The sequence below is a fragment of the Prionailurus bengalensis genome, chromosome C1 (assembly GCF_016509475.1).
Source record: "Prionailurus bengalensis isolate Pbe53 chromosome C1, Fcat_Pben_1.1_paternal_pri, whole genome shotgun sequence".
Classification (NCBI taxonomy): Eukaryota; Metazoa; Chordata; class Mammalia; order Carnivora; family Felidae; genus Prionailurus; species Prionailurus bengalensis.
In genome coordinates this window covers 97,814,744-97,957,643 of record NC_057345.1, presented here as the reverse complement: position 1 = coordinate 97,957,643, position 142,900 = coordinate 97,814,744, and the positions used below count along the sequence as shown (strand labels likewise).

General features: G+C 49.8%; 1 protein-coding gene across 6 annotated transcripts; it reads left to right on the top strand.

Moving 5' to 3' along the window:
* The first annotated feature begins 42,914 nt into the window (after window positions 1-42,914).
* SYT6 (synaptotagmin 6) lies at window positions 42,915-103,494 on the top strand. Of its 6 annotated transcripts, none has more exons than XR_006296714.1 (8): window positions 42,915-43,122; window positions 54,138-54,486; window positions 56,011-56,569; window positions 89,557-89,677; window positions 94,308-94,479; window positions 95,703-95,832; window positions 100,213-100,281; window positions 101,912-103,494. XR_006296714.1 is itself a non-coding variant. In XM_043575901.1 (7 exons), the coding sequence occupies exons 1-7, from the start codon at window positions 42,960-42,962 to the stop codon at window positions 101,981-101,983; spliced, it is 1,566 nt and encodes a 521-aa protein (XP_043431836.1). In that variant the 5' UTR covers window positions 42,915-42,959; the 3' UTR covers window positions 101,984-103,494. The 6 variants fall into 6 exon arrangements, 4 of the variants coding, with proteins under 4 accessions (XP_043431836.1, XP_043431835.1, XP_043431837.1 ...); XR_006296713.1 differs by having other exon boundaries at window positions 95,703-95,853; XM_043575901.1 differs by lacking the exon at window positions 100,213-100,281.
* The last annotated feature ends 39,406 nt before the right edge of the window (window positions 103,495-142,900 follow it).

Sequence of the window (142,900 nt, the reverse complement as noted above, 5' to 3'; positions counted from 1 at the left end):
CTCATATGTCCCAGTGGCTGCCATGTGGGGGAGGGATCAGGCTGATGCCAGGGACTCCAGATGGCAGATCCAGGACTAGGTGGAATGACAAGGAAACAGATTCCAGCTCAATTTCAGGAAGAACTTTCTAACAATCTGAGCTGTCTGACAATATGCCTGCTTCACAGAGGATGGAGCAGCCGGTCCCTGGTCACGTTCAAGCCAAGTCAGAGACATAGTGGTAGCACGTGCCCTGGGAGTGGGGTCAAGTTAGATGACCTCTATGCTTCCTTCTCAGATTCTGTGCTCCCCAAAACAGGAATAGAAACAGATTGCGGACAGAGACAGGGCATAAGATTTATTCAGGGCGTGAGTAAAGAACCCATCACGGCACGATTTTTTTTTAAAGGCAAGTAGACAGTGCCTTAATCTGTGTTTTGAGTGGCCCCATAGTCCTAACCAGCTCTGAGTTGATAGACCTGCTAAGGCAGACTAGGGGCTGGGATAAAGCTTGTCAGGAACGATACTCTTAGTGGGACCAGGAGTTGGGGATTGTGCCTTAGCCAGACAGAAGAGCTCCTACATCTGTAGGGCCCAGAGGAGTTGCAGGGAGGATGTCTGACCAGCACTTGAGTAGAATAGGGGAGAAAGAAGTAGACCCAGCCTCTTCATATACTAGATTAGAGAGAGCTGAGTGCTTTCTAGTCCCTGCTCTATGCCCACCTCCATACTTACTGGTCCCTAGATTTCTTTTTAATTATTGTAATGTCTATTCACTTCTGAGAGACAGAGAGAGAGCGTGAGCAGCAGTGGGGCAGAGAAAGAGGGAGACACAGAATCTGAAGCAGGCAGCGTAGAGCCTCATGTGGGGCTCAAACCCACAATCTGCAAGATCATGACCTGAGCAGAAGTTGGACGCTTAACCAACTGAGCCATCCAGGCTCCCCCCCCGCCCCCCACCTCCCCGTCCCTAGATTTCTTACCCAGAGCAAAGAAACTTCTTCATTCAACCACAACTAAGTTCAAGGCACTGTGCTGAGGGCTGAAGGTACAGTGGTGATAGGCCGAATTTGAAATTAGGGTGTTTCTTAGTTGCAAGTAATAACACCACCACCAACACCAAACTTTCAAACTGGCTTCAATATAAAGTGGATTTTTATTGTCCACATAACTGACAGGTCTCCAGGTAGCTCTGGTTTCAGGCAATGCTGATCTAGGGGCTCAAATAATTGGGACCAGGAGACTGTTACTTTCTCTCCATTTCTTCTTCAATGGCTCCATTGCTGGCCAGGCTCTCCCTCCATAAACCTCACCCCACTGGTCCTGGGTGGCTTCCAGTATCCCAGGAGGCTACAGGTCCACTAGGGGAGAAAGGCCAGGATGCATCATTTCCAGCCAGAGCCCCAAGGTTCAGTCTGGTTGAGTCGGCCTAAGTCACATGTCAGCCCTGAGCCAATCACTGTGACTGGGAGAATGGAGGGAGAGGGTGCCGGTTAGTTTAGGCTCCACAGCTGAAGCTGGGCACTGGCCAGCCCCACACAAATCACCTGGCTGAAACAGGGAAGGAGGTTTCCCCCAGGAAATCTGATAAACTGTCGCTCAGAGGAGGGGCTATAAATGCTGGGCTGCAAACACCAGATGCTCCGCAGCCATGGTCCTTAATCTCAGGTGACATGTGAATCCAAGGTGGTATTCCCCATTACAGAGGAGATCCTGGGCGCCAGGAGAGCAATCACCTACCCCAGACAGGAAATGAGGTGGTTAGGGAAGTCTTCCCGGAGGAAGCGGCATTTACAAAGACCCCCCCCAGTGCAAACAGGCTTTAACTAGGTCGTAAGATGGAAAGACTGCTGTAGGTAGAGGCCACAAGCATGACCTAAGCCAGTGGGTGAGAGAGCACCACAAGTTCAGGGACTGGGCTCAGTGTGGGGGAGGGAGTGAGGGGTACCGGGAGGCAGGGTGCTTGCCGGGTGCTGTTGCTGTCCAATGTACCCCAGAAAGGAGGCAAGCCTAAACTGAGGGCTGGGAGCTCCATAAGGCTGCAACCAGCAGCAGCACTGGAGGCTGGGCATTCTCTGCACTGGGGGGCAGGCCTGGCTTGTCCTCTCACCGTCCCCGAGGGACAGCCCAGAACCCCGAGGGAGGAGGCCACAGCGTGGGTAAGTGTGGGGGGAGGAGGGCGGAGGCCCATGGCCATCCAAGCCTTAACTCAGTCTCTGGGTGGCTCCAAGCTAAGTGTCACAGTTTTGTCTAAAGTTGCCTTGAGATGAAATAAACGTTCTATTACAGACCGAGGGAGGCGCTGCACTAATATTTTTCATTGGATCTTGAGGTGTGAAAGAGGATTCTTTGGAGAAAAGGCTTTGATCCCACCCTGCATGTCAGGATTACCCAGGGAGCAGTGTTAGCAACAGTCCCATGGTATCAGCCTGTGGTGGCAGGGCCCCACCCCTGTGGGTACATACCTCGGTGGTGACAGAGTGGGCTGTGGAGGCAGACAGCCCTGGGTTTAGATCTCAGCTCTTCCTTTTACCGTGTGATCTCCAGTAAGTTTCCTGACTTTGCCAAGCCCTCCTCTGCAAATTGAGGATGCTAGTACCTACCTCATGGGATATTCGTAAGAATTAAACGAAATTATGTTTCTAAATTGCCTAGGATATCATAAACCCCCAAAAGGAAAATATTATTCTCACTGTGTTAGAGATGATTTCATCTTTACATACATTCAAATGCCATTCGTTCATCCATTCATTCATTCTGGCAATATTTACTGACAATCTCCTAAATCCCAGGCACTGGGAATATAGCTGTGGACAAAACAGACAAAAATCCCTGCCCTCATGGATCTTACTTTCTAGTCAGGAAGATGGACAGGAAAATAAAGTAAAATTAAGGGGAGAGGAGGAGGTATAGGAGAATGTTTTATTTTATTTATCTATTTTTTAAGTTTATTTGTTTACTTTGAGAGAGAAGGAGCACACGCTCATGCAAGCGAATGGGGGAGGGACAGAGAGAGAGAGGGAGAGAGAGAATCCTAAGCAGGCTCTGTGCTGTCAGCGCAGAGCCCGACGTGGGGCTCGAACTCATGAACCGTGAGCTCATGACCTGAGTCGAAACCAAGAGTTGGATGCTTAACTGACTGAGCCACCCAGGCGCCCCTAGGAGGATGTTTTAGACGGGGGTGGTCAGAAAAAGCCCCACCGAGAAGGTGACAGCTGAGCAGAGACCCGAGGGATGAGAAGGAAGACGACCATTGTGGGAAGTGCTCGAGGCAGGAGGAACAACCAATGCAAAGGGCAGGAATGCGTTCGGTATGTTCAAGAGAGAGCAAGAAGGCTCCTGTGGCCAGCACAGCATGGGTCAGGTGCGTGGAGGAATAAGGGCGGGAGAACCAGGCAGAGGCCAGGACTTGAAATGCGGATGCTGGTCTGAGACATGATGGGGGGTTTCCTAGCAGAGGCTAGTAAGATACTCTCGCCTACATTTTATAAGGATCGTTCCGGTGGCTATGGGGAAAATTGACTGGGAAGTGTGGTCCAGGTGACTACCAAAGGGTGTTCTTGCGTGGCTTTGTTCTATTCTGGGGATGGCAGGCAACCTCTGAGATGCCCCCAGTGATCCCCGCCTCCTGGTATTCACACCCTTGTGTCATCCCCTCGCCTTGAATGTAGCTGGGCCTAATGATTCCCTTCCATCAACTAGAATATGGCAAAAATGACAACATACTACTTGTAAGATTAGGGTATAAGAAGACTGTGACTTCTGTCTTGTTCACGCTCTTGTTGGCTTGCTATGCGGTGAGCTCCAAGTGGCAGGGAGCTGAAATCCCCAGATGACAGCCAGGGAGGACCTGAGAGCTGCCAACACCACGTGAGTGATCTTGGAAGTGGGTCCTCTTCCAGCTGAGCCAGGGGGTGACTGCAGCCCTGCCCAGCATCTTCAGTGCCGCCTTGTAGGGACCCCGAGCCAGCCATATGCGGGTGCCCGCCCTACAGTAACTATGAGGCAATAAAAAGATGTTGTTTCAAGTCGCTGCATCTTGGGATGAGTTGTTACACAGCAACCTATAACTAACACGCTTGGTATGAGTTAGTAAAATACAAACCCAGTGTAGCCAACCCGGAGTGTGAGAATGACAAAGAATCCCTGTGAGTTCTTCCCTCGGATCTGTCACGACTCACCAACCCCCTTCTGATCTTTAATCAATGTCATCGTCTCCTTGAGGGCCTTCTTGGCCACTCTGTAGGAGATGGCAGCCCCCCACCTCCACACTGTCCTGTCACCATCGGACACGCTGTGTACAGTTACTTTGTTTATGCCCGTCTCCCCACCACCCCCCTCCCCGCTGACCTCTAGCATGTAGGGGGCACAAGAGCAGGGTGTTTGGGCTGTTTTGATGACCACTGTATTCCCAGTGCCTAGAATCCCGTATCGCGCCGGGAATGTAGTTTGTGCCCAGAAGGACCTGCTCCCACGTGCACTGCTGTGCTCGAGCAGTGAAGGCAGGAACCCAGGACTAAGTTGGCTAGAGACTGTATTTTTCTGTCAGCAGCACTCCACAGACACACAGAACAAAGAGCATCAATCAAAGCCAACCGCAGTGTCTGGGAGGCAGTGAGAATTCCAGAACATAGAACACGAGCAGCAAGAGAGGATGTGCAAAAGACGAGGGGATGAAAGGAAAGCAGGACCGGAGGGCAGACATCGCTGCGCTGAACAAAGCCCTCTTCTGCTGTGCGCCGGCCTGGCACATCGGGGCCCTGGCCGCCTTCCCTGTGGCTGAGTGTAGTCAGTCCTAAGAGTCACTCCACTGGCTAAGTAGGTGTTACGTGGGGCTGTGGTATCTAGAGCATCTTTGGACGAGCTACTGTGTTCTGTGGTATTTGTTGCCTTACCTAAGCCCTCTTTCTCCCAATTTCACATAAGAAAAATTGGCTCTTACTTTTTTTTTTTTTTGAAATAATGTAGGGGGAGAGGAAAAGAAAGAAGTCAGGTTGGGCAAGTGGGGCATGTCCCCGCGGAGAGCCCACCAGGGACCAGAGCTTTAGACTCTTAATCTTTGGCCTTTTGACTGCACGCTGTTAGCTTCCGTTAGGGAATGATCGTGCTGACTTTTCTTCCATTCACAACCGTGGTAAACTTCTCTGTACGCTCCTTAAAAACCCAGTTTCCCCATCCCACAGCATCTGTTTCAGGGAAGGCTGCTGCCAGCCTATAAAGTGTGTAAATTCTAGAAGGATATTCCTTCTGTGTGGACACACTCCACTAGCAGATGGCTTAGTGGAAAGCTGTTGTTTTTGTGCAAAGAAAAGGCATCCCTTCCTGCAGGACTGGAATTCAGCCCTACCTGCTTCCTTGGCTGGGCGTCTTTACACAGTGTATAAACTCGTGTCCATACACACTGGCTGTCTTCAAGCCCTTCCTTGCCCTCATCTACATGGGTGAAGTGTATAGAGGGTAAAACCCTAAACCATCTGAAGGCAGAGGAGGATGTTGAATGGGGTTGTTCACGACGTGCCCTAGAATTTGCATGTCTTTCCAAAGAGAGAGAGCACATTCAGTCTGGAAGTAATTCTTGATACCAAGAATTCCACTTCCCACCCCAGCCCGCCATAGAGTCAGCCGAGCAGAGGCAGACAGATGCTGACGATGGAAGAGAAGAGCATGTAGCAAGTAGTGAAAGGAGCCATTTGTGGGTTATAAATAACCAACAGTAGGCATTTTGCAGAACACATTGGAAAAGGCAGGCTCCCAAGACATCGATTGATATAACCTTTGTTATTTAAAAGCGGAACTTTGAAACACGACTAGCAAGGTGTCGATTACAATTATAAATGAGGGGAAAAAAATCTGAACTTTGAGTGATGACAGATACAGAGATTGAGAATTCCCTGCAATTAGTAACAAGAGGCTTGATAGGAGAAACGATCGCCTGAACCTGATCCAATAGGAGCCAAGAATTCGGTGGAACGGAGGAAGCAAATCAGCTCCCCGGACCTGGAGAACATAAAATCCGTGGACTCCTCAGTTCCTCACTTCGAATCGAGGGGGAGGTCAGCATCGGAGCCCGGCTACAGTTTCCTCTGCTAACTCTACAGTGAATTGTAGATGGCTCTCATTACATAATGTGAGACTCAGCCATTCTCAATTAACCTTGGTCTTATCTTTATTGAAGTCTAAATTAAAGAACACTTCCAAGGACTTGCACAAATGGAATCCGACTGGGAGAAGAGCCTTACCTAACCACTGCTGACGGGATCCTGGTGTCCGGAGCGGGCAGATCAAGTGATACAGCCTCACTTGGGGAATGCTGCCTTCACTAGGCTTCTCCCAGTCCGGAAGGGCTCCACATCAAAATGACACGGCGTGTGGCTGCTGGCCACGCTGCCTTTCATGCAGCCATGTGTGTGACGGGGCTTCCACTAAGCTGTCGTGGTGCATACCGCCTCATGGCATCAGTAACCCCGCACCTTCCTGCGTGTGCCTTGTGGCTAGCCTCGGGTGTGGAACCAACTTCCCGTGGCAAGTCTGTCTTTGCCTTGTCTCAACCCTCTAGTGTCTGTAGGGATTAGGTGGGGAAGAAGGCAGGGACTACGAAAATTTAAGTAATAACCATGTGTTTCTAAAAAGGAGAAGGCAGAACCAACTTCCAGCAACTTCTCTTCCTACTGATAAAACTTCCTTCCAGTGCCTTGCTGCTACCTCACCCAGTCTGTCAATAATGCCCCCTTCACTTCTGTCCCACAAACCATCCTTGACCACCCAAACCCCTGGCTTCGGCCTGTTTATCTTCAGAGGGCTATATGCCTTCAAATTGTTCTTTTTTAATTAAATTTTTTTAAATGTTTATTTATTTTTGAGAGAGGGAAAGGGAGAGACAGAGCACAAGTCAGGGAGGGGCAGAGAGGGAGGGAGACATGGAATCCCAAGCAGGCTCCAGGCTCTGAGCTGTTAGCACAGAGCCCGATGCAGGGCTTGAACTCATGAACCACGAGATCATGACCTGAGCTGAAGTCAGATGCTTAATTGACTGAGCCACCCAGGTGCCTCTCAAATTGCTCTTTATCTCTATTCCATTTTCTTATGCTTAAGTGTGGGGAAAGCAATCTGATTAAATTCCAAAACTCTCACCATGGTGATGGGTGAGATTTTATTTCAGTTAGCCATAAGCACTCTTGTGGCCAGCAGCATGAAACATTTTTATACCTTGTACAATGCTGGGTATGGTATGGCTGCATTATTTTTGTTATTTTACATATTATTGCAAATAATTCCTTTTTTAGACTATAGCTTCTCGGAGTCGTGCTTCTCACTGTCCCTTCCTCCCTTCCTCTCCTCTCTTCTCCCTTCTGAGTGTTTCTTTTTTGAAATAAATTACTCCATATGGTTTTTTTTTTTCTTGTGACATTTATTCTGCCAGAGAGGGGGTCACTATCACTTTTGACTTCCAGAGGTTCCTAGAATTCCTGCCTCCCCCTACTTTTTTGTTTGTGTTGTTTCAAAGAATGGAATAGCTCAGCCCTAGTTTTCTGATTGTACCTTTTTTTTCCTTTTAATATTAAAAAAATGTGTAGAAAGCACATACCATAAAATTTATCATTGTAATTATCTTTAAATGTACAGCTCAGTCATAGCAACTGCATTGCATTCACAGATCTGTGCAACAGATCCCCAGAACTGCATTGCATTCACAGATCTGTGCAACAGATCCCCAGAACTGCATTGCATTCACAAAGTTGTGCAACAGATCCCCAGAACTTTGAAAATCCATACCTGTTAAATAGCAACTCCCCATCCTCCCCCTCCCTCTAGCCTGTGGTGACCACATTCTACTGCTTTAAATACCTCATAGAAGTGGAATCCTATAGGGACGCCTGGGTGGCTGGTCAGTCAAGCATCTGACTTCAGCTCAGGTCATGATCTCGTGGTTCGTGAGTTCGAGCCCCACGTTGGGCTCTGTGCTGACAGCTAGAACCTGGAGCTTGCTTTGGATTCTGTGTCTCCCTCCCTCCCTCCCTCTCTCTCTCTTTCTCTCTGCCTCTCTGCCCCTCCCCCACTCATGCTCTGTCTCTCTCTGTCTCAAAAGTAAGTAAACATTAAAAAAAAAAAAGAAGTGGGGCGCCTGGGTGGCGCAGTCGGTTAAGCGTCCGACTTCAGCCAGGTCACGATCTCGCGGTCCGTGAGTTCGAGCCCCGCGTCAGGCTCTGGGCTGATGGCTCAGAGCCTGGAGCCTGTTTCCGATTCTGTGTCTCCCTCTCTCTCTGCCCCTCCCCTGTTCATGCTCTGTCTCTCTCTGTCCCAAAAATAAATAAACGTTGAAAAAAAAAAAAAGAAGTGAAATCCTATGGTATCTGTCTTTCAGTGACTGGCTTATTTCACTTAGTACAATGTCTGCAAGTTTCATCCATGTTGTAGCCTGTGTCAGAATTTTCTTCCCTTTTAAGGCTGAATAATATTCCATTGTGAACACACACCACCTTTTTATCCATTGATGGACATTGGGGTTGCTTCCCCTCTTAGCTATTGCGACTAATGCCGCAATGAACATGGGTGGGCATCTGGCTGTCTCTTCTACTACAAGTACATTAGAATTATTTAAAAATTTTTTTTTAATGTTTTATTCATTTTTGAGACAGAGAGAGACAGAGCATGAGCAGGGGAGGGACACAGAGAGAGCGAGACACAGAATCCGAAGCAGCTCCAGGCTCTGAGCTGTCAGCACAGAGCCCGACGCGGGGCTCGAACTCACTAACCATGAGATCATGACCTGAGCTGAAGTCGGACACTCAGCCGACTGAACCACCCAGGTGCCCCAGGAGTACATTAGAATTATTATCCAGAAAGCAAAAAGAGCCGAAAGCATAAAGCTCCACCTTGCCACAATGGCAAAAAATCTGCTGCCTACTCTGTCGCTCACTCTGGAAGCTGCTTGCTAGTGTGAAAGTTATTTTGCATAAAATTATCTATTAACTCAAAGCTTTCAACTTCTATTTAAAGCTCCACTTTAAAGTTTGATTTTTTTTTTTTTTTTTTTTAGTCCTTCAGAAGTTTTTATTATCTGAAAGTACTCAGAAATGTCTCCATTCATCTGGGATCTCTAGAATACTTTATTCTTGAACAAGGGTATCCTATAATTCACACTAATATGCAAGCGACTGTTGAACACTGTCCCTACCCAGCCTTTGCTTTTAAAGCCAATACATCTCTACTTGGTGGGATTGAAAGTAGGTATTAAAAGGAAATCTGTGGGCAGAGGTCCTTCCTTAAATCAGTAATTCCCAGCCCCTTTTCCAGTAGGGCAGACAAGTAAGAAAATCACCATGCCAATCCCAGTTAATGACAAATGTCTGCTTGCTTTCACTTCTCTCTCCCACTCAAGAACGCATACAAGTGGATACAATGGGCGTTGTTATAGGGATAACCTTGAATTTTCTCCGCTCTATTTTTTTCAAAAAGGTAAATCGTTTGCAAACTCCAGTATTTTAACTATTACTAAAACAAATCACCCACAAACCACCTTACAAATGATTCACTCCACCAGTATGAACACGCTGTGGTTGAGAACTTTTGCCTTAAATGGTGATACTGCTGTTCTGGGTATTGTGTGTTCAGCCTTGGAAGGGGTAATGAGAGGTGAGTTTGTGGTTCCCCAATTCCTACTTTCCAACTGGGGAAAGGCAGAGAAAGAGCAACGGAGAAGAGCAACAGTTCCTTGAGACATCAGGGGTCTTGAATTTACTGTCAGGCTCCCTACAAGTTCGGTTATTTGGGGAGCCCTGAACGACAAGCCCCAAGTATCTGGAGCAGGAATAATGGAACTCCTGGCGATTCTGGAACAGTTTAGATAGAAGAGTCTAGGGGTTAAAACGTGCACTTTGGAGGCAGACAAATGTGGCTTCAAGTCCAAGCTCTGCTACTTCTGAAGTTTGTGAACTTAGGTAACTTAGTTAACCGGTCTGATCTTCAATTTTCTCATCTGTAAAATGGGCTTCAAAACAATCGACTTGAGGAAGTCTGATGTTCTCCTCTGTGTAGAATTCCTTCTTTAGTCCCTTCTTTCCTGTGGGCAACCCATGCTATGGGGTTTGAGTGGGGTGCACCTCCTCCCAGCTGGGTGCATCCACTCAAAGAATTTCATCCCCCCGCAGGATGGAGTCTGATTCAGGGAGAAGCAAGTGACTCCAACTGGCCAATCAGATCTTTCCGATGGGGCTACTGAGGAAGACAGATTTGTCTTGTCTGCTTTAGCTACCGTGTAGATAGGAGTATGGGGGAGGGGGGTGGTAGCCATTACCCTACCATGTGGGAATAAGCTGTCCAAAGCATGGAGCCTAGTAGAAATAAGCAGAGGTTAAAAAGGAGAACGCCCCCATGAAATTGTTTGATTCCTGGTTCCAGCCATGTCTGGTTCCTCAGTTGCCTGAGTCCATAAACTCCCCTGTTTGTTTAAAACTAGTCTGAGTTGGCTTTCTGACATTCGTAATCGGAAGTCTTGACTAGTAGGCTACCTCAGGCTGTTGTGGGACTAGTGCCTGCAAAGGGACCTGAGGCTGGGTCATGGTGTCACCTCTTCATCTGGGCCTCGGTCATCACGAGTCCTAAGGCCTGTAGAAGCCAGAGAGCCCCTCTTTTTGTGTGCGTGGGGTGGGGCGCAGGGCAGCAAATAAGAGCCTATACGACTTTCCTTTCTCCTCTCTCCTTGCTCCATCAATGTGCACATGACTCTTGTTCTGGAGCGAAAAGTACCGCCAGGTGCAGCTCTTTGAATGAACTGCTGACTGTTTGTACAGTTTTCAGGAACTGCCATGAGCATCGCATGTCTGTACAGGGTTGATAAGGTTGTAGGTTTTACATGATTTTTTTCATTAAATTCCACTTATGGAACCATAGAATATTAGAGCCGGGAGGCACCCAACAAGAGGTGTCTGGATGGACCCTCAGGACTGCCCCCTGGCGACCACCCATGGCTGGTTTGGCCACCAGCCCCAGGCCCCACAGCCAACTGGCTGAAGCGGGTCTGTACCTAGTGTCCTGATTCCCAGTTCTCTGGGGGTTCCACCCTCAAAATTGATCTGGGCCTCTTCTCAGCTGGATATCGAGGCCCCTCTTCCCTCTTGCCCAGCACCCACCTGGGGTGCAGCCCCCAAGGGGCCTGCCTTACTCACATATTAGGTGGGGAGCTGACCCCGGCCAGGTGTTCTGAGTAGCATGGCCGAGCCCTTACCTGCTCTAGCAGTGGATTCTCCCCCACCCCTCCCCCCTCCCATTCCTCTCCTCGTCCTCTGTTCTCTACCTGTCCCTTTCTCCCCATTGTTCTGTAACTCCATCCCTCTCTACCCCCCTTCATCTCCTTGCCTTCCCCCTCACTTCTTTTTTTCTCCGTTTGGACTCCCACCTCCTTCTCTCGGCCCCTCTTCTCCTCCTTACCTGGCCTGGTTGGCCCACTGCTCCTGGGAGCTTCAGTTCTAGATGTGGGGGCTCATGTTCTGAAGCCAGAATTTCCCAAAATGTGATCCAATGACCAACAATTCCAATAGCTGTTAACAGAGACATTATGTGTTTAAAAAAGATTTGTTATCAAGTTTCATGCGTAAGAACTTAAATTCAAACTTGGGTGTATAAGAACTGTCATATTACCTTACTTAAAGTCAGTTTGACTCTGAACCTCAGCCTCCAACCCGACAGGCTAATGGGAAATTCTCCTCGTTGTCACTGAGAGTTCTTCCTGATCCTGCCCTCCCCCTCCAGGGTTATGACAATGTCCTGAGGTATGGCCTAGAGCAGGGCCCTTAGTGTAGGCACCCATGGGCACATGATGGAAAGTAGTCTTGTGTGCCTGTGCCCGGCTTGGGCATGGAGAGCTTAGCTGGGGCCAGAGTCTCAGTATCTAGAGCACCCCTCAGGTCCTGACAGTTTCTATTGGGGCCCTGGTGTCAGCTTCTCCAAGAAGTCTCTACCCTTGCTCCCTTTTCACTCGGGAGAATTTCCAGCTGTTCCCTGTTTTGGCCTCCTCCATTTCCACCAGGCAAAAACACTCACCTTTTCCCTCCGCTTCTGAGAGGATCAGGCAGAATTTCTCCCAAAGTCAGGAAAGGCTGTGTCAACACCTAGCTCCTGAGATTCATTCCACAAAATAACTTTCCCCTCAGTGAAGAGGGAATGGAAGGCTGGTTACTTTCTCAGGGAGAAGGGGTTGGGGGAGGAAAACTAGGGTAAGAACAAAACGCAAAAATGTTATCTCGGGAACTTGCTCTATCCTCGAAGAGAGACAAGTCCCTTCTCGGAGAACTTTGCAAGGCCGCTGCACATTGTGAACCTCCAGGAGGCCGAGAGAAGACCTCTCCTATTGTGTTTGACCTGGGAATTTCTCTGCCAGCATCTCAAAGGCTCGCTCCCCAGAACACACCTTGGGAAATTCTGCATTAGCAGTTCGCTAAGGCTTCCTAACTCTGGCCTTGCTCTCAGCATGGACCAGTTTGTGACACCGCCTGGTGGACACGTGGAAAGAGAGAGACATTGAAGTGTGGTGGCAAGGCGTGGGCTGAGGGTTCAAGTCCTGGCTCTGCTACTTTCACACCATCCCCTAGGGGAACTTAGCTTCTCTGAGGCTCAGTTTTCTCATCTGTAAAGCAGGGTCAGTGATAATACCTACCTAGTAGGATGGGGTGAAGGTTACGTGAGGTAAGGCCCAGAAGCGTCAAGAGCAGCTCCTAGAATATAGCAGACAGCCAACATCGGAAGTGACATTGTCCTTGTAAGCACTGTTGTAAGTCAGCCTGAATCCGAAGGGTCTGTGGGTAGCGAAGTGACCATCCAAGTGGGCTTTGGAGAGGTTCACTGGAACCAGACCCTGCCGGCCCCAGCTGGAGGAACAGGGCTCGGGGGAGTGTCATTCCTCCCCAGCATAGTTTGTTAGCATGGCGCCTTTTCCTAGCTCGTCAGCATGGCGCCTTTTCCTCAGCCCGAAGAAGTGTATTAACAAGGCTGCTTCCAAGACTGTGATAACAAACTAACAGAAGCAAAAACAGAGATCAGAGACACTGACCCGTCAACTTAGAGCACCGGCCCCAATCCCCGTCTTTTCTCCTGCATTAGAACATGGCGTCCCTGCTGTGAGGAGGCCCTTGTGACCAGAGGACTCGTCGGGACCTGCATTAGGGCAGTGTCAGGAGAGACGGGAGAGCGAGGAGAGCTATCCCCGATAATGTGGAACAAGAGCCTCCCCACCAGCTTGCCCTGCCTGCTGCCTGAGCTGCTTTTCTTCATGGGGCGCGGGGGTGTCCATCAGTCTCGCATCCTCCAGCTGCGCCTGACAGGTAGTTCCTGGAGGCAGGGATTGGGCCGAGAAGTGGTTCAAAGCTGGTGTTCAGAGGGATGGGGAACCTCATTCATTTCTGCATCCCTTACGCTCAGCACAGGGCTTGAGTCAGTCTTCCACGGCCCCTCAGGAAGGGGTGCTAAATGAACAGAAGCATCCCCTGCTTCCTCATGGCCTCTGTCCCCAGGGCTGCAGGGCTGACAGGCAGGGATGTGGGCGCCTGACACAACACAGCTCCCACCGTCCCCTCCACCCCGTCCACGGCTGGCTAAGGAGCCTGAGAAGGGGGGGTGGAGACCCTGAAGCGAGGCGACAGGGCTGTCCCCGCCCCCTTCCTCCCCTCCCCTCTCTCCCTGAGCTGCCTCTGACCCCTTAGCTTCTTTGCAGCCCATATTAACAGCACACGAAAGGAAGCTTGCCTCCAACATGAAGCCATTTCCACAGGCACAGCTGGTGTTGTGTTTGGCCCCTCCTAACATCGCTTCGGGAACGAAGTGATTTCGGCGGCAGTATTAGGAACAGACTGTCGAATAGTAACGGCACATTAATTCTGAGCCTGTGCAGAGGTACAAGTGGCAGTTCTGGGCTTAGACATTTTGTTTGTGTAGAATGGAGGCTATGACAGCTTCCTCCCTCCATCAGTCTTCACTCACCTTTGGTTTGTGGAGCAGCGCCGGGCTGTCTTCAGCAGCTTGGTTCCCCGTGACAGGATCTACAAGACACAGGGTTCTGCGGGGTGGGAATCGTGGCCTCACAATCATCAAATCGTGGACGGGCCTTGAGTATCAGTCTAATCCCAGAGCCTTATTTTATGATGTCACTGGACCCGAAACCCAAAGATGTAAAGGAACTCAGGAAAGGACGGAGTTCATGCCAGAGTAAGGACAAGCAAAACCCAGGGCTTCTGACTCCCACCTAAGTGCTTCCCCTGCATAGAATCTCTTCCCAGGGCCTGTGTGGTCTGGAATCCTCTTACCTGAACCCTGCAGGAGGGCTGTCCCCCATGAGTCAGATCTCCCTTGGGCTGGGCTGCACTGAGCCTCCAGGAATCCAGTTCTGGTGAATCACTGCTCTGACACGTTTGGTGCAGCCCTGTTCATACACGGGGCCTTGCTCACTGGATGGCAGGCCCACATCTGCCCTCTGACCCTCCTCCCCTTCATCTGCTTCTCCAGCCTCTTCTTCCTTCTCTTCCTTTAAGAAAGCCATAGCTCCACTCCTGGGGGGCTGGGCTGGGGCCTGCCTCAGAAGCCCCCACTCTTGAAGCTGGAGAGAGCCCCAGTGATCATCTTGTCCAGTGCCCTGGGAGGAAACTGAGGCTAGAAACACCAGCCTGAGGCCACACAGCTAGGGAGCAGCTGGCTGAGGTTAGAACCCAGGACTCTGGACCCGGTCTTAGTACCCTTCCCTCCTGAGCCCACCACTTGAGAGAGAAGACCCGCATAACCTAGGCGGGGTTCCTCAGAGTGGGGCCTGTGGACAAAATGGCCTCAGACTCACCCGGGAAATCTGCCTACAATGCAGGTTTCTGAGAGCCACCCAGACGGGGAAGATGAGGAGATCAGAACCCTTGGGCTGGGGGCCAGGAATCTGCTTCTGAAACGCCACATCCTTTGAGAGCCACTGAGGCATATGTTACAATCGGTTGTGAAGGGTGTTGCAAGTAATTTGCTACTAATAATACTTGAAGCTTTGAATAGAACGGATACAATAGCAGTGCTCTCACGTACTTGCATAATGATTAGCTTCCTTGACCAGCAGAGAAAGTTACTGAGCTGCAGCCAACCCTCAGGGAAGAGGCAGGCCCTGGAGTCTGCATTTTTCTGCACCCCAGGCACCAGACCTCTGTGTTCTGACCTCCCCTAAATGGATATCTGAGGGAAAGAGATGAGCACACAACTTTGGAGACAAGACAGGCAGAATGAGGTTTGATTCCAAGCTGCACGGCTCACTAGCTGTTCATCAACCCCCTTGACTTCGCTGGGTTTCAGTTTCTTCATGTGTAAATTGGGAATAGTTCCTACCCCTGAGGGGTGTTGTGAAGATTAAATGAAAACATCCCAATGTCTGTGAGTTGGAGCAAAATGAATGTGCAGGGGTCCACAGCTCCCCCCAGCCTGCAGCCGGGCACCTGGGTGTGGCCCCTGGCTTGTTCCTCTTCCCCACTCTCAGGACAAAGGACCCTCAGGGTTGGGATTCCAAAAGAACTGCATTCCCAGGGGCACCTGAGTGGCTCAGTCAGTTAAGTGTCCGACTTCTGATCAGGTCATGATCAGGCTCAGGTCTATGGGTTTGAGGCCCACACCGGGCTCTGTGCTGACAGCTCAGAGCCTGGAGCATGATTTGGAGTCTGTGTCTCCTTCTCTCTCTGCCCCTCTCGCACTTATGCTCTGTCTCTCTTTGTCTCTCTCTCTCTCAAAAATAAACATTAAAAAAATTAAAAAAGAATAAGAAAGAGAACTGCATTCCCAAGGGGGCGTTGCTTAACACAGTGCCTACCCCTGAGAAAGGGCTCACTAAATGGAAGTGACAGCGTTAGTTCCTGTCACTGTCATCTTTACTGCCTCCCACCTTGCCTCTTTGGCCTTTGGGGACTGTGGCCAGAGCTGGGATCCCCTTTCTCTCTCCCCCCTCCTCCATTGCAGAAGCTTCTGCCCCAGCCCTGAATCCACTCGAGAGAGAACAGACAGACGCAGGGCTGGGCGTCCAGCAGGGGGCTAGCTTTGTAATAAATAAAAGTCACGCCCCTGGCCCTTGAGAAGCTTCCAGCAAAGGAGAGATGGAATGCTAAGCCCAGGGGACTTTTTTTTTTTTTTTTTGATTCTTTGTACCCAATTCCACCCTGCTCTTATACACTGCCTGCCCCCTTCTAGGATGGACGGGAAGGACAGAACACAAAAGCAGCATGTTTGGGGATCCCAGCGGGCCGTCTTATTCCCACACAACCCCCTTGATCTTACTCTAGACTGTGGTTACCTCCAGATCTGAGCACTCAGTGGGCTGCTTGGGTGCAGTTTCAATGTATCAATAGGCAACCTTTCACCGATAATGACACCTGGCAAGGAACTAATTTTCTTATTCACTGCACACTAGCCTCATTAAGGCCTGGAGTACATGAAACATCTCAGGAGGACAAGCTCCAGGGCGGGAGAGCTTTCTCAGAGCGTCACCTCCTCAGGGTGTCACCCCAGTAGGGGCCAGGAGCCTGGTCGGCCCACTTCCCGCACCACAAACAAATTCTAAACAAGCCTCAAAATGGAAATAATGAGAGATGTCGATGCCAGATCGATACCCCTCAGAGCACACTTGTGAACAGAGGCTATGACAGCCGCCGAGGTGCCCAGGATTCGGGTGTGACCGGGTCCTGGGTGAGCGCCAGCTTCGGTTTCTGGTTGCAGACCCCAGAGAAAGGCTTTGAAAGAGCCTTTGCCCCTTCTCCCCCTATTTTGCAGACGGTGCCTGACTCCCCTGCCGGTGACCTTCTCCCCACTCGTCCGGCAAAGGCAAAGGCGCTCATTAGTGCTGGCCGGGCTCGCATCAAAGGTGGCTGAAGATACAATTTGTAGGAATCTGGTTACATTTAATTACCCATACCCTCAGGGTGGGGGCCTTGGGGACAGGATCATTTTTTTAAACTGCACTTTACCCAGAAAGGACCATGTGACTGCAGACAGTCTGAGATGATTAAAGATAAGATTGGTGGTGGGAGGTGAGGTTGGGATAGGGTTAAAGAAGGGGTGGATTTCTAATCTGTTTTAGCTCGTTTGTTCTTAAAAATCCCTTGGATGCAGACAAGCTCAGAGGCAGAGGCAACTCAGATAGGCCCTTGCTATCCATAGGTAACTGGACTTACAGTAAAATCTTGCAACCGACCTGTGCGTGCACAGGAGAGAGGTCCATCCTACTTGGGGGCATTTAGAAGGCTTTATACCTGGCTCGGATTGGGCTTCCCCTTTTCTGGTGACATTTTCCCTTGCAGGGATGACTGTGGCTCAGCCAGGCTAGCCTTCTCTCCGTGACCGAAGGAAGAGTAGAAGACATGATCCAGAGGAATCAAAGCCCCTGCCCCATCATCCCCACACCCCCTCTAACGACATACCACATATGCCCCTGGAGAACCCTGGCGTTTTGTCCTCCTCAGCAGCTTCCATTCAATTATAACCACACGACTCTAGGAAGCCTTCCTGACTGTCCCTTCAGCTTCTGAGCGGGTGTCTCTCCTCTGTGTGTCCTTGGCACTCTGGGATCACTTTTGATAGTTTTATTTAACAAACACATGCAGTGCTCGCTAGCACTTTAGGGATACCTACTCATTGAATCCTCATAATAACCAATAAGGTAGTTACTGTTATTGTGCCTATATTATAGATGAGAGGCATCGAGAGACTGGGCAACTTGCTCAAGGTCACACAGCGTGTAAGTGGCAAGGCCAGAACTCAGATGCAGTGTGGTTGCAGATTCTGGGCTCCTAACTGATATAAGGTGTTGGGGTCTAGGAGCGAATGGTAAAGAAAGAATTCTTGAGCCATCTTCAGTGCAAAAAAAGGTGGTTTTATTAAAACACGGGGACAGGACCTGGCATTGTGAGGAGTGACTGATTATATATACTTTCAAGTAGGGAGGGGGTCAGGGATAGTGAAAGTCTCTAAGGAATTTGGGGGCAAGGTTTCCAGGACCTTAAGGGCTAGCTGTTGTTAGGATAAGGTCATCTATTACTGCCTAGTAAACCCTTAGTCATGAGACCCTTCAGATGTATATCAGGGGACCATATGCTTGGAGGATGATTGCTAACATATATCCTGGGGGGTGCGGGGTGGGGGGTGATAAAGGAAGTTTCCAAAGGGATTTTTATATATTAGAGAAGACTTACGGGATCCTGGAGGTCAGGCTAATGTCAAGCTAAAGTTGCCTTTTGTCTCTAACAAAGTGTTAACATCAAGGCAGTTGAGTTCCTGGAGGAAGGTCACCCTGCCTGTCTTAAGTACTTGTCAATGGGCTGCAGAGGGAATTTAATTTTTTCTATATTTCTTTTGCTTTGTTCTCCGCATCACTAAGCACTTTGCTAAACTGCATTTACACATCTGCAAATGCCTTGTTGAATGGTCCATTTATAGATCTTTGCCCTTCACCAGTCTGTGAGTTCTGAGGGGCTAGAATTCACTGCTGGGCATAATTGATGTTCTAGACCCTTCTAGGATACCATGTCCTGTGTAGAGTCCTATCTCAAATCGAGGTGGAGCACCCAACAACCAGGAATTTTCTCCTGGATCCAAGAAAGGAGCTGTTATGAGTTGAATTGTGTCCCCCCATCCTTCCACCAATTCTTATTCTTATGTTGAGATCCTACCCCCAGTACCCTGGAATGTGACTTCATTTGAAAATAAGGTCTTTGTAGAGGTAACCAAGTTAAAACGAAGTGATTAGGGTAAGCCCTAATCCAAAATGTCCTTATAAAGAGGGGAAGTTTGGACGTGGAAACACTGATAGGGGGAGACAATGTGGAGATTCAGGGAGAAGACGGCCGTCTGGAAGCCGAGAGGAGAGCCCTGGGACAGGTCCTTTCCTCACAGCCCATAGAAGGAACCAACTGTACAGACACCTTAATTTTGGACTTCAGCCTCCAGAACTGTAAGACAATAAATTTCTGGTTTTCAAGTGGCCCAGTCTGTGATACTTTGTTATGGGAGCCCTGGGAATCTAATACAGGCACTTAAATGACGGTCAAAGACAGCAGCCCCTAGGATAGGCAGCGTTGCCCGGTGCTAAGGATCGTCCGCCCACCTTATGCTGCCTTGTCTGGCTCCTCTCTGCTGCCCTCACTCGGGCACCTGATGTATGTAGGCTTAGCCAGGACCATGTCCTGGCACAGGACCAAGCGACCCCTTAGTCACCCCCATCCTTGGCCCCGATGCTGGTCTTACCCTTCCCACGCACCTCAGTCCCAGGCACTAGACTCTTACTGGACCACATGCTGTCCCACAGAGACAGTACCAGCTTCTGCAAGGTACCACCCTGGGTTCAAACCCCACGGCCGGCACTTATTATCTCTGCAGTCAAGGGGCAAGTTTTCTAACCAATCTGAATCTTTCTTATCCAAAAACAGAGATAGTGCTACCTGCCGATAATTGACATATGCTGGTTTTGACCGCTCATTTCTATCAGCATTTGGATTTCCTTTGGGAAATTCTTTATTTCTTGCTGGGTAAAATGTTGACAGGGTTGTGAATGGAGGTGATTTGTCTTCCCCCAGCCAGCGAGGGCACGGACCCCAAGTTAGGCCAATCAAACTCTTTTCCTGGGCTTTGAATCTGGAATAGTCTGGCGCATGAACGGAAACATGCCTGCCTGTTCCCTCTTGCCTGGTCTGTGTCCTGTCTGGATGTTTGTCCATTAAGCTTGACACTTTAGACTCCAATGAGCTCGCACTGCCTTTTATATGTACAACTGCCCCTGAGAAGTGATACTTGTTGTTGGTGACGCCACTTCCTTGCCTGCTCTTGCTCTGGGCCTCCCATACCCAGCATCCTACCTAGACCCTCCCCATCCTCTCTTCTAGCAAGTTTCCTGTGTTCTCTGAGCTCCAGGGTGCTACCCATGGAGAGAGAGACCCCAGAGGCCAGGGGAGAGGCTGAGCCAGGGAAAGCTATTGGTATCACTTTTGTCTGTTTTATATACTCAAGTTCCACATAAGATTTCAGTTAAGAGGAAAAAAGGTCATCTCCTGAAAAACAAAAAAAAAGGCATCATCTTAGATCTTTCTATTGCTCTAACGTTGAAGCTTTCTGTTTGTTCAGAACTCAGTTATTCATTCACTTACTATTTATGTAGTGCCTGCTCTGTGCGAGGCACTGTGCTGGATGGTTGGGATGCCAGGTGAGGAAACTCGGCTTCCATCCTCCAAGGGCTCATGAGCTAGAGTAGTGTCCCTCAAATGCAGTATTCTCACACGGCACTCGGGGAGCTTGTTAAAAAAGATCTGATTCGGTAAATCTGAGTTAGGGCCTGAAGGTTTACATTTCTAACAAGTTCTCAGATGATGGAATCAGGAACACAGTGCTCCTTCAGGCCTTCTGGATGCTTCTAAAAATCTTAATGCATGAGCCATGATGAGATCAAGCATCTATAGTTTTTTAAATTTTTTATGTGTATTTATTTTTGAGAGAGAAAGATAGAGACAGAGCACGAGTAGGGGAGGGGCAGAGAGAGAGAGAGAGGGAGACACAGAATCTGAAGCAGGGTCCAGGCTTTGAGCTGTCAGCACAGAGCCCGACGTGAGGCTCGAACTCACAAACAGTGAGATCATGACCTGAGCCGAAGTCGGACGCTTAACCGACTAAGCCACCCAGGTGCCCCTAGTATCTATAATTTTTAAATAGTCTCAGTGAATCCAGTGTATAGCCAAGGTTGAGAACCATTGACCTATAGAGAGAGGCAGACTGTATTAGTTTTTTATGGCTGCCATAACAAATTGACATAAATGTAAGTATCTAAAACAACCCAAATTTAGTATCTCACAGTTCTGGAGGTCAGAAATTCAAAATAAGTCTCACTGTATCAATCTCACTAAAATCAGGGTATAGGTGGGGCTGCGTTCCTTTCTGGAGACTTCAAGTAAAAACCTTTTTTCTTGCCTTTTCCAGTTTCTACAAGCTGCCACATTTCATGGCTTGTGGCCCCTTCCATGACTCTGATCTTTCTCACATTGCATCACTCTGGCTTGCTGCCCCTCTCTTTGATTTGTAAGGACCCTTGTGATTATATTCAACTCACCCAGATAATCCAGGATAATCTTCCCAGCTCAAGGTCAGCTGATTAGTAAGGTAGCATAACATATTTATGAATCCTTGGGATTAGAACATGGACATCTTTGAGGGGACCATTATTCTGCCCACCACACAGACACGAAATAAGAGTAAGTCGTACAATGTGGTTCTGCCTTGAAGGGGATAATGAACAGGTGGGGCGGTTCTTACCCAGGCTTGGAAAAGGGAGAGGAGACATGGTCTGGAAGGATTTTCTGGGGGAAAGCACTGCAAAGATCTGTACTGGCTCTAGAGAGCTGATTGTCAAAAGGCCAGGAATACCACCCAAAACAACTATCAGTGGCTTGAAATTAGCCATGGGAGGAATATTTACATCACGGAAAATAACGAATGCTACCAATTAGCCATGTTTTTCCCTTCCCCAGAGAATCTGTTGTTAAACATTTACCAGCATACCACTGACGAGGTGCCCCAGAGTTGAGTCTAAAAGAGTAGACATGAACAGATAGGTAAGACACTTAACCTTTGAAGTATGTCTGCTCTTGCCAAACACAATATAAATTCCCACTGGACAAGACCCAAATTTCAGTGCCTCTAGAGCAAGGCTTCTTAGACCTTGAAATGCACACAGATCACCTGAGGATCCTGTTAAAATGCAGATCTGATTTAGGAGTTCTAGGCGAGGCCAGAAAAGAAAAGTCTGCTTTTCTAACAAATTCCTGGGTGATGGCTGGAATGCTCGTCCAAAAAGCATATGCGTAGCCAGATTCTAGAGCAGTGGTGTCTGAAAGTGATCACAAAGCAATCCGCTGGTAGAGAGAAGATGATTCTAGAATTTCTATTCGCACACCTTACCTACTGATGATGCCACTGATCATTATTTTATGTACATTAGGGAAAACTTGTAAAAACTACCAATTAAACTATGACATGCTATTAATTGTAAGATGCATCCTAACTCCAGAGATATTACAATGTGACAAAAATGCATGTCTTTGAATCGATAAAATGCAGTGTCTGTACTTAAAATTTTTTTAAATAAGAAATTACACTTAGTAATATTCACTACATGGACTGACGTCAGAACTCATATTCACTACATGGACTGATGTCTGAACGTGTATAGTCCAGAGAGACCCAGAAGCAAAAGTAGGGGCCCCACACCCAAAGGGAGTGGTACCCTCGCTTGTCAATGCACTTTTGTTGTTTACCCATTATTTTTAGTTTTTATTGAGTCAGAGATTATGTCTTCTCGTTTTAACTAAAATAGCCTTCATAAAATAGACGAATGGTTTAAAAGGATTCCCGTGGTTTGAAGTTAACACCAATAATATAAGCCTCAGTAAGCAATAAAAAAGGCAGAACTGACATTTCTCCTCTTCGTGCGAGTTCTGCATCTGCCAGATTATGCAATAAAAACAATGATGGTCTAATCAGACCTGACAAGACATTGGGGGGAGTAAAAGAGAAATGATCAGAAACACTTTTTGAAATGTGGCTTTACCTCCATTTTTATTATGGATGCATGTCCCCCTTGGGACCATGAGTACTAGTTATTATGGTGGGACTTGTATATAATTCACACACACACTTAGGGAGAGCGGTCTGCTTACTGCAGGTACCCAGGGACCCTTGCTGATGGAGCTTCCACCAGCTTGAATGCCCTGGGGGTGCTCACACCAGCAATTAAATGCTCTGGTCTGAAAGTGGCACATGGGGTTTTTTCTGTTTGTTTACAATTCATTGGCCTAAGCCAACCATATGGGCCCAAATACAAGGAGACCCAGAAGTGTCACCTGGCAAACAGGACCAATGACAGCCCTGAGTATTTTTTCTTCACGAGTTGTGTGTCTCCTGCTCATCTGGGGTCATGATCATTGCCAAATACAGACAGCATGTGATGCCCTATGTTAGAAGAAGCTGCCCACATAAGCCTGTTTAGCCCAGAAAAATCCTGTCTGGGCTTTGCATGGCATTTGACTATGAAGATGTCTAATATTTGGAGGAATTGTCCAGTTTATGAACAGATGATAAAGCCAAATCATGAAGAAATCACCTTGAAAACTTGTCTAACCCTCTTCTGTTCTGGAAAGTGACAAGATTCCCTCTCAGCCTTGTGCCAAGAACAGAGTTAAGGAGATCTCTCCTCCTGGCTGCAGTGGGCGCGAAGACAAAACAAATTTGGACTTTATCACCTTGAAGAATGGATTTAGTCAGTGGGGAGGATCATGCCCAGGAAGATCTGGAAGCAAGGGTCATTCAGAAAAACCAAAAACCAAAAACCAAACAAACAAACGACACCCAGGGCAGATCATCTGCCTGAAGAGAATCCAGAGTTATAAGGAATGTTTTCCACCTACAAAGGTTATATATACGTCCCGATTTTTAAAAAGAGCTCCAGTAGTATAATAAGCCCCCGAGGAGAGACACTTTGGGGCGACTCCGGAGGAATATGTCAGAGCTGAGTCTTGCATGAGGCAAACTTCATTCACATGCAATACTGAGCAAATGAGTGGGAAACAAAAGATGATGTTGAACTAGGATGTAATTACTCATCTGTAGTGGGCTCCCAGCCTGCATCCTGTCTTCATCAGCAACTGGAGTCTTGTCCCAAGTTTCTCTTCCTGGGAGCGGGTGATGTTTGGAAGGAGCAGTAGCTGGGGGAAGTCACCACCGCGTGCCCCAGGGAGGAGACAGCATGCTAGGCAAGAAGTCGTTCTTGGAGTATTTGCTGTGAGGCTGGGGGTGGGGGCGGCAGCCCCAGGAGCAGATAAACAAGGGAGTCTGCTCTGGAAGGTTGTGCTGTCCTGAAGCTGTGGCTAGTTTGGCCTATTGAATTCATATCAAAGCTGGGATTTTAATAAATTAGCTGAACATGAAAGTTTTTTAAAAATGTTTATTTATTTTTGAGACAGAGAGACCGAGCGTGAGCAGGGGAGGGGCAGAGAGAGAGGGAGACACGGAATCCGATGCAGGCTCCAGGCTCTGAGCTGTCAGCACAGAGCCCCATGCGGGGCTCGAACCCACAAATCATGAGATCATGACTTGAGCTGAAGTCAGACAATTAACCGACTGAGCCACCCAGGCGCCCCTCTAAATATGAAAGTTTTAAAGGGCTTTGCAGTTTCTTCGGAGAAGTCTTACCAGAAACTCGAAGACCAGGTTAGGTGCCTCACCTCTGTGCATGCCATGGTCTATTATGGTGTTATCACCACGCTAGAATAATTGTGTACATGTAATTGTTGCTCTCTGCCCACTGGACCGTGAGATCCGAGAGAATGGAGACTGTATCATCCCCCTGATGTGTGACACACAACATGTACATGCATATTTGATTGAAAGAATATGCAGATGGGATGACTCATTTCAAGCCCTCAACTGAAAACGCTATGGAAATCCCTTGGAGGGCCTATCGCTATGTAGGCTTTGTTTACAGCAGGGCTCCTTAGCCTGGAGTCTACTCCATGCACCCCGTGGTAGGGGGTTCAGTTCAAGCACGGGATTCAGTGTGGGTTGGGTATGTTTGATGAAACCGAAGGCAATATTTTATGTGCATGTTCATTTTTCTGGAGAGAGTGCCCACCACAGCTTTTTATCAGCTTTTCAAAATGACTCATGGCCTCAAAAAAGCAGAAGAAATTCATAGGCTTGTGTAATGTTTGGCCTTGGCCCTAGCGGAGGAGGAGGGATGGGAATGAGTTCTGGTTTTACAGGATAGCCCCTGCCGTCTGCTGGAGATACGGAGAGGCAGACAGTCATTGCTAGGCCCTGCCTAGTGCATGCAAATCCATGCCTGAATTTGAGTCTTGGAGTTTTGCCATTTTGGATTTTAGAAGGCAATGAGCAGTGGAAGAGACCTTGGACAGCAGCAATCCCAAAGAGAAGCACTTAGAGATGTTGAAGTCAAGGAGATAGGGAAGTTGCCGTGATACGAGAATTGGGGTGTGCAAGAGATTCTGGAGACCAGAACTGGGATAACAAGGTGAATGTGACAGGGAGGCCATTTCTGCTCTTATGGAGGAAGATCTTTCTCCCAGTTAAAACTGCTTGGAAACGGAATGGTCTTTTCTTCTAAGGTAGTGAGTTCCTCGTCACTAGAGAAATTCAAGCAAAGGCTGAATGAAAAAATAGTGGGGCTACAGTGGAGCAATATCCTAAGGCTCTGAGTTTTCTCTTTTCAGTGTCTCCTTCCCAGTAAGTCCATTCATCTTGAAAGGCAACATTTCACTTTTCTTCATTTGGTTCCTGTAAGAGACTCTCTTTCACCAGCTTCACCCACGGTGTGTAAGCTTTTCATCTCCAAGCTGAAGTCAGAGGGGTGTGCAGGCAAGCTGATTCTAAATAAATGGGTGAGATTCTGAGCAAAATCTCTCTGAATAATATACTGAAATACATGCTTCTAAAATGTGAAACAGATAAGCAAAATCGCTTTTTTTCTGATGTACTCTGTTTTCTTGAACATCCTAGAAGCAACCGCTCTTGAAGATTGAACTGTCGGAGCCAAAGGCTCTGAAATTAATGGAATGCAATTTTCTGCCATTTGTGATGAATTTCTGGCCTCTTTATGCACATGAAAGTCTTAGGGATGAGCAGAAGCGAAGCTACTAACCAAGAGGTTATTTCGACAAGCTTCTTCCAGCCATCCCTCTATTGTCTTTTCCTGATCACAGCTTTTTGTTTTGCACTGAATAAATGAGAACAAGTGAGAGAGAAAACCAACGATGCAATGTTCAGCCAACAATGCAAACAGAATAAAAATGTTCTTCGATTTTAGACAAAAGGAGAAGAATTTCGTTAAGGGCAAAAAAAAAAAATCGTGCAACTTTACAAAAAGCAGCATTGGGAATACCGTAACTTTTCTGAGCCGCACAGAGTTTCATCTAGAATGTTATTTTCAGTTCTCATACATCCTTGGGCATTGTGGACAAACGATTCCTGTTTAGATCCTTGTTTCTTCAGGGCTTTGCTCAGCTAAGTTCCTCTTTCAGACTCAGCACGCAATCCCCTGTCTGCAGGAATCTGATCTTTACTGATCTTGCTTTAAGCGTACCATGCTTTTGAACTTGTCTTTGGGTTTCCTCTCCCTCTTCCTGGGATGTCCAATCCTGTGGCCAGCTCGCTTGGACCGCTGGAACTAAAACAGCCCCACCCCCACTCCCACAGCCAGATACTATCCATGCTATCACCCTTTCCATTGTTGTCATGACACATCTTGTGATCTCGTATGCTTACTTATTTGCTTGCATATTATCTGTCTTCCGCAACTGAGACATAATCGCCTTCCTCCGTATAGAGTTTCTCGGCTGCTTTGAAGCATAGGCTGTCAAACTGTACCTACCCAGCCTCCTCCCTTTTTTTTTGCAATTATCTGATGTTCTCCTAAAGACTTCTCCATTCACAGACTACTTCGTCACCTGGTTTACTGTTCCTCTTTCTATCTGTCAGAATTCTTGGTGACTTCCACAGCCATAGAAAACATCTCTGATGTTTCAGTTCCTTGACTTGCTCATTGCCCCTAAGCTTACCCGCCTCCTCCTTAGCCATCCATGCCCATCCATTCATCTTTACCTATGTCATTGTGTACAGAATCAGGACCTCTAAACCACTGACCCACTCACCCCTCACCCTCTTTCCCCGGCTTGTGCCTGCCTCCCTCCTTACCCAGTGCAGACTCCCACATCCACCTGCAGACTTGCTGCTTTGCCTCATTATAATAAGCTATCTGGCCCCTGTCTCACTCTTGGTAGTTGCCTGGCAAAATTCCAATCCTGATTAGATCCAACTCTTTGCCGGCTCCTCACCTGCAATCATGGCTGGAAAAAATACATACCCAGATTGATTTGTCTCATTTTCAATTCATGACCACAAACCTCCAGTGAGCCCTCGGTGCTGGCGGGCAGCGAGTGCTCCACATTCCCCTAGTTAATTCACTCTTACTCTCCAAGAGGATTATTTCGTACATTCTCCTCTCTCCTCAAACCCCTCCGTACCCATGATCCCCTCGCTCTTGGCTGCTAACCTCACGTGCCCTTTCACTGAGAAAATAGGAACTCCCACTGGCATGTCCGCCTGCCTGCCTGCACATGAAACCCACACAAGGATGTGTCCGTGCCTCCGTTGAAGGCCAAACCTTCCACCTTCGCACTGGATCTCCTCCCCATTCCGTCCTCAAGGACGCTGTACCTTTTTCTCCTGCATCATCACTTTCCCCTCCTGGATCACCCTCATCAGCACAGACTGCCGTAAAATCTGTCATCTTAAAAGTAAAGGGATCCCTTGACACCACAACTTTCTCCAGCAACTGCCTCACTTCTCTGTGCCCCTTTCTAGCAAAACTCCTTGAAAACTTCACCACACTTGTTAGCTCCACACGCTCACCTACTGTTCTCTCTTGCAAGCTCTCCAATCATGTTTTTCTCCCAGCCTTCCCACAGAGCCATGGTCAAGGTCCCCAGATGTCTTAGCTCAGGCTGCTATAACAAAATGTCACGGACTGGGTGGCTTACACTACAGACATTAATTTCTCATGGTTCTAGAGACTGCAAAGTCCAAAGGTGCTGGCCAATTGCCCTGGCTTGTAGACAGACACTCTCTGCGTCCTCGCATGGCAGACAGAGTACTCTCATTGGCTGTTCTTACACGGGCACTAATCCTATCATAGAAGCCTTACTGCCATGACCTCATCTTAACCTAATCACTTCTCAAAGGCCCAATATCAAAATGGGGGTTAGCATATCAACCTATGAATTTTGGGGGGGACACAAACATTCCATCCCTAACACCAGTGACCTCCATGTTGCCAAATCCAGTGACCCAGGCTCAGTTCTCATTTATTAGATCTCTTAGCTGCATTTGGCACAGCTGATCCTTCTTAAAACAATTTTTCCACTTGGCTCCCAGGGCACCACCCTCTCTTGTTCTCCCACGTCACTGGCTCCTCCTTCCCAGTTATCTTTGTGGGGATCCTCTGCCCAGCATCTTGATGGTGCAGGTCACCGCACTCGGTGTTTGGACCTCTGCTCTCTACTGCACTCTCTCCTTGGATGACCTCATCCAGCCTCACAGCTTTAGAGCTGATCTCTCAGATGTTTATCTCCAGCCCTAAGCTCTCTGCTGTACTCCAAACTTGAATATTCAACGGCTTCCTTTTATCTCCACATGACGGTCTAGTGGGTATCTCACACTGGGCATGTGCAAACTGATTACACGATTTCTGTACCACCCTCTCCCCCACCTAAATCTCTCTTTCCCAGGAATCTCCAGCTCCATAAATGATACCACAATTTATCCAGTTCCTCAGATCAACCACCTAAGAGTCATCTTTGACTCCTCTCTCTCACACACCCTACATCTAATTGATCAGCAAATTCTTTTGATTCTATCTTTAAAACAGGTCCAAAATCCAACTAAATGTCACCACATCCGCCAATACCATCCTGGTCCATTGGATTATTATGGCACTTTTCTAACAGGTCTCTCTACTTCCACCATTGGCCCTTCCAATGCATTCTCCACATAGCCAGGATGAGCCATTAAAATATAAATCAAATCATGAACACTTGCCCCCAAATTCCAAGGCTTCTCAACACTCTTAGAGTAAAATCCCAAGCCCTTAAGGGTGTCTATGAGAAGCTTCACGTCCCCTCTGCCCAACAGTGCTTTCTGCCACAGTGGAGATATTCTGCATGTATATTACTCAATATGGTAGCCACAAGCCACACATGGCTATTGAGCCCTTGACATGCAGCCAATGCAACTGAGGGATTGAATTTAAAATTTTATTCCATTTGAATCCAAGTTGCCACATGTGGTTAGTGCCTACCATATTGCATATTGTACAGCCTACAGCATCCCCGGTTTTGCCTGCCGTCCCCCTCCCTTCTTTCACTTGTTTCCAGCCACATTGACCTTCCTGAGGCTCCCTTGAGCATTTTAAGCACATCCTCGCCTCATGGCCTTTGCACTTGCTCTTCTCTCTGTCTGGAGTTTACTTCCCCTGAGTGTTCAAATGTCTTACGACCTCACTTTACTCTGGTCAAATATCATCTCCTCAGGAAAGTTTTTCCGAATGCCCTATACCAATAAAAGCATCACCTATTATTCTCCGTCTTCTCTCCCTCCCTTAATTTTCCTTCCTGGCACTTCTTACCACCTGACATGATATTATAGACTTGTTTATTTGCTCATAATCCATCTCCTCCAGTGGGTTATAAGCTTCATAAGGTGGAGAGTTGGTTTTGCTCCCTATTGTGCCTCCTGGGCTTAGTTGGTGGTTTGATCATTAGTTGAATGAATGAATGAATGAATGAAACAGCCTCCTTCCAAACCAAGAGTAGGCACCTGTGCTAAGCATAGTAAGGATACAAAGGAAACCCGAGGCAGGGACCCCATCCAGAAGTCCACATGAGCATTGGCAACAGGCTTTGGGTAAGGTGAAAGGGCCTATGTGGAGTCCTGGGGGCTCTTTGCGTGTGGTGTGGGTGGGCGTGTCTGCAGAGATTGACATGGAGAACAGAAGCGACTGAAGAGATTGCTGAAGAAGAGTGTGTGTGGTATACAGTAGGGTTGAAAGGATCTGGGCAGGGCTCCCGGGCCAGGGTAACACCTTGAGCAAGGACATGAAGGCCACAGACCAACAGGAAGCCTTCCTTTCTCTTGTGTGAGGCACCCTGAGCCCATCCACAGCTTCTGCTGGCCCACACTGTCTAAAGCAAACTTCTCAACCTCACTGTCCAGGGTCCCCTCTAATGGAGCTCTGACCTGTTCACGATAACATTGTACAAGGTGTCTATTTCTTCAGTGTTGCATTCAGTGGTCTGCATCCTCTGTGCTTCTTCATTGCATTCAGTTTATTTAAAAAAAATTCTTTTAATGTTTATTCATTTTTGAGAGAGAGACAGAGAGTATGAGCGGGGGACGAGCAGAGTGAGAGCGAGACACAGAATCTGAAGCAGGCTCCGAGCTGTCGGCACAGAGCCCGACACGGGGCTCAGACTCACGAACCCAAGAGATCATGACCTGAGCCAAAGTCAGACACTTAACTGACTGAGCCACCCAGGCGCGCCCGTTGTATTCAATTTGAAATCACTCAGGATGAGGAGCAGGAAGCCCCTTTGGGCCTTGGATCTAAGCTGTTTACCCCAATTTGGCTTTACTTGTAATAAAGCAGGTTCTGATTTCCGTGTCTGTTTCTGGCTTAAAATCTGGAGATTTGATGCACTGGCCTCCTCAGAAGCCCCAACACCTCCAGAATCAGTTGAAAATGTGGCCTCTTCTGGAAGCCTTGCCTGCTTCCCAGAAGACTCAGCGGCTCCTCTGGCTTCTGTAACAATTTGCACACACTTGACAAGGGGCTTAGGATGTTGTCTTGTGGCATCCAGCCCGTGTCTGTTCCTTGCGTGTTCTGTCAGCAATCAGCTCAGAGCAGATGCCCAATAACCTCTCCTTAAATCCATGAATGGAAGAGACAGCCCTAACTCCTGAGACGGGGGCAGCACAAAGGCTCTGGCCAAGACCCAAACCCAGTTTTGGAGTGGTCACAGGAGGCCTATCCCGGGGGATCGATATAATACTGTGCCAAAGCCTTCCCTCTATTCTCAAGGCTCCACGGCACGTTCCCCCAAAAGCCCAAGCTGAAAACGATTTTCTGGGGTTCAGGCTTTGTCTTTGGAAAGTAGGTTTTTCTCCATGTCCCCATCCCCACCTTACACTGATACTGCCCGTGTCTGGCTGCTTGCTAGGTCGTTCCATTGGGTCACCAACTTTGAATGGAGAAAGCCAGAAGCTACTATTAAAAACCAAAACCACTCTGGATCCTAACCAAGACAAGCCAAATGTAAAGAGATGCCTCTCAGACAACTGAGTAATTTGAATACGGACTGGGTAAGACTAGGGGATTATTGTTTTGTGAGTTTTCTTGGGGTGATAAATCTTTATATACATATTTAAAGTTTTTTATTAGAGGTGCATGCAGCAGAATTGACAAGTAAAATGGAATTTGCCTCAAAACACTTTAGGAAAGTAAAAGGAAGAGGAAGAGACGAAACAAGTTTGGGAGAATGTTAATAATATTTGAAGCCAGGTGATGGATACGTGGCATTTCATTTTACTGTCTCTACTCTCGTACATGCATGAAATTTTCTATTAAAAAAAAGGGTCAACCTCTTGCTTCTCCTCTCTCAAGGCTGCAAACTAACAGAATCCCTTGGAGGCTCCAGAGGGTCACCCCTTCATAGAACGTCCTGCGCACTTTTTGTCTGAATGTATTTCTTTCTAGCTACCCATTTAAGAGCCCGCAGATCTGTTAGTATGACAGCTTAATTAATAATCTTTGGGTTCGAAACTCCTCAAATGAAACGGCAAGGATATCAAGCTTAGAAGAAGGATAAGGTGATTCTGCAAAGGTCAAAGGGATTAAGAGAGCCCAAAGGGGTCCGACCCCTGGTCTAGGGCATGACCTTCATCACACTGAGAGAATTTTCCTGCTGTGGAAATGGCCACACAAACCCGGGTGGATAAAAGCAGAAGCTCCAGGCCCTGGGCTTTGCTGACTGTGAGCAGAATTTGCCCCCCAGGGCCTAGTGCCAGAGCCAGACCACCCAGCAGTAGGACTAATTAAGCTAGGAAAGGTCACTGATGCATAATTTATGTGTAAATGGCTCTATTTAACCAGCGGCCCCCTCCTCCACTAGGTGCCCACCTTGGCGCAGACAGAAAAGGGGCCATCTGAAGTTTTCCAGGCCAGCAAAGACATCTGCCTATCTTACCTGGGCAGATCCCTCCTGCTGGAGCCGAGGACAATTTTGGATGTGGGGACATGAGTGCTCTTACGTAGTTGCTCACTTGGAGGCCTGTAATAGGGGTCTTTATCAAGGCCATCCCCTTGTATTCGAGGCCACTCAGTAATCACTTACCATGTCTAAATAACAATCATACAGCCACCATTTATTTGTCACTGTGTGCTAGGTCTTTTTCAGGTATTACCACTTTGAAACCTCCTGACACCTCTAACAGTGGGTCAAATTATCCCCTTTTACAGATTTAAAAAAAAAAAGAAAAAAAAAGGAAGCTAGGGGATGGTGGTGTTATATATATTGAATTAATCAGCCTCCCAGGATGAATATCTATCTCTGACAGAACTCTAAGGCCCATACCCTTCACTTCCGCTGGGCCTCACCCACCGTCCGTTGTCTTGGGCTGAAACGGTGGGTCATCCAACTCCCTGGGCGACAGTTCACTGTGGTCTTATTTCACGCTTTTATCACAGAGGTTGGTGTGGCTCGACTACTCATCTGCAGACTGGCAGAACTAGAAAAGAAAGGAAGCTTTCCGCTCTACCCTAAATTCTTTACTCTCGCCCAAGCCACTCAACCGCACAGGAAGCCAACAACCCTGAGGGCCAGTTTGAAACGGATATAAATTTTGGTTGCCTGGGGCCTGGCCTGCCTTGTGTTGACGCCATCCCTGCTGGCCTCAGAAATTCTGGGTCTGCAGCTGGGACCTCAGCGCTGGCCTCTGGGCCCGATGGCCTCTGGCTTTGGTCTCTCTGGTTTTGCACAGGTGGCCACTTGGCTGCCTCCGCAGAGCTTATGTGAATGCCCGAACTTCCTCATCCCCGCTATTTAGCTGGTGACCTCTGGCAACCCAGCGACGGCCCTGCCCTTCTGGCTCAGCCTTCCCGGGCACCTGGTGACTCTCCAACCAGAGGCTGTGCTTTGGGAATCCGACTATCCCCAACTTATTCATAGGATCTGTAATTTCTTCCTAGGTAGTGCCTGAGGTTCTTTTTAAAACTGCTGGTCTGCCATTGCACACTGAGGAGAACCAAAGAAGAGGGGGTTTTGTCTTCGCTTGTGTGGGAACATTAAGGGGTGCACCGACTCCCCTGGAAGTAGACCGTGGAGGTGGCAGCAGCCGCTCTCGGGTGAAACTGAGACCAAGAAATGAGGCCCTTGGTTCAAGAGAGAGGATTCCCAGGGGCATGGGGCCAATCAGGCCCCACCTGTCCCAAACTTCTCCTCTAGAGGCACTTAGCGTCAGTGCCAGGATGATCAGAGAAGGGACACTGAGGCTTCCCTGGAGGGCCGCCCTGTGGCCCTGGTGCAGGTGACCGAGCCCTCTGGGAAGATGTCAGTGCTGGGAGACCTTAAAAACAGATGTTCCGACCACGTGGCCGTTTTTAGGTATTCCAGTTTGCGGACAGGCCCCTCTCCCTCTCTGTGGTCCGCTTCCGTTTGCCTTTAGACACTTCATAGTTATTCCTTCCCTCCTTGGCAAGGGGGAATTGATCAAGTTAAAAACAACTGCCTCCCCCTCCCCCCCAATTTGCATGCACAAGAATCATAAAGAATTGGCTATGAGATGAACCAGGCCATCCAATCCACCTCCTGCTAGGGCTGGAGGAACTCCTTGCTCTCTCTGGGGCTTCCCCAGAGCTGTGGAGCTGTGGCCTGGCTGTCACCCCCGTGTCCGCTCTATCTGGAAGTCTCCTCTGCATCCAGGCCCCTTCACTCCAGCAACCTCCTGTCCCTCCTCCTCCTTAAGCCGTAGGCTTCACTGTTTTCCTCCTTCTTCCCTGTTCTGCCCACCTTCTTTCCCTGGGTGGTGCGGTTGGCCTCCCCTCAATGGACTCTGGGTGTTCCCTCTATGATTTTTTCAGTAGTTTCAAGACTTGCTCTCTCCACCCGACAGAGATTGCTGTGAGTTTCTAAAATCTCAGTGGCCTCCCAGAGGGAGAGGGTGTCAGAGAATCTGTCAAGTGCTTCCAGGAGTATGCCTAAAAAATCCCCCTGGGGGTGTGAGTCTGGATGTGGTCTATGCATGTATCTCTAACTGCCTGAATTTGTGCATGTGCACACTGTGTGTGCACATGTGTGTGTGTGTGTATGGGTGTGTGTGTGTGGGGGGATAATTATTCAGAATGAAACAAAATATGTTTCCATTAAGCTTAGCTGTGGTTCCTACCAGCAGCCTAAACAAATACAGCATCACCCACCCACAATCTCATTACCTGGCCTTGGCAGTGGGCGATCTCTCCATAGCTGGGGCAAATCAAATCCCCCTATCACCAGGGCATTAGATAGGGTCCCTGTGATGGCAGACCACAGTTCCTTATCCCAAAGGGCCAGTTGCCCCAAGGGCTACTGGGTGCCTCCCTCTTTAACCTTATTGATGTTCTCCCAGGCCAAGCTCTCCCTCCCCTTCATCCTTGTGCCTTTGTTCTCTTCCCCTCCCCCAGCTCCCTAGGCACCCTGATAGTTTGGGAGGCCTGGGAGTCAAAACCCAGTCTCTGACAGAGCCACCCTGGGCCCTTTTCTCCCACAGCCAGTGGGACGCTGGGAGGGAGAGGTCAGAGAAGAATGTGCATGCAAGGGTGAGGCTGAGCAGAGAGAGGCAAGAAGGGAGGGAGAGAGTGGGAAGGGAACTCCGCATTCCCCATTAGCAGTGCTAATTGCACAGTAATGACTTCGTGTTATTATCAGAAATTTATCCTGGAAAACAGTCAGCTGCCCCAGCAGACACACACACTTCCTCCACAGCAATGACTTAACACTTGAGAAAAACGAGCAGTTTCTTCTCATAAAGAAACTTTCCGTGGCCCAAACTCTGGTGTGTTCACAGGGGCACTGGAGCTGCTCCCTCGCAGCTGCTGCTGGTGTCATCAGAATCTCTTGGAGGACAGGGGCGGCATCTTCCTCTGCCTGCCTTCCAACTGCCTTGAACAACTGAGCTCACCATAGAAATCCGCTGAGACTGAAGCGGTGAAGGTGGGGATGCCTGAGGGCAAGGCTCCTCTCTCTCACCCTGGCCCTCATCTGTGCTCCAAGAAAATCTGCTCACTCCCCTTTTTGAAAACTGCAGATTTCTTTTGTCCCCAAGTCTTATCACAGGCTGTTCCTGTGGTCTTCAATTCCTTCCAGTCTCACCTGCCTAAAATCTCAAAACGCTACTCCCCCAGGAAGCCTTCTCTGACTTGACCCATTTAACTCAACTCCGATTCCTCTAGTGTTCAGATTCCGATACTTTGTACTATGTTATGTTCACATATTCACCTCTCTTCCAAGTGGTGGACACTCACTGAAGGTGTGTTAGATATGAAGCACTGAGGACATAAAGATGAATAAAATACAGAGCCCAGTCTAGTAACAGTCAACAATGTGCTGTTGCAAAACTCTGTGACAAAGGTAAGCATTGCATGCAATGAGCTAATAAGAAGAGGGACATCTAAGACAGCTTTGAAGGTTAGGACAGGAGTTTTCTGAGTGCTTTGTGTAATCAACTCATTTAAACCTCTGAGGAAGGTGATGAGAGTGGTATTTCTATTATCATCTCATTTATGGACAAGAAAACTAAGGCACAGAGAGGTTTAGTAACTTGTCCACTGTCACTCAGCTACTACATCGCAGATCTCAGATTTGAACCCAGACAACCTGACTCCAAAGCCCACACTCTTAACCTCTAGGTTTTATAGTGTCCTATAAGAACCAGTGGAGTGAGGAAAAGAGGAAAGGTGTTCAGGGCACAGCAATTGCAAAGTTCCAGAATCTAGAGAGAGCACGGATGGAGGACAAGAGGAATTGCAGGAACATGAAAGTTTGGGTGGGATGTGAGGGTAAGAGATGGGAGTTATCACTCTGTGAGCACAGCACAGGCAGCCTGAGGACACAAGGAGCGTGTGGAGAGGAGGCCAGATAGGTGGACAGAGGCCAGGTCTGGAAGGGCCTTGAATGCCATGCTCAAGAAAGTCAACCTCACCCTGAAGGCCCCAGAAGTCTAAGAAGGATTTTAAATGAGAGGATGACATAATCATATTATCGTGTAAGGCAACCATCACGATCCAGAAGAGGAATGTCAAGTGGTTGACTAGGGCAGTGACAGGGGTGGGGAGGTCAGGGGTTCAAACATTTTAGAGATAAAAACAGGAGGATTCAGTGCCACACTGATAAGGGGGATAAGGGAGAGGGAAGAGTCAAGGAGGGATCTGAGATTTTTTTAGTTTAGTTGGTTTAGTTTTGTCTTCCTTTAAGGAGGTAGAGCAGGTGCGTGAGGGAAAATACGAATTCTGTCTTGGACACAGGGGATTTAGGAGGTCTGGGGTAAAGGTGTTTGAATGAGAATTTAGAAATGCATATGTAGAACCACAGAGAGACAGAATCTGGAGTGCTGAGGGTCTGGGCTCTGGACTTCCTGGGTTCACATTCAGCTCTGTCACTAGGTACCTGTAGACTGCAGATAGTAATCAGAGTGGTTGTGAGAAGTAAATGATATAGTCCCTATGAAGCAAGCAGGGAGGTCCTGGAACAGAGTGTGTGCTCAGTAAATGTTTAGCAGTGCTACTCTTAGTATTGGCATTATTTAGTGTTTGAAGCCCTCGGAGTGGCTAAGATCACTCAGGGAGTATATGAATAGACAGAAGAAAAAAGGGACGAGAGCTGAACCTGTGAGAAAATGGGAAGGTGGGGAGGGGGCAGGGGAGAGAGTGAAAGAATCAGGAAGGGAGGGAAGTCCATGGAGACTCATGTCACAGAAGAGAATTTCACAGTCGATGTAGGTGTGGGCAACTGCAGCAAAGAGGTCAAAGAACTCATTTGAGACCAATTCCACGCGTGGCCTCTCTCCACGGCTGATTATGTGCACTCCCCCAGGACAGGCCTGTGTATTGAGGGCTCTGCACAGCGCATGACTTGAAGGCCAGTGCGGGAGGGAAATCACACAGGGCTGTGTCTCAGGTGCCTGGTGTGGACCCGGGTCTGCACAGGACCAGTAAATGCTCCATGAATGAATGATGTGAAAATGACAGGCTCAAATTCTGGCTCTGCCGCTTGCTAGCTATAACCCCAAGAGAGTTATTTGTAGCCTCTCTGAGGCCTCACCACCCAAGTTAGGAGAAGAATATCCAGTTCTCAGGGTTATTGTATGAAGTGAGATAGCAAATATGAGAGTGCTGTGTAAAGCATAACACGTCTTACAAACGTATGGGAGTATTAATAAAGGTTGGGGGGGCTGACTCATTCAAACCACATACTGTACCTCTCATAAACAGCAGAGATGGAAATAATTATGTCTTGGTGGCCAGGATGGAAAGGATTTTTGTTGTATAGGACAGACAGAGGCTAAAATTGGGGGAACAAATTTATTCTCTCTAGAGGCTTCAGCCCCTCAATTCCACTGAGGGCTGCAGGCCACTGACCCGAATATATGTTGTTGATTCTTCCTGCGTGCCCACTACTGAAATCAAGGATTAAGACTTCCTAGTCCTGACAGAGCCCTATTGGAATTGTTGTTTTAATTCGTTTGGGCATTTTATCTGGTTTCTTTTCATTAGTGCAGCAGCCAGAGCCCTGAGAGGGCAAACCCTCTCCAGGCTCCTTGGGGAGAATTCTAGTCTTTGGGGTCCTGGTCTTATAAGAATCTTGGCTTGGCTGTTTCCTGGAAGCTGGACTCTGACCATGGAACACAATCCAGACACAGCAGAGGCTCCCTGAGCTGCCTTCTGAGCAGTTCTCTGTCAAGAGGGAAGCAGCCAAACATGTCCCAAGCCATGAAGCTGCCTAGCCCCAGCCTTGTGTTTTATCAGTGATGTGATCTGCTCTCCAGAGCAGCCATGGGGCCCCACGTGCAGCTGGGGTGGCTCAGGTCAGAGGGCCAAGAGCTTTGCAGAGAAACACAAGAGTAAATTTTTCACTGCTTTGTAATTTATTTCCAAATACTTTTTATTTATTATAAAGTCAATTTAAAAGTATTATAACCTTTTTTTTTTTTTTTTTTTTGTAGAAGAAGAAAAAATTATGCCTACCCTCCCCAGTACAAAGCAGTGGTACTAACCAGGAATCAGAAGGCCTGGATTCTATCTCTCTGCTGCCTCCTTTCGTGTGTGACCAGGGACCAGTCACTTAATTTCCCCACATGCCAAATGGACTTTGAGCATCCACCCATTCTGCCTCTCGGGATTGTTATAAGACTAAATGAATCAATTCCTTTTTGGCAGTGTTCAGGGACTTGTTCAAGGGAAGAATATGGGTTAGCCTCTGGACAGTGTGCCTCATGGATGTCCTTCTGTGACCTGAGAGACAGAGAGAGGGAGAGGACAAGAACTGTCATTTGTTTTGACACCTGCCATGAATCAGTCGCAGTATATTAGGTGTTTAACTTAACTCATATAACCCTTGTGCAGTATAAAGCAGGCCTTATATGTCCCATTTTACAGATGAGGAAGTTGAGGTTTGGATTGCTACAGTACAGCACCTAAGGTGTGACACTTGGTCAGTGAGAGAGCCAGGATTTGAACACAGGTCTCTGACTCCAAAACCTGTGCTCTTTCTTCTACACAAGGTCAGTCTGAAGAGGAGCACACCTGGCTTCCCTTCTGGCTCTTCTCTTCCAATTATTCTCATGTCTCAAGTAGTACAGGGAAAGCCTTAGGCACACCATGGTTACTTAGGTACAGCTCTAAAACTTTCCGGGATGATGTTGCCTTCTGACCTTGCCTCTGCTTCCCCCAGGCCCAGCCTGCTGGATGCAACTAGTCCTGTCCAGTCTTCCCAAGTCTGATCAGGAACACTATGCTTGAACAGAGAGCATGGAACAGAGATGAGACCTCTGAGATGGGGAAGGAATAAGAAAGAGGCAAATGTACCCCTGCTTGGCTCAGGAGGTTTGAATTGTCACAGACCTTTCTTAGCAAAGCAAGACTGGACTCTCAAAAATACCTGGCACATGTGCAGGGCTTTGCAATGTCTTCTGCGTCTTTTTCAGAAATTCCTGAAAATTCTTCTGATGGCTTGGAATGGCATGGTTTGCAGAAGGCACCCCGCTTCGGCTAGAATTGGCTATGTTGGTGTGAAGGATGGGGGCAGGGGGTGACATCTGCTGGAAATACTGATAAAGCTGTCCTGACAGAAACCCCATAGGCATTCCATAGCACTGTTTGTTTTAAATTGTAGTGTAAAGTGTTCCCAGTCCCCAATATAGGGCATCAACTTAATTCTCCACCAGCAGTAGAACGGGTTCAAGTGATAATCTGTTTTCTTAGAGTAAATTCAGAACCCTTGCTCAGTGTCCACATGCCTGGCTAGACAGGAGATGGGGGAGGTGGGGAGAGGAGACGGGCCCCTCATGGCTGGGTCAGAGCCCTCTTGGCTCCAATCCACTTGACAAAGCAGTGAGTACATTTGTATCTATCTCTCTCAGTCTCTCCCTGGACGTCAGACAATGGGCTATGAATGTCAGGCTGCTCCCTTTACATCTCTGCTGGGGGCTTGGAGAGGAGGAGGGGATGGGGAAAGGGCTCCCTATTTAGAAATTGCATTGAGATGGAAAGACAATGTGACACATCGGCTCATGTCAAAGGAGCCCATTCTTCTCGCCTACGGCATTAGCAATTTCCTACCGAGGTTTAATTTTTCTTTTTTTTTTTAGAAATTGTTATTTTGTTTTAATATATTTTATTTGTAGCACAACTCAGCAGGCTTTTACTGCTCAGAGCAGCGTGGGGACCTGTCCAAAGGCAGTCACACCACTGCCTGAGAGACTTGGGGTGGGGGCAGGGCATGTGTACTTTGGCTATTTCTGAGGAGAGGAGGGCATAGGAGTGGAAGGCTGCTAGTTTCTGCCTCAAACCTCCTCCCATTCCGCTTTCCATCCCTCCTCCAGTCCCCCTTCCTGCTTCTGAGCAGTCGGGGAGGTGTGTGCGGCAGACTCAGAATGCTCCGGCCACAGTTGCAGATGAGATGAGAGCACTGGGGGAGGAGAAGCCCAAAGTGAGTCTGGACATCGTCTTCTTTAGAGCCAGAAAAACTGCTCTTCTGTCCCTTTTTCCTTTCCCCTCCTCAGCCTCCTCCTTTCCCTTCATGTAAAATCCTAGAATGTTGTTGCTGGAAGGAGCCTCCGAGAGCTCTTCATCTAGCTTCATCCTCTGACAAATAATGAAACTGACACCCTGAGAAGGGACGTGACTGCCCTGTGGCTGGTTTAGTGCACCAGTTCTGGAACCAGCTTCCCAGTGCCCAACCCAGTGCCCTTGTTTGCCACTATGCCGTGCTGTCTCTGCCCCTCCTTCTCTCCACCCACCCCTAAATCGAAACTCAGATGGTCTTTCTCTGAAAGACAGAATTGAGAAGTAACAATTCTACTTCTTTCTACTTCCTTCCCTCTTTACGTCTGAGTGGCACCCTGGGAGTCTGAATTTGGTCTTTGCCTGTGGGAGTGGGCTTGTCAGGGAAAGGGGTTTTAGAGAGGAAAAGTTCCCATCTTTACATGTTTTTTGTTTGTTTGGTTGGTTGGTTGGTTTGTGGCTGGTTATGTGACCACAGGTATCAGCATTAACTTGTTAGGGGCAAAGAGAGAGAGAGCATGAAGAAGACAACTAAGGCAGGGGTTTTTCTTAATATAAGAAAAAATTATGTTTCTCTTTTATCTCTTTCTGAATGAGTATGCCCTCATAAGCATATCTGTCCCTCCGTCCCTCTTTCTCTGTTCTCTGTATCTCTCCCTGTATCTCCTATATTTGTTTCTATATGTCTCAACCTCTGCCTCTCTTTCTCTTGTCTCTGTGTCTCTGTTTCTCTCTGTCTGTCTCATTTCTGTCTCTTTTGTACACACAGATTCACGCACTGCAAATTCAATAGTTATTGACTGACCTGAGAGCCCCAGCCCCTTCCCCCAGCCCTGTCAGAGCAGAAACTCCTCCCTGTTCTGTTGAGAAATGCCAGGTCCAGAGCTGCTGCTGGGGTGCCAGAGAGGATGCAGAACCATTTGCCTAGTGTGGAGGCTGAATCCGGGAACAATGAGAAATTATCTGCTAATTCTCGGCTCCTGCCACCTGCTCTGCTCCAAACAGGCTCCTTTGCCTTCAGTTTAGATGTAAATTCCCCCACTCGTTGTAAAGCAAAATATTGATTTCCCTGCATCACAGGCCTGGGCCCTTGGAAGGTCCTGTGCTTTTTCATTCTCTGCAAAGGCAAAACAAGGCGCTTTGTTCTGTGAATTTCCCCAAGAACTCAGGAGGGGGAGGGAGAAATCGCCCGCGGAGTGGAAGAGTTGCCATAAACATGGGTAGAGAGCAGTTCTTCTCCATTTGTATTTTACACAAACACAAAACTGCTGCCTCGGAAACTGCTAGTGATCATGTAACAAGGGGCCTCCCAGGAACTAAGCTCTGTATTGGGAGGTGGAGAGGAAGATGACAGGGCTTCTGGGCTCCTCAGGTGGGTTCCAGAACCACTGGGAAGCAAATGGGGACTCCACAGCCTCACCTGTTCTTGGAACAGCAACCGAGCACCTCCTTCAGGAAGGCGGCCTGGATTGCATAGTGTCTCCGGGATCAAGCCTGCTCAGTCCCCCTGGCCTCAGTTTCTAGCCCTCTCCTATCGTAGGCTCCTGAGATCAGGGTGAAAGGTCTGAACCCGCCACAATTGTCCATCCCTCCCCACCTCCCTAACGCTGTGCCCACGCTACGATTGCAGCAACTGGGTCTTCAGCACCGTGGACAGAGCCAAGGAGCGCTTTTCCAAAGCAAAAACCGCCTGGTCCAGCCTACGTCCTCGCAGGCCTCTGCTTGGCGCTCTGTAGCTGCCGGGTACTCTCAAGTCCAAGGGCCCGCTAGCACGGCTGGCGCAGATGGCGCATGTGGAGACCGCCAGGAGCTGGGGCTCCGAATCTCCTCCCTCTGGAACGTGAGTCACCGCCCTAGCCACTTCCAATTAGCGTGCTAATTAGGAGGAAAGACCCTCCTCCCCCGTCCGCCACCCGGTACACACCAGGCCCGCGGCTTCCGGAGGTTCCAGCTAAAGTTTCCTTCCCAGCTCCGGGGAAGCTGGAGCTTCGGGTGAGCCGCACACAGGAAGGGGCCCATCCGCCGACACGCCGAGGACGCAAGATTTTCGTGACAGGGCCCCCGCAGGGCCGCACCCGGTGGCGGCCCATAGATCGCCACGGCTGAGTGCGGTGCCTCGGAACCCCTCAGCCAACCTGCTCCTGGACCTCACGCCATAGTTCCTGGAAGGGAATTCTGCCTTAAGTCTAGCCTCAACCCTCCCGTTTTGTTTTCCGTCTTTCTGGCCCTTGTTATGCTTCATAGTAAGATACATTATCTCCGGTGGTGTTCCACAGCTGCGGGGAGGTGGGTCTGGCGGGAACAGAGCGCTCTCTTGAAATGCCCCCCATTCCTATTTGCCAGAAACTTTCCCCTCCCGTTGCCATGGAGAGAGACGGCCGCTGCCTCCCGTTGCCATAGCAACGTGCGGGTACCGTGGACCGCAGGATTGCGGGGCTCAGAAAGTCTTTCTGCAGTTCGAATAGCCCCGCAGTCTTGGGGTCTTCTGCCTCCAAAGCTGAGGACCTGGGACCAATCTGACTAACTTCTCCCGTTAGGAACCTTGACCGAGGTTCTCCCGCCCCCAGCCAGGTCACCCATCTTTCTGTTAATGGGTTTATCTATTTCGTTGCCACTTGTGTGGCATGTGGCAATTTACCCAGTGTTTTCGCAAACACTATCTTTGTATTCCCAGGCAGCCTGTGCTGCACTCGTTATCATTATACCCCTTTTACAGAGTGGGAAATTGAGGCTCAGAGAGGCCCAAGGTCACACCAGGCAGTATGTGTGGGGTCAGATCCCAGGTTCCACCCTCCAGGGTGCTGGACAACCGGGCTCCCCTGCCTCGAACCCGTGGGGACTCAGACCTGTCCCCGGGTGTGGAGGGGGCGGCCGTGAGGCGCCAGACTTGCCAGCTGCTGCGGGATACCACGTGAGGGGCGGAGACCCTGCGGGGAAATGATTAAAAGCTGAACGGAGCCGCAGGGGGCCGCTGCGGGGAGGGTCTTCTTGGGGCCGCCTTGCCCCGCCCCAGTCCAGCGGCAGCACGGGTTCAGGCGGCTGCTTGGAGAGCCGGGGTGTCCCGGGCATGAGCGGGGTGTGGGGGACCGGGGGGCCTCGGTGCCAGGCGGCGCTCGCGGTCCTGGCTTCTCTGTGCCGGGCCCGGCCGCCCCCTCTCGGGCTGGACGTGGAGACTTGTCGGAGCTTCGAGCTACAGCCCCCAGAGAGGAGTCCGAGCGCGGCCGACACAGGTAACGGGAACCCCGAGCCCCTCTCTCTTCCTGGGTTCTCGCCCTGACCATCCTCTGCCCCCAGAGCCCCGGCACTGGGAGCCCCTTAATCTAGACAGAGAACTCCAGCTCAGGATCCTGGATTCGGAATGAGCCTCAGCCTGTGCCCCGTTCCACCGCCCACAGGGCAAGCGGAGAGACGTGAAGGGGACCTGGGAGGCAGAGGATCCCTGAGCTCCCTCCCGTGTGACTCTACAGGACTCCAGCGCAAAGCCGCGTTCCTCGGGCGCCGTGCCCCTCGGGGGCCTCAGTTTCCCTGGCGTCTCTCCGCTCACCCTCGGGCTATATGCCAGGGAAGGGGTCTGTGGAGCGAGTAGGAGACCAGGAAGTAGCAACTCGTCTCTTGGGTTGTCAGGGTCCCAAGGTCCGTCTGTCGGTCCGCGCGTCCGTTTGTCTGTTCTCTCGGGGAACCCGTCCGAGCCCCCTGGTCTCAGGGAGAAACTTAGGTCTGCGAGCCGCACGAGGTCTTTGTGTCCGGACGTCTCTCCGGCTGCGTGCGAGTGGCTTTCTGCGTCTCCGCTGGGGGGAGGGGGGGGCGGGGGGACGGGGGGCGGGGTGGGGGAGGGTGTCTCGGCATCCTCCCCCACCCTCACCCCTATAACTCGCTCCCTCGGTCTCTCTCTGACTCACTCGGACTCGGGGCCGGTGCGCGACCGAGCCGGTGCCTCCCGCCGACTTTGCCAAACGGGCGCCTCCTGCCCGAACGGCGCGGACCCTGCGCTGGACGCAGCCCCCGGCGGCCGCCGAGCCCAGGCGGGAGCCCGAGCCGAGGCGAGCTCGCCGGAGCCGGTGAGTCGGGAGCTCGAGCCCCGCGGGGCCCGGGCCCGGCGCGCACGGCTGCGGGGTCTCTCGGGAGTCGCGACAGCGGCAATGGCGTGTCGCGCCCTGGCGGCGGGAGCCGCGGGAGGATAGGCGGCCGGCCGGCCCGGGTATTTACTTGCCGCACCAGCGGCGTGCGGCCGCGCTCGCCCGCCGCAGCCGGGCTTCTTTGTCCGGATGCCGACGCCTGGAGGGTCCTAGGCGGCAGGGAGCACCCGGTCGTCCTCCCTCCGGAGGGGAGGGGCTGGGGGGCAGTGCGAAGCCTCGAGAGGATGCAGAGTGGGGGTGGGGAGATCCTGCAGGGACCGTGGCGCCGGGATTACTTTGGCTCCGCAGACACCACCCCTCCTTGTCCCCCGGACTCTGACCCCGGTGGCGCTGGGCCTAGGGGTAAGCGAGGGTCGCCCCTGCGGTTCCGCACCAACAGCGCGGGAAAGGGAGGAAGGGGCCGCGGGAGGCGGGAATTTCGTCTCCAGGCGAGTCTCAAGGGACCAGAAGCCGGGGACTGGAACGGCGGTTCCTGGAGCAGGTACAGGTGGGGTAAGCTCCCCGAGGCTACAGCTCTCAGAGCCCTGTTTTCAGTTGAGGTTAAAGGTCAGAGCTCTTGGTAGGTCCTAGGTTAGCAACAGGGCCGCTGAGGGAGAGAAGGAGTAGGTGGAGGGTAGTGGCCCAGGGGAGGATTGTGTGTGTGAGGGGGTTGTGCCCAGCCTTGGGCGCATCTCAGCCCTGTGGGGGTTGTAGGGGGCGCTGCTCTCGCGCAAGCGCTCTCTCTGGCCTTGGCAGTGTTTGATCAATGGGTTGATTACTGCAGCAGAAGGGACTGAGGTTAGACATAAAGAAGAACTTTCAGAGGGTGGTACAGGGATGGATGTTGGAGAGGTAATTCTCCGTCTTTAAGAATCTCCGAATAGATTTTAGGCCCAGCAAGTATTAGATTTTGGTTCTCTGGTGCCATCATCCACACCACCCAACTCCCCATACCCCCCAGATACACAATTTTCCCCAAGTTAGGGAGTCTCTTCCTGCTTGCCTATCCGGTCCCTTCCTCCTTTCCTGCAATAATTCATTTCCAGTGGGGCCCTCTATGTTGGTTCTGACCCCTCAAACTCTAAAGGGGATCATTCAAGGTGAGAACACACCTGTCGAGTTCCACCTGGCGTGGAGGCTGCCCCCCTCTCCTGTCCATCCAGAGCAGAAATACCACAGAGGGCAGGGGGCAGTGTGCGTTGTGGGGAGGGTGTATGTGTGTGAAACATTCTGATGCAGGTGTTCTGGTGTTCTGACTCCAGAGGGAAACCCCACAGTCTGGAATGACAGGTACCTGTGGCCAGGCTGAGGGTGAGAGAAGGTTGAGAAAGGTGAGCAAGCAGGCCCAGATGAAATCAGTGTGCCTTCCCTGCAGGCTGCTTGAGAAAGCGAGCTTGACTTGTCAGCCCTGGGTACTTTAACTTTGGCTGCTGAGTCACAAGCCTCAGGAAGCCCCTGGGGGGCCAAGTTAGGGGGCTGAAAGGAGGAGGCAGAAGGAGACCCTTGGTCATAGCAAAAGAAAATGGTTGAGAGTGGCTTTGAGTTCTTGGGGTTTAAGTGAGCACAGGGTCTGGGGAGATGCTGTTCAGCTCAGGACGAGGCCCCCAGGTATCCTACTTCCTAGCTTAGTCCCTGCATCCCAAAGACACTGCCTGGGTCCAGATTCTACAGTCAGAGAAATGCTGGATCTTTTCATTTGTATTTTAGTGAAAAATGCAAGTGACTAGAGCACGCCTAGTTCTCTTTACCTCTGTACGTTTTCCCCTGCCATCCTCCCACTCAAAGTCTCTAGCTCACGGGATCTCTAGTAACACCCCGAGAGTCAACAATTGAGATTCGGGCTCTGCTGTCATTTACTGGGACCCCCTCTGTATATGGTCCGTGCTAGGAGTTGCACAGGAAATCTCAGTCAGATCTCCTTAGCTTTCATGACTTGGAAATACCTCTACACAAACTGTCCCAGATAAAAGCAAGTTCCATTTTTCTTTAAAAATTCTAAAGGCAAAGTGTCTGCTTTCTTCCTTAATACACACCCCCACCCCTGCCTCAAGTGGACACTGACAGGCAGTTCCCTACCTTCTTCATGCCATTTGCCTTGTGGAGATGAATGAGTTTGCTCCACAGGCCAAATTGCAGAGTGTTGGGTGTGGGTAGGGAGAGTTCTGGATTTGAGGTAATAAGCAGAGGTTCAGAGGTATTCCAAAAAATTCAGGGGCCTGATGGGAGATCCTGAGCTGCCCTGCCCCTTCCAGGCTGGCAGCCAGGAATGGTTATTCTCTAGGTTATGTGTGGCCATGAGATGTATGTAATGTTTGTTCATTTCTCTAATGACTGGAGATGTTATGTGACTCAGCTACCTGGATTTTAAGTTGGCCTTTTGCAGCACAGATATTATTATTTCTCCTGCTTGTGATGGGAGGTTAAATGCATAGCACTTAATCAAAACAGGAAAGTCCTGTTTCTATAACTAATCAGTTACTCCCTCACTCCTTGCTGGAAGGAAGAAATTCTGAGGATTTCGCCTTCTTTGAGGAAAGGTGCAATGTACAATCCTTTAGAATGTACATCCTTGAGCTAATGTTCTGATTTTATGGAGTGTCTTGAGCTTTAAGATTCTAGAACCAGGGGAAAGTATCTAGGAGTTGCAGAGTGCTTGGATTTACGGTTCTAGAAGTTTTCTTCTACCTCTGACTATGTTCTCTGTCCTCCATGTCCACAGAGTTGGGGGTATAATGTGGCTGCAAAAAATTAGGGCTAAGACTGAGCCATCTGTATCTAGCCAGGTTTCTTTAGGGTCTGTGGAAGGCTGTCTGGAGTGTGCAAAAAGCAGGGTACGAGAAAGTCCTGCCCGAGCTAGCCAGCACCCCTGCTGGTCCTGCTTAGGAAAAGAGGTCTCTGAGCCCTGAAGGACTGAGTCACACTTAGGAACTTTAATCTGAGAGGGCTTTGAAAGCGGAGGTGAACAGGACTTCCAGCTGTGGATGCTCTAGGTATATGACAGTGTCATCCTTCCCTTCTCTCTTTGTTGATCTGTTTTTCTTGCTCCATGTGGACCCAGGCAGACCTCTCCTCTCAGTACTTGCAGGTATAAACAGGAGGGGGGGGGGGTAGAGGGAAAGACTCTTTCTGGCTTTCTGTCTGTCCCCACCCCAATCACCCCAGCCTTGATCTCCACACATCTCAGAGGGGCCACAAGCCCTGACCAATCAAGCAAAAAGGTACAGTTACCATCTGCCAAAATAATAATACTAATAATTGCTAAATTAATGCCAACGCTCTGTTAGCTATAGCACTCGGCATTAGCCTCCGATTTATCTCTGAATCCCCTAATGATGGTGGAAGCCGGTGCCCAGTCATAAAGCTTGTGCGGCCATAATTAGCCCAGCATTGTCTCTCCTCATCACAGCTTTTTCAGGAGCGTTAATTCCTTCTCTGTTTGGACTCTGCTAATTATCCCCATCGGTAGTTCAGCCTGGATCTCTGAAAGAAGGAATGGAAGCACAGGTTCTCTGCTCCCCCCTCCCCTAACCCTGAATTTTAATTACACCAGGTTCTCCTAATAAATTTACAAGCCACGGAAGAGTTTATTATTAATGGACCACGTCTGTAAGCCTTAGAACAGAATAGCTCCTGTTCCTGCAACACACACACACACACACACACACACACACACTGTCAGGTATTTCTTTGCTACATCTCTGGATGAGGTGTTTCCAGGGGCCACTGGTTATTTGCCTGGTGCCTGGTGGGTAACCTGTAGTGTCTATACTTTCCAGGGAAGAAGGAAGAGATGGGGGGTGGGGACGTTGTTCATAATCCTCGTCTCTGGGTTTTTACCGAGGTACAGAGGATCAGGCCAAATAGTTGAGAATGCCTCCCACACTCTCCTGGTTATAACAAAGAAGTGCCTGCCCCCCCTCCCCCACAGCTTCCCTGCCCAGCTTTCCACTCAGCCCCCAGCCCCTTCAGGGGCCTGGCTCAGAAGCTTGGACTTTGGCATCAGAAAATCCCAGGTTTAAATCCCAGTTCTTCTGCTTAATGTGATGTATCCTTGAATAAGTTAGTTAATACCTCTAAACTGAGTTACTTTATCTTTGTGAGGTGCATGCTCATTTCTTAGGGAGGCTGTAAAGATTAAATGAGAAATGTAAGGGGCACAGTGCTAACCATGTAGAAATAAATAACAAATAATTATTAATATTAATTTATTAATAATATTAATGGTTACTAATATTAATTAATATTAATGGCTCTGCCGAGAGTCTTTTCCATTCCCAGACGTGACACTATTCTTTCCAGTCTCTTGGGTCTCTGCATTTCTTGCTGTTTGCTCTCTGGGTTGTATTTGTCTATGTCTCTTTCTATGTCTAAATGAGACCCCCTCAGCCCAGGCAGCCTCTGCTCTGCACAGGCCAGCCCTTACACCAAATGGTTTCAGCAACCCCAAGCTCTGAAGCCAGCTTTCTCCAGCTCTGGAGGAAGCAGAGAAAAGGGTCCTTTCTTTTCACTTCCTCTCCCCAGTTTATCTTTTCAATTACAGTCTGTTAGCAAAACTGCCTGTTACTGTTACAAAATGGGTTTTCCTGACATGGAAACCCATTAGAAAAATGGGAACAATAGCAAGTTATAAGAACTGCTGATGAATCTTAACACTATGGGTGGAGAGAAGGGGAGGGGGCGCCAGGGCTCTGTCTTTGGAGAAAGAAGTGTCAGTGAGGAGAGATAAGCAAGCTCTGGGTTGCTAATTAATAACCCAGCATTTTCCAGGGAGAGAGGGAGGCCATGAGCCATTACCCCTGCCAGACAGTCTCACTTAAGGTGACAAGCAGTTCCTGCCCTCATAGGCTTCAGGGAGATCTTAACTTCTCTGGAGAGAAGAGGGGCCTGAGGTGTCTTAGATGCTTTGCCCTGTGGTCTGGTGTCCCCCTTCCCTGTCTCTGAAGGCCCAGCTTTGGGTTCATTCTGCATGGAAAAACAAAAAGCAAAACATGAAATAAAATAGTTGACATTCGGGGGCATTTACCATATACCAGGAACTATGCTCAAAGTCTTAGTTTATTTCATCTTCCTAATGACTCTGTAAAGTAGGAATAATTAGAATCCCCATCAAATAAAAGAGGAAACCAAAGTTTGGAGAAAGTTAAGTAACTTGCTCAGGGTCACACAGTTAGAAATGTGGATGAATGCTCTCTGTGGTCATTCTGGTGCTGGCACTCACCTAAGCTATCTGCCCAGTGTCTGAGCCCTCAGTGAAGTCAGCTTCCCTGCCACGGTTAGAAGCCACACGCACCTGTGCCACACCAGGTCCAGGTGTGTTTCCAAAGCCTAGTTCCACGGCTCCTTGCTCTCCCAGAGGCTGCTGGGTAATTGGCCAGTCAGATTTCCCAAACCAGGTGCCCATGGAATACTGGATTCTTCTGACACCTGAATAAAGATGTTTCACACCTAATGTTGAGTAATGGACCAGACTTCCTTTTCCAAATTTCCAAGAAAACTTTGCAGAAGCATGGCATGTTCTTGCAATTGCTGGTTTTTCTTCCATGGTTTTCTTGCTACTCCTTTGGAGCTCCCACCTGTGGACAGTAACAACGAAACTGGACACATAGCAAGCAAATGGGTATTGACAGAAAGACTTGGAGATGTGAGATCTTTAATATAGTACATGTTATGTCTTGAGATCTAGCTATATGTGAAATATTTATATTCTTTCTGCTAGTAAGATCGTCCCTAGTTTGTAAGGATAAAGTTAAAGCTATCTCTATTAGCGTTCGTGACTTGCAGAATATGCCTCATGCAGTTCTGCCAACGGAACTTTTCCAAACTAGGGTATATTCAAAGCTAGACTTGGCAGAATTAGGTGATTCTAATAGAACAGCTAATATTTATTATATTTTTTACTACTTTCCAGGCACTGTCCTCAGCACTTTTGATCTCTCTCTCTTTTTTTTTTAATGTTTAGTTTTAGAGAGAGAGAGAGACAGAGTGTGAGTGGGGGAGGGGCAGAGAGAGCAGGAGACACAGAGTCTGAAGCAGGCTCCAGGCTCCGAGCTATCAGTACAGAGCCTGACGAGGGGCTGGAACCCACGAACCGTGAGATCCACGACCTGAGCCGAAGTTGGATGCTTAACTGACTGAGCCACCCAGGCGCCCCTGATCTCTTTTAAACTTCACAATGACCCTATGAGGTAGATGCTATTATTATACCCATATGACAGAGGAGGAAATTGAGGCTTCATTGAGAGATTAAGTGGCTTGGTTTAAAGCCGGTGGAGATGGACATTGAATGAGTCCAGTCTGACCCCAGGACCGTGATTCTTTCCCTCCAGGCTAAAGAGGAAATAAAGAAGGAAGGAGGGAGAGAGGAAGAATACAAAGATTTAGGAAGTACTTTCTAATTTTCAGTGCTATAGTAAGGGCTTCCTCCCTTACTGGAGGGTTGCCTCTCTCTGGTCGTGAAGCTAGTGCCTGATAGTGCTATGAAATATGAAGAACACCAGATCAGGACTCAAAAGACGGCTGTGTTGCCATCAAAACACTGTGTTGCCATCTGCCTCACAGTGTCAAGGTTCAAACAAGATGAGTAGGAAAAAGGCTTTGAAGGCTACTTGTGCACCTGCGATTTGCTACAGAGCAACAGGTCCTGGTGGCCTGACCCCAGCAGGCCTGGGGTAGGAAGGCACACATCATAGCTGATCTGGGCCTTGGCACAGTCCTTAGACCATACAGGAGACTATGCCTCCCAGCCCCAGTGGACCTTCAACCAGGATATGTCGGCTGGCTGAGCTCAAGGCCACGTATAGTGATTTTACAGGGGCTAAATCCTGTTCAGTCACTCCCTGCCCTGGCCTAATTCTGCTCTTACCAGCCTTGCTAACCACCTCGTATCGCCAGTGAGGGTGAATCCACTCAGCAACAGGACCCGGTTCTCCTGCAGTCAGTCCTGCCAGCAAGGCATCCTGGAAAGAGCTTCTCCACGCAGAGGGAGGGCTTCTTGGTCTTACATAACCGGTATTGAGTGCTGGGTGCTGATTCCCAATAATCCATACCTCTGCCTGCCCTAATCACAGCTCCGAGGGAACTACAGCGGGGGTCACGTGCACAAGTATTCAAAATAGCAACCACACCGAGGAAAAACTGATTCCCTCGGCCCACCCCTTCCCCCACCTCTCTTTTCATTTATGAATTCAGTTTTTTGTCAGGCTGAACATTTAAATGCACTCTATGCTCTCTGGATTCCCCCATTTCTCCCCCTTTCTCATTAAAATTCTAATTATTACCAGAGCAAGTAAGATGTATGATCAAAGGGAAGCAAAGCCCTAGAAATACCTTTTTTTGTTTTAAGGTGACTCATATTGTAGAGAATGCCTCCAGAACAGCTGTAACCGAGAACAGGTGTGAGGGGTCTAGAGGTGGCTGGATACTCAGAATAAGGACCCGTAGGATCTGCGGTAGCTTTCCTGGTGAACCCCAGGGCCATAAAGGCCTAAAGAAACAGTCTCCAAACCATTTAGGTAATGAACTCATAACAGCACAAATTATTTCATTTAATGCCTCCAATGTATATTTGTTCCCATGTTGCCTACACATCTGGGCTGTAGCTCCATTCTACGGCTTCCTAGCTGTGTGACCCTGGGCAGTCTAATCCTCTGTGCCTCACTTTCTTCATCTGCAAAATGAAAGTAATAATTACACCTATTTCACTGGAGACTATTCAATGAGCAAATGCATAAAAAGCACTTTGTACCTTGGACATAGTAATGTTCAAAACTAAATCCAATAATAAAATGCTATCATTTCTATTACTATCAACCTGTATATTGCAGTTGTGATTTATTGTCTTTAAGATAATAAATAAATAAATATTAGAACAATCTGGTATTTTTTCTCTTGTGCCCCCGTGACTCACGCACACACACTAGAAACCTTTACTTTAGAAGCTAACTTAGAATCAGCTTTCTGGATCCCTGGCAGTCTCTGTGTGGAGGACTAACCCCGGCTCCTCTGACCAGGGAGAGGCCCCGATGTCTCTGTGCAGGGGCCTGGGGTAGGTGGCTGTAGTAGTTGGTTCAGGCCAGTACCCTGCATCTGGGGAGTCAGGAGGCAGTGCCGGCTCCCCAGAGAGGATAGCTGATGTTCTCGCTTCCTTCCCAGGTCCCTCTGGATGGGAGACAGCTTTTCCTGGTGCCTGTGTGCATGAGGGCACTCTGGATAGCACCCCCCCCCCCCACCCCAGGAGGGACTCGGCATCTCGGTACTCTAATCTTAGCTTAGCACCTGACACATGCAGGTTGCTCAGTAAATGCTGGTTGAGAGATCATTATAGCCCTTTTATGCGCCATTCATTCTTGCGCTCATTCATTCTCGCGTGTGTTTCTGTGCTAGGCCATGAGTCAGACAAATATAAGAACGCAGAGTTACAATGGCCTACAGTTTAATCAGGGACAGACAGGCTGGGACAGTGTGAAGAGCCCCAGGCTGGGCGGTGGGCATCTGCACCCTGGTCCAGGCTGTGTGTCTGAACTGTGAACCCAGGCAAGTCCCTTCTCTGGACCACTGCTCTTGTCTGCAAGAGCCCAGCCTGGCCCCAGTATTTCTAGGGTCATTTCTCACCTTCGATCCTAAGATTGCTCGGCCACTGGGCCAGGATAATCCAGAGCCTGCAAACCCACCAGCCTGCAGGGGCTGTGAGGGTAAGGTCATGCCCCTCCAAAGGCAATGCCGGTTGCCACCAGCCAGGAGCACGGGTCTAGTGACCAAGCCAGCTGGCCTCCCCCAGAGTTTCCAGAAATTTGATGTGATGATGATGGCGGTGGAATTGCTCAACTATTCAGTTGCCACGCAAGCCATGCAAGACTCCTCGGCTGGCTTGTTCACAAGTTCGCAAATGACCTGTGTGTACACCCTGCCAAGTGTGCCACTGGTTCAGAGCCTTCTGAGCTCTCTAGTCAGAATGAGAAGAGACCTTGGGCTCTAAGGGTCATTCCTTAAGGAGGGGTAAGAGATCTGCTTCTTCATTGCTTCCAGAGGGAGGCATTGCCCACAGCTCTCCTGGGGTGATGGGCATCCTTCTGGAGGCAGGGTTGGCTGGGGGCGACGCAGTGAACGCTTGCCTCAGAACCAACCACGACATTCAAAATTACCAGTTGTACAGGGGCGCCTGGGTGGCTCCGTCGGTTGAGTGTCGGACTCTTGATTTTGGCTCAGGTCATGATCTCACAGTTCGTGAGTTCGAGCCCTGCATCAGGCTGAATCCCTGCTTGGGATTCTCTCTCTTCTTCTCTCTCTCTCTCTCTGCCCTTCTCTTGCTTGCCGTGCTCTCTCTCTCTCTCTCAAAATAAATAAATCACCTTAAACAAATTACCAGTTTTACAGCAGAGCTCTCAAATAGCTACGGGATGGGAAAAGACAGTTACAGGAATCACTTGTATGTAGCTTTGAAATACACCGTGTGGGTCAAATTCCAACTTAATCCAAGTATTTATTGAGCCTACTGTGTGCACAGTTGAGCGTACAGAAGGAACAGGAGACCCACTCCCGGCCTCAAGGAGGTTATGCTCCGTCTGATTCGCTTCAAGCTCCCGACTGTTGAGCTCCTGCTCTGGGCTCGATGGGGGTGGGGGAAGGGAAGAGATTGAGTTGGCCGAGCCTCTGGTCCCCAAGGCCGCACAGCCTGTTGACGGAGAGAGCTGTATACCAAAAACGACTCCGCTATAAGTCTGGCCATAGTAACAGCTCTAATAGAAATTCAAACAGCATCCAAATGTGAACGCTTCACGAATTTGCACATTTGCTTAGGCTGCTATTTAAATTACTTTCCCTTCCCCGTGCACATGCCAATAGGCAGTAGGGGAGGCAGCGCAGGTGCTCCCCAAGCTGGCGGTGGGGGAGGGGGCAATGCTGGGGGGCGTCAGACCGAGGTGGGCGCCAGGCTGCAGATACTACACAAAGTGGACTGTGGAGCGTCAGCCCTAAAACCGCCTCTCCCGGCTGGCAGCTTTCTCATGACCATTCTTTTCTCTTCTTCCGTCTTTGTCCCTTCTGTGTGCCCCCTTCTCCAACCGCCCCTTCCTGCTTCTCCGCCGCCTCTGTCTGTCTCTGTCCCTCCCTGCCCTGGCTCATGCCGCGCCCAGGCACCTCTGTCAGCCTCCTCGCAGTGGTAGTTATTGTGTGTGGCGTGGCCCTGGTGGCAGTTTTTCTCTTTCTCTTTTGGAAGCTGTGCTGGATGCCCTGGAGGAACAAGGAGGCCTCCAGTCCCGCTTCTGCTAGCCCTCCCCCGGAGGCCCCCCAGAGCCCCAGCTCCGGAGGCAACATGGCGGACAAGCTGAAGGACACCAACAGCCTGGGCTTCCTAGAGGCGGCCGTGAAGATCAGCCACACGTCCCCAGATATCCCGGCCGAGGTGCAGATGTCGGTCAAGGAGCACATCATGCGTCACACGCGGCTGCAGCGACAGACCACAGAGCCAGCATCGTCTACCAGGTGAGGGTGGACGTCTCCCTTCCCTAACCTCCACGCCTCCACATTCTCTTATCCAATACATTGATGTGATTCCAGCCTGTGGGGTGCAGAGACCGGAAATGAGAACACCTATGGTTGGACTGGAGACTATAGCAGAGGATGTGCTCTGTGATGGGTAACCGACAAGGGGGTGGGCACCGGGAAAGGCTGCAGGCAAGGGGAACCTTTGAGGCAGGGAGCTGTGCTCTGCAGTGTGCACTGGGACGTGTGTGGGTGAGGGGTGCTGGGTGTTGGGAGCGAAGGTGAGATTGCTGGGCAGAGGGAAGAGAAAATGCAAAGGCCCAGAGGCATAAAAGTTCATGGTGTGTCTAGGGATATGCCAGCAAAGCCTCACAGAGTCTGCGGCGCATGGGAGAGGAAACAAGAGGTTCCTAACACTTTGAGAATGAGGATTCCTCTGTGACCTTCGACAGAGTCCCCTGCAAGACACCAGCTGTATACGCAGCATTCTTTAACTGAAAACAGAATAAAACGGAACAATAACAAAAAAAAAGCCATCACCACCACATAATGACAAACACCTCTTCAACATTCAGAAACAGTTTTAAAAGAAGTGGTGCATGTAGTATGAGCCATTGTACTTATCTAGGGCTCTGGTGGGCTCCCGGGTCCCTGCAGTGTCTCCCCAGGCTCCCAGGCGACCAGCCGAAGGGAAGGAGACCTGGTCTTCAGATGAGAGTCCAGGAATGAAAGTGCTGGGGGTCACATTTTCAGAGTTTATCATCTGACCTTGGGCAGGTTGCCCACCTTTCTTAAGCCTCACTTTTCCCGACTATACGGTAGGGCTAAGGACGCATAAGGTTGCAGTGCGGGGCCGATGAAAGAATCCGTGTGATCATGAGAGCTGACAATAGATGGCTTATTCTACACCTGGCTGTGTTCTAAGTACTTGTTGTATGTATCAATCCAGTTCATGCTCACAGCAATCTTATGCAATTGCTACTTTTATTATCCTCATTTTGTGGCAAAGAGAAGTTAAACGACCTGACCAAGGTCACATGGCTAGACACTCACAGAGCCAATCTGTGCAGTCCGGCTCCAAAGCCCAATAAATGTTAACTACAGTGGCAGTGGTAGCGGTGGCGATGATGACGAAGGACCAGGGCAAGCAAGGATGGTCCTTCTCCTAAGGGATCTCGTGGTGTCAGGGGGGAACCAGGGTCACATCTGCTAGGAAAGAAACGTAGAAAACAGCAAGCAGGAAAAAGAGAAAAGAAAATAACAGCAAAAGGCAGCGTGTATCGAGCTTACGATATACGAGGCCCCATTCCAAGTACCTCACACACGCTAAGACTTGGGACGCTCACCGCCACCGGCACAAAGTGTGTGCAGAGAGAGAAAGGGTCCATGAGCAGGAGGAAAAGGCCCGCCCCTCCCCGCCCCCTGCAAAGGGTAGGATGAGCCAGGGCCGCGGGAGGTGTCAGCTTGCATGCCCTTCCCCCCGCCCCCGAGCCCTGACCACGCCATCTCTGCCCCCTCCGCCAGGCACACGTCCTTCAAGCGCCACCTGCCACGGCAGATGCACGTGTCCAGCGTGGACTACGGCAACGAGCTGCCCCCCGCGGCGGAGCAGCCCACCAGCATTGGCCGCATCAAGCCCGAACTCTACAAGCAGAAATCGGTGGACGGGGACGATGCCAAGTCCGAGGCTGCCAAGAGCTGCGGGAAACTCAACTTCAGCCTGCGCTATGACTACGAGAGCGAGACCCTGATCGTGCGCATCCTCCGGGCCTTCGACCTCCCCGCCAAGGACTTTTGCGGCAGCTCTGACCCCTACGTCAAGATCTACCTCCTGCCTGATCGCAAACGCAAGCTGCAGACGCGGGTGCACCGCAAGACCCTGAACCCCACCTTCGACGAGAACTTCCACTTCCCCGTGCCCTACGAGGAGCTGGCAGACCGCAAGCTGCATCTCAGCGTCTTCGACTTCGACCGTTTCTCCCGCCATGACATGATCGGAGAGGTCATCCTGGACAACCTCTTTGAGGCCTCCGACCTGTCCCGGGAAACCTCCATCTGGAAGGACATCCAGTATGCCACCAGTGTGAGTACAGCCTTGCCTCCTGGGCTTCTGGAGGATTCCTAGTGCTGGGTTGAGTGGGGTGTGTGCCCGTCCCCCTCACCCCTGGAGGTAGGCGGGCCTTTGCCCTTCGGGATGTGAAGCGGGGACTCTGGAAACTGAGCAGTGGCTCAGCCCACCCTGGGGAAGTCCTTGCACTCCGTCCCAGGGTGGGGTGAGGGCAGCTGAGCTCCCACGTGGGTTGGCAGGGAAGACAATTTTTGCCCATTGCTTCTGATTACACGTTCTGGGGCGGTTCCCTCTACCTGCTAGGCCTTAGGTCTACCACCCGTAGGGTCATCTACCTCTCTGATCATGGGTAAGGACTGGGCCATGTCTCTAGACTGAATCAGACAGCGGCATCTGCCAAGGGCATCCATGTGTACGAGAAGCCTGGAACAGGCAATCAGGAACAGGGCATATTAATCGGGGTGCATGACGTTATGCTGCAGCAACAAATAATCCTAGGATTTGGTAGCTTAAAGCAACCAAGATTTAGCTCCTGTTCAGGTTATACACATTCTGCGGCTCGGCTGGGTTTCTGCTTTACCTTGTGACTGAGGGGTCCAGGCTGACAGAGGCTCTGTTTGGAGGTGTGCTCCCATAGGTACCATATCAGGGCAAAGGAGGTGGCGAACCATGCACTATTTCTTAAAGCTTCCATGGCGAAGCGATCCATGTGACTTCTACTCACATTTCATTAGCCAAAGCGAGACACAAGGCAACTCAGGAGGGCAGGGCAAAGAAGTCCTACTGTGTGCCCAGGAGGAGAACTTAGTGACCAACACTAGTGACTGCCACACAGCCCCTGTTCTCAGGCATTGCCTGCCCGGGCCAGTGTGAGCGATGGCGGAGGCCAGCCTGGAAGGGAACCCAAGTCCACACGTAGGACAGGGGGTGCCGAGCTATTCACAATCAACTGCAGTTAACCAGGGAAGAGTCCAAGGAGCTGAGGCTCAAGCTGGCTTTTCAGAGGGAGGACAAGTTTGGCACAGAGAATGAGGAGGGCATATCCAGAGCCCTTTGGTCCACCCAGTGTAGATCCCACAAGTGTGGGTGATGTGCCTCTCTCTAAGCCCATCCAGGCAGCTAAGAGCCAGGTTGAGTGTACCCATCAGATACCAATGGCCTTACGTCTGGGTCTTGAGGGCTAGCTGGTTGAGTGTCTCCCAGGATACTTCTAGCACTGTTTCTCTGGGACAGGGATGACCCTACTCGGTCTGCAGACTCTCCCTTTGAACAGCCAATTCTCACTATCTCTATGTGTTGAATTTATGAGGAGAGAGGCCAGGAAAATCTGCCCTGCTCTGATGGGAAAAGTATAAGAAAGTTGATTTGTTCGAAGCTTGGTGGGCTCCGTTTCTGCCCTAGGGAAGGACTCTGAGACACCCCGTTCTCCCAGCTGGTGCTGACTCTGACCAGATCACTCTGATCCCCCAGTGCGTCCCCCACCTTTGCTTTCATGAAATCCCCAAGAGCAGCACCAGCAGCGGGGCCTGGCAGATGGGGCGGGCAGACGGGGCGGGCTGGAATAGCAGCTGCGTGCTGGCGAGCCCAAGAGCTCTGCTCTATAAATCACTATGAAGTTTACATCTGGTGCAGCTCTTCCCTTGTGGTCTCATCAGGCAGCAGCTTCATTATGGTGACTGCACAGGTAGAGAAAAGCAGCGTGGTCCTTCCCACGCTGAGGTGGAGGCCCAGAGGTTCCGAGAGACGGAGGAGTGAGGGCCAGTGGCTGGGGAAGCAGCCACTTCCCTCTCCTGGTTGCTCCCTCTCCTGGACTTTAGCTCCAGGTATGGTGCAAGACCTGGGCCTGGAATGGACAGTTGTTGCCGTAAGCCCACTCCTCATAGGGAAGCTAACTTCCTAGACACTAGAACTCTGTGGCTATCCTTGCCCTCATCCCATCCCCTCCGCCCTCCGGGCCCAGCTTTAGAAAATGGCAGATCACTGGGCGCGTGGGTGGCTCAGTCGGTTAAGCATCCGACTTCAGCTCAGGCCATGATCTCACCGTTCATGAGTTCGAGCCCCGCATTGGGCTCTGTGCTGACAGCTCGGAGCCTGGAGCCTGCTTCGGATTCTGTGTCTCCTTCTCTCTCTCTGCCCCTCCCCTGCTCGTGCTCTATCTCTGTCTCTCAAAAATAAATAAACGTTGAAAAAAATTTTTTTAAAAAAGTAAGAAAGAAAGAAAATGGCAGATCATCCAAAAGGTGTTGGGTAGATAGTCACCATCCTCATCATCCTCAGTTAGTACTGTTCCAGTCCTCTTCCTAAGCAGAACACTGTGCCAGGCACTGGGGAGTGAGTAGGGCTGGGATTGAAGGCAGCCCCTTCGACCCACACAGAAATGTACAATCGAATTATGGAGACAAGAGACGTCCCTGCAGCAGTTAGTAACGCTAAGTAATGAAGAGTGTATTCTGTGTGAAGTTGGAACTGCAGGTTGGGACAGCCCGGGAATATTTCCCGGATAAGGAGGAATGAAGATAGATGGGGAGGGGAAGTATATCTAATCTGATTGAAGAAGGGCTTGCATAGTCACCAGGAGCACAGGGAGGCCGGGAGCGGGAGTTTCTGAAGGTGCCTGGACTCACACACCCTGTCCTGCTTGCAGTCTGAGCTGATGTTCTGCCAACAGGAGGCCCTTGGGGCCCTCCAATCTGCAGCCCCTCCCGTGGGCCGGCGTTCAAGAGTAGGCTCATCCTCCTGGAGGGTGAGGAAAGGGAAGTGAGAAGTAAGAAGGTTGGTGCTTTTACCTGTTTTTTGGATCTGACTCTGCAATTGTAATTATTTGGGGACCAGAGAGACACAAATCATAGTCACTGTGAATGAGCGCTGAGTGCATGTGAAATCCTGCAGCCAGCGTGGTGGGGGCGGTACAGATGAGCACAGGGACTCCCATCTCCCCTGAGTGCCGGATTCCATTCCTAGAGCGGCGTTCAGGCCCTGCTCTGCTCAGAACTCTGGCAGCACCTCTGCCCTGCAGGCTGCTCCCCTGCGCGTGCTAACATTCCTGCGTCCTGCATTTGCTCACAAGGTTCCCACTGTCAGGCAGGCCTTTCCCCACTGCTCTGCCTGGCTCAGACCAATCCCCCTTCCAAAGTTCTCTGAGTCCTTCCGCTCCTACCAAAATTGCTCCTCTAGATATGTCCCGAATCATATTCGGTCTTGCAAAGTCCTCCGCATGGCTCAGGAATACCCTTTGTCCCACATTTGACTTTCTCTTGTATTTTTCCTCAGGGCTGAGTGTGTCATTTTCTGCAAACGTGAGAATCAGCACTTTCTTGTTGAATGACCAGTGGTTTAGTTAATTCCATCAAAACTATATACTGGTACACCAAGAAAGGATTCTTGAAGAAGCAATGGGAATCGGGTATGGTTAATCTGGGAAGGCTTCCTGGAGAAGGGCAAATAGTATTTTGAAAACTGGGTTAGAGGGGCACCTGGGTGGCGCAGTCGGTTAAGCGTCCGACTTCAGCCAGGTCCCGATCTCGCGGTCCGTGAGTTCGAGCCCCGCGTCGGGCTCTGGGCTGATGGCTCAGAGCCTGGAGCCTGTTTCCGATTCTGTGTCTCCCTCTCTCTCTGCCCCTCCCCCGTTCATGCTCTGTCTCTCTCTGTCCCAAAAATAAATAAACGTTGAAAAAAAAAAAAAAAAAAAGAAAACTGGGTTAGAGCCGGGCTTGGTGGGGACAGAGGCAGCCTGTCCAGCCCTTCAGAGGTATGGTTCAGGGAGACGGTTTGTGTCTGGAGCGGCAAGTTGATTAACCTGTTGGATCAGAGGGTCTGGACTGAAGTGGGGGGTCAGTGACCCACAGGTTAGGGAGGACAGGCAGGTCATCTAAACCTGGGATCCAGGTTTAGGAGGCTGCTCTGAGGTCGCGTGAGTCTGTGAATGCTGTCTCCTTGCTGGTCCTTACACTTGCATCGGGGTATCACATTCAGCCCTGGTAGGTAGAACCAGGTGTGTCCCTCGTTTTGGCTCCAGCCCAAGTTGGTGTGAAGTAGCAAAGCCTGGAACATTCCTAGTGTTTTCTCACAACCGCTGAAATAAGAAGTTCCCAGGCTAGTGAAAGGGAGGTGTACTTCTGGGGAATCTAGCTCTTGGTTCATTGCACATCTTAAGCCACGAGGGACATTTGCCTCACCACCCCCACGTTGTTCTGGAGGGAAGCCTGGGAGCAATGGAGGTTGCACACACCTGGCCAGGCTGGAGAGTGAGAAGCCGGCAACCCGGACGCGCCAGAGTCATCGGAGGCCTCTTCTGTTCCACTGAATCGAGGAGCTCAGAGGGGGAAGGAAATTGTGGAAGTTCATTAAATCCACTCCAGCCCCAGGCAGGGGTCCCCTCCCCCCCCCCCCCCCCCCCGCGCTCTTGCTGCCCCCCACTCCTGCCTGGCTTGACTAAGAGCCCCTGGTGATCTCCTGGGCGTTCCCGTTCCCAGCGGCTTGCCGGTTTCCCTCGGCCTAGAACTTCCATTGGCTGAAATCCCTCTGCCCTTCCCTCCCCCACCTTCTACCCCAGTCTCATTATTTCTATATAAAGCTGTAGATTTATCATTATAATAGAGCCACCGTCACCCGGGTTTGCTAACATCCCTGTAATCTTGTAGTTATTGCTACAGAGGCCTCAGACCCCACTGCACACAACTGTTCTGTCGCTATTTCTGCTCCTTGGTGGCGGGGGAAGGTGAAGCCTGTAATTGGGGCCATAAATATGTGTTGTGCTTGGTGGCATTAACGGACTCAGCCATCTTCCTGCCTTACCAGATCCCTGACAGGCCGGAGAGAGCAGGTCTGGGTGTGTGTGCGCATGGGTGACAGTTGTTTGGGGTGATGGTGTGCTCTCAGGGACCCTGGGCTCAGAGTCTGCAGGGAGGAAGAGAGGCCATTTGTGGCAGAACAGTCTCCAGCCTGGGAATGAGCAGGGCTGTACAGAGCGAGCTCGGGCTTTGGTGCCAAACAGACCTGGGTTGTATTCTTGCTTCTGCTCTTTCTGGCTTTGAGACCTCGGGGACTTTACCTAAATTGTGCCTTGGTTTCCACATCAGCAACACCGGGATAATACTGGTAGGTCAATCACCTGTAGCGATATTTATGTAGAAAAATCGGGGCGCCTGGGTGGCTCAGTCAGTTTCTTGATTTCAGCTCAGGTCACGATCTCACCGTTTGGTGAGTTTGAGCCCTGCATTGGGCTCTGTGCTGACAGCACAGAGCCTGCTTGGGATTCTCTCTCCCCTTCTCTCTCTGCCCCTCCCCCACTTGAGTGTGTATGTACATGCTCTCTCTCTCTCTCTCTCTCTCTCTCAAAATAAATAAATTAACATTTCAAAAAAAGTAAACATACCTGAGATGCCTAGGTCAACACTGTCACAGAGCCCCTAAGCCCCATTGTCACAGTGACTTCCCTTCTAGCTCAGCCTGTAGGTCACTCTACCACTCTCAAACCTAACCCCCCACTTGGGTCCAGACCGCCTATTCTGACAGGTTGTTGGTTATTCTCATTCTTATTTCTTGTCTTAGCCATGCCATATGTGTTCTGTGTGACCTTGGAAAAGTGACTTGTCCCCTCTGAGCTGCAGTTAACTCAGTGTTAAACCAGCTTCAAATTTCCGAGATTCTGAGATTCTTGGCTGGTCTTACTGAGAAGTGTGGGGCTCTCTTGCTTTCAGAGCAGAGTTACCCAGTCCCTGGGAGTGTGCCCATAGGAGAGGCCTCAAGCTCAGGTTAATTCTGGGCAGAATTTCCAGACAAATTCTCCTCCCTGAAGTGTCAGTAAGAGTCAGTCCTCTCTTCAAGCCCCTGGGAGATGTCTTTCCTCCAGGGGGCTCCTGCCACAAGGAAGCCCCACTCCCCACCAACAAGCTGTCTTCCTCCTTTTCCCATAAGGCACAGTCCCGTGGAGGGGACTTAGCTCCCTCCTCATCTACCTCCTTTCACGTCCCTGTTTAGCGGGGTGGGGGGTGGGGGGTGGCCCTTGACTTGAGCTCCTACCAGGGGCCTAGAGCACAACTTTATCACATTTTATCCTCACCACAAGACTTATTGTCATCCCCTTTTTGTAAACAAAGAAATGAAGGATCAGGTTAAGTGACTTACGAGCGTCACCCAGAGAGAAGGTGGTAACCAGCCAAGATTCAGATCGGGATCTTCAACCAAGCCTGTGTTCCTTGCACAGCTGGAGCGGAGCAGGATTACATTGCTCCCTGGGGCAGAAGACAGATCTTGAGATTGTGTAGCTCATCAAGGGATCTGGAAGAGAGCTTTGTTTTCTCCTTGCCCTGGTTAAGTTCTCTCTTTCTTCTCTTTCCGGGGGGCGGCTTTTGTGCTGACACTGGGACTCCTTTACCATCTCCCCAGGATTCTTTCTGTGGGAAGTGGCCTGACATTCACGGCTCTTTTGTTCAACCAACATTTATGGAGCTTCAAGTGTGTGTGGTCAGTTACATCACCGAGCAGTTGTTGGGTGTAGAAGCTTGACCTGGCTGTGGAAAGGGTGGCAGAGAAAGAGCCCTTCTCCTCAGAGTGCCCAGGCTAATGGACACCTTAAAGCAAACCCAGTGGCCCCTCAGCCCCCTTGCACACACGGCACATGCTTGGGGACAGACAAGTTCAGGACACTTGCAACAAAACTGTGCTCTACTACAAGCCCTGTGCAAAAATGTTGTGGAGAAGTGGAGAAGAGAAATCAGAGTCAGAAAAGGAAAGTTTTAGGCTAGGCCTTGATGGCAGTGAGTGTAGGGCGTGCCAAAAAGTGGGGGTAACAGAGGTAGGGGAGTGTGTTTCTTTATTTTCTCCAGATTGGGGGAAGGATCCAGAAAGAACTTCTCTCACATCAGATTGTTGTTTGTTTGTTTGTTTTCCCTTCGTGCCAGACTACTTGTGTAATTAACTATATACCGGGCACCAGCTTAGCATTGGGAATTCGATGACTTAAACTCCAGTCCTGTCCTAAAAGCCTCATAGTCTGATGGGGGAGGCAGCTCTGCCATCCCGAGGGACGTGCAGGTCCTCACTAACCCAGCATGTTGAGGAAGGCTCGCCTCCTGGAATGCAGTTGCCTCTCACCAGAAAAGAGTTCAGTTGTATCCCCTTCTCACGCCCACGTACTCAAGTCAAATGAGATCCAAGGGTAGCCACAAAAGGCCTTTTCAAGTAGAGCTAAAGAATCAGCGAAATTGATCCACAGTGACTCATTAAATCACCGTGGGATGAAGCCTCCCCAAGGCTCATTGACCGGCCGTTCAATGCAGCTCGCACCTTGGATCTCAGGCCCACGGGGCCATCCCGGCTGGAAGGTGGGCGGGACAAGAGGGAAGCATGATGAATCTTCATCTGCTCAACGTACCTTCAGGGATCCCTCACAGAACTTATGTGGGTCTAAAAACAACTGAAAGGGCAAATAGAGGCCTTGCTTTCAAGGAACTTATCGCTTGCTGAGTGAAGGAAGGTGTCAGAGCAAGTCGATGTAATCAAAAGAACACAATAGTTTGAAGTGATTATGGAGGGCGGGTGACTGGGATGAGGGTACGGTCGGCAGAAGTTGGGAGCAAAAGCTGAGCTTTGGGGACACCCACAGTCACAGAGGAGGAGGCCAGCAAAGGGCAGGAATCAGGAGGAGACCCAAGAGAAAAGAGGACTGAGGAAGCAAGGGGAAGGACACTCAGGCAGGGATCTATGCCCACTGTCCACGAGGCACCGAGCGCGGTCCAGGGCCCTGGGACTGCACTGCTAAACAAAGTCCTTGCTCTCAAGGTGATTACACTCGGGTTGGGGGACACAAATGGGTTGGTGAGGCAAACAGTACGTCAGAAGGATACTGTGGAGAAAGCAAAGCAGGGAAGTATGGTGGGGAGGGCGGTCTGAAGAAAGGATTGTGGGCGGGGGAAGAGCGGGGGGGACAGGCTGGTCAGGAGAGACCTCCCTGAGAGGCGCCCTCTGAGTAGATCCGAACGATGACCAGGAGAGAGCCATGCAGATATCTGGAAGAAGAGAGGTCCAGGCAGAGAGCAAGGCAAATGCAAGGAACCTGAGATGGGAGGGCGCCTGGCTTGGTCAGAGAGCAGGTGGCTGAAACGGAAGTGGGCGGGGAGGGCGTGGAGCAAAAGACGAAAGGAGAGGAGTAAAGGGGTGGGAAAGCTTAATGGGGCTCCACAGTCACACATTTTTAACTATCCCTGTGGCTGGCAGGTCGGGTGCAGACTATACAACCAGGGCGAAGACAGAGAAATCAGTGGGGAGGCCACTGCCGTAAAAAAGAGACAGCGGTGACTTGAGCAAGGATGGTGGAGACCTAAGACCTGGCTTGACTCTGCATATATTGTAAAAGCAGAACTGGCAGGCAGTATTTGCTGGCAGATTGGGCATAGGGTTTGGGGTATGGGGAAAGAGAAGAATCAAGGTTTTCAGCTTGAGCAGCTCGGGAGGGACTCACCATTCACAGAGTTGGGGAATCCTGGAGGAAGGATCCATTTGGAGAGAAGATCAGAGGCTCAGGTTTGCACACATTATATTCCCAGATATATGTCCCAGATACTTCTGGGACATCCAAACGGAATTGTTGGATAGGAACTTGGATATAGAGCCTAGGGTCCAGAGAGAGGCCTTGGCTAAAGAAATAAATGTAGGGGCACCTGGGTGGCTCAGTGGGTTGAGTTTCGGACTCTTAATTTCGGGCTCAGGTCATGATCCCACAGTTCATGGATCAAGCCCCATGTCAGGCTCTACACTGACAGCACGGAGCCTGCTTGGGATTCTTTCCCTCCCTCTCTCTCTACCCCTCTCCTGCTATCTCTCTCTCTCTCTCTCTCAAAATTAATTAATTAATTAAAAAAAATAAATGTAGGAGAAGTCAGCATATAAATGGTGTTAAAAGCCATGAGACTAGTTGCGATCCCACGTTTAGAGACCCACATTTAGACTGAGCCTTGGGACTGTCCTCTCTCGTTGTGGGGACTGGGAGGAAAAATCAGCAAAGATGACGGACCCCTAAGGGCCAGTGAGGTAGGAGGAAGAGCGGGGAAGAGCAGAGAAAGTGTTTCCAGGATGAGAGGGAAAGACCACCGGTATCAGGTGGGCCCAGTAAGAGACACCCTGTGGCCTTCCCGGTTTTCCCAACATCATGTGACAAGAGCCCATCTGGGGAAGAGGTCACGTGTGGAAGATTGGGACATGGGATGTACCGTTTTAGGGGAATTTTCCAGAGCGACTGGCCCTCCCAATGTGATTTAAAGGACTAAGAAGGTTTGGCAGTGTGTCGTCAGGCTGGCTCTAGGCATGGGTCATGCCTTGGGGAAGGCCAGGCTGGGATGGCAGGCGGGGTGAGAGGCGTCAGCCCATGCAGGGCAACTCGGGCCAAAATAAAACACTCCATCAGGAGTTTGCGACAAAGGCTCAGTATCCCTAGAATTCTGCCTTAAATTCCCAGGTGTCTGGACTCTTGCAGGCAGGACAAAGCCAGGCTAGAAGCAGAGAGGGAGAGCTTCCAAAAAGAGGCCCACGGGGCAATTTGGGGTCACAGAGAAGGCACGGGAAGTATGAGGGAGCAAGCCTCGGCCTGGGCTGCCTGCCCAAACCGCGAAGACTGCTCCCCAAGCCGTTCTGCCGGAGATGCTCTGAATAATGTATGAAGCCCGTCATCCCTGCTCGCTGTTTCAGCGGCCAGGGCCCCAAGTGAGCCCTCCAGGCTGCCTGACCTGCGCCTGGGTCAGAGGTCACCTGGGTCGAGAGGGGCTGCAAGGCTCCCTTGTTTGAATGCTGCTCCCTGGGACTGCTAATGTTCATTTACCCCCACACTCCCTTGGGCCTGGCCCCATTATCCTTACTCTTCTCTGGAATGCTGAGCCCCGAGCTCTCGACCCGCACTCCCTCCCTCGGGCAGGTACGCAGAAATGTCCAGACCTCGCTCCTGTGTGCCAGTGCAGAGGACAGCTGGGTGGGGTCTTTCCTTTGCTCTCCTCCATGAAGAAGGGAGGAGAGGCAGGGCCTGGCCTCCTCCCTGGAAGGACGTCTTGATCAGATGAGGGCATCAGAGCCAGGAGCAACGTTTCCAGCTCAGAGCCAGGACCGCAGCCCTACCCTCCGAGCTCATGTCGGGAGGACACTGGAAGGGCGTGCACCCAGGGGTCCTCCATGCTCAGAGCTCAGATCCTGAGAATGTGGCTCACCCTTCTAGGTCTCAGGTTCTGAGGCCAATAGGGCCGAGGCTTTCCTAGACAAGGACTGCTGAAAATCCATCAGGAGCCCAGCCAGGGCAAGAGGTGGGGCGTGGGGTCCGAGCTCCATTGCACAGGCAGCGTGCTGGGGAGACGGCACACACTCCCAGAGCAGCAGCAGGGCCCCTGCATGCCCGTCAGTGCTCCAGGTCTGCGAGTTCTTCCAGCAGAGGTGCTGGGCGCGCACTGCCCCTTCCACACCCCCTCACTTGAGCCAGCTGGGACCAGGAGCCGTTCTCGGGTATATGGGGTTGAAGGTTTCCCCTGTGGTGCTGCGAAACAAAGCTAATTGGTCCAGACAGGGCCCTGACCTGGCTGTAAGCAGAGTTGCTCAATAACCGCTTCACTGGCCTTGGGTGTTCTCTCTTGGTAAGAGAGCCTTCCCCGAGGCTTCAGAGGATACAGCCTTCAGAGGCTGCCAGAGGCTCAGAACGGTGGAGCTCACCCTTGATAAATTCCTACCAGCCAGATAGCCCCGCTGCCCACTCCACTTCCTGCAGAGCCCAGCTCCCACTGGCAACTGGACTGGAGCCTTGCTCTGCCTCCCTCCTGCGCTCGCGGCTTCACCCCTGCCCTGCCACAGCCCCTTGTGCACTTCATTAGTATGCTGCGCATCTCAATAGTATAAATATCTAATCTTTGCCTTACACGAGAATGAATGGGAAATCATTAGGCAGTGAGCTCACGCATCAACCAAAATCTATTCCGCTAACACTGGAGCACTTTCTGCGCTTCCCCCACCTTGCCGCACAGAGCATATGCACGGGTCTTGTCGCTTCTATCACCTGATAACCCACAGTGACATTTTCTCCTGGAGAGAGATTATTTGGTCACAAGGGAAGCAACAGCCAAACCTTCCCTCTGGACACTGTCAAGGACATTCAGACTCCAGAATTCGTTCAGGAGGAAGGGACTGTACTGGGTCCTCTAGATCGGCATAAGTGCAGAGACTGGGGTCACTAGATGTAACCATGAGCAGAATAGCAACCACCTTGGGAGAACTGGGGCAGCCTCTGAGGGGTTTCTGTGGACCACAGTGCTAGCACTTCATGTTCTCATGGACTTGGGGAAGGTCAGAGTTGGAAAGGGCCTCAGAGATGACCTATCTGGCCTCATGTCCTCTTCCTCCAGATGATCAAGTCATGACCAGAGAGGTCATGCTTGTCTGGGGTGGCTTGGTGAGTCCATGCAAATCTGGACCCCAAACCCAAGATCTCATCCTGTGCTCTGGCTACTGCCCTTTATGGGGAATTCTCTTGCCCTGGTTTCTGTTACTCACTCGTCATCTCTCCCCTTCCCTTCCAAAGTCATTGCCTACTGGCTGTCTTCATTCTATGCCTGTGAGTCTCTGAATCCTGCAAGGAAGAGGGTCAAGAGATGACCAGGAGTCCAAGGCACGAAGTGTCAAAGGGCACATGGCAAAGACCACGTTCTCACTGCCCACAGTTAGCCTCTTGCTTGGAAGAGACTTCTGGTCTCCACTGAGACTGGAAATAGGGCAAACCAACAAGCAATGTCAGCACAAAAACCAAGGAGGAAAGAGAGGCCATTTATCACAGTGCCTGAGACCCAAAGTCAACTAAGCCCGACTTCAAAGCCTCCCCATTGCACATAAATATTTATCCTTTGGAGGAGGAAGGAGGCAGGGCTAGCCGTAGGGGGTCTAGGTCAACCTTGTCCAGTTGCTAGCATGTTTCTAGGGTATTTTAGCATCAACAACTATGTAGAAATATGTGGCCTCTCCAGCAGACAGCATTCCCCACCCTCCCTCCCCTGCAAAGCCCGTGCCCATCTGGCCCCCATTCATCCTCATCGGTTGTCCCTGTAGGCACATTTTCCTCTTATGTCTGAGTTGACACCTACTCATTCTCCATGAATATTCAATGCCTTCCTCTCTGGACAAAGTCTCTGAGACCTTGAGGGTCTCTCTAGGGCTGTAGCGAAACTTGGGATTGAGAGTTTCTGGCACAGTCCACTTGGCCTAGAGACAAGGACTCAAAGCAGGGAGAGCACCCCGGGCACAGCCTGGCATTCAGGGAGTGCACCAGCATCCCTGACTATGACACTGGTTTCTCTGGGAGGTAATTTATATTGTGATCAGAAAGCATGTGTTTGAGTCTGTGCAGTGGGGTCGAGGCGCCAGGAGAAGGGACGGAAGAACAGGGCTCAGATTACTGTCTGTGGGGAGTCCGATTACAGGTGTAAGCGGGCATCAGCTAGGGCTTCTCTGGCTCTTATGTGCCAGGCTCCGGGTGACAAAGCTTACCTTTCATCCTCACCACGTCCCTGCAGGGTGGATACTGCTGTTGTCCCCAGTTTTCAGGAGGGGAAACTCAGGCAACCTGCTCAAGAGCAAAAAGCCAGGGAGATACAGAGCCAGGAGCCAAACCCAGGTGACTTGGCCGTACTGTATGTGCCCCAGTCCTCCCCTCTGCTGCCTCTCAGGAGCTGGCTAGGGAGGGCTGTCCCCAAGGTCCTGCCTCTTCGAGGATGGGGAAGCAGATGTCCTCCCTTTCACTCTAATTTCCTGCCTCTTCTGAAATGTCCTCCTCTCTGCCTCTGGTAGCTCTTCCTTCACTGACCCAGTCATGGGACATAAGCCCGGTCCACCCAACCCCAGGCGAAACAAAGTGAGTAGCCACACTTTGGTTGGAGGTTTGCTGTCATGGGAACTGTATCTCTCCCCCCACCACCCAGTGGAGAACCCGGCAAAACCCTGTGGACTGCTGGTGAGCACCCGCTCCGAGGGCCTCTCCCACCAAGCCTCCATAGACTGCCGGCTCCCATCCTTCTCTGGGCTCCTCTCCATCTTCCTCAGCTTCCAAGACTCAAAGCACAAACAAATAAACAAAGGCCCTCCTTAAATTGCCCTGGGCAATTAGTTCTCTCCAGCTCCTATGCCTGGGCCGGATTCCAACTCCCATCTTCAAACATTCAAAACCGTCAGAGTATTCAGTTGAGTAATGATGGACCATCTTCTCCAAGAGCAGTGGAAGCCTGAGACTGGTTTATTGCCTTTCCCAGGCTCCACCTTCCAGAGAAGGCAATTGTGGTTTTCAGTAACGTTTGCTTTCTCTTGTTACCTAACAACTGCTGTGGCCACTGGCATTCTGTGAGTCCATAAAATGGCATGTGGGGCCCTCCCTGTGTATGCGGGAAGAAGTCCCTCCTTAGCGGGCTAGGCGGAGGGACCACCAAGATAGGAAAGGGGAAGGCACCCTCCATCTCAGCCCTCCCAGTTCTGCCAGTGGGTTGAGCTCTTCCCACCAAGACGAGGCCTGAAAGGGAGGCCCCAATCTGGTAGACGGCTTGGACGGGGTCTCAGCCAGGAAGGATACGGGCTGTTAGGAGACCATAGATGAGTGTTGAGAAAAGAAAGGATGCCACTCCCCAGAAATGGGCAGAGAGTTGCCATCCCAGGGGAAACCCCAGGGATGGGCCTGCGAAGCTGTCCCAGCCCTTCAGGGCTAGAGCCCAACGATTAAAGACCCCAAAGGCATTCTACCTGCAAGCCTTTTGCATTGTCTGTGGTTATTTCCATTTAACTCTTAGTATTTAGAGGAGTTCCTATAGGCCATTTCAGGGATGCTGTGGGAACCAGGAGTAGACAAGATTTGGGTCTGCACTTGAATTAGAGCTTTATTTTTAAAATTTTTAATTAAGTTTATTTATTTATTTGAGAGAGAGAGCAAGCAACATAGGGGCAGAGCAAGAGAAAGGAGAGAGAGAATCCTAAGCAGGGTCCACATCATCAGCACAGACCCCAACGTGGGGCTTGAACTCACGAACTGTGAGATCATGACCTTAGCCGAAATCAAGAGTCGGATGCCCAACCAACTGAGCTTTAATGAGAGTACACAGGCAGAACTCGAGGGGGCAGCTAGACCCAGAGAAAAAACCCGGAAGAAGGAACTCAGAGGGAACGAAGGGAGCTTCAGTCCCTCCTCGCCTGGCAAGTCCTCTCCAGAGCCCCTTTCTTTGAATAAGGGAGTCCTGTCTTTGTGGCGCAGGATGGGGAGAGATTGTTCCTCCCACCCCCTAGAAGAGCACTGCGTGGGGCTCCTTCCCTAGGGGGCTGAGTGAGTCCATTCCTCCCGAGAGCCTATGGCTGACTCACGTCTTGGTAGTGACACATTGGACCGTGTGCTAGGAACAGTCCAACATCCAGAGAGAGAAAACATCTCTGGTAGTGTATCTTGCAAACATGATGAGCATTGCCCTTCTTGAGAAGCTGGGGACAGGCTGGCTTTGTGATTTGAGGCACCTGCTGGAAAACGCTTCCCCCCCGCATCGCAGAAACCATCTCTGGCTGAGTCACCACCTGCCCCAAGGTCCCCGCTGAAGTGACACTCGGAGGAGCCCCCCCTACCACGTCCTCAAATGTATCATCAGATGCATCAGATTAATCATGCGTCAGATTAGCTGCAAGTTAGCAGAAAGTGGAAGAGCAGGAAGGAAGGCCATAGAACAGCTGAGTTTTGAGAGCCTCGAGGGCAGCGGGGAAAGGGGGTGTGATTCGGCAAGTTGTCCTGGGAGGGCAGACCCTGGACAGACAGTTTGAAGGTAGGGGTTAGGGCTCCAGGGTGGCTTTTAAGGGGGAGAAACAGGGGCACTACCGTCTTGCTTCTGGGCCTTTTTGGTAGGTCTGAGGAAAAAAAGAGGCCAGGGGAAAAGGCAGGCAGCGAGCACCTTTGTAATTCCAATTCCTGCTGACAGGACCTTTTTTTTTTTTTTAATATATATTAGTAAATCCTATCCAAGTCTGGGCAGACACGCAGCTGTCTTTAGGGAGTGAGTGTTCCCTAAGGAAAAATAATCACCCAACACTATTTGGGCGCTGTTTACCAGAGAAACTCTGGCGGAACAGTTGTTTCTTCTTGCGTGAGATGGGAAGGAGATTCTCAGCAGTGTCCTGCCGCCTCCAGTGTGGCCAGCTGGTATCAGCAGGGGCCTCCCTGGGCCCGACCACAGCAGGCAGCCCTGCACGCACACACACACACACACACACACACAGTGTGGGTCCCCGACACGAGCTTGTTTGATTAGCTTTTTGTCATTTCCCCTCCTCAGAGGGCTCCAGCTGCCCGGAACAGGACACTTCTGGTTGCCCTAAGAAACTCCCTTTGGAAAAGAATATTCTGGGGAAGACCTTGGGTCCTAAAGATTATGCAGCTTACTAATCAATGCCCATACGAGTGCTTATAATAAGCCCACAACTGCTCCAGGTTGTGTCTCACACAAGTCGAGAAAAGAGGATAAAGATTATTTCTTGGTTTCACTCGTGGGGAAGCTGAGGATAAGGGGGTACAGCTGTTTTAAGGCCACACAGTCAGCTCGGGGCTGTCGGGCAGGCCCCACGAGGCATTTAGCAGATATGGTGTCAGCCCTCAAAGACTTGCAGGTAAGCAGGACTTGGAGTCGGGAGATCAAGGCTTGAATCCTCCTGCCTCTGCTGTGTGGCCTCAGATGGATCATGTCCCCTCTCTGTTTCCTCATTAGTAAAATTGCAAAACAACCTGTATTTCACAAGGTTGCCGTGAGGCTGTGTTAAGTATCAATGAGAAAGGACCTTCACAGCTTCTTGACATAGGTGATTGCTCCTGATGCCAACAGCAATAATACCTAACATGCTTATAAAGCACTTTCCAAGTTTATGACCGCATTCCAAGTTCATGACCCAGTAAGAAATCAGTATTTCTATTTTATAGATGAGGCAAACTGAGGAAATTTCTGGAATCACATTTTTTAAACTCTTTTTTTTTTTTTAATTTCTAAAACAACGTTTATTTATCTTGAGAGAGAGATAGAGAGAACATGAGCGGGGGGGGGGGGGGGGGCAGAGAGAGAGCAAGACAGAGCATCCCAAGCAGGCTCTGAGCTGTCAGCGCAGAGCCCAACGTGGGGCTCAATCCCACGAACTGTGAGATCATGACCTGAGCCAAAATCCAGAGTCGGATGCTCAACCGACTGAGCCACCCACACATGGTTTTAGCACAGAAAACCAAAACAGATCCTTTTCTTTAAAAGGCGTATGGCTGGAATATATTTCATCCTTCCTTGCCTCAAGGCAAATTATTACAGTTGTGTTTTAGATATTTTGGAAAATACAGAAAGCCATGCAAAACAGAAATACTGTTCACCATAAGCCCATTGTCCTGAGATAACCGCCGTTACTATTTTGATGATCTCCAAAGTCCTCCTGTTGCTGAGAAAAAATCACATGGATGCGGCAGAGACTCAGACAGTGCTGACGCATTGACTAGACGAGGCCTGGAAGTTCTGGGGTTAAGTGATTCTGGAAGAATGCTGGAAGGAAGGGAAGGATGTGTGTGGAGAAGAAGAGGAAGGGGATGGTTAGACGTGTAGGTCCGAGGCTCAGAGGTGGAGTAGTCAAGCCAGACTCACTGGTCTGGTGGGCCCCAGGCCTGCCTTCTCACCACAGACCACGGCCACTCCTTATCTATTATTAGCCAACCCTGAGCACCCTGAGGTGTGAGCAGGAGGAGGGGCTGCTGGTCACGAGGCTGACACATCCCTGGAGGGTTCTGGGGAGACTTAGAACCTCACAGTGAACTGCTGACCTTCCCATGGGGGACCCCAGTCAGCTCCTCCGTGGGCAGTGCAGCAGGCACAGCTTCTACTAAGGCCTGCCTCCAGATGTGGCAGGTGTGAGGTCTGGTATGGGTCCATTCCCCTACCCAGGAAGCATCAGGCCGCTCTGAGAATGCAGGATGGCTGTGGGAGTCTTCCACCATGTTGGACTGGGTGCCATCCAGCTAGACCCTCTTCACCAGTCCCTGGGTCCAGACCATACATGGTGCAGGTGCCCCGGGGCACGGGCCCGTCTTGTCATTAATAATAGTGTTACTGACAGGTCTTGTTTGCCTTTATATGGCACTATTGGATTTAAAGAGCTTTTTGCACACATTGTCTCGTTTAATCCTCAGCAAGTCTTGGTAGGGGCATTATCCTAAGTCTGCAGATAAAGCAAATTAAGCTAAGAGAGACGAAGTGAACTGTCTGAAGTTTGCACCCCGAGTAGCAGAAACTTTCATTTATTTTTGTCTGTTACTTTGTGTTGCTCCCAAACGGATTTAGCTAGCTCGTAAGACTTATACCGTGATTAAAACTAAGTTTAAAACATCATACAAATATAGCAAAAGGATCCATGAAGGACAGTCAAATGAAGTTCAGAGAAGCCTCTACATAGCACAGCAGGTCCTGCTGTCCACCGTCCAGAGTAGGCACACATTTGACCTGGAGTGTTCTAGCAGCTAATGCAAAGAGGGAAACATAGTCCCAGAATTCTGTGTCCATGAAAACAGACCAGGTGCTTGGGGGAAAGCAAAGCTATCCCTGGCCCTAGCACAGGAAAGAATAATGAACATCATGGGGGCTGTTCAAAGCGTGGCCTTCGAATTCCAAAACTGTAGCCCTGTAGGCCTCAGTTTCTTCATCTGCAAAGTGGGGGTAATCATAAGACCTAGTTTTGACTAAATTTGTTTTGACAAATGAGATGCTCTTTAAAAGATTGATGACAATGATTAACTGGGGGTGCCTGGGTGGCTCAGTCGAGCGTCCGACTCTCGATTTTGGCTCAGGTCATGATCTCATGGTTTGGTTCATGGATTTGAGCCCTGCATAGGGCTCTGCACTGACAGCTCAGAGTCTGCTTGGGATTCTCTGTCTCCCTCTCTCTCTGCCCGTCCCCTGCTTGCACTCGCTCTCTCTCTCTCTCTCTCTCTCTCTCAAAAATAAATACACATTAAGAAAAAAAAAAAAGAAAAGAGTAACTGAGATAATATATGTAAAGCTCTGTCACTCACTACTTAATCAGGAATCCAGAAGCATTTGGGGGAATCTCAAACATTGGGTAATGAGTGTGACGAATTTGATCCCTATGGCGACCTTTCGGAAAATCAAGCTGGTTTGACTTGGTGACTAAGAGGGTGTGTGGGTTCAAGCTCTTTACTTGATATCTCTGGTTTATATCTCTGTGACTTCTCTGTGCTTGCTTCCTCACCTGTAAAATGTGGGTAAGAATAATTCCTATTCCATAAACACACAGAGGGCTTAGCCAGTGCCCAGCGCATGGCAAGCTCTCAGTGAATGCTGGCTATGGGTAGTGGGTTGACTGTTTTTCCTTGTAATCATCCTTAACTGTGGTAGAGGTAGGCAGTCCCTGGAATCTGGGGATTTTGACTTTCTTCCTGCCACCCATTGGTCTCATCTGTTTGTATGTCCCTTGTAGCTCGTAACCCTTAGCCCTTAACCGGCATCTAGTAGGTCCTCAATTTATACACGTGGAGTGAAGTTGGAAAGTGAGAGAAAGGGGTTCCAAAGTGGTCTAGGAATTGGGGAACTCCTGCTAGCGTCACCTGGGCCACACAGTCTTTCAAAGCCTTGTTTCCCTGATCTGTAAAATGAGAAGAGATCTTTGTAATATCTAAGGCCTCCCGAGCTCTTACACTGATTACCACAGAGAGGGCTTTACTCTGAAACCACTCACTGCAGAAGGTGCTTGGTCGGGAATCCTTTAAAGAGACCCAGCTCCCACCCTAGTCTTGAAGAAGGCGCGGGGCGAGGGGAGTGGCTGGGCGCTCTGCAGAGCCCAGGGGCCATGTGGACGTCAGTGAACATGGGTTCTGTCAGTTCCCGTTGCCTGGCCTGGAGGTCAGGGGCCTGGGTCTGCCTGGGAACACACTGTTTCCACTCTCGTTTGGGGCCTCCCCCCTTGAGGAAGAGTGGCTTCCGCCGACAGGACAGGAGGTGCTCTGTGTGGTGTAAGAGGAAAGGCAGATGGGAGTCGGGTAGGGAGGAAGGGTAAGAAGGAAGCATTGGCTGCTGGATTCCTTCTGCAGTGGAGCCGAGGCCCCCACTAGCCGTGGCTCTGTTACACGAGCAGGTGGGAGCCTGGGCTCCCCGGATCCCCACTCTCCAAGTTGCCTCCCAGCCCAAGCCTCATCCTGTTTTTGCCCACTCTGCACTTGGTGCCTAGAAGGGAGGAAACACCCATTAGTGTCACCTGCTCATGGGTGGGAGACATTAGCTGGCTCTGGTGGAACAAGCGGCCTATAATTTGTGGAGTTACAATAATGGAGCTAATTTGGTGTTTCATCATTGTACTCCTGGGTGAGCCGAGGGGGAAGAGAGGCCTGGGGCCTGGTTCAGAACAATCACCGGCGCAGAGCGCCGTGGGCATCTTTAGGGGCCTCAGAGACGTGCTCCCTGGTCCCTCGGCCTCCTCCCTGCTACCTGATTCTCCTTCCAGTGATGCATTGTCAGAGTGCAGCTTGAAGATGTCAGAAGCCAACCCCAGTCAGCTGCCGGAGACAGCTCCACGGCAGGACAAAGCAGAAAGGGGTTTGAAAGTGTGCGGAAATGCTTGAAGAGTCGGCCTGCAGCGGGTAAAGTGCACACAGGCATTCAGCCGCACAGTTCATCCCGTTTTATGATGAGAAGGCAAAGTCACCCGGTACAATGCTTTCGTTTTACAGCTGAGGAAACCGCAGCTCAGGGAGCCACAGTGACTCACCCTCGATCATTCTGCTGGTTAGCATCAGGGTTGGGATTTGAACCGAAGCTTCCTGGCTCTAAGTTCATCCTAGTGCTGGGGATACCCAAGCTGGAACCTGCGGCCTGAGAAGACCTACGAGATGTCTTCCCCAACCCTGCTTGTTGAAGGTGCTTATGGGTGGGGAAGCCCAGGCTGGGATACAGGATAAAGGCCACCTATAAACCAGCACAGCTTTCTGTGGGCCCTGGAGCCAGGAGCTGGTCTCTAAAAGCCAGGCTAAAAGAAGCCCTCGTTGTCGCCCTCCACCCTGGGACATGGCGGCCCTCCTTCTCCTCTTGCTGACCCAGACATTCAGGGGGCACACCTGGCCCTTCAGGCCACCAGGTGGGTTTTGGTCAGCCTGCCCAGAGGCTGCAGGGCTGGGAAGTGAGGTTTACAGACTGCATGCTTACCTCATGTGCGTCGTGGTTTTTCTACTAGCAGCTGGTATTTCTACTGTGTGGTCTCCTCATACTCCTCCAACTCAGGGGCTCAGAGCAGCTGCTCTGTAGGAACTCACCCTGAGGATGGCTGATGCTCACGGTCAGACAAGGTCAGAGAAGTTCGATGACTTTCACAGTCATGCAGCTGGAAAACAGAAGAGCGGGGACTTGAACCCAAGGTTCTGCCCCAAACCCCATGTATTCCCCCACTCCCTCACCCCCACCAGGCCTGTTTATACGAATTCTCTTGAAACAGACTAGTGATTCCCTCCCCTCTCGTTGGATGAAGAGCCAAGACCCCAGCTTCCCACCAGACCCCCAGTTGAGAGTTCTTTGTTGATTATTGTGGGCCTCCATGAGGAGCATTAAAATGCCTGGAAGCTTTACAGGACCGAGGAAACTGAATTTCTTGGCTTTGGAGAAGAGAATTCAGTGAAAATTGAGATAATCTTCCAGACTTTGAAGGTGTAATGTCTGCATCATGGTGAAATAGTAGGTGGGAACTGGGAAGGAAGGGCATACATGGATTGGACATCGGGAGAATTTCCTGAGTTCCAGGATGGTGGACCACTGGGAAAAGTATGAGTGATATTTTCAAAAGAGGACTCCATTGTTCAGTTTAGTGTAGTCCTGTTTAGAAGCTAGGACTGGATGAGTTGACCAATCACTTGTGGTTTCTCTTGCTGCCTAGAGACATGTGATTGGGGTTGTCTTCCTTACATCTGCAAAGATTCCTCATCAAGGGGATGAATCCCCACATAGGACACCTGCAACTCTCCCAAGAAGCCCACAGGGACTGCAAACCACCCCCGACCCCCGCCCCAAAACCTAAGGAAGCAAGAAAATGAAAGTGAAGAAAATACCTCCCATTCTGCAAGAGACAAACTTCTTCATATAAAGGTTTCCCCCCACCCCCACCCCTTCCACCAGTCTTGGTGTCTGCACCCTGGAGAAGCTCAGGTGGGAAGATCTGTGCAGAGAGAGTGTAGGGTCCTTGCATGGAGACCAGAACTTCCGGCCCAGGGGTTCTGCCTGCCACTGGCCCGGCTTCCTCCTCTCCCAACCTTCTCCCGGACATGAGACAGTGTCCACGGGGGCAACTGAGTACCTCATGAGACGTTGACGTACAGGTGCATTTTGTGAGGATAGGCAGGCTGAGGGAAGGGGGCCAGCACTGGCTGGTTTAAGTGCTCATGAGATGGATCCCCTCACAATCTGTAATGTTGGCTGACACCACCCACTTGTCTCCTTTCTAGAGGAAGCAGCAGAGGGAGGTACCAGAACAACTGGAAGTTTCACATTCAAGGCCCAGATAGGTCCTTAGCCCACCTGGTCCTTAACAGCCCGGGGCAGAAGGTAGGGTGGAAGGGAGTTAGTGGTGCACGCACAGTTCCAGAGGAGGCTCAGTGACATGGTGGAGAAGAGCAAGGTCGTTAGAGTCGACAGACAGGAGTCTAAAATCCAGACTTGGTCAATCACTCCGAGAGCTTAGGCAAGTTACTTAACCTCTCTGAACCTCAAGATGGCAATGAGTATGGGCTTCTCCGAGGAATGTGGTATGAATGAGATGAAGTAGATGTATGTTAAGTATCCAGGGGCTCCATATCTCTTAGTCTCCTCCTCTCTTGACTTTGGTTTTGGTCACCAAGATAAGTAGGTTAAAGGAAGTCGAAGCAACTTCAAAATCCTGGCCAGAGTGTGCATTCTCAACTGGTTCTTGTAAACAGAAAAGGCAATGGTTCTCACCCTGGTGAGGGTGGGGCCCGATAATTTTCCATCTCTGGCAAGTTCCTAATGGTGTTGATGCTGTTGGCCAGGGAAACACACTTGGAAAACTACTACAATTGGAGTATTTACAGAATAGTGTCAGACATTTTTAAAACCCTATCCAGGTTTCCTAAACTCTCTAAGTTTGGGGGGAAGCATCTTCTTGTTAAAATTTAGCTATCCAGTTACCTATGGTGCGTCGAGAAAAGGTAAAGAGGGAGAGTGAGCACGCCACCCCAGAAGGATCTGGCATGGCTTTGATCCATCAGAACCCTTGTTTGCACCCAACAAAAGAGAGCCCTTTCATCATCCTAACATTAGTTTGGTGGCATTGATATTGAATGACGCTGGTTATGTTCCACGCCACCGCGATTCTACTAGGGTTTGATCCAGGGCAGCCTCAGAATCCCCTCAATTGCCTTATGTTGCAAACTGAGGATATATAATAATCACCTGGGAAGCTTCTCAGCCACTCACACATCCATGCCCCAACTTCGGAGGTTCTCTCAGTAGGTCTTGGGCACAGCTCAAGAATCAAGCCTCCACTTCCCCCAAGGGAGGTCCAATACGGGAGATTCCCGTGGTTCCTCAGACCACACGCTGAGGCTCAACCCTGGAGCCGTCTCGTCACCCGCAGGGATACTCCTGGACAGACCAGAGGCTGAAGTTAACAAAGGGTCCACTCCTCACACCAGCCCTTTTCACCACCTTCCTAACCAGGTGCATCCCACACAGCTAGGTTGTTCATTCATTCAACAAATATTTGGTGAGTGTGTTACATACCAGGCACTGTGCTCAATCCTGGGAATATAGCGGTGAGTAAAATATAGAGCCAAGACCAGGGTACAGGAAACAAGGTACCTAGGGGGCAAAATTTAAGGAGGCCCACATTCTTGGAGGCATGCATGAACCTCCTTCACTTTTCTACCCTGGGCACCTGGTTTGCCTCACTCCAGTCCCACTCTTGATAAATCAGATCCCCTCCCTGCCCTTCGGGAACACACAGTCCAGAGGGGGGTGTGGCTTTGGAGGAAGAGGCCTGAGGGATGCCATGTGAAGACTTGGGGGAAAGAATGGTCAAATGGAGAGAGCAGAATACGCAGTCCTGGGAGCAGGGAGACCCTGGAATATTTCAGCTCTTCTGGGAGGGTGAGGAGGAAGGCTTGAACTCTAATCAGGTAGGGCCCTATGGGTCTTGGCAAGTGTTCTGGATTTTTTTTCCTAGTGCAAGGGGGAGCCATTGGAGGGTTTTAAACAAAGGAGTGACGTGCTTCACCTTATAATTTTGAAAGAGCACTCGCCGCCATGTGGAAAGTGGGGCAGGTGAACACAGGGAAGCAGAGAGGTCCGTTAGGAGGTGGCTGTGATTAGGCAGATGAGAGCTGGTTTTGCCCTTGGAGACGGAGAGAAGGGGCAGGCTTGAGACTGAATTTGGAGGTGGCATTGGCAGGGCTCGGTGGTGAGCTACTTGTACAGGAGAGAGGAAGGCAAGCATCGACAATATTGCCTTGTTTCTGGTTTGAGCAGCCGGGTGGATGGAGGCGCCATTTGCCAAGTTAGGCAGAAACAGAAGAGGATGTAAATAGCAGATCAAAGTCCACCTTTGAGCATCTGAGAGATTTTAGATTTCTGTGAGACATCCACATGGAGATGTCAGGTGGGATGTATGAGTCTGGAGTCTAGAAGAGAGGTCCATGAGGGGCCATACATTTGGGAGTCCTGAGAATAGAAATGGGCATTAACATTATGGTTGATCAGAGAGAGAGAGAGTATGTGTGTTTAGAAGTGCACTGTTTAGAGGCAGGGATGGGAGGATCCTGCTGCTACTGGGAGGGAGAAGCCAGAGGAGTGGGAGAATGGAAGGAAGTGGGTGGTCCAGAGCGGGATGGCCAACCGCAGGGAAGGCTGCAAACAGAACAGCCACACCCTGGTAAGACCAACAGATTCCTGCGTGTTGGAGCAGGAATCGGTGAAGCCCTCCACCCTCCGGTCAATGAGGAAGATAAAGCCCCTGTCACTGGCTCTTCAAGTATGTGCCCTTGGCTGCAACCAAAGCCCTGCCGGTTTGGCATCCCCGGGAGGACCTATTTACAGACATGCCCCTCAGCTGCTCCAGGAGACTAACCCCCTGGGACCAGGGCATCTCCCCTCCTGCTGAGAGCCCCTGTTGCCACTGCCCTGCCCGGGGCAGAGATCAGATCACTCACTGCTGAGATGCCCACCCTTCCCGGGGGGAAACTGACAGCTGTTTGACAGCCACACAGCAGGACAACTGGAGGCAAGAAATGAAGACAGATTCTCATCGTTAACTTCATTAATGTGCCATTTATTCCTCTGTCTCATTAATGAAGTGCCAGTGGAAGGACCAGAGCGGGGGCCCTGGCCTCCCGTAGACAAGCACCCATGGAGCAGACTTTCCAGCTTGACCAGGCATTGCCTCCCTCTCTTCTAGAACTTCCCCAAATTCTGCTCTCCTCAAGCTCCTTCCGCCCCCTCGCAGCCCCTCTCCCTCTCCGCCCACCTTTTAAAAAGTCATTAGGAAGAGATCTGTACCTCCCAGTGTGATTCTGACTCACGGATATTTGCCCAAAAGTAATGGTGCATGTGAAACACTAAACCTCTTTTCAAGGGCAGGTTCACGAAGGAGAGGCTGAGAAAAAGTTTGCTAAATAAAACCATCTGTTTCCCTGAAGATGCGCAGATACAGTAACATTTGCCTCCTGCTGATGTACTTTAATCTCTCGAAGGTCCCAGAGACCCAGCCCAGCCCACGGATCTCACCTACTTCCTCCCACGTGCCCCACGCAAGCTGGAGAGTCTCCCTCCTCCCGGGGGCCATCCCTGGCTCTCAGGGTCTATGCCCTGGAGTCCGTGGAGTTCATTTAAGGCACCTCTATCCTGCCAGATCATTTATTCATATCGCTGCAAAGGCCTTGGAGCAGAAAGCACTTGAGAGAAAAAGAAGGCAGGGATGGAACCCAGAACAAATGGACCCTGCCCCACAGGGAGCCGGTGCATCCCAGCCCTCACATCCGCCCTTCCACCCTCACATCCGCCCTTCCACCTCGGCCACCCCCAGCATTCTCCCCAACGCCCTGGAGCCCAGGCCTGAGGAGGGGCCAGGCCCAGCGCTCACAGCGGGAATCCTGGCAGCACTAGGAAGAAGCGCCCCACCCCCTTGGCTTCCAGCAGAGAGTGGAGTCAGCCCTGGGGTGCTGGGCGGCACGGTGTCAGTCTCCACTCTCCTCCCCTGCAGCCGGTCACTAGAACCTGCTGACTATGTCTCAGAAACGCCTTGCCTCTGCTTCAAGGCATTTGTAACACTTGATCCCAGGCCTTTAGACCCAGGGGCGATGGGGACCCCCAAGCCAGACCAGGGGAGTGAGGGGGAAGCAATGCAAGAGGAGGGAACAGAACAGCTGGCCAGGAAAGACAAGTGTCATCCAGGACCATCAGAGGTAGGGACAGATTGTTTCAGGCAGTGGAAAGAACGGGGCCAAAGCATGGAGGTGCAAAAGCATCTGGAGGGTTTGGGGAAGTAGGGAGTCATGGGGAGGCAGGATGGTGGGGTGGCTAAAACTGTGGGCTCTAGAGCCCGGCTGCCTGGGTTCAGACCTCAGCTCTGCCATTTACTGGCTGTGTGTGCTTGGGCCAGTTGCATAGCCTTTCTGTGCTTCAGTCTCCCCGTGTAGATAATGGGGACAATAATGGTGCCTATCTTGTAGGCTTACATGAGGATTATATGGCTTAATATGTTTAAGCGCTTGGGACAGAATGGCCCATATTACGGCACCTGAACCAGAATGGCTGGCACAAAAAAAAAAGGCAAGGGCCAAATTGTGAAGAAACTTGAATGCTACTCCATTCTGCATGATTTTCAGGCTGATTCCCAGAAGCTCAAGGAGGTAGGCTGAGGGGCTGAAGGTAGGAGCCCTGTGTGCCCAGGCTCCGAGCCACTGTTTATCTGTTGTATATATTTGTGCTTCTGGATAAAGAAGAGGTTTTCCAGTTCCAGAATGGATTGAAATGGGGAGCCATTGGAGGATTCAGAGCAGGCGAATGGCCCCCCATTTACAGCAAGGAGGCTATCAGAGGATAGGCAAGCGGAGGTGGGGGTCAGAAAGCTCGGAGGTCCAGGCGAGAGGTGGCGTGGGTCAGAGCAAAGTTGTGCAGAGGGGAGGGGAAGAGAGAGGGGAAGAGAGTGGGGACACTTGGAAGGCAGAACAGCATGTACGACTGGGTATGGATCCTGCAGGAGGGCGTGGAAGCTTGCTCTCTGGCTTGCTCTCTCCCCCTGCGCTCCTTTCTCCAAAGCCTCCTGAGGTCTCTGCTTTTCTCAGGGAATAAAATGCAAACATCTTTCAAGGCCTCTGAGATCTCGCCCTGCCTCCCTTGGCTCCCCCCCAACTCTTCCCCTGCCCTGTCCTGGTCCCCGCTGCTCTCCAGCTCAGCTGCCCCGAACCAGTGTGTCCAGACCCACGGCATGCCTCGCGGTCTCCTCTTCTTCCTCGTGGCTGGCCACCCCCTCCCTCTTTCAGGTCTGATGGCCTTTCCAGCCACTCTGTCTAAAGTGCCCCCCCCCCCCGCCCCCATCATGTCACAGTTTCATTCACCGCCCTCGGAGCCTCTCTTGCTTAGTTTCTTTGTGGCTCCCTCTCCTAGAATACAGACTCCTGGAGGGCTGGGACCCTATACGTTCATATCGCGTATCCGTGAACGTTTAGTAGGTGGGTAACCAACGAATGACACCCATGAAATTGGTCTCCGGTGTGGGTGTCTGGATGGAAGGTGACACTGCAGACTAAGTGGGGCAGGAGCCAGGGCGGACTCCTAAGTGGGGGCCGTGAGACGGATGGGCAGGGCCCTGCCCTGTTCCCAGCCTGCCCTGGGCTATTCCAACCCCCACCCTGCGTCTCACCCTCTAACACACAGACACTCTCACGCCGCCTCCCTCTGCCTGGAATGTCCTCACTTGTTTTTCTCTGCAACAAACTCCTTTTGCTCACTTGCCAGACCCTGTGGAATATCACCCACTCTGGGCAGTCTACCTATAACCCTGGGCAGTTTATTATTCCTTCCTCCGCTCCCCCACATCTTGCCCACACCTCTCTTAAAACACTGATCAAAGCAACATTTCTCTCCCCTGTCCCTACCGCAAGACTGTGAGGTCTTTATCATATTTGTAATTATAGAAGTAATAATTATAATAGCAGCTAATATTTTCTGAGAGCCTACTCTGTGCCAGGCACCATGCTTAGCACTTTACACAAATTAGTTCATTTAATCTTAACAACAACCCTAAGAGGAAGGTACTGTTATTTAGCCCCATTGTACAGATCAGGAAATTGAGACTTTGAAAGACTTTCAATTTAATGAAAGACTTAAATAAACCGCACTGCTCATAAACATCAGAGCCAGAGTTTGGACCCAGAGCTGCCTGACTCCAAATCCATATTCTCAACCTTGTGCTCATCAGCCAGTATTTATTGAGCACATACTGTGTATCAGGCACTGGGTAAGACATGGCAGGTATGATGATGAGGAAGACTAGACCATTTCTGCCTCCAAAGAGCCCACAATCTAAAGAGAACACAGGATTCGTCACATAATCCCCACAAGCAACAGGAGAGTTATGGCGGTGACATGGGCTATGGAAGAGGAGGTCTGCGGTACTTTGAGGGCAGATCCCAGAGGAGATGGCCCAGCCCCAAGTGCCCGCCTCCACATCTGACTCAGCTCTCCCCCTCCTCCGTCCCTGATTCCCCCACCAATTCCAAGCCTCAGACCTTCGCAGAGGGATTGCTCACTAGATGTTATTCTCTACCCATCAGAGCCAGATTGGCTTCCACCCTGTCTCTCTTCCAGGCCCCCCTGCCCAAGGGTAGCTTAACAGCACTTCCTGCCCCGTGCTTCAGAGATCCTTTTAGGTCTCCTGTGGCTTTCCTGAAAGGGTAGCGGATGCTTCTCTGCTGATGATGAGAGATTCAGACAAGCCACTTAATGATTAAGAGACTAGAAGTGTTCTCTAAGAGATGGGGGAGCATGGTTCTTATTCTGCCCAGCCTGGATTCCCAAGACAGACGTGGAGGCATTGACACCGCTCATTGCCTCTTTGGGAGGAAGAGAAGGAGGGTAGCCCTGGAGAAGAACAAAAACACATGGGGGCAGCAGGGACTGAAGGAATGAGAGCATTTGGATCTCAAAACGAAGTTGCTGGATTCCTTGCGGCCGGCAGTGGACGCAGTCAGGCACCTTTGGACCCTCCCAACTGGCGATACTGATGTTAGGTCTTTCAGTGTGAATCATTGGTCTTTTCCGGCTGGCAGGGACAGATCCAAAGGCTAGAACATTTAGAACGATCATCTCATCTTACGGATTGAAGCCTAGAGATGTGAAATGACGTGCCCAAGCTCTTGTGGCTTGTTAGTGGCTGAAGAATTAAAGCCGGAGTCTCCTGACTTGTGCTTTTCCCCAGGGCAGCCCACAGATAGGAATTCTCTTCTATGCCTGGGGCTATGTGAGTGCATCAAAGGGAAGGGAATCTTCAGTGAGCTGTTGCAGACAAGAGCAATGGTGTGCAGTGGACGGGACTTTGAGAATCTTACTGACCAGTTTGCACCTAAGGACAGACTTCTCCAGGAGCCCACACCCTGGCTCTCCCTATGCTGACAGCAGGTCTGCTCCCTCCAGACACCAGCCAGGACTTAAAGCCAGCTGCTACTGGGCCCGGATCCGCCCTATCGGCCCATAGGTTAGTAGTCAAGAGAGCCAAGTCGGTCTCTGCCAATTTCTGGACAGCAGTGACCTCTCCATCACTGGGGAGCGCATTACCATTCAGGGGCCCTAAGGCAGCCTCCCCTGACAGCAAGTGAAGATGAAAACAATAAAGTGTGAGCTGTTCCACAGCCCCTGGTCACCCTGGTTTTATTAAAGCCAAAGTCTCAAGCATCACTAATGAGGATAAAAGGCTGGCGGGGAGCATAGGATCTGGGGCTGAAGCCTCCAGAGAAAGGGGGTGGGGCAGAGCCAGGATCTGGCAAGGTGGCCCGAGGGTCCAAGCTGGGGCCCCAGCTTTCCAGAGAGGGAGGTGGCTGCCAGGAGGTGCTGACTCTGTTTGCTTGGCCCCCATCCCTCTATTTACTCAAAAGTAACCTATTTATTTTCATATCTCAGATAAGCCAGTCCTCTGCTGTGTGCGTGTGTGTGTGTGCAGGGGAACAGTATCTCCCTTGATCCGTTGAGCCAAGAGCAGCCAATGTGCAGTCAGGCCCAATGAGGCTCAGTCACCCACAGCAGAAGGTCTTGGAACTAGCTTCTTGGCCTCTCTTTTCTCTCTTCCTGCAAGTCATGGGGGGGATCTTGGCCCGTTCCCTTTACCAGTGATGGAGAAGGAAGTTCACAGTTGGGAGCAGGGACCAAGGTTGGGGTTAGGGGCCCCCACAGCATGCCGCAGACTCAGCCCCCCGCACGCTCCCCAGCTGCCACAGTCCTGTCAAGAAAGGGCACCCCTGCCGAAGAGGGGCACCCTGCTGGGTTGGTGATCCCCAGGAAGGAGCCATCCTTGGGACCAGTGCATAGAGCCCCAAGTGATTCCATTTACCATGAGAGATGCCCCACACCCCAGGCCATAAACAAATCCACTTGGACTCTCCCAAACAACACAGCCCTTGAAAGTGCCACTTTACATCGTAGGGGAGCCGCTCCCTTCAGAGGGGCCACAGGATTCCTTCTCAGGCCCTGCCTTGATTGTAACATTGACACTGAGGACCACTCCGTCTGGGGCTCTCCTGGCTGAGATACAACCATCTGTTTCTACATGCATTCATGCAGCTCCTCTCATGCTTGGCCACCTCTGAAGCTCGAGTAGGTGTAAAGCAAAGCCTGGCCCCAAAGGGCCTCCAGTCACTAGATGCTAGCGGGAGGGCACGGTGGCAGCAGAGGGGGGACTTGGTAATGCGTCTGAGGGGCTCAGGGGCAGAAGGTGCTGCAGGGGTGTGTGGGGGGGGGGGCAGAGGGGAGAGATGCTCTCTGTGGGCTGGACCTTGGACGAGGACCCCTGCAAGATGCATAGGTTTGTCCACACAGAGACAAGAAGAGGCCCACCAGTCTTGTGGAGCAGGGGGAGTGGCCTAGAAGAATAGGGAGAAATAATCAGGTGAGGAAGTAAGACAAGACCCTGTTGCTGAGGGTCCTTAATGCAAGCTAAGAAGATGGGCTTTGATTCCAGAAGTGGAACAAGGGGAGCCACTGGGGGTGTTTGAGCAGCAGCACATCTGTGTAAATCTGGCACCAGAGCACTCACTAGGCATGTGACCTCGGGCAAGCTACTTAACTTCACCAAACAGTCCTTTTCTCCTGTTTGCAGTGGGGATAATAAGAGCACGTACCTCGTAGGGCTGTGGCAAGGCTTCCTGAAATCATTTGGCTTTGAAGGACTTGGCACATGGTAGCCACGCAGGAGTGTTAGTTCTCATTGCAGTTGCTGAGTCAGAAAGGCTTCTCTAGCTTTGGGCAGGAATGAACTGAGGAGGGTTATATGGGACATGAAGAGAACTGGGGGCCCCCTGGTACCTCAGCGCCTTGGTCAGAGATAGGACTTTCAGCCAGGTGCGCTGGGGACCTGCTGCAGGAGGGGACCATCACGCTCCCTCAACACCATGTCGCAGGGCCGTTTCCTGTGTCTCCCTCCCTCCCTGGACTAGAGGGCTAGGGAGACAAGAGACACCCCCGAGGGAGGTGGGGATCCTGGCACCTTATTTTAACTGGTGACACCCTACTAGACCATGTGCGTGTGAGGGGGAGACTTTCTACTCTCCACAAAGCACAGTGCTTCCAGCAGGTTCTTGGTCAACGTGAACTGACAAACAAATGGACAGCTGCAGGAAGCTGTGGTGTAAGGTCTAGAGGAGCCAGGGTCACCCTGAGGTGCTTCCTCAGTGAGCTGGAAGGTGCTCCAGGATGGAGCGAGTGTAAGGAGCACTCTCCTAAGAGTCGGGAGTCCCGCTGTGTCTCCCACCAGCTGTGTAAGCCTGGGCAGAGCTCTGAGATGGGAGTTTGAACCCTGAGCTCTCCGTCTGCGAAGTGGAGGGGATGGTGACAGCACTCCCTGCCTTGCAGAGTTCCTGCAAACACAGGAGCTGGTGGGTGTTGGTCTGCGGTTGCTGGGTCCTTGGTGCCACAGGGTTCTGTGTGCTGGAGGGGGTCCCGCCTCTCCAGGGTGTCCAGCTCTGCCCCAGCCAGACCCCCTCCTTCTGCTACTCTGGGATTTAATTGTGGGGCGAGTAAAATTACCAAGACAAATCTTGGGCTAGGGCAAGGTTCCATCTAGAGGAGGGCATGGGGCCCACAAGCTCGGGAAGGGGTTGGGAGTGTCTTACGTTATTCTCCAGTTGGGCCCAGGTATCAGGCGTCTCTAGGAGTGCACGGTCAAGGGGAGTTCTTTGTCAGAAGGGACAAAAGCCTTGCTGTCATCCTTGACTGCTCTCCTTCTCACAAGTGCCCTCCTCAAGGAGGCCCTCCCTGGCCAGCCTGTCTAAAACGTCAAGAGCTATGGCTTCCCCCACGAACATTAGCTGTCTCCTTTACCTGCCTTACTTTTTCCTCCTTGATTCTTTTTTTTTTTTAAGTTTTTATTTATTTATTTTAAGAGAGAGAACACGTGCATGACCGGGGGCGGGGGGAGGGGGGGCAGGGGGAGCGGAGAGAGTGGGAGACAGAGAAACCCAAGCTGTCAGCGCAGAGCTGGACAAAGGGCTCACGCCCACGAACTGTGAGATCATGACCTGAGCCGAAATCAAGAGTTGGATGCTCAACCCCCTGAGCCACCCGGGCGCCCTTCTCCTTGGTACTTTTTACTGACTTATTTACCTTTGTTTCTTGTCCTTTACCCAAGTAAAAATGTACACTCCGTGAGGGCAGGGGTTTTTGTGCATTTTGTTCTTCCCCAGAACAACACCCCGCACACAGCAGGTGCTCAGCGAACATTTGTTGACTGAACGAATGACTGAAGGAGCGGATGGCCCCATCTGAGATCAGAGCCACCCCCCCAAATCCCGCCTTCCTCCTCCACCTGGGGCGGGGAGGGGGGGGCACCAGGCCAGCCCCAGGGCCTCAGGGCAGGTTTCAGAGCAACAGCATTCTCCTTCATCAAGTGGGGGGCAAGAAGAGGAAGCAGTCCAGGAAAGAACTATGCAACTGACAGACGTCTTTACCCTGTTTGAAGTTTTCCTCTTCCCTGTTGCTCAGAAACTTCCTAGGATTAGGACCCCTAGGAGAGACAGCAGAGCGTGTACTCTCCTGGGGTCGTTTTTGAAGGATGACCACATTTAAGGAAAAAGGACAAGGTGGATCCAAGACCTGGCACAAACCTGGGACGGGGAGTATACACCCCTCGGTCTGCGGCATGGCCAGCTCTGGGCTCAAATTCCAGAATTCCCAGAAGGCCAGAGGCCTGGAGGCGAGAGAGCTGGGTGGGTCTCCAGAGAGGCGAGGAAGTGGAGGGACTGGTGAGGAACAGCTGAGCTGAGGGCTGGAAGCAGATATACTGGGAGAGAGTACCGGATGGCCGAGGTCGGTCTTGTGCAGGACACGGTCACGACCACGAGCCAGGCAAGGGGCTGGGGTGTGGAGTCAAGGGGACCAGCGACTCAGAAGGGCGAGCTGGAAGGGAACAGGGCCGGGCCACAGAGGGGCTGCTGGTCCCGAGGCTGCAGCTGAGGGGCACATGCAGGGCCAGTCAGGACAAAGCAGGACCCTGAGGTCCTTCCAGAATCCGAGCAGAGTTCAGAAGGAACAATGAAGGGGGCAAATTCTACTGAAGAGGCGATATCGTGATCGTTTAGTCCCAGCTACTCCCAGCATGGAGGCCAGACCCTCGGGTCCGACAGACATGGCAGTCTGCCTCGAAGAACATTCTCCTGGGCCCCAGAGTGGCCTGCAGCAACTTCCCAGGGGCCTGTGCACCCCTCATCTGCCCTCTCGTCTGCTTCTTTGCAGGAAAGCGTGGACCTGGGAGAGATCATGTTCTCGCTGTGCTACCTGCCCACAGCAGGCAGGCTCACCCTCACAGTGATCAAATGTCGGAACCTCAAGGCGATGGACATTACAGGCTATTCAGGTACCTCTCCTACCCAAGTAGTCTGCCATGTGGCCTTCCAGCCACCCAGACATTAGGACTTGGAAAGGTGTTTAGAGAGAAGGGAGAACTTTCAGTGTTCTTTTTTTTAAATGTTTATTTTTGAGAGAGAGACAGAGACAGAGAGCACGAGTGGGAAGGGGCAGAGAGAGAGGGAGACACAGAATTCGAAGCAGGCTCCAGGCTCTGAGCTGTCAGCACAGAGCCCGACATGAACCCTGAGATCGTGACCTGAGCTAAAGTCAGACGCTCAACCTACTGAGCCACGCAGGTGCCCGGAACCGTCAGTGTTCTTAGAAGAGAAGCCCCAACTCTGGACTTGAATTCCAGTTCTGCCACTCCCTTGCTGTGTAATGCTTTGATTTTCTAATCTGAAAAAAGAACTTACACAGTTTGCTTTAAGGATAAACGTGTTGATTCATGTTAAGTCCTTACACTTGTGCCAGACACGCAATAAGCAGTCAGTAGATATTAGCTACTCCCATCGCTCTTTCCCTCAGAGGAGGCGGAGAATAAGGAATAAACACAGTAGGAGAAAAATAAATAAATAAGGAAAATTTTTCTAGTTATAGGAGGCCCCAGGACTTTGAAGGGTTATGTCAAGTTTGAGTGTGTAAATGTTTGGAGGTCCGCACAGCCCTGTGGCGGCCCCGAAGACCTAGTCAAAGGAGCGAGGCCACTGAAAAGCAAAGTGCATTTGTATTTGAGTTTTTCCTGCAGGACTCCTGGCCCCAGCCTCAGTGCCAGGAGAGCTGCTAAGTAGAGCAGGAAGCATGAGTCCTCTTCCAGAAACCGAGGAAATGCTTGCTTGGGGCAGCTACAGAGACAGGTCCTTTCCCATGACAACGTTGTTGTCAGAGAAGGTATTTGAGTTTTGATAAAGCAGAGGAGTAGCGTGGGTCCCAGGAGCCTCCTTCCCCCATCTGCTGAAATTAGCCCGAGAAGCGAAATGGGGTGAAGTGTCCCAAAGAGCAGACTTACAGAACAGTCTGAGCTGCGCTCAGAGTTACAAATGGAGGAAAAGGCTTGTTTTCCAAGACCCATCACTCAAGAGGCGCTTGTGATGAATCTGGTTTCCAGCGGAAAACCACTCCGGAGGTGCCTCTGAACCTGGGTGGGAGTATACGGGAGATTTTCGCTTTTATCCATTAATTATTTGTTTCCTGGAAAACTCCTTAGTATTGTCACAGGGGCCATAAAGAGGGGACGGTCCAGCTGCAAACATCTGTGCCCAGGTGCAACCTGGTGTAGGTAGAAGAAGATGAGGTATTAGACCCCGAAAAATGAGGCTTTGAGGAAAGACGGTTGGAAAACACTGAAGTAATGTGTACTTCTTGCCGCTCTGAATCCTTCGGAGCCTCTGCTCCCAGCCTCCACTGTCTCTGAGCGGCACTCATGTCTTCCAGACCAAAAGCTCCCCAAGATGGCACCCACCCTAATGCCTCTCCTTCCACTGAAGCTACCACTGCACTTTGCAGGGCGGGGGGCGGTGGGGGGGGAGTTGTGGTGAGAAGCTTAAAGAGCCTCTCTCGACATGTGAAAAGCTCTTAGGTCCCAGCAAGCCAGCTTCCTCCAAAAATACAGCCGATGTAGATTTCATTTTAATATCAAAATAAGTGCGTGCCAGGGACAGGAATTCACCGAGGACTCTCCAGCCTGCTGAGGGAAATAGGATTTTGCTGCCTAAGTCCCCACACTATCTTCTCCGGTGTAATTAAATTGATGTGCTAGAGAGAGAGCTTATGCTGAAGCCACTGAGGTAATCATAACGGCCGTTCCACATCAGAAGGTTGTGGGGGAGAGATTTTTTTCTCACACCAAATCCTAATCCCCCTCTCGCAACTGACCCTCTTTTCCACCTGGGTTTGGAATCTGGCATTAAATCTCAACTTGACGCGGAACATTCAGGGGTCCTCTTTTTGTCAGAGATTTCTGTCTATTTGGTTCACAGATGTAAGCAAATGTCTGGAACGGTGCATGGCAACACAATAGGCATTGCATAAATATGTTTTGAATGAGTGACTGAATGAATATGTAGCATGAGGAGCCTTGTCAGCGGGTGATACCGTGGGGGCATACGTGGCAGGGGCCTCTCAGACTAGATCTCCTGTTTTTGAGGATGAGTTTGAGGTTGCCGTCAGCTCAGACTGCTTTGATGTTGGACTAAACCAGGGGGCGAATAGAGCTTATTGCCTGTTCTTGATTTCTATGCCATCGACACCTGAACCCATGGGTCTTCCTATTCTCCTTGATTTAACCAGTCATGAACCAATTCTCTAAGCCCATACACTGCAATGATGACAATGAAAATAACACAGAATAATAATAAGGGTCCGGATGCCACAAAACCCACCCATCTCCACCACATCCGGTCTGTACTGATTGGAGTCTAGTGGTTTAAAATGTAAACTCTGGAGACAGACAGACCTAGGTTCAAACCTGAGGCAAGTTCCTTAATCTCTCTCGCCTCAATTCCCCTACCTATAAAAGGGGGTGAAGATGATAAATATTTTATGGGGGTGGGGGGAAGTTTAAAACACATGATGTACATAAATCTCAGCACAGTGTCTGGTAAATGCTGGACTATGATGGCTCTCACGACAACGAGGCTGAAATACACTGCCAGCCTTCATGCTCTCTCCCTCAGCCGCACAGCACATCAGAGGCTATTAGAGAGGAAACAACTTCCAAGGTCTTGTGGAGCCAGCACTCCACTAGAAGCCACAAATTTTTGCCCCAGAGAATCCAAAGGAACAGTCATCTCTCCGCTTAGCCTCTTGGTCGGTCATAAAATTGATGATTTCTTCAAGGGAAATACACCCACTGAAATTTGTAAATGGACATACCTCGGAGGGGTAAACAGAGTTGGGGAAAGAAGCTGAGAATCTCCCAGTCGGTAATAAGCATTTGCCTAGTGGCCATTGGGACAGGTGGCTCTGCCATATTTTTCCAAGCCTGGTGACATGGGAATCTGTTGTCTAGGAGGTACATGGAAATGGGCGTGGCGGGCAACAAGCCAGCACTTGAACGGCCTCAAGCCTGAAGACACTTTCCAGGGCAGCGTATACCTTATGGAGTCTAGAAGTTGCCACGTTAACGACAGGTCTTGGGGCAAGCTTTCCTACCTGACCACCTGGATCTGAACACTGTCCTGGGCACATCCCTAGACAACAGAGCCTATAGAAACCAGAAAGCTGTCTCACAGAGGTTCTAGAAACTCTGCCTTCCTTTTTACTGAAAACATCCCCAAGAGAGGGCCCTTCCAAACGGGTCACTGGAGACAGTGGGTTGATTAAACACCTACTGTTTAATCATGGTCCCCCCAGAGCCCCCATAAACCTAAGTGCCCCCAAGGTTAAGGCACAGCTGCCGCTGTCACATTGGTTAGCCGGCTCTCTCTAGCTTCTGCATGGTGAGGTGCCCCAGCTGCCCCCTGAGCGATGCCCGGGGAGCGTGAGGGCCTGGTGGGTGCTCAGGTGCCCAGGAGATAGAACTGCATGCCTGTGCATCAAGGCGCCAGGCAGTGGCTGGTTGGCCCACAGCTGCTGACAGATTCACATGAACCCTGGCTTCTGGGCAAGAAGGTGTCTCGGCACATCAGCGTCTCAAAAGCTGTTATTACCTGTGAGTTGCCCTCCCGTTTCTTGAGCTGTGCGGCATAAATAACAATTATGATGGTGTCCAAGACACCTGTGCTATGAGATACAATAGGTGTCACTTCACTTGGATGAGTGGAAAATTTCAGGGTAGAAGGATGACCACAAAATACCTATTCAGAAAACGAAAGAAGAGACAGGGATGGGAGACACATGGAGGTTCAGTAAAAAGACATCTCCTCTGGGGATGGAGAGAATCCAAGATCCCCCTGAGAAATGAAATGTCAACTGGTTGCCCCGAATCTCAGGAAGCCGCCTTACTCACGGCCCCCGCCACAGCCCCATCCTCCTCCTCTGCCCAGCAGTGGGCAGGAAAGGGCTTCCGGGGAAGCAGACAGCAGGGCCTTTCTTGATGCCAGCTGGAAATGAGCTTGTTGGGACAATGAGACCCATAATCCTGTTGTCAGGTGGGGAGGACAGGACCAGCGTTGTGATTGTCGCTGTTCATTTACTCTGACACGCTGCTACTCCTTGGGTGTCATCGACGTCTATTTTTACTCCCTTATCCTTTGGCTAATAATGCTGACAAACCCCCAGAGAAAAGGACTCCAAGTCGGGGAAAGGAACCGAGTGCCTCGTTCAGCTTCACCACCCTTTGGAGCCAGCCGGCCATCACGGAGCTGAGATTTAGGGCCGTGATCTGCATACCCATGGGCAGGTGTCCTGTCTGATTTGAGGCCAGCTTCACCATTAGTGAAAGTCCATTAGGCACTCTCCCAATAATCCTGAGGTCGCTAAAGACTCTGTGTTTATTAAGCACGAAGTGTCCTCAGAGACAGGTGTGCTACATAAATACAAGGTGGTTTAATTATCTTAACAACCCACTGATACCATCTGATGAGCAACAGTAGGTCTGTGGCTTCCGTCCCTCTGCTGCAAATGATGTTGGAGGACATCTGGTTAACATGCTCCCTAACATGCCCCTTTCCCTTCCCATCACCCCTCCACTGGCACAGATCCATATGTCAAAGTGTCCCTGCTTTGTGATGGGAGGAGACTGAAGAAGAAGAAAACGACCATAAAGAAGAACACTCTCAACCCTGTCTACAATGAAGCCATCATCTTTGACATCCCCCCAGAGAACATGGATCAAGTCAACCTGCTCATCTCAGTTATGGATTACGATCGGTAGGTGCTGGTCCCAGAGGGCCACGATTTCCTGCCCCTCATGCCCACACCAATGCAGCACAGGGTGTCCTGACCTTGGACCCTGTGGTTCAGGGCTCGGGATCCCATTGGCCTCAAATATGGCTCCACCCAAGAAGGGTGCAGAAGTTTGAGGAAGAGTGTGGGTTCCCCTGAGCAGAAGCTCAAGTTTTGCTTCCCAGCAGGGCCCATTTCCATCAAGGGCCAATCTACCCGTTAGTTTCCCTGAATTTGCCCCTGACTACTCCTGTTGCTCCCCCTGCCACCAAGTCCTGTCATCTGTCCTCTAAAATGCCTCCCTCCTCTCCATTTCTGGTGCTGCTACCACTCCCACTCAGGGATGGCTGTGCAGCGTCCCAGCTGCCCCCTGCCTCCATCACGCCCTGGCTCAATCCTGCCAACACACTAGAAGCACGCCTTCCTAAAAGACTACTTTCTTTGGCACCTACCCTTCTCAAGAACCATCAATGGCTCCTGTTATATAGGCTCTTCCCCTAGCTTCTCAAGGCCTTCCAGAATCTGGACCCAACATATTTATCCAACTTAATTTCCCCTTTCTTGGATATATTTCTTCTCTTCCACTTATCCAAATCCTCTCTTCCATCAGGGTCGGCTCAAAAATATTTTCCAACCACCCCAGCCACCATGACACCTTCTCTCCAGGTGTCACTCTAGCTGAAGGAAGAACAAAAAAAAAAAAACATGCAGTAAACCCTCCATCCAGGATTTTTAGCACAAGTTCTCAGGCATAGTAGGTGCTCGCTGAACATAGTTGAGTGGTGATTGATGTTCTTGCTGAGTGAATCAATCACATTCTAGCCTTTGGGGGTATGGAGAAAGAGTACTCAGAGCGGGGTGATTTATTTCCAAATGCTGAGATCTCAAGCAAGGCTGTGATGTCCTAGCAGAGTCCAATAAGGGACGAGACTTAAACTCTCCCATTCCCTAAAGTCCGGCCATCTGCCCACCATTTCCTGTGATTCCAAAGCAGTTTGTCACCTTTTTCTCATCTCTCTGTGTCAGTGTCCACCCAAGGAGGGTGGGCAAAGTTTCACTGCCGCCGGCACCCCGAGGCCCTGCCAAGCATCTGTTTTCAGAGCTCAGCATTCTGAGTTAGATCTGCTGGGCAGAATCCCAGCCCCCAGGACCCCCCTTTCTGACAGCGTGTCTGGTCACCAGCGCCAGGCCCTTTTTTTCTCCCTCAGAGTGGGCCACAATGAGATCATAGGAGTGTGTCGTGTGGGGATCAATGCCGAAGGCCTGGGCAGGGACCACTGGAACGAGATGCTGGCGTACCCACGGAAGCCCATTGCACACTGGCACTCCTTGGTGGAGGTAAAGAAATCCTTCAAAGAGGTGGGTGAGGTCGCGCTTGGCCCTTGGCAAGTTTGCCGCATGGCAGCGTGGGCTGGAGAATGGCAGTCGGCGGCTGTACGACCTCGCCTTTGTGGGTCCTTCCCGGGGTGTGCGGGGGCTACGTGCTTCTCACCCAGTGCGGAACAGGCAGGAAGGAAATGGAGGAGGACAGTGGGAAGCTGCCTGACAAAAAGCCTCTGATGTCGAGCATATTGAAAGCGACACTGAGTTCTAAACGGAAAATTAGAACTTGGAGGAAGCCTTCCCAGCAGCTCCACTGTGCCAGGCCCAGAATGCTTTCACGAAGCCCCCGGGGCCGAGTCAGTCCTTTGGGAGAAAGCCCCAAGAGGCTGAGATCAGAACGTGGCCGTGGAAGCACTAGGTTCCCTGAGGCTCTAGCCAGGTGGTCCCAAGGCAGTCTTCATTGCCTGGATGCAGATGGCCAGAGATCAGATCCTGCCACCACGAATGCTGGTTCTCCCGTTGTTGGACGGAGTGTGGCTTCAAGGCGGCACACCGTGTGACCGCATCCTAACAGAGATATGATGGATGGAGCACTGCCCAGGAGTCCTGAGCCCTGGGCTCCAATCTTGGCCCCTTTGGCCTTGCTATATAATAATCTGGAGCCAATCATTTCTCTCAACCGCAAAGAAAATGTCCCTTCCAGTGACATTGACAGTTGGCTTCCCTTCCGCCAAACTCTGCCAATGTAAGATCCTGCTATGTATCACCCTGGTGGCTCCCAGGCCTGCTTTTTCTCAAATGGGTTGAGATGGGGGGGTCGCCAGGCGAGCTTTAAGCCTCATTTTGAGTATCTCATGCCCATTCCGTATCCTAAACAGCAGGTGATTGGTTGTTCATCCTAGCCTTCAAGCCTAGGAAGTCTAGAGCATAAAGTTGGAAAATCTAATGGAAAAAATAAAGCTTTAACCCTTACACCACGTGGACCCTCAGCTGAAAAGCAGTCACCTTAAAAACAGTACAGTTGACCTTTGAACAACACGGTTTGAACTGTGTGGGTCCAGTTAGGTGTGGACTTTTTTTTATATATACAAATACAGTACAGTACTGTAAATGTATTTTCTCTCCCTGATGACTTTATTTAAAAAAAATTTTTTTTTAATGTTTATTTATCTTCAAGAGAGATGGAGAGACAGAGAACAAGTAGGGGAGGGGCCGAGAGAGAGGGAGACACAGAATCTGAAGCAGGCTCCAGGCTCTGAGTTGTCAGCACAGAGCCCGACACGGGGCTCGAACTCATGAACTTCGGGATCATGACCTGAGCCGAAGTCAGATACCCAACCGACTGAGCCATCCCGGCACTCCACCCAGATGACTTTCCTAATAACATTTTTCTCTCTAGCTTGCTTTATTGTAAGAATACAGTATAGAATTCCCATAACATACAAAATATGTGTTAATTGACTGTTTGTGTTATCGGTAAGGCTGCTTCCAGTCAACAGAACGTGAGTAGTTAAGATTTGGAGGAGGAAAAAGCGATACTCAGATTCTTGACTGTGTGGAGGGTCAGTGCCCCTAATCCTGATGTTGTTCAAGGGTCAACTGTAATCCCTTCTTTAGGCTCTGTGACACAGGAAAGGTGTGGGAGCCAAACCCAGAGGACCTCCCAGCTCCCTTTTCTTTTCGGGGTGGACAGGTCTGTTTCCACCTATTTCCAGTGTTTCTACTGTTTCCACCTCAGAGCAGTGTGAGGTGTCTTTTTTTTTTTTTAATTTTTTTAAATGTTTTATTTATTTTGAGAGACAGAGAGAGAGACACAGAGTGCAGTGGGGGAAGGGCAGAGAGAGAGGGAGAACACAGAATCCGAAGCAGGCTCCAGGCTTCAAGCTGACAGCACAGGGCCTGACTCGGGGTTCGAACTTACAAACCGTGAAATCATGACCTGAGCCAAAGTGGATGCTTAACCGACTGAGCCACCCAGGCGCCCCTGCAGTGTGAGGTGTCTTAAGAGAGACTGGGAGCTGAGGGGATTTGGACATGTGGAATCATGTGGGGGTAGAAGGTTCTAGGAGCCAAGCTAATTGATTTACCTACTCAGGTAGGCGTGCCTTCAAGGCCAGTGTGGAGAAGTAAGTCATAGACACAAAGTTCCTGGTCATCTGAGGCCTCATGTTTCTGTCTTGTGGTTTCCTTGATTCTACCACAGCTTCTGTGAAGCTTAAATGACTGAGGCCAGTCCCCTCCCTCACCTCCCCGGCTCCCTTCCCCCAGGAGATCTTCTGCCTCCTCTTATCCAGAAGGCTCTGTCTACAGGGTGTGTGTGCGGTACCCACGACCAGCCTCTGCCTACTCAGGAGGCAGCTCCTAGACAGAACAGTAGGTGCCCAGAGAGCACACCTGGTACCTCACTTGAATGCAGGGTTGAATCAACCAGGGGAGGGTGCCCTGCCCCCTCCCCCATTTTTGAACCCATTGGAGATACGTTAAGAGTAGAATAAGTACACTGAAGTGTTCAGGATGGATTAGGGGGAGGGACACGTAAGCTGAGAGGTCCCTGACGGGCTGCAGGGCTTCAGGCAACTCACTGCCTCTTCTGGTTTCCCGTTCCCTCGTTGGTAAATGAGGCGGTAGGCTCCTGTCATCTCTGCTCTTCTGGAAACTCGGACCCTTAAATGATCACTAGTGGAGCCAGTGAGCCCTCACGTTGCACCACCTCAGAAAGATAACCGGCATTATAACTGGGCTGGTCTGTCCATGCAAACCGGAAGCAACCGGCCGGAGGCGGCTGGAGTTGGGGGTGGGTGCAGAGTGGCACGGGGGTGCCGGGACTCGGTTCCAGAATCACTCCATGATGAATACAACCTAATTAAGCCAAATAATTGATTCCAAGTCCCGTTTCTTTGAAAACCCTGACTCACTAGTCCAGACTACAAAAGAAAGAAAGATAAAGTGGAATCAAGCCCTTGAAAATGAATATTTGATGAGACAGTGAAGGGAAAGTAACAGTATGTGGAAAACGAAAAGAGAATACATTGATTCCTATCCTTTGGGCTTACTTTTTTCTTGACCTCACACACCAAGCTCCCGAGACTGCCCCTCCCCCACTCATTATCCTACCATTTTCCGCTCGGCTGATCAGTTCTCTGTATGAAGAAGCTGAAAATGACATTCATCTTGGCAACTTAGGATTTCACCTACACTTTTAGCACCCACAGTTTGAGAATCTTTAACAAAAATGCATCTAAAAGCCTACCGGGTAGATATGAAGTAAACCCTCTTTGGGCTCACGTGATGCATCGTACTTGAACGTTTATCCCCCTCAGTCATCCTTAGAGCTCCCAGCTCACCTCCTCGGTTCTGTGCTAGACACTGAGCAAGAACCTTGCCCCTGGAACCTGTTTCTCCCATTTGTATAGTACATAAAGAAATCTTATTCTCCAGCTCCCGGGCAGATAAATGGCATCGTCTCTGTATAGCGCTCTCTATTTATATTGTACCTTTCTTAGAAGAGTTTCAAGCGCTGTGATCGTTCCTTTTTTATTAATGAGAACAAGAGGGCACCATACTTGCTCGCTTGTTTGGGGTTTTAAAATAAGGTTGAGGGGAACAAACTAACCGAAAAGGTATTTTTCCCTGCTGGGATGTTTTCCTGAGTAGAAATTGATTAAGCCACAGCGAGCATCCTTCTCTGGCGGGGGCTATGGCCCTCTTCTCTCTGAGCACTCCTGCCCGGTGCTGCGTATCATTGATTTCACCACACACAGAGCCCGGGTTGACCAGCAGCCTTCTCCAAGGCATTTTTATCATGGAGCACCAAGTTTAGATCAGCTTCCGGAGATTTTTAGATCTGTTGGAACGTGACCCATTTCAGAACAATAAAAGGGCTTACTGGAACACAGCCGCCCTGTGTGCCAGGGTCAGTTCTTTGCTATTTCAGAGACGCCATGATAAACCTGCTAGAACCATTCACTTTCCCATCGTCCACGGACACCATCTCCCTCCTCTGTTTATCTTCATAGAAAAAATCAGGGGCTGACAGGGGAGCGAGTGTGCCTTTGTCCCGGATTAACAATTACGCTCCGTGTGACTTCTCTTTGGGCTATTACATAGAGAAAAAAAGGTACTCTGTATAGCCACTTCGTTTTTCTCCTCTGAACTGGCCTACCAATCAGATTGTTTAGGTGGCATGCTTCCCCAGGGGAGAAGCCGGCAATTACAATGTATCTTGCACCGACATCAAAAGTCCTGGCAGAAAAGAGTACAATTCCTAAAGTAAAGGTGTGTCGAATGCAAGCATTAGTAATCATCTCGTGTCACCTTCTGGTTAGGAAACACTTGAGTCAGAGGTCACAGCGGGCTCAACAACCAGGCATTCATGTATTTAAAATATTTCACCAGGGAAACCCTCGGTTGTGATTTCATTCACGTGGATGCTGCAAGCAGAGAGACTACCACCTGGAGTTAGGAGTAAGTACCCGGTGTGGACCCAAAGAGGTTAGGTTTCTTCTCACAAGTCGCATCTCCTTCCCCTGGTGTGGCCAGATGCTAAGGCGGTGGCGGAACGGAGCAGAAAGAACGCCGAGCTGGGAATGAGGAGACCTGGTTTCACATCCTGGCTCTGCCCTTGACTAGCTGTGTCTTGACTTCTCTGTGTCTTGATTCTGTTATCCGCAAGGACGAGATTCCGGACTGGATGACCCCCCTGGGCCTGCCTCCAGGTCCGGCATGCTAAGCTCACTCAGATCTAGGACACGTGGCAGTGGTCATCAGTACCGGATTGTCCGGTGTTTGGCTAGTCATGAAGATCTGCTGGTTACCCAGCACAGGGAGCACTAAGTGACCAAGTCCAGGGAAGGTGGCAGGGGCTTTCCGTAGAATTGGGAGCATGGAGGTTCTCCACTGGTCTGGGTCTCTCCTCAGCACGGTGGGTTTCCAGTAGGAAATGCTGGCTGGCAAATGGTCTGCTCCTCAGGCGGCTCAGCTCTATCTAGAAATGGCTGTGCTGTGGGGAGAACTGCATCCTTCCCCAGCCCTCCCCCCCTTCATGCATAAATGCACAGCATGGCTTCTACTCGGCCCATCATTCCACGGTGGAGACCCCCAAAGTTCGGGGGAAGTGGAAGGGCTGTACTTCAGTGCCGAAGGGCCATCTCGACCCCCTCCCTCCCTGACTCTCTGGAGCACTGTCCCACGGGCACCTGGGAGAGGTCTGGGTCTTCCCAGCTCACAAGAAAGATGGAATGAGCAGTGGACACTGCCTCACTTGGAAATTACACAGCCGCAAGACAGGTCAACAATATGCCCGGGGTCAGATCTTTGCCCAGAATGCATTGCTCCAGCATGACTGGCTTTTCAATTGAAGGAAGGGTCGAATGGCTCAGGCGCGGGTCCATTCATCCTCAGCCCTCTCCTTCACTCCATTACACCTCATTACATCACCGACTTTGACAGCAGGGGCAGGGTGGGGCTGAGAGGGGGCAACCTGTGAGATGGGAGAAGGAAGGGGATGCCCCAGAAAGGGGAACGGGCTGCCCCCCTCACACTGCCACCTCCTCACAAGGTGGGTGCGAATGCCCATAGGAAGCATTAAGCCTAAGAAAGAGAGCACAGAGCTAAAGCAATATCAGGTTTGTAGCTGTGCTAACAGCCCCCAGACAAATTGCTAATAATTCATGATCATGGGTCCTTGGCAATAAGGGCATACTCTGTAGACTGCCTCTTTTGCTGCTAACATAATCTGATTTTCAGTGTGAGAAATGGCTGAAGCACTCAGAAATGGCCCAGTCATAGCACCTCATTAACACACACGCGCACACACACACACACACACATGCACACACACACACACACACACACACACTGCACAGTGGAGAAAGCTTTAATTATCTCTGCAGTAGGTCTTTTGTAAAAATCAGGTATTCCAAACTAGAAGCCCTACAGCTCTTTTCCTTCTGTTTTTGCATGGCTGACAGCAAAATTCCAGAAAGCTTATGAAAAGCCGGGAAAGGTGAATTCAGTGCATGGGCCAGAGAAGTTTTGAAAGTTGAAATGCAAACCCCCTTGGCGATCAATAACCAGCCTTCTCCCCTCTCCGCAGTGGCAGGGCCGGGCTGCCAGCTTTGACAGTGAGAGCTCCTGCCCGTCCCCGAAACCACCTCCCACACCATGAGCTGCGTGGCCGGGCGACACCGAGGGGACTCCGCGACGTTCTTTTTTGCACTTGTTCAACTGTCCAAACACAGTGTTACGCAGGAGCAGCGGCAGCGGTAGCACGAGTCTTAACCGCTCCTGTGTAGGTCAAGGCCAAGACATTTGTCGAGCGGCCCGACCTGTCTTAGTCGTTTTTGTCTCCCAAGGTGATGTTTTCTGTGGTTTTCACTTTTTATGGATCTGCTGCCAAGAAAAGAAGGGGGAAATAGTAGGAAAGAAAGAAGAGTGGAGAGCCCAGAGGTTGGTTCATATAAAATACAATGTAAAATAGTCGCCTTTTCGGGGGAGGTGGTTTGAGTTCCTGCAGTTTTGTGTCTCCACCAAGCTCCACAACCCTGGAGACGAAGGAAGCAGACTGGAAGAATGGCTGCTTCTGCAGTGGCCCGCCGAAGGGTGCAGATCAGGCCACGAGCCTTTACGAGGCGAGCTATGACCCTTGGAAGCTCTTCGCTGATGCGACACAGACCGAGATGAAGACTCCTGGTCCTGCGCTGAAATCACTGGCGCTCCAAGGTGTCTGTGCACCTTCCGCTGGTTGTGAGGGCTCCTTCCCCCACTTCCTTGTTGACTTTCCTCGTGCATTGAACGAATGTCTTGATTCCTCATGGGAACTTGGCCACTTTCTTTAGGAAGGATTCTGCCGACACTAAACATGCCCTATGTTTTCTGGCACACCACAGTTAATGACCACCGTTGTTTGAAAACAGATCTTTGTTCTCGGAAATAACCTTCATGGTAAAGAAAAGAAGGCACCCAGGTTCCAGAATGACTTCTGTGTTATGCATAGCTTTAAAATGCCATGAAGTATCAAGCAACTGTTTCAAATGCCTCAGTAGATCAGAGAAGAACCTGGATAAAATGTTCTTTGGAAAATGGGGAGTTTTAATCCAAGTCAGAGCTGGAATCCATTTTTCTCTGAAGGGAATCTTCTTGATTGAAACAAAGTCAACTTAAGAGTATTTCAGCGCCCTCCACCCCCTCTTGACTCTGGGACAATGTTCATCTTCAACTTTAGTTCTATAAATTACTAAGTACTTCAGTGTTTGTTTCAGTGGTAGTGAAGGTTTCGGTTTTTTTCTCCTTTAGACCTCTACCTTAGGCCAAATTCAGTTTAGGAAAAAAAAAAAATGTTTCAAGTGTTCGGCATTGTCATAGTACGTTTTTGTTGAGTTACTAGTGGCCTTCCCACCAACCCCCTATAACTCAAGTTGGTTTGCTTAATCTCAGTCTGTATAGCCCTGGTAAATTCCTGGAGGTGAGTTGCCACTGTATCTTGTGAATACACAATGCCAACTTCCAGAGTCGTGTGTGTGTGACTTTCAAGAGGCAAGTCTGCTGAAGAGCCCCTTCTTCTGCCATTGGGAAGGTCAAGAACGGAAAAGCTACTCACACACCTTGTGTCTTATTCTTTGTATATGTCACGTGCTTTAGGAGCAAAAACTCAATAAAGTAACCCTCACTTTAAGCCAAGTTTTCAGATTTCTCTGCTGATACGACTTTGGGCAGTGTCTTCTACCCAAAGTTCAGACTAGACATGAGGATGACCAGGAGATTGTGGCCAGAGAAGTTTTCAGCTCATAAAAGTAAAGGCAGATAAACCCAAACTCTACTCTGTACTGAGCCTTAGGCTAGGAGCTAATGTGAGTCATTGTATAAAGATAAGCTTTCTCCCCAAATGTCTTGTGATTGATAGGCCGTCCTGGTCGGGCAGTACTGTGGCTGGATGTTCTTTCCAGAAGGAGAAAAAACCTCATGTCATGACAAAAAAGGACAAAAAAACCTCTTGTCATGACAAGACTTCCAACAGGCCATAAACTTTCTTCTGCCTCTTGACTCTAGACTGATTCCATCAAGAGGGCCATCTCAATCACTGGGCAGATGCTGTGGGTCCTGCCACTAGGAAGGGGACAGCTGAGTTTCCTGGGTCACAGCCCAGAAATTAGTGTGAGAGGATCCTTCCAGAAGTGAGCTCAAGACACATGTCCAGCTGCCATCCTCATAACCCTTAGGCACATGAGAATGACCACTGGACCCTTTGGGAGGAGGGAGTGTGATCGGTGTGAAGGGTGGGATAGTGACTGCTCTCAGACATTCCTTTTATGTCCAAGCAGCTGACCCACACAAGCGAACCTCCCCGTGGTTTTGGGAGATGGTTTCCTGAGCAGATTGTGGTCTGCCCCCCACCACCGACCCGGTTGCCACTTCCACTGTCGCAGCCTTGGTAAGTTTCTACAGCCTGGGAAGCCCAGGCTAGGGAGGCTCTCAGCAGCAGGAGCCTCACCCCCCAAGCATCTTCTGGGGAGACTAGTCCTCAACCCACAGCATGAATGAACCTGAATGTCTGCCAACGTCATTATCTAGCCCAATACCTCTTCCTCGCGGATGAGAATAAAATGAATTACAAGTTTCAGAACAAAATGAAATACAAAGTTGATTCATTTGTTAGCTTCTCTGCCAGGAGAAACCTCTTTCCTGTCTTGGCGTTTTGAGCTTTGCTTAAGTCATGATAATCAGGGCCTTTTGCATATAGAAGTGTTTTGTTTTTGTTTTTGTTTTTGTTTTAAAGCAAAGTTCCCTTCTTTGTTTAGCAGTGTTTCTGGGCGAAAAGATGCCTCTCCCCCTTCCTTCACATATTCAGGATGTTAACTAATGGCATCGTCATTTAAAAAATTATGTTGTTCATTACTGCTTCGTGTCTCCCCGCCCCTGTCACAGCCTGGAGTTTTTATTCAATTAAATATCCGTCTCTCCCCCATTTCTCTTGTCATTGTATGTTCCTGAGGTTGAGCTGTCTGCATGCACACAGGACACTGCAGAGCTTTTTTACCTTTAAGCTTTGTTTCACAGAGATAACCACTTCCCTTCCGTCCGAGGTACAGCGGTAGGGCTTGTTTGGTTTTTGTTCCGCCCAAGGAATCCCTGCATACCCCAAGAGCCTGGAATACACCTGCGTTTTGCCAGGCTGATGGCTCCCAGAGCATTTGGTGCACGGGGCTGTGCTGTCTCCTGAGCTGTTCAACTCCACAAGCGAACGGCCCCTCCAGATGCCCAGGGAAGCGGGTTGCACGCTCGAACCTGGAAAGTGCCATGCTTTCGCCCACCCAGAGAGGAATCCTGCTAACTCTCATGAAACACCACTTGGCTGAATGAGGAGAAAAATCCTACTGCAGGCTGGAAATTTTAAAAAGAACATTCTGAATTAATAGAATATCCTCTCCACTCACCCCCAGCTTTTAATTAATTTAGGAAGCAGCCCACAGAGAGGAGAGTGGAAGGTACTGTCCTTTCCTGCGCATCCTCATCTGAATTACTGGCGCTCCTCAGTGAGATGCCACCAAGGGAGCCGAACTGCTGAGAGAAGCACTCTGCTTCCTAAACGCACAGCCTCCCCTGGCTTCTGCCTCCCGTCAGGTCACCTGTCAGCCGCGGGGTTCGGTGATGTGTAGCTTGGCTCGTATCTACAGCAGACCAAGCGAAGGGGTAAATGTGTCTGGCTGGCCGGGCTGGGTTATGCAGCCATAGCATCCTTCAGACCTCAGTGGCCGGAAACAACAAAGGCTTACTTCTCATTCGTGTTCCATGCCCGTCACAGGTCAGCAAGGAGTTGGGGGGAATGTTCTGCTCATCGGAGGTATTCAGGGGAACTTGGGACACCAGAGCAGCCAACATCTCAAACATTGCCTGAGGGAAAAGAGCTCTCTGAAGGCTCTCCTATTGGCCTCAACACTCTGGCCCAGAGGTGACACATGTCCCTTTCCTTCACGGTTCATTGCCCAGAACTATTCATGTGGCCACCCAAATTATAGGTGTTCAAGTGCCGAGGGGATGAAGACCTGGAAATAATCGGTGCGCACTCAGGATGACCACAGTGAGGTTAGCAGACCCGTGGGGGGTGACAGCTACTGGATATCTGATTCAGAGAAACTCATAAAGAGAAGATATAGTCTATTCGTTGTCAAATGACATCAAGGACTATATTGAGCCACATAACTGTGCTAGCCTCAGACTTGAATCTTGCCCACAAACAGCTCCAGTCTAGTAAACTGGCAATGTAAGTAACTATAGTCCAAGGTAGAAAGTGGTGTGTGCGGGACAGGAGGTGTGGACTCCGTTTTGTTTTTGTTTTTGTTTTTTATGTCCATTCACTTTTGAGTCAGAGAGAGAGACAGAGAGAGACAGCAGGGGAGGGGCAGAGAGAGAGGGAGACACAGACTCCGAGGCAGCTCCAGGCTCTGAGCTGTCAGCACAGAGCCCGATGCGGGGCTTGAACCCACGAACTGTGAGATCATGACCTGAGCCGAAGTCAGACGCTTAACTGACTGAGCCACCCAGGCGCCCCGAGAGGTGTGGACTTCTGTGGCCACAGAAGAGTATCATAGCTTGGCAGAATGACGGCTTCGAGAAGGAAGGGGCATCTGATCTAGAGCTTTAAAGGATGGGTAGGATTTGGGGATGTGGAGGTTGTGAGGGGGGAGCACATTCCAGGCTGAGGGGTCCATACTGGTGAAGGCCCAGAGCTGAGGAATCCCCAGGGCCACCAAGCACCCTGAATCTGGGGGAGAGACAAGGAACCCCTGAGCACAGCCGCCACCTTGCTGGTGCTGGTCAGCCCCAGCCAGACGCTGGACGCCTGCCCGGGGAGGCTTCCCTTCCCCTACTCTGAGCCCTGCACCACCAGGCTCTAGACCTGGCCCCTGCCTCGTTCCTGCCAGCTGCCTCCACAAAGTGGGCTCGCTGCCCTCCTTCCTCCACTGCCGGCTTGGCCTCCGCTCTCAGACGGGCTGATCACCCAGAACTGCAAGATTTGCCTGATTTCAAGAATCTTTCTAGCTGCCACACCTCATCCCCTCGCCCAGCCTCATCGCCTCAGGCTGTTCTGCAGCTACAGGCCACTCGGGACTTCAGGATTTGTCCCGTGTCCCACCCCTCTTTGCAGTGAGCCCCATCCAGATATCTGATGCCCTGGTGCAGGGCACGGGACTGGCCTCCCCCAACTTTCCTCTGGCTGGTTCACAGCAGCGCCACCGGCAAGGCTGTGGCAAGCCCACAAGCAGAGCCTGGAGGCAAAGGGGCTTCCAGGCAGTTGCAGCCATCCATCCAAGAGGGGGCAAAGGGCCAAGCTAGGCCTAGGCCACACACAGGGAGACAGGGGCACCTGTATGGGACATGGGGAACAGGATGGACAGCATGGCAGGGCGGACAGCTGAGCAGATCTGGAAGGCAGGGAGACGAAAAGGGCATTCAAGAGTGTTGCAGGCTTTCACACTTGAGGCACCAGAAAAATGATGGAGGCTTCCATAGAAACCAGAAACTCTGCAGAACAAGGGAAAACAATAAGTCTGGTTTGGCCAGCTGAATTTGAGATGCGGGAGGGATGTGCAGCCGACAGCCGTAGTTGGAGATGCGGCTTGGCAGAGAGGTCGGGCGTGAGATGTTAATTTATAGAAAGCTTACACACCCAAATGAGATGTGGACAGGAGGCTGACACGGCCACGTGGGTACAAGCAGACAAGGAGAGTCTCAGAGAGGGCTTCTTCGGGAACCATCAAGATTTAGAGGTCAAGGAAAAAGAAAGCAATGTGAATAATAATGGAGGTGTGCCCAAGCAAAGCTGATCGATGAGGCTGCGGGTGAACAAAAACAGATCAATCAAGGCCTCATAAAACGATTCTTCACAAGTTAATCCAAAGCGCTTGAACCTAACTTGATTCGCAAGTCTATTTTCACCCACATTCGCAGGGACCCGCCTCTTTTTTTCCCCTTGCCTGTGCTTGCCTTTTGTGTGTGTGCGTGCATGGTAAAATACATTTACCTTCTGTTTACCCTTTTAGCCCTTTTTAAGCATACGATTCAGCGGCTTTAATTACATTCACACTGTTGTGCAAGCATCACCACCAGCCATCCACAGAACTTTGTCCATCCTGCAAAGCTGAAGCTCTGTGCCCATTAAACAGAGCTCCCCATCCCAACCTCCCCCAGCCCCTGGCCACGCCCATTCTACTTCGTGTCTCCATGAACTTCACCACTCTAGGTAGCTCGTATAAGTAGAATCGTGTCATGCTTGTCCTTTGGTGCCTGGCTTATTGCACTTAGCAGAGTATACTCAAGGTTCATCCATGTTGTAATATGTGTCAAGAATTTCCTTCCTTTTTAAAGCCGAATAATATTCTATTGTATGGATATACCCCATTTGGTTTTTCCAGTGATCTGTCAGTGAACATTCGGGTTGCTTCCACCTTTTGGCTTTTGTGAATAATGCTGCCGTGAACATGGGTGTACAAACATCTCTTCCTGTCTCTGCTTCCAATTCTCTGGGGTATATATCTGGAGTGGAATTGTTGGACCATGTAGTAATTCTATTTTTAATATGTTGGGGAACTGCCTTACCCTTTTTCATAGTGGCTGAACCATGTTACATTCCCATAGGCAGTGCACAAAGGTTCCAATTTCTCTCCATTCTCACCAACACTTGTTATATTTTTTTTATGTATTTTTGATGGTAGGCATCCTAATGGGTGTGAAGTGGTATCTAATTGTGATTCCGATTTGTATTTTCATAATGATTAGCGATGTTAAGTATCTTTTCATGTGTTTTTTTGCCATTTGTATATATTCTTTGCACAATGTCTATTCAAGTCCTTTGCTTGTTTTTTTATTTTATTTTATTAAGCTTTAAATTTTAATTCCAGTATAGTTAACATACAGTGCTATATTCATTCCAGGCGCACAATATAGTGATTCAATGCGCATTTCTGAATTTGTTTTGTTGTTGTTCTTAGGATTCTTCTATATTCAAGGTATTAATTAATCTCTTGTCAGGTTTACGATTTACCAATACAGTATTGTCTCCCATTCTGTGGGTTGCTGTTGATGATGTCCTATGATGCACAAAAGTTTTAAAATTTGAAATTGTCCAATTTGTCTATTTTTTCTTTTGTTGCCTGTGCTTTTGGTGTCATATCCAAGAAATCATTGCCAGATCCAATCCCATGATGCTTTCCCCCTATATTTTCTTCTTAGAGTTTTATAGGGTTTAGCTCTTATACTTGGGTCTTCAATCCATTTTGAGTTAATTTTTGTAGAGGTTGTAAGATTAGAGTCCAACTTCATTCTCTTGCACATGGATATCCAGTTTTTTCACATCATTTGTTGCAAAGACTGTCTTTTCGACATTGAATGACCTTGGCACCCTTGTTGAAAATCATTTGACCATATATGTGAGGGTTTATTTCTGGGCTCTCTATTCTGTTTCATTGGCCTATATGTGTGCCTTTATGCTAGTACCACATTAATTTGATTACTTAGAGCTTTGTGGGAAGTCTTGAAGTAGGCAGTGTGAATCTTCCAACTTTGTTCTTTTCCAAAATTGTTTTGGCTACTCAAGGTGCCTTGAGATTCCATATGAATTTTAGCATGAATCTATTTCTACAAAAAAATGGGATTTAAAAAAAAAGCTTGTTTTGTGTGTGTGTGAGAGAGAGAGAGAGAGAGAGAGAGTGCATGAGCAGGGGAGGGGTAGAGACAGAGAGGGAGAAAGAGACTCCCAAGCAGGCTCCATGCTGGCAGTGCAGAGCTCGAACCCACGAGCCAAGAGATCATGACCTGAGTCCAAATCAAGAGTCAGACACTTAACTGACTGAGCCACCCAGATGCCCCCCAAAATGGAATTTTGATAGGGCTTGCACTGAATCAATACATACCTTTAGGTAGTATTCACAGGGATCCAACTTTTGAGGGCACTGTAAAGTGTCCTATAGGAGTCACCTGTAAGGTGCCATTTGCTGACATTCTGTCCACAAACCTATCCTTACCTCTGGGGTTTGGCTGATAAACAAATGTTTTGTTACTTGGTGCAGGACCAAGCATGGTGATGGAGGTTTAACTGGCTAACCAGACCTTTTACCCAATTCTTGCCAATTTCCTGTGGAATTCATCTCCCACAACTGCAGATGTCTTGGACCAACTCCCAACCTGCTAACCAAACTCAACCCCACAGCCCGACTTCTCTCTCTTGCCCTACTCAGCCCCAGAACACTCAAGAACTTCAGCTGCACTAACTCCTATGAATCCAGGTTAATCTCTTTTCCTGCATGTGCACATAGGTATTCACTCAATTAACATGTTGAGCACCTAGTATACATCAGATAACATGCTAGGGCTGAGGGCACGCACGTTAGTAATAGCAACTAACAAACACTAAGCACTTCTCATATGCCGGGCACTGTCCTAAGCACCTTCCATCCATTGTCTCATTTAATTTTCTTTTAACCCTATGAGGTCAAGAAACTTGGCCAAGGTCATACAACTGAACCCAGATAACTAAACCCCATGGTTCACGTGCTTAAGCATGATGCTCAACTGCCCTCTAATAAAACACAGCTCTTCAAGGGGCTCACAATTCAGGGGAGACACACACGTAAATAGAAAATTACTCTTAAATGTGGTAAGCCTGGAGAAGATTTGCCTAACCCATCTGTCTATTCATATGCCCTTCATGATGCAATCCTAAATGTATCCTCTGAGACCTCAACTTCGTTCCTTCCTGGAGAGAGCCCTTCAGTGGCCTCTTTGTGAACGAGCACTCGTGCACATGCATTGATCCCTCACATCAGTTCCTCCTCCGGGAATAGCTAAAGAATTGTGGAGTCCGCTCATCACACCCAACCCCAGTCAGTCACCTCATAAACGTGTGCTGTGTCGGACAATGCCAGGAAGAGTGAAAGCTTGCTGTAACTTAGCAGCTCCGCTGGGAAGCTCAGAAACGGCAAGAGGGCTCATCGCTCAATGATACGCAGCTCCAAACAAAGCCTGTGCCATCAGACTTGATGAAAAGGGAAATCGACGGTGAGCTGCCACGGGAGAAGAACAGATAGAAGAACTCAGAGGGTTCAGAGGAACTCTACAAAGAGGAACGCATCCGGGCTAGCTCAGCTCTCTTCCCTTCTTACGTCTTTTCCTGTTCAGTACCAGAGGGGTGAGCATCCTGCAGAGGCCCCAGCTGAGGACAGCTCACTGGCAGTAAATTAGTACCGGGGGGCAGACTGGGGAGGTGTGTGACTCCTTTACCCTAGGGGACTCTCTTTCCTGCACAGACTGGGGGAGTTTGGTGACACATCAAGGACTGTCCCGAGAGACGCAGAGCACCGATGTGGGCAGGTGCCTCAGGCATCCTGAGACATGTAGCATTCTTTCTTTCCTCTGTCGCTTTACCTTGAGGTCTATGTCTGAGCCAGGTGTGTGGGGACCCTTCGGGCTGTGACAATGAGGAATGGAAACCCATGGCTAGAAATTCTCAGTGTGTTTGGAAACGCGAGTCTCTGAGATGACAGAGGATTTGCTAATCACGGTGGGAAGGCCTACTGCCCCTTGGGACCACAGTCCTGCATCTCCCTGGAGACATTACTGACAATGACACTGCACAGTTAAAATGGATTGTGAAATCAAAGAACCAGAGAGCTTCCCAACTGTCTTCCTTAAATGACCGCCAACTCTCTCTTCCAAATGGTCCAAACATGCCTGACCTCTTACGCAGAGAGGCTCTTCCTGTGCCTCCTGGTCTTGAACCCGTGGCTTCCCTGATGCTTCCGGCTTGCTCTCTCCCTGGCCAGGAAACTAAGGGTAGAACTGTCTTCTCTGTTCTCTTCCATCCCAGTGGCTACCCGACATGCCGTGCTGCCTCCTACCAGATGTGCCACGTGAGGACGGAGTCATGTCTTCACCACCATCACATTTGGTAAACTCCAGAGCCAGAAGATCTGGGTTCAGCCCGGTCTAACCCGGGCAGGTCTTTCAACCTCTCTGAGCCTCTTTCCCCCATCCATAAGCCAGAGGTGTAGTTGCATCGATTGCGGTGGGCAGGCTCAGCTTCGGGTCTGCAGCCCGGGAGCAAACCGCAGCCGCCAGCGTCGCCCGGACCCCGTCCCCCCTCCTTGAAGGCCTGCTCACCTTTCACAGCTGAGTAACTTGAGAACAAAGGGAGTGACACTGCATTGCCTGCCGCTCCCAAGCCCGGAGAGGGTGGGAGGGAACGGGGAGGGGGATGTACAGAATAAATCAAGTGGCTGGGTAATTAATTTAGAACAACGTAAGCACTGAGCGTTGAGGAGAAACAAAAGTGGTGACATTTAACGAATGTGTCCGTTGATATCTCACTCATTCCAGCTGTCTTTTGAAATGTCAGAGAGCTCACAATCCCTTTTCCTTGCAGCTGGAAGGTCTGTGCAAACAACCAATTCTGGTTGCTGCCCAGTGGGTTAGCACGGGCACATAATTTCAGAAGCGGGAGGTCCCAGAGGCCGAAGGAACGGGAGACAACGTCACCCTCAGAGAGCTGGCCGCTGCAGCTCCCCCTTGGCCCCCAGCCCCGGGTTCCTTTCTCCTTGCCCTTTGCCCACTTTCTTGCCACTGACTATGACAAGCACACCAGGTGTCCATGCCAAGAGAAGGACAGTCCGTGTTTTCATGGAGATCCTCCATTTAGGCCTCTTCAAACTCCTCAGAGCTTACAAGTTTGCAAGAGAAAACCTTAGCTGAACTCCAGGGAGAGGGAAAGCCAAGAGCCAGTTCCTCCAGAGAACTCCAGGCTCAGGAATTTCCATTCTGAGCTGATTGGCCCTCGGTTCGGTCCTCTATAAATACCAGATCTACTGCTCAGAGACAAACCCGGGGAACAAACCAGCTGGATTTGCGCTTTGGGGAAGAACGTAAAGCCAAGCAGCACGGAGTAGTTTTCATCCCAGACTCCATCTCTAACCCCCAAAGTGAGTTTTCCCACCGTCACCCACAGCTCAGCAGCCGGTGTCCACAACCTTATGGGCACCGAGGTGCAAGGAGACGGAGCGGTTAAAACCCGCATGGAAAACCAGCCGGTGGAAGTCTGAGTGACCGAGGCAGACTTGAAAGTTCCTGCAAGCCCCGCTTACCTCGCAGAGCTTGAGGAGCAGAGGAGGGCCACGGTGTTCTAGGCTGCCTGGGAGCAGGACAGGGTGAGCCAGCCCAGAACGGCGACAGCTCAGCTTTGGCCAACCCCAGTTGCACGGAGAACGCACAGGGACGTGTCAGAGGAGAGCCACCCTTCCACGGTCCGGTTCAAAGCCAGGTTGCGCAGGGGGTCCGTGCAGCCCCCGGGGCGAAGTCAAACACGGGAGCCCCACCACCTGAGGATGCTCTCGCTTAGAGCAGAGCCAAACCACAGGGACACCGTCCCCCCTGGCCCTCCCACCAGTACACAAAGCCACAGCTCAGTACAGCAAGCAGGTGTTCACAGTCCATCTCGCAGAGCATCTCCTGTGTGCTCACCCTCCCTCCTGGAGGTTCTCTCCTGACTCCGGCGTCTGTCACGGAGCCAGTTTTGCAACCACCCCGACTCTTAGGCATATACCCGTAGAGAGGAAAGGCCCCCAGGCCCAGTCCTTGGCCTCCCCCCAGCTGTCTACACAATTTCATCCACCCCCAGCCCCATACGACTTCCAGCTGCTGCCTATCCATCCCCAGCTGCCATTACTCTCCAGAGCACCAAACTGCCACCTGCCATACACAAGGCCCTTGGACGTCCTGCTGCAGCCCAGCTGCTCTCTTGCTGTCTTTGGACTTCAGTAGCCTTCCCCCACGTGTTTAATCCCGGACTCCCTTCTCTCCCTGCGTGCACCACAATGCCACATTTCTTCCTTTCTCTGTGTTGTCTCACTGACCCCACTCTAGACCATCGCTTCCCTCCTAGATTACTGCCATAGTCTCCATTGCTTGGGATTCCCACTTCTCTCCCGCCTCTGCGCCCATCTGGCGATTGGAAACACGAAGACGTCAGGGGCTAAGCAGGTGCATAAATGTGTAAGGCTGTAAATCAAAGGTAGAGTGGCAGGTTGTGGGCACCGGAGGGGGCAAGCTCTATCTAAAGACATTCAAATTGAAATTAAAAAAAAAAACAAAACCCACTAGGCGTACTGATCAGGTTCGACCCCTAGACAACTACTTCTCAGCCCCTAAAACGCCAGTCTTCACTTCCCTGGTAGTTTCATTATCGTCACACCTTTAGAATACATTCCACCATTACTCAGAAACTATTACTGACTCCCCTTTTGCCCATTGGGGGGAAAGGAATGATTACTGCTTGCATAAAATGTTAAATATTATCAAGGACTTTGCTTTACATGAAACTGGTAATGGATTAATCTGGCGTTCAGGTTGCCTCATGGGTCCCCACTGCCATTTCCAAAGGCAACCCCGCCTCTCCTCAGGCTTTACTTATGTAGATTCTTTCATCAGGATGCCCTCCTCTCCCCTGGGAAATATAAACATAAACATTCACTCTTTAAGGCCACCTCCTGGAAAAGCCTCCCCAGCCTGGGGCAGGGGAGACCCCCACCACAGTCCTGAAGCAGCTGCTGGCCCATACTATGTGCCCCGGTGTGCCCTGCCTTGTCTCAGCACGTGCTCTTGTCCTCCACCCGTGGCGAGGATCGAAGGTCTTTCCTTGTTTGGCTCCCTCCCACCACCCTACACATTCAGGTGCCCCATTGCAGTGGGCCTGTCAGAGAGGAAGCACCTGCCGCCTGGGAGGGGACACGTGAGCCAAGACCACAGTCAGGTATCCAGATTCAGAACGGCAAGTGTGTGGTTGAGAAAATAATCTCTAGAAGCCCAAGCATAACGCTAATGGCGATGGTTTCCAGCAGCGGCTCTCAAACCTTACTGCGTACTTGAACCGCCTGGAGCCATTGCTCCAAATGTCAATTGCAGACCACAGAGATCCTGGTGTACTGCACCAAGGGTAGAGCCTAGGCATGGGTGCATCAACAAGCTGGCGGATGATTCCAATGCCAGTAAATTCCAGACCCAGGCTCTGAGGAACAGTTGGTCCCAGGATTTGAGATTTGGCTCTACCTGGAGTGGGACGGTTGTTCCTAATCATGAAGACCTTGATCCAGACCCAGCTCACAGGGTGACCATATTCTGAATTCCACACGGTGGGTAGTCACCGAGGGCTGTGTTCCTGGGCAGTCTCGGCGTGGGTGTATTCCCACCCTGGATATCTGTCCGGCAGCCCTATGGACCACACGCCGTCAGTTGAACAGGAGGGGGTGTTAGCGGCAAAGGCACCCAAGGTGGGAGCTCTACCCGGTGCCCTAACAGTCACCCCCCCCCCCCACCCATGACACTGCAATTCAGTCCCTACTGGAGCAGGGCAAGCCATCTGCTTCCCTCCCTGCACCCTTGTTCTGCGTCACCACGGAGGAAAAGCCGAGGCAAACAGGTTGATCATGACTGTGAGCATCTGTTCTAAACTAGCTGACTGCAGACTGGGCACCGGCAGGGACAGGAGGCAGTGGCGGAGTGGGAGTGCTGCCCCAGCCTGGCACCTCTTCCAGAGCCCCCACCCCCACCTCTCTCCCTAACCCAGTCTTTTCCAACGGACAGATCCTAGAGAATTTTAGGGAAGTCTCTGCAATCAGGGACTGACTGGAGCAGAGGGTGAGAGGGGTGCTAGTCCCACCTACTAGTCCTATGCATTGGGTCTGAGGACGGGAGGTCAGCTGAGTCTGTTTTCCTGCCATGAGAAAATGTCTTGAGATGCCTCACAAGCTCCCAAGTTCCTGTGGGAGAACTCCAGGTGGGTGACTTTGGGGACCTCAAACTCAGCGCGGCCTACTCTCAACTGTCCTCCCTCTGGCTGCCAGCCCTCCTGGGCCCCCTCTCTTGGTGATGGCACCGCTCATATTCTTACCACCAGGCCCAGGGCCTCCAAATCGTTTTCTATTCCTCCCTCTCCTCAGCCCCAGTCACTCACCAATTCCTGTCCATCCCACCCAGTCGGTCTCATACCCGTCCTGACTTTCAGCAACCACACCTCTGCCCCTTCACCTCTGGCCCCGGATGACTGCAGGCATTTACTAAGGAGGCTGTATAGCTCTGCTCCTTGACTTCTCTACCCACCTTGGTTCCCAAAGTGACATTTACAGATTATCCAGGGATCCTGGATAAAAGAACTTAAAAGAACTACGAGGGCACCTGGATGGCTCAGTTGGTTAAGCGTCTGACTCATGATGTCGGCTCCGGTCATGATCTCCTGGTTTGTGAGATCGAGTCCTGCATCCAGCTCTGCACTGACAGCACAGAGACTGCTTGGGATTCTCGCTCCCTCTCTACTCCCTCACTACTCACACACTCCCTTTCTCTCTCAAATAAATATTTTTAAAAAATTTTTTTTAACGTTTATTTATTTTTGAGACAGAGAGAGACAGAGCATGAACTGGAGAGGGTCAGAGAGAAGGAGACACAGAATCTGAAACAGGCTCCAGGCTCTGAGCTGTCAGCACAGAGCCCGATGCGGGGCTTGAACTCACGGATCGTGAGATCATGACCTGAGCTGAAGTCGGCCGCTTAACCGACTGAGCCACCCAGGCGCCCCTCAAATAAGTATTTTTAAAAATTTAAAAGAACTACTAGAAACTGTACATTTACCTCAATACAGCCTCATGGATATTAATAAATATGATTTGGGGCGCCTGGGTGGCGCAGTCGGTTAAGCGTCCGACTTCAGCCAGGTCACGATCTCGTGGTCCATGGGTTCGAGCCCCGCGTCAGGCTCTGGGCTGATGGCTCAGAGCCTGGAGCCTGTTTCCGATTCTGTGTCTCCCTCTCTCTCTGCCCCTCCCCTGTTCATGCTCTGTCTCTCTGTCCCAAAAATAAATGAATGTTGAAAAAAAAATTAAAAAAAAAATATGACTTGTCACATGGCTGAAATCCAACAAGATCTATGGGGGTAAATTAATGGGAGGGGTCCCCTGGTCATGAAAGGTGGGGACCCAGTCTATGTTCACACAGTTCTAGTTAGCGAGCTCTCTGGAGCCTTTGTCCACTGTCCCTTCTCTTTGGCCCCGTTCCTTCAGATTCCTTTCTATGGCATTCTGGTTCAGTGCCACGTGACCCTACCCATTCACCTTCTCTCTTCACACAGGCAGCATTTCCAAACACCTGTGCTCACGCTGTTCCCTTGCTCTGGAGTATTCTTCTAACCCCTCCTTTGCCCCTGGAAACCTTTCTTGTCTTTCACGTTCCTGCTCAAATGTCCTTCCCCCATCTTCCCTGAGTTCTGCCTGTCCCAGGTCACCTCCTTCTTCTCTGTCCTGTAAGTCCAGTGTTCATTTCTTCTTTTAGAAGACGTTTCACTCTGATGTCCATTATAGGGAGGGTCTTCCCCAAAAGGGCAGAGGCCACTTGAGAGCTGATGCCCCTACTGTACTTTGCACAGTGTTGGGCACTTAGTAGGTGCTTGATAAATGTTTTTTGGATAAATTGGGAATATGAATGAATGAGTAGATGACCTCTCTCTCCTACAGACTAAAATCAACATCATCACAGTGTCCCAGAATCATCCTACACCATCCACAGAACCCAGGGTTGTTTCCGGGAGAAATGGGCTAAAGAGAATGCATATTTGGAAGGTTCTTGAAGTCCTTACACTGCACCTATGGTCTAGAGTGGCCACTTAGGACTGCAGTGACCACTATTTTCCAATAACACCAACATTAATCATAGCAGCTGTCATCCGTTAAGTGACTGCGATGTGTCAGTCTCCATGCTAGGTTCTTTTCATGCACGACCTGACTGGTTCTGACATCAGTCCTATGAGGTAGGTAGCATAAGTACTGTTTCATAATGCACATAAGGAAACAAGCAAGAGAAGTCAAGTCGATCGCCCAAAGCCAAGGGGGAGAGCTGAGATTCCAGCCTAGGTGACTCCAACCCTAACTGCTCTGTCCTGACTCCGCAGGGCTCAGGCACCCCCTCCACCTGCATCCCACCAGCCGTCCCTGAGCCATCAGTGCAACAACATGTTTATCTCTTGCCAGAGAGGCTGTGAGCTCCACAGGCAGACTGAGCCCAGGTCATGAGGACCAGACCACTGCACTTCCTTACCTAAAGCGTAGGTTCCTCCAAGGTCCCCCAGACACTGCTGGGGAAACATCTTCCTTCCTATCCCAACAACCTGGGCCCATGCCACTGTGTCCCCAGAGAGCTGTCGCTGCGCCATGCCGGCCTCCCTCTCTCTGCGAGGTGGTACCTGGGATCGGGTGCCTCTGATGATGGATGCCTTCAATATTTTGGCCAGTCCCACTAAGAAGGTTTGAAAATAAACTGGGCTAGCAGGAAAAGGTAATTAGGCAGCGCTTTCCTGATGAGGTGGGAAGATCAGCAGGTGTTAAGGTCAGGGATCTGAGTCCTGGTGTGCATTTAATTAACTATCGCTGTTCTGTTCACACATGGGATGGCAAAGCTTGAAAAAGTCCCAACCAACCTCTTCCCTGGTAACTCCAGGAGGGGGAGAGGAAGGAGGCCAGGGGTGCCCCCCCACCAAAAAAAAAATAAAGAAAACAAAGCCAAACCACAAAACAGAGCAGCCAGAACCCAAAGCTTCTTGTACACCAGCCCTTGATTAGGAAAAGAATAACCAAAGGGAACAGAGAGAGCCCCCGGGAGACAGGGCTCTAGATATCCCAGTGGCGCACAAAAGGGTTGGAGGAAAGGGCCGGAATGCTTAAAAAAGCAGTTAACCGATATGCAAGGCATCCTATTTAAATTCTAACAAGGCCACTACTCAGAGATAACAAAGGCCGCTGTGTTTAATTAAGGGTATAAACGGTAGAAATATGAGACAGGAACTCTTACGAGCTGTTAATGAGGTGGATGGGAAACCTCTAAAAATAAGCCATGGCAAGTTGAAAGGGTAATTAGGGGTGCAAAAATAAACAGAGAGTGTCAATTTGAGAGAAGTTCTCTGCAAAGGCTTCTCCCAACCCATCCTCAGTAGGCAGGGCGGTCCCAAGAGAGAGGCCCCAAGGGGTCAGGGCTGGCAGTAGGGCAAGTGCCCTCCTCACTTGGCCCGTTCTCCTTTCTGGCCTTGGAAGAATAAGCCCCCCACTTGGCCCCGCCACATTCCAACCAACCAGAGCCCAAGAGAGGCCTTATGTATGCCTTGTTGAACAAAGAGGCCTCAAAGAGACCTGAACAAATATTAGGGGATAAGAGACCTTAAGAACTAAGTGTTAAAAGTCAGTCTGGTTCCTGCCTCTGAGCTGACAGCCAGGACTTATGCCTATGTGCATGGATGCATGGATACACACACACACACTTGCTCAACACACACATACACACATGTACACACACGCACACACACGCACATCAGTGGAGATTTCCAGTCAAGGCCAGCCCCAGCATGCAGGGAGTAGGCGATTGCTAACCCTGAAGGTAGGCATGAGATGTTCTTGTAGGCCTCCAGCCTCCTACCTCCGTATTGTCCTTCTCCCCTTCCCCATGATGGCTTTGAACACCACCACTTTCGGAAGTCATTCTGTGGTCAAGTAAGTTTGGGAAATTCTTCCAACGATATGCCCCTTGGGGAGATGCACATTAATACATTTAATGCGCTGAGAAGTATAAAGGAATTTTTGTGTTTATTTAACTTGGGATTTCCCAAACGATCTGATCATGTAACCCTTTTTCCACAAAATACTACTTACCAAATCTCTCCCCCCACTACCCACCCCCAACCAGTAGAATTTGGGAGCCTTAAATATGGCCCTGGGGGACTGGGAATTGACTTTAGGAGGGATAAGTGGAGCACAGACCCCTCCCTGCTCTGATGATGGGGCATCAGTAGTCTCCCTAAGAGGTGCTATAGAGCAGTAGGCTGGTCACTGGGGCCAGGGAGGAAGAACCCCACAAAGGGAAACAAGGGGGCTCTGGGCATAAATGTCCCTCATTTCATTTATTCTCTCACCAACTTCTCTGCAAATATCTGGCAATGCCGGTTCCTCGAGTTACCAAGTGTTGCCCACTCAAGGAGAGAATGGACCAGCCAGAAGACAGGACCCACCGCTGCTGTTGCTAAGGCTGTGTGACCTGGGCAACAGGACTTCATCCTTTTTATCACCTGCCCTTGTTTGTAAAATCAGGATAGTAATACCAGCTACCTCACAGAGTTGTTTAGAAGGGTAAGTAAAATAATACATACATGCATTTAGTGTCTTTTCAAGCATGAAATGTATTTACAACGAGCAGGATGGCAACATTTTCTGCTTCCCTCTATACATTCCCTGGGGCGACTTCATCCACTCCCAAAGTCTTCATCCCATGGAAATGTAGATGGGTCTGGAAACCATATTCCTATCCAGATCTCTCTCCTGAACTCTAGCTTTCCACTACAGTTTGAGACTCATTGTAAGAAGGCAGAAATCCAATGAACTTCAAGGACAGAAAGTAAAACCTTGTCAGATCTGAGAGGATCTACACTTGAGATCCGGGCCAACCCATTAAGAATGGAAGCAGCAACTCTGTCTCCCTGGCTTTAGGGTCCTCTCTGTTCTCTTGCCCCCCACCACCTACCTCTGCCTACTTATCAGCCCGCAAGGGTTTAAGACCCAAGCCCAGAGCCCACTGCAAGTGGCAATAGACTCCGTGTCTCCTGGTTCAAGTGTTGGGAGAAAAAGTCTTCTTGGATGAGTCTGTCCATTTGATCCAGACAACGAGTCAGAGGATGGCTGCCCAGGGTTAGGTGTCCATTGCAGATCCAATAGACAGCCAACTATTGGCTCTACGAGAGGGAGGGGCTCGTGTGCATATAGAGCTGTCCCTTGTGGTCTCACTGGACAGGACAAATAATAAAAGCCTGTCAATTGTATTCTTCTGCTTGCCCTGCCTCGCACAGATAACTCTCTCCCTATTCAGATGTTTTCTTTTCTTTTTTTTAAGGTTTACTCATTTTTCAGAGACAGAGAGACAGAGTGTGAGTGAGGAGGGGCAGAGAGAGAGGGAGACACAGAATCTGAAACAGGCTCCAGGCTCAAGCTGTCAGCACAGAGCCCGACGCGGGGCTCGAACTCACAAACCGCGAGATCTTGACCTGAGCTGAAGTCGGACGCTTAACCGACTGAGCCACCCAGGCGCCCCTATTCAGATATTTTCAAGGATGTTCTTATCTAACTTGATCACATCTACAACTATAAGTCAACTTTACAGTCATTTACAACTATAAATCATGCGTCTCCCTGACAGAATGGAAAGTCACATTCTGCTCCTCATTCAGAGTCAGTGAGTGTCCCGAGGCTGCTGTAGAGGTTGCTTGCTGGCCTCAGAATCCACAACATTCAGGTTCTGTCCATTCCTCTTCCAGTTCTGAGGGGTCCTGTCCAAACATGACCCCTCACTTTCTTATAATCTATGAATGAAATGGTAAATTTAACCTCTGCCATTCCCCCAATATCCTGCAACGGACAAAAACAGAATGACAGCACAGGGTGTTGCGGGGTGGGGGGGAGGGGGGAGGCGGGGGAGAATCACTCAGAAAAGTAGAGGAAAGAAAAAAAAAATAGAGGCAAGAAGAGATCTCTGGGCAAGAACCACACAGTGGCTCCTGGTCCAAGCGTATGTCAAATCCTATAGCAACAGAGGACCCCTGGCTGACACGGTAAAGCCAATGTCCTTAGAAGACCGCCTATTCTTTTTTTTTTTTTTTTAATTTTTTTTCAACGTTTATTTATTTTTGGGACAGAGAGAGACAGAGCATGAACGGGGGAGGGACAGAGAGAGAGGGAGACACAGAATCGGAAACAGGCTCCAGGCTCTGAGCCATCAGCCCAGAGCCTGACACGGGGCTCGAACTCACGGACCGCGAGATCGTGACCTGGCTGAAGTCGGACGCTTAACCGACTCCGCCACCCAGGCGCCCCAGAAGACCGCCTATTCTTAACAGCCCAAATGAATCCTGAGGACCAGGCTCCCAAATCTTTTGCTGTTTAGAACCCAGGATTAGCTTCTTCCATCTGACTGTCCTTTTCTTAATAGCTGATGCCTCATGGCACAGAAAGGCTGTAACCTCAAGTGGAATGTCTTTCCTCCTCTGTCTTCCTTATCCGTACTCCCACCCTCACTGTGAGACTTGCCTCTCAGTGGGAAGATTCTCCTTGTTTTGTGGGGAAGATGGAGTGAGAAATGCCTGGGAGGGGCATTGAGGGGCGTCATGTTCCCCAGCAACTCCTCCTCCCAAAGAATTCTTTTCCAATGACCTGGACATCCATCTTTGTCAATCAGAGCTTTAACTTTGGCACTAGAAATTCAATGAGATGGAAAATTAGGACCAGACCACAGTTTGGCAAGACCACGGTTTGGTTTCTGGACTCGGCTGTAAGCAATCAGAGAGCTCCAGCTACAGGCAAAATGGTCTTTCTGCACCAGAGTTACATAATCCCCCGGTTTTTCTTAGTTGCTCACAGACAGGCATTCTTGACAGAAACTGTCTCTTTGCTGCTGACCATTATCTAAGGTTGTAAGCAATAAATAATCTGCTTCATTATCCTTACATTCAGGCATCAAGCCTCCCAAAGCTTCACCTTTGGTATGCATATGGCCTGAGTCTCAAGGGATAGCAGATGCCGACCTAATTAGTTGTTTTTCCACCAAAAATCACAGACTGCAAATTTCCTATCCTGTAATGAAAACAATTTTTTATCGTATATCATCTTGATAATACCATAGCTAGTCTCCTATGTGTTGAGGCTCTATTGGTTTGAACCCCACTCCTGGCACCAATTTCTATTCTAATTGTGACTTCTCTGGTTACACACTTAAAAGAACTAAAGTAAAAAAGTTAAATGCAAGCTTATTTAACATTTAAACATTTACTACCCTCTCAACAACTGACATGTGGCCCCAGTGGCTGCTACCACAACCCCCTGACTCTAAAACTTTCCAACACCAATGTCCATTAATGACTGGCAAGACTCGGTGGCTTGGTTGAAGCTGATTGGCAAAATCTGACTGGCAAACAGAGACAAAATCTGATTGGCATAACTCACTCATTTGAGTCAGACCACACACAAAAACTTACCGGTCAGCCCTTGTATTCACTGCCTTTGTGTCTGACCTGTATACATGTCTAGTCAGCATTGGCAGTCATGTGAGACCCATGTGGTCTGTAATTCTGTCCCTTCCTGGAGTTATGGGCAGGCGAGCATCACGGAACAAATGGCAGAATATCCAAATACTGTGTATATCTCTACATGGAATCCATAGGCCCTGAAAACGAATCATTGCTCACATCAAAATGATCACTGTATATGGCAATCCTTCTTCCTTAATCCTGATCTGAATGAATGGCACCACCATCCAAGCTAGAAATCGGGGTGTCACCCTTCACCATCCCTTCTACTCCCATCCCCATATCAAATTCGACAACAAACGTCATTGATTTTGCCTCCCGAATATCCCTGAAACCCATCCACTTCTCTTCAACCCTCCAGCATTATCTTAGATCATGCTATTAAAATCTTTTAACCAGCTTATCCCAGTAGCCTTCTCACTGATCTCCCTCAGGCAGTCTTTCCTCCTTCTGAAATGTTCCCCATATGGTTTGCTGACAAAGCTGATCATGCCTCTAGCGAGACCTTTCAATTATGCCCCGATGTCCCAAACCCTCCATAACTGAGACTCTACCTACTTCTCCAACCCTCCTGCTTGACTGCACTCTAAGAGCCAGACAGTTCCCAGTTCCCAGAAGCCACGATTTTCCAGTCTCTCTTTTGGCTCAGGTTTGCACACGCGCAACAACTTTTCCGGGGGGGGGGGGGGGGGTCTCCTCTGAACTCTCTTAGTCCAGGTTTGATGTATTTTCTGTGCATTCTCATCAGGGACTCGGCAGTACCATAGATCTTATCACTATGGATTGTAAGCACCTATCTTCTTAGGTGTATGCAGCACAGTGCTTGGCACATTCTCGATACAGGTTTGTTGAATAAAAAAGACACGTTTATCTGTTGCTGTATGTATATGTCCCAACTCCTGCCGACAATTCTTCATTATTACGATTGCTAGCTTGGTGCAGGGTCTTGTATCTTGTAAAGGATATTCACAAGTCAGGTCTCATTGGGTCATTCCAGCAACCTCCGCCCACCCCCGCCTCCTCCTGCCCTAGCACAATGCCGAGAAAGGAGGAAGGGAAGAATGTTACTCTTAGTTACCTGAGAAGGAAATATGATTCAGACGCATTAAATGATTCGTCTGAGGGCAGGTTGCTAGGGCTGCTTCTTAATGGGGTATCCTTAAGTGACAGCTGAAAAGCAGGTGCCAGTCTCTGGTGGCAGAGAAAGCACAGGAGTGAGCAGGTTCTAAAGAAAAATGCGCTCTAAGTAGTGAGATGTGAGACTCTAACTCCGAAGACTGACGTTGTTAAGAAAACAATAGGGGATCTATTCCAGGAGCTTGCCGCTGCCACTGGGTCACAAGGGAGAGGGCGACTCTGTGTTCTAACCATTAGAGTGGATATTATGGTCCTTAAGTGATGATTTATGGCGTCCTCTAATGGCAGCACACATTGATAAGCTGAGCAAGGATTAGACACACCACCAGCAGCTCAATAAGCAGCTAAAAATTATTGGCCAAGGGCAAGTTAGGTACAGGGTGACTTGATTTTCTAGAGATCAACATGACAAGGACGGCCAAGTGGAGGGAGGCCATCAAGGATCGAGTAGGATGGTAGAACACAGAATAGGCCAAGCAGCTGCTGCCCTTGGGGTCTAGCCATCCCACTCAACACTGTCCCAACTCTATTCCAAGCACCATTCAGAGCCTCTGCTCTTAACGATCAATGAGAGCACCTTGTACTTTGTGTGTGCGTGTGTATTTCAGTGCCAGGACATCAGACTGCTTTAGCAACAACAACAAAAACTGCTTCACACATAGGTGGAAACACACAGGCGAAAAAGGGCTGGCCCCATTAGACAAGATCATATCCAGAAAACCCAAGCCGTTGATAGATCCATAGGGACAGGTGCACATCTCCATTTGTCTTACTGGTTGTAGAGAAAGGAAAAGGAAAGAGGGACACCAGAAACAAATGCCTACCCACAAACAGCTTTGCCTCGAGGCAGATCGCAGGCAGTCAGGAGTTCATTTGCTGGGACCAGCCCTTGTGGCTGAATCAAAGCTCCCTAGTGTTCTAGCAGCTAAACGGGTGTTTGCATAATTGATCCAACCAAGAGTCAATTTGAGATCTGTGTTTCTGGGCTCTACTGCTGAAATGCATTAGTGTGGCCCTAGTGTGGAAAAAAAACATTGATTCCAGGGATGGGTAAACCAAGGGTTTTACCTGACGGTTTAGGACTACAACTCCTAGTGGGAAGTGATTTCTTCCCATTGCCCACCGTGTAGAATTACAGAATTCCCAACTATTCCAGACGCATTAGCCAGTCCTCCTGTTCTGCCTGACTCTTTGCTAGCTCCCCACACTTGCGTTGCTAACTTGGGCTCGGCCCAGCCCCAAACCCAAGAACATAAATTTGACATGAGACAGAAATAATCCGAAGAGACTTAGTTCCCCATTTCGCCACTCCCAGTCTCGTGGGGATGAATTTGAGAATGCAAGCAGTGGTGTGGAAAGATGGGCACCCTCATTGTCCCCAAAGTCACTTTCTCATTATTCTTACCCACGCTATTCCCATTTTCCTCACACCTGCTCTGCAAGTTCTGTTGACTCTGTCTCTAAAATCTCTGGGTCTTTATTTCCACCTGCACCCCCACCCTCCCACCCTGCTCTAATCCACCACCCCCACTCTCCCCTCTTTGGATTTACTGCCTCCTAACTGGTCTCTTTGCTTCCCCTCTTGCCTCTGCAACCCATTCTCCACACCACAGCCAAATTATTTTCTTTGCAACTTTTAATATACACTTTTAAAAACATACCTAAGTAGAGAGCAACGTACAATAAAGCCTCCGTGACTTCTGTGCGTGTAGGATTCGTCAAATCAAATCTTAGATATCATGGCATCTCACCCTTAAACCCCTGTGCATTATACATCTCCAACTAATACAGACTTTCTTTTAACCTAAGAGTCATGCAACTATCACACTTAACAAAATTAACAATAATTATCTAATATCAATTGATACCATGTACGTATTCAAATTTGCTAGGTTGTCTCAAAGATCTCTTTTCACAAGTAGTTTGTTTGGATAAGGATTCAAACGAGGTCTGTAACCCCCATTTTTTTTTTAATGTTTGTTTTTTAGACAAAGAGACAGAGCAAGAGCAGGCAGAGACAGAGGGAGACACAGAATCCGAAGCAGGCTCCAGACTCCGAACTGTCAGCACAGAGCCCTACGTGGGGCTCAGACTCAAGAACCATGAGATCATGACCTGAGCTGAAGTCAGTTGCTTTAACCTACTGAGCCACCCAGGCGCCCCAGTCTGTAACCCAACTAATGTGAGTTTGCTCTTTTGTGAGTTATAGACAGAGACTACACCAGGTGGGCTTATCCCCACAAAGGAAACTTTGTTTGCAGCAAATAAAAAGATGCAGAGCGTGACTCTCGGGAGAAAAGGTGAACCGGTTCCTTTTATTTAGGGTTAGGATGGATATTCCGACAGAAAGGGGAGTTTTCTCACCGCAAGTCAAGGCAGGCAGAAAACACGCCTATGCATGCAACCTATGTTATGTTAATGAAATTGTGCTCCTCCTTGGGCAGAGATTTTGATATTATAATGAGGTACAGGTAACTGTTCCGAGAGTCATGGTCCATCGTGCAGGTTTATGTGGTTGAGCTCAAACTAATCTAGGCTCTTTCCATTGTTTTTCTCCAACAGATAAGGTTAACGTTTCTATGAAGAAGAAGGAGGCGTCAGGTGGGGGGGTCTCGCTGGTGAGTTTTACCTCATTAACCCTATGGGGCAGGGTTTCAGGTCTATACATTGTGTTTCATTTGGTCCTTTTTTTTTTTTATTATTTTTGAGGGAGATAGCAAGTGGGGGAGGGACAGAGGAGGACAGAGCATTCAAAGCGGGCTTGGTGCTGACATGGGGCTTGAACCCATAAACCATAAGATCGTGACCTGAGCCCAAAGTCAGACACTTAACCAACTGAGCCATCCAGGCGCCCCTCATTATGTCCTTTAAGGCTCTTTTATTCTGTAATAGTTTCTCCTCCTTTCTTCCAATGCCTTTGATTGCTGTCTTTAAATATAAATCAGATTAGGTCATTTCCTGGGGGTCATTCCCTGCTCAAAGACCTCCAATAGCTTCCCCTGGAGTTAGACTAAAACCCAAAACCCTTACCACATCCAAGGCCCTGTGGGATCTGGGTCTTGCCCACCTCTCCAATGTTCTGTGTCACTTGCTGATTCAGTCCAGCCCCAGGGCCTTCCTTGAACACACCAAACTCATTCCCACCTGGGATTCTGCACTTGCTGTACCCACCACCTGACATGCTGTCTCCACACCCCCCCCCCCCCCGCCACCACCACACACATACCCGGATCTTGGCGAAACTGGTGTCCTTCAGGCCGCAGCTCAAACTGCCACCTTCTCAGAGCTAGATGCCTTCTCAGATCACACATTCTAAATTAGCTCTTCTTTCCCTGGGCCTCTCTGTCCCATCAACCCGACCTCATTTCTTCATGCAGCTGATTACTATCTGCAATTTCCTTCTCTTTCATTTGTTTGTTTACCTGTTAACACGACATTAAAGTAGAAGTTTCCACTGAAACACCAAGAGATGACAGATGTGAAATTTCAAAGCTCGACAATCGTCTACAAAATCTACAAAGGAAATGGTCAAGAACGTTTCCATGATTGTAGGTTCCCTTGGCCACATGAAGTATATGAAAAAAGAGGTAAGGTAATGAAAAAGGAAGGATTTGTAGAGGATTTCTTTGGAAGGAGTTGTTGGAGGAGTTTTGAGGAGTCGCTAAGAGAGTGGACTCCTCCCACCCTTGGGAAGGGGGAAGATGGGGAGAGCCACCCCCCACCCCCAAGCCCAGAGAGAGGTTTTAGAGGACCACTCAGAGAGCTTCCTATGCATCCTCTCAGGTTGGCGAGAGGGGAGGAGAGGTGTCAGATATTGGACTCGTGCCTGACTCTCACCTGAGAAAACTAAAGTGCTTAGCCTGGGAAAACAGGATAGAGGGTGTTCTTCTGGGTTCAGTCCACACTTCCAAAACCTGCTGGAATGAGAGATGCTCGAGCGTTTCCCGGGGACCCATGTAAACCACAAGAGAAAAATCAGAGAAGGGTTGTCTTGGGTTCTGCCCAGTGGGGGTTTCTAGAAGGTTCAGTGATCCATTCCAGCAACAAGAAGCTGAGGAAGAAGACCAGGTTCCTAGAGGCTATGAAAGAGTAGAAAATAACCCCTCACAGTTAAGATGCATCTTCCTGGGCCAAAAGAATGGCATTGATTGGACTCTCCAAGCAAAGAGTAAGCTTTAAACATCTGCCAGACTCAAAGAACACAAACCTCCCAGTCTAGAAAGAACTGCCCCATTCCCTTACCACACACACCCCTGCCCCTCACACACACAACCCCTGCCCTGAAAGGAGCAGAACACTAGCTAGGAAGGGATGAGAAGTTGAGCCTCCGTAGAAGATGAAGGAAGAGAAAGCAGGAACTGGCCACGCCCCTTTCCTTGCAGTCAGGAAGCCATCAACAGGTCAAAACTCAGAGGTTTTAGTTCAACCGTTGGGTGAAATAGAAACGTTCCATTTTTATCTTGCACCTGAAATTCCAGTTCTTAAACTGAGGCTGTTTTACAACTTAAAGAGGCAGGAGAATTGTCTATAACCCAGGCGTGGACAGAATAATCGTGAGATCTGCGCACGTTTCTATTGTAGGAAAGTCACCACCGCTGAGTTTTCTTTATGGGCAGGGGAAGGCAAAGGCAGTTATGTTTTGATCCTCTAAGTCGTTCCAAGAGAATGGACTCCTCCCACCCCAGCCTGTTATCTGTCTCCCTCCACCGGCACGTAAGCCTCACAGGACGGTGGATTTTGTCATCCTAACACTGCATCCCCAGAAGGGACAAAGGGTCTGCCCTGTGGTACGCTCTCCATAAATAAATAAAATAAATATCACCCAGGGCTGATGAGCAGGCTCAATCTTAGGTTCCCCAAGTGGTGGGTCACCAAATAGCTGAGCTTTGCCTTGGGGCTTATTGGAAGTTTCTAGTATAGCTATAGCAGATAGACTAATTGCCATGACAATGACCCCAAAATATGATTGCACTAACGCAATGCAAGTTTATTTCTTGCTCCCAACAAGTCCAATGACAATGTTCCTGGGGAAACAATGTTCCTCAGGGATCCAGGCCCCGGCCCTACTGTAATGGTGCCATCTTTAACACGCAGCCTTCAGAGGCTGCGGAAGGGAAGGAAATTGGAGGAGACACAGTGATCATCAGTCCCCTCAGCTGGGAAATGAGACACATCATTTCTCCTTAGGTTCTTTTGGCCACAGCTGGTCCTCTGGGCCCAGCCAGAGACAAGTGGGTTAGAACTACGGTGTTTGGCCAGATAGCCGCATGCCAGAAGTGCCTCTACATCATGGAAGGAGAGCTTGAATCTTGGGTGGTCAGTTACAGCAGCCACTGGAAGGACTGGCTACCTCCTGTCTCGAGTGCAAAAGTAAGTCTTCCTCCAGAGGATGAGCCCAGCCAGCTCTCTGGGCCCAAATAGCCCGCCCCAGCCTCACGTCCCCAGTTCCAGCTGTTACTTAGTCCAGCTTCCCCTCAGGGGTCCCTGCTCTTTGTAGAAGCCCTGCTGTTTCATCAGGGGTCCCACACCTGAATATCTGCCTGCCACATCAGTAAGATGACCACTCCTCGTCCTTGCGGGGTAAAAAGGCTGCCCCCAGTGGTGTCTGGGTGGCTCAGTCGCTTGACTGTCTGGCTCTTGGTTTCAGCTCAGGTCATGATCCCAGGGTAGTGGGATCGAGCCCCACGTCAGGCTCCGCACTGAGCATGGAGCCTGCCTGGGATTCTCTCTCTACAACTCTCTCTCTCTCTCTCTACCTCTCTCCCTCTGCCCTTCTCCCCCACTTGCACACACTCTCTCTCTAAAATAAATTAAAACAAAATTTTTTTAAAGGACCGCCCCACCCCCCCAGAGCTGGGTCAGCTGCAAAGCTAGTGAGGCCCCTCAGCTCTGACCCATCCTGCTGTGAGCAAAGGACCCTGAGAGCCCTAAGATACCTCCTTCACTTTAGAGATAAAGACCTGGGGCCTGGCATTTCACTTGCCCAAGGTCACATAGCTTGTCAACAGGAGAGCTGGCATCAGGGCACGGACACCCGCCCGCTCTATCACACCACATGTCTTCAAAGCCTCTACCTTTAAAGGCCGCCATCCCCACTCAGTCCCCAAGTCACCTGCTGTTGTGCACAAACTGAATTTTCCTTGTCCCCACATCCTGGGAGCCTTTGCACCTCTTCTGTCTCAACTGCCCCCCACCCTTCCCTCCCCGGACGCACCTTCCCCAGGAGGCCTGCTCCTCCCTGCCAGTCTGCTAGCTGGCCCATCCTTTCCCTCAGGTCCCGTTTGGAAGTTCTGTTCTCTGTGGAGCGTGGGTCCAAGGGGCTTTAATGATGGAGTCTACTGCCTCGTCTCCCCACCCCACCCCTGCTCCCCTGCCTTCATGGATGAGGACTCTAAGCCCTGAGGCCTCCAGTGACCCTCCTGAGCTCACACCACTGGTGGTGGCGGCTCAAGGAAGGCGGGTACCGCAGGCACACCTCTCTGGAACTCTTGGCCTTACCCTCACTTGTGCGGTCATCAGTCCTCTGTGGCCTAAGACCGTCTTCAGGCTAAACCTGGTAGCTGTCACCGCAGCACTGCTGGCTTCCCAGCTGGCACTTCCCTACCCACGTGACGGGGTACCTGTATGTGCTGGGGGGCTAACCTTGGCCAGCTGGTGGAGGGACGGACCAGAGAGGATGGAAGCTGATGGGTAAGTGCTTTCTCTTTCTCTCCTCCTGATAGACAGCTGTGACCCCTCTGTCAGTGGCTTTACCGACAGCCCCCACACAGTCAGGCCACCAGGAGGCCGCATGCCTGGCAGTGCGAATCAGCTCTGAATTCGCTCTCTCCATTCTTGTTCCACTCCCTCTGACTCTCACTGAGGCTGTCTCTCCGGTCCCCACTCTCCAGTAAAATCTCCCAGTTAAGCCTTTGTCTCTGCCTTGTTTTTAGGGGGTGTCAGATTCTGGCAGAGACAGAGAGGGTGAGCCCTAGGAATTCCTGACTGCCCAGACGGGTCCCGTGCAGGACATTGGTCTCGGTCAGTTCACCACTCTCCATGTCTGACCCTCAATCTTGTTGGTTCAGTGATTTGATTTTTTTTTTTTTTTTTAGAACAAAATAGGGGCTATCTCCCAGGGGCAGTTTGTGTTACCCAGGCTCATCAGGGCAGGAAACCCATTTATTTATTCACCACGCAAAATGTAACTGTCAGTCAGGCTAGAGACTTGAGTGCATCCTCTTGCCTTGAGAGGCCACGTAGTCAGAAAGTCCTGGGTGAGCGGTGAATCCCCTAACAGTTCTAGGGGATCTCATCATCTTGGGACAGATCTGTCAGCCAGGTAGCTGGAGGACCTCTCAAGCCTTCAGAAGTAGCTCTTGTCAAGAAGATCTTAGCAGTATGCCTGCTTGGTCAAGAGCTCATTTCCCAAACCAGTGCTTAGACGGGTACCATCCATATTTCCCCATTACATTACTATTTTTAATGCTTCTATGCCCTTATTACCATTATTCTTATTACTAGCGAGAAGGCAATATTTGGAAAAGTTATTAATGTGCTTTCCTCTTTCGTTGCAGAGGATCTGTCCTTCCCGTTGCTAGCCCTAAGCACCCATCAGCCTGCAGAAAGATTAAATTGTCACAAAAGAAGGCAAAAGGAAATAAAGAATTAATATTCTGCTATTGACACTTAAAATGAGATTTCTCAGCAAGACATTTATCTTTAGATCCAGGCTAGCGTCTTGAGAGAGTTATAATTGCCAATTGGCTAAAATGACAGACTCCGAGGTACAATATTTGGGCTCAAATCCAGATCCTGCCATTTACCAGTTATGTGACCTTGAGCAAGCTAGTGGATTTCTTTATGACTTATTCTCCTTATCTGTAAAATGGGAGTAATAATAGTACCTACCTCAGAGGATTGTTTTGAGAATTGAATCCACTAATACACATAAAGCATGCATTCAACAAATTGGATTGCTTCTAGATACCAAGCACTGTAACACTTAGAGGTAGTTAGAAAGTGCCTGGGACGTAACAGGTACGGTATTCAATAATCATTTTCAAAATTCCTTTATCTTCTTCTTTAAGCATATCAAAAACCAGCTCTTAGAGTCTCAGTGGAGCCATAAAGCTCTCTCTGTGATAGATGAGGGATATGTCAGACAGAAAGTGATAAAAGCCTTTCTTTTCAGTCCGAAGGGATTATGGGAAGAGGAGGTGAGAAAGAGAGAAAGGAGAAAAACTACCCCCCCCCGATGCACACCTTACGCACATACACACCCATCACACACTCCACACACACGCACCACATACCCCCCCACAACACACACACACACACACAACCAACTGTTGGGGCTGACCTTCTGAAACATCCAGAAAGTGAAAAGCTCTAAGGACATAGAGACCTCAGGTGGCAAAGCATGGCTAATGAGAACCAAGTAGCTATGTCAGTCAGAGCGAGGGTCTAGAGAAGATTGGGAGGGACCCCCAGCGTTGGGGAGCCAGGTGGGGAACATGATAGAAACTCAGAAGGATCTCCACCCAGCCAGTAACTCTAAAGGGAGGCCGAGTTAGCCAAGGAGTAACGTGGGGCCCTGCCCAGGCTGAGAGACAAGATCACAAATTCTTCTAGTTGCCGGCTTTAGCAGTGTAAGCGGCAACCAGAATCAGGGCCCAGAGACAAAGTCCTGAAGACTCCAGAAACCAGGGGCACTGCCACTTGATTCCAAGGGGGCGATAGAAGTAGGGCTGAGTAGGAAAAAGACTCCAGAATCTGGGAGACTGAGCATTTTTACGCAGAGAGTGTGTATTGCTTAGAGGTATTGTTTACATTACTGCCCTCTGTGGAACTGAATCTAGATTTTTCTCCCAGCTACCTAGAGGCTGGAGATTAAATAAAGATTGCAATTCTTTCTGGACGTCCAAGGCAGCATAAGTCTATGACCCTGATTCAGGGTTTTTTGGGGTCTTTTAATGTTTATTTATTTATTTATTTATTTATTTATTTTTTCAACGTTTTTTATTTATTTTTGGGACAGAGAGAGACAGAGCATGAACGGGGGAGGGACAGAGAGAGAGGGAGACACAGAATCGGAAACAGGCTCCAGGCTCCGAGCCATCAGCCCAGAGCCCGACGCGGGGCTCGAACTCCCGGACCGCGAGATCGTGACCTGGCTGAAGTCGGACGCTTAACCGACTGCGCCACCCAGGCGCCCCCAAATGTTTATTTATTTTTGAGAGAGAAAGAGAGACAGAGCACAAGCAGGGGAGGGGCTGAGAGAGAGGGAGACACAGAATCTGAAGCAAGCTCCGGGCTCTCTGAGCTGTCTGCACAGGGCCCGATGCAGGGCTCAAACCCACGAAACCGGAAGAACGTGATCTGAGCCGACCGGCTGAGCCACCCAGACACCCGGACCCTGATTCAGTTTTGATTGTTGTTGCTATTTTAGTGGATGCTATCATCGGTGGAGTTCTCTTCTGTGGGAATTGACCTCCACGTGCACAGGGCAGTGGCAACAAAAAAACAACTTCCTGTTGAGAGGCCCTGCTCCCTGCTCTCCAACCCCACGGGTGATTGGTTTCTAGGGTGGACACCTGGTTCAAGCTAGCTCAAGCTGCGCCAATTCGAATCTCTCTTAGGATTTAGAGATTTTGATCTGAGGAAGATGAGCTGTTCGTGGCTGGAAATCGTGGCCGATTCCCAGCGCAGTGACTCCCCAGGTATGACGGGAGCCCCTGGTGAGCCTCTAACAGACCCAAAGTGCAAGCCCTTTGGCTTGCACTTTGCAATGACTTTACTGTGTAATGCCATTAATTTTTATGTATAATGAGGGGCTATTTTCTAATAATCTAGCAGATGGGTCGTTATGGGTTGCTACAATTTAGGATTCATAAACTCAAGTGACTGTTAGAAGAATGTTCTGAGAACTCTAATTTGATGTTGTGCTGAGGAAGCGGTCTGCCGGGCCAAGTTGGCAATGATGGGATGCTCTCACGGCACAGACACACAGGGCACTGGGATTCCTGCAATTTGGGGTAATGACACTTCATCATCAGTGCCTCATCGATGTTGTGTAGAACTGACTGTGGGTTTTAATGGCTTAATTACATTGGTCATTAATTATAAATTACATTAATTATAAATAAATGTAAATTTGGCTTCTTGATTATTTAGCTTATAATTACCAGTTTAGTTTATTGTGGTGGTTGTGTGGTGATCTTTTGGGCCTATCGTTTTTCAATAATTAGACTTTAAAACTATGCATTATAATTCAAATGGCATCATCATGCTTCTGTATATGCATATGCATGTATATTCTCCCTGGCAATTTTATTAGTACAGTGATCATTCATGCTGCACTGACTTTTGTCTTCTGGAAATTGGGAATAATTGAAAGCTTTCAAGGTTTTCGCTCCTCTTCAGTGAGTCACGGTGAAAAAGTTTAAGACTTCTGCTCCAGAAGACAGACCCACAAATATCTGATGGTAAGCCCCTCGAGTTGTCCTTATTCCCAGGCACCTCAATGGTCAACTCCTTTTTGGATTCCATGACTGGAATAAGTTCTCGTTTTGACTTAAACTAGCTTGAGTTGGCTTGGATGATATCTAAAGAACCTTAACAAACAGACAGGAAGGGGTGGAATAGGGAGGAGTGCAGAAGAAGCCAGATGGGCTGGAAGATTCTGGAGTGAGAGTAAAAAAGCTTTACAAAGAATGGAGGAGAGAGAAATGAGTAGGGGGAAATAATGAGCCACAATGAGTAGGGAGAAATATGGGTTTCTCGTTATGGGTTACTCATTATGGCTCATTATTTCCCCCTACTCATTTCTCTCTCCTCCATTTTACTTTGTGCGGAGACCACACCAAAGTGGCCAGTGGTACTCAGGTTTGAACCTGAACAATCCTTTTCAGTGTGGACAGATTTTTCATAAAATGGATACAATAATTAGAGCCTAATTGATGAAGGAGGGATCATAAGGCAAGCTGAGGGCAAAGCACAAGCTAACAAACACCCCTGCCCCCCGAGGTGGAATACGTCCGACATTCCTCAGACACTCCTGTCTGCCCAGGAACAAAGGAAAGGGAAAAACAAATGGTTAACTGATTGAGATCACAGCCATGCACTGTGAGAAGTAAATGAGATGATTCATTTTCAGAAATACCAGATAAAAGCTGTGCTGTCTAGAACACCTCCCCCATCCCCACAATGGAGTCCCAAACCCTTAGACACTCCACTTCCTGGTTCTTCTTCCCCCTCTCCTTTTCACGGGCTTATTTTTCACAGGCTTTGCGATGAGCATGCGCCAAAGAACCAGAGTCTGTGTCACCTCAAGGAAGGTACATTTGTTCCAATCAGACTATTTTTTGCCGTACATGAGCATAGGTGACTTCTGGGTAAGTCTGTAACCAATGTAGTACTCAGCCAATGAGGAATCAGGGGAGGGAACTCACGCTAGGAGATGAATTGTCTGCTGTAACTGCCCTGAGTGTGCCTGCCCATCAGACACCCACTCTTGCAAGAATGTTGATTAAAGCCTGTGTTCCCAGTCTCCAGGTCCCTCCTTTGACTGGGGCAGTGGATGTCCAAACTGATGAAGGGAGCTTTTGGATAAAAAGTTGACCTGTGGCAGAGTTTAGAGCCTGAGAGGAATGAGAAGGATAGTCACATGGGGATGGGGACATCACAGAATGAGTATCAGAGCTTGGGAGGAATGAGGCGGGTTTTGATCTTAGGGGTGGGCCTATGTGCAGTTTTGGAGCCCAAGCAGGCTGAAGAAGTCATCAAAAACAGGGCAGTTGTGGTAGCTCAGCCCTTGGTATCAGAGCTCAGTGTTGTTAGACCTCTAGTGTTGTTCTTCTTTTTCAAATCTGGTTTAACTATTCTAGATCCTTTGAATCTCCATACGAATTTTAGAATCCACTCATTATTTTCTGGGAAGGGAAGGGAAGGTAAAGGAAGGGGAGGGGAGGGGAGGGGAGGGGAGGGGAGGGGAGGGGAGGGGAGGGAAGGGAAGGGAAGGGAAGGGAAGGGAAGGGAAGGGAAGGGAAGGGAAGGGAAAGAAAGAGCCTTCCGGAATTTATCTTGATTGGGATCACATTGAGTCTGTGAGCCAATTTGGGGAAAACTGACATCATAACCATATTGAGTTTTCTAATCCATGAGCAAAGCATTTATTTAGGTCTTCTTTAATTTTTCTCAACAAAGCTTTATAGGTTTCAGCTTACAGATCCTTCACATCTTTTCTCAGATTTGTCCCTAAGTATTTCATGTCTTATACTGTTGTAAGTGGTGTTGTTTTCTATAAATTTCACTTTCTGATTGTTAACTGCTAATGTGTATACAAATACATTGGATTTTGTGTATTTGCGTCCTCCAAATTTGCTAAACTCACTTAGTTCTAGTAGCTCTTTTCTACATAGGCAATCATGTCATCTGACAATAAAGGTGGTTTTACTTATTTCTTTCTAATATCTGTACACCTTTTATTTCTTTTCTTTTCTTCTCTGATTACACTGGCCAGAACTTCTACAGTGTTGACTAGAAGTGGTGAGAGAGGACTGGGGTGTAATAGTCTATAAATGTAATTAGATCAAGCCAATTAACAGTGTTGTCTGGTCTACTATCTCCTAATTTTAGTGGGAAAGCATTTGGTTTTTCATCATTAGGTATGATGTTAGCTCTGGGTTTTTCATAGATGCCCATTATCAAGTTGGGAAAGTTTTTTTTTTTCTTTTTCTTTTTTTTTTTAATTTTAAAAAAAATTTTAACGTTTATTTATTTTTGAGAGAGAGAGAGACAGAGCATGAACGGGGGAGGGTCAGAGAGAGAGGGAGACACAGAATCTGAAACAGGCTCCAGGCTCTGAGCTGTCAGCACAGAGCCCGACGCGGGGCTCGAACTCACGGACCGCGAGATCGTGACCTGAGCCAAAGTCGGCCGCTTAACCGACTGAGCCACCCAGGCACCCCAAGTTGGGAAAGTTTTATACTATTCCTGGCTTTTGAGAGTTTTCCTTCATCTATTGAGATGACCATATGGCTTTTCTTTTCAGGTTGTAAATATAGTGAATTATATTGACTAGTTTTTTCATGGCAAACCAACCCTGCATTCCTGAGACAAAACATGTTTGGTCATGTTTTACTATCATTTCTTTAAGTATACTTATTTATTTTGAGAGAGAGAGAGAAAGAACACAAGCAGGGGAGGGGCAGAGAGAGAGAGAGAGAGAGAGAGAGAGAGAGAAGCCCAAGCGGTCTACACACTGGAGCTCGATCCCCCAACCCTGGGATATGACCTGAGCCAAAATCAAGAGTTGGATGCTTAACTGACTTAGCCACACAGATGCCCCATGTTTTACTATCATTTTTATATGCTGTTAAATTTGATTTGCCACAATTTTAAGACTTTTTGCCTATTTCTTCATGAGGGATATGGTCTATAGTTTTCTCATAATCTCTTTGGCTTTGGCTTCAGAGTAATATTGGCCTCGAACAATGAATTGGGACATAGCTCCTCCTCTTCGGTTTTATGCAAGAGTTTGTATAGAACTGAGATTCTTTCTTCCTTAGATTTTTAGTAGAATTCACCAGCGAAACAATTTGGGCCCGGATTTTTCTTTGTAGAAAAAATTGTAACTATGAATTCAATATATTTCATAGATATAAGACTATTTCTTCTTGAAAGAGCTTCAATAGTTTGTGTCTTCCAAGGGATTTGTCCATTTCATCTGACTTGTTGAATTTATTGACATGAGGTTGTTCATAGTATTTTCTTGTTATCTTCCTAATATCCATAATTTATGTTTTTAAGAGATCAATCTGTCTTCTCTGTGGAAAATAGAATGGTGAGGATGTTGGGCTTGAGGGAGTAGAAACATAACATTTGTCTATCCTCCAACTGGGTTCTGAATTATGTGAGAGCCTCTAGAGTCACCTATACAATAGGAAATCAAAATAGCGTCTGCATAACTGATAAAATTTTTGTTTTTTTGTTTGGAGAAGGTGGCTTAGGTGTGGCAACAATGAGCCTTCTCATACTTTGTCCAAGAATTATACAGAGTTACCAACCCCTAACCCCTCAGGACCAGGCAGTTCTGTATGACAGCAGCTCCCTTATAAGGGGCCATTCTATAAACCTCCCGGTGGAGAAGCAGAACGCGGCACATGCTTCTGTAGCAGTTAAACCCTAAGGCGACCCCCAGTGCTTTTCTGTCTCCTCCTAACCAGGCTTTTCTGTAATTCCTTCCCTTGTGTGCAAATAGAACCTGCCTTGCTTCTAACCAATAGAACGCGGCAAAGGTGATGCGATTTCAGTTAGGTTGCATTATGGCCAAGGTGATAGCATGTCCATGGTTACATAACCTTATATAAGACTTTATCATAGCAGGCTGGATCGAGAGATTCTCCTTGCTGGCTTGATGAAATAAGCAGCCTTGCTGAGGGAGCCCACATGTGGGTAGCCCCTAGGATCTGAGGATGGTCTCCAGCTGACAGCCAGCAAAAAGCCAGGCTCTCAGTCATACAACTTCAAGTACATGAATTCCGCTAACAACCCAAAGAAAGCCGATTCTTCCCCAGTTGAGCCTCCAGATGAAGACGTCCTTGCTGGCACCTTGATTGCGACTTTGCCAAAGCTACACGAAGGTCCCAACTAAGTGACGCCCAGAGTCTTGACCCACAGAAACTGCGAGATGATATGTGTGTGCTGTGTGAAGCTGCTAAGTTTGTGGTAATTTGTTACACAGCATGAGAAGACGAGTACAGCCTTCCTGAGCCAGGCAGATCATTCTGAGAGAAAGCTAAGCCATGCTAGCTATTCCAGTCCCTAAACTCACCACTCAGATGGTGGAGAGAGGCCAGTACTGTTCATCTCGTGGAGGTGGCTCCATATGGAAGCATGAAGCCAATCAGAGGGAAAACTTCCGCTTTCCCCCCACCCCTATTTCAACAGAAAGGAGAGACAACTGTTAGGGGGCGATGACCCTGCTCCAGGCAAGAGGTGATGGAGGCCAGGATGGGGAGAAGTAAACAGATCTGAGACACATTCAGGAAATACATAACTTGCCAGAGTTGCTAAGTGACTGGATACAGAAGGTGAGAGAGAGGGGATCCGGAATGACTTCCAGGTTTCTGGCTTGAGCCCCTGGGGCTACGGCGATACCACTCACCACGCCCTCTGACTGACATCTCTACTTGGAAGTCTCAAAGGGACATTTTGGGGGAAGAGTGGAAACCAAGAGTTTACTGTGGACACACTAAGTTTGAGCTCCTGTGAGACATCCAAATGGAGCTGACAGTTAAGGGTTGGATCTGCCAATCTGGAGCTCTGAAGAGAAGTTGGGGCTAGAGATGTAAATGCGTGAGTCATCAGCACACAGATGTTATTTAAAGCCACGGAAAGGAATGGAACTGCCTAGAGAGGGAACGTAGAATCTTGCCCCTCCAATCTCTCCCCGCTGCCCTCAGACCAGGGTGTTCTAAAATGCAAATCCCATCGTTTCCTTCTGTTTAAAATTATGCAGTGGTAATCAAAGGGGTTTTTTTTTCTTCTTCTGTTAAGATTCAGTTTTACTAAAATGTTGTTTAAACTAGAAAAGGAAAGTTATGTTAACACGTTGTACATTGACCTAATTTCACAGAAGAAATTATATAGCACTGATTAACAGCCAGTACAATATTTGGAAAGTTGAGAAGAAACAGTAAAAGCAAAGAAAATATAATGAAGGCAAGTGAATAATTAAATTATGGCAAATGTGTTGCTTTTAACATTATATTTTCTCTGAGTACCTATGATAATTTATAAACCCAGCCACAGATTTTAATTGCTTAAAAGGCCATGTGCTAGCTGCGTGACCTTGCAAACTGCTTTAACCTTTCTGCCTCCTTTTGCTTTTTCTATAAGGTGGAAATAATGATGTTTGCACTACATTTCTGGAAAGGTTGCTGAGAGGGCCAAATGAGATCATGGAAATAAAAACACTGAAAAGGTTATAGGAGGAGGAGGTGATAAGCTCCTGAGGTTCAAGGACCACAGTGTATTGTACTCGTAACTTCTCTGCTCGGTAGAGTGCCTCGAGTTCATTAGAGGATTATTATTAGAAAGGGGGGGAAAAACGTTTCAAGGGCTCTCCCTATTGCCTTCGGAGTAAATCTCAGTCGTGTTCCCTGAGAGCAGAGCATAAGATTAAGACTTGGGTGCAGACGGTTTATAAAATTGTCCAGAAAGCAGGCGTGGGGGAGCAGGAAGAGAGAGACAAAGAGAACGAGCCCACGTGTGGTTGCCGTGGGCCATCGCTGCTGAAGGCAACGGGGCTCAGTTCTGCAAAGACCCCTTACTGAGTCACTCCCAGAACTGTCCACCTGTACGACAGGAGGCTCCAGCGTTTATCCCCCAGCTCCAGCCCCTCCCCTGATGAAGGGATCCTGCGGGGCACTACCCACTCGTTCCTCCCCCAGCAGAGAGTTCCTGTGGCCTCGGAGCCGCTCAGAGAGAGAAGGTGGAGCGTGCTGGAGGCGGGACCTGTTGTAGAGCAGTGATCTTGAGCTTGCACAGAACATCCACCACTGCAGCAACTGAAATCAGGGGTGGACCAAGGGGAGGTGAACACGACGCACCAAAAGCTGTCTGCTACAAGATCCAAAACCTCTTGCCTGCCATTTGTACTCTCATAGCTCAGAACCCCTCCGAAAGGAATTTTCCCTGCCCTTGGACTCTGCTGAAGAGGCTGCCCTAGGGGGCTCTTCTCATACTTTGCAGCCCTGCCTGCCTCCCTGTGCCACAGCTGATCGGGCCAAGGACAGACACCTGTCCAGTCCTAGTCAGCTCGGACTGCTGTGACAAAATGCCACAGACAGGGTGGCTTAAACAACAGAAATTTACTTCTCATAGTTCTGGAGTCTGGGAAGTCCAAGATCAGGGTTCCAGATGAGCCTCTCTTTCTGGCTTGCAGATGGCCATCTTTTCACTCTATCCTCACATGGTGGGGAAAGAGAGAGCCAGTGAGCTCTGGCCTCTTCTGATAAGGACACTAATCTCGTCATGGGGTCCCCACTCCCGTGAGCTCATCGAAGCCTAATTACCTCTGAAAGGCCCCACCTCCAAATACCGTCACATTGGGAGTTAGGGATTCCACATAAGAATTTTGAGGTGATCGGGGCCTGGGTGGCTCAGTCAGTTAAGCGTCCGACTCTTGGTTTTGGCTCAGGTCATGATCTCACAGTCTGTGAGTTTGAGCCCCGCATTGGGCTCCTTGCTGACAGTGCAAAGCCTGCTTGGGATTCTCTGTCTCTCTCTCTCTCTCTGCACCCTCCCCCCACCCCCCCCCCCCCCGCCACTCACTCTCTATCTCTCTCTCTCTCTCTCTCTCTCAAAAATAAATAAACATTAAAAAATAATTTTGAGGTGACATTAAACATTCAGGCCACAACATATCCCAAAAGCAGCTAAACTTTAGGGTGGCTAGTAACTTGTAACTAAATAAGACTGACCAATCGATTTCTCTCTCTGAGGAATTTGAACCGGGGAAAGCCAACAGAATGGGTCCATCTGTGGTGTGTGTTCAAATCGACGGATGAAAGGCACAACTGAGGCTGTAAGCATAGGTCAGTTTTACCAGAGGGGCAGATTGATCTTTTATGTATCATAAAAGAGATGATTCTTGAACTGGATCTTGAAGGGTGACTGTGTGTTAAGCACACAGAAAAAAAATGGACTGAAATTGTGAGCAGACCAAAATGATGAGAAAATAGAAGGTAAGGTGAGGATGAGAAAAAGCCGGTGGTGTGGGTGGGGTGGAGATACCCATAGCGAGGCTGAATTTCCTTAACGGTCCAGCACTACCCTGAAGAGGCTGTACCCGGTGCCCCGGCCAGGTCAGGTGGCTGGCTGCCCATGCCTGTGCCTTCTGACTACTCCTCACTCTTTCAGGCAAAGGGCCCAAGGAGTTCCAGACACCCAGAACTCTGCTGCTCTCTGGATGGTCCACTGTCTCTCACGCCAGTCCTGCCTCAACTTCCTGGGCTACTCTATTCATCCTTTAAAACTCAGCTCAGGCCTTGGAGCCTTTCCTGACTCCACTGTGCACCTGTCACTCCAAGGTACCGGCCTTTCCTCTGTCCTCCACCCTACCCCATGCTTATCTCTACTATAACATTGTTGACTTCCAATTATTGACATCTTGTCTGCTACCATTACACTGAGAACTCTCTGAGAAGGGGAACAATGAATTCTCTGTATTTAACAAATACACGTTGAGTGCCAATGATGTGCGAGGCATGGCTCTAAACACTGGGGACATGAAAACAAATAAAGCAGACAGAGTTCTTGCTGGTCTGGAGCTTATACTCTAAATGTTTTGTGAATGGATGGGTGGTTTGAGGGTTGGGCGTGTGGGTGGGAAGATGGATGAATGGATGGACAGAGAGATGGATGGATGGATGAATGGATGGATGGATGGAGAGATGGATGGATGGATGGATGGATGGATGGATGGACAGATGGATGGAGGGATGGAGGGATGGATGGATGATGGATGGATGGATGGATGGAGAGATGGATGGATGGAAAGATGGATGGTTGGATGGATTGGTGGATGGATGGATGGATGGATGGATGGATGGATGGACAGATGGATGGATGGAGAGATGGATGGATGGATGATGGGTGGATGGATGGTTGGATGGATGGAGAGATGGATGGATGGATGGATGGATGGACAGATGGATGATGGATGGATGGATGGACAGATGGATGGATGATGGATGGATGGATGGATGGACGGATGGATGGATGGATGATGGATGGATGGATGGACAGATGGATGGA

Bases quoted from the DNA above. Each gene is read 5' to 3' on its own strand.
- SYT6 (XM_043575900.1), top strand. From the start codon at position 42,960: ATGAGCGGGGTGTGGGGGACCGGGGGGCCTCGGTGCCAGGCGGCGCTC. The intron at 54,487-56,010 runs GTGAGGGTGGAC...CCCCTCCGCCAG, and splicing joins GAGCCAGCATCGTCTACCAG to GCACACGTCCTTCAAGCGCC. The intron at 95,854-101,911 runs GTGGGTGAGGTC...CCCTCTCCGCAG, and splicing joins TAAAGAAATCCTTCAAAGAG to TGGCAGGGCCGGGCTGCCAG.